Source organism: Aythya ferina (genome assembly GCF_964211825.1).
Source record: "Aythya ferina genome assembly, chromosome: 14".
In the NCBI taxonomy this organism is placed as follows: domain Eukaryota; kingdom Metazoa; phylum Chordata; class Aves; order Anseriformes; family Anatidae; genus Aythya; species Aythya ferina.
The window spans coordinates 19,854,083-19,990,992 of record NC_140312.1 but is presented as its reverse complement, the minus strand read 5'-3'; the positions used below and the strand labels follow the sequence as shown (position 1 = coordinate 19,990,992).

Here is a 136,910-nt window from a genome sequence, read left to right as displayed (position 1 = left end):
CTTAATTCTGACTTAATGGCTGGCAACATCCCAGACACAAATACTATTCTTATTAAATCTATTAACTTAGCTTCTTACCTCAGTCATTTCCCATTTTATGTTTCTCCTTCTCTAATCTGCTTCATCCACATATTTTAAACATTTTGCCTCACTTGTGTTTATTCCCACCCATTTTCCCGCCCATTATTTTCCGCTCCCACTCTTCCACAGGAACAGTGAAAGGCCGATATCCTACGTAATTGCTTTGACATGCGTAATATTTTGTAGTAGAGATGCATCAGGAAGGAAATATTTGTGAAGTACTTTAAATTGCACTTAAACATGGATTTTTCACATAGCATTTGCCTTTGGCAAATAGTGTATACAAGCAGTGATTCATGCAGGAAAACATGGTAAAATAGGTCATGTTTTGATAATGTTAAAGAAGTCATATTAAGAGAAGCTGGCCAGATAGCTAGTCAGGAGCAAGTCCTTGCTTGTTTCTGTTTTCTTTGTCTCTTTTTCAACATCTGTTTTGGTTGTGGTTGTTGTTGTGTTTTGTTTTTTGTTTTTTGTTTTTTTTTTGGGGGGGTGAAAGGATAAATGTATGGATTTTGTGTGAAGACTGATGGATTTCCACAAGCACCCACCAGTTCCCACCCTTTAATACAGTGGGGAGGACTTGATGTTACTGCTGTCTAATCTGACTTTAGAACAGGAAACACACAAATACTGTTCAGGATTTCATTATTAACAAAATTTATAGTTGCACAAGAAAATGCCATTTTCCAGGCACCTTTCTTGAAAGCCTTCAACAGTAGGGATTCTAATCAGCAAGTCTGAAGTATCATAGGATACCCTGAGTTGCAAGGGACCCACGAGGACTACCAAGTTCACCCCCTAGCTCCATATAACACCACCCAGAAATCAGACCATACATCTTGGAGCGTTGCCCAAACACTCCTTGAACTCCAGCAGGCTCAGTGCCGTGACCACTGTCCTGGGAGCCTGTTCCAGTGCCCAGCCACATCTTGGTGCAGAACCTTTCCCTAACATCTGGCCTGACCCTCCCCTGTCACAGCTCTATGCCTGTCCTGTCGCTGTCACCTGAGAGAAGAGATCAGCACCTGCCCCTCCACTCCTCCCTCTCATTGTTTAGGTGTCTTAGCTGCTACGATCCAACTCAGAGATTGATGATGCATTAGATCTTCTTTATCAGGATTGTAAAATAACTGAGCGTCCTTGCCTTGTTTTGGGCCCAGTAACTCTTTTGTGTCTGAAACATACGCTTTGGAGGGCTGGTGTCAGTTTACAAAACAAAAGGATAAAAACAGATAAAGTCTTTTGTAGGGGAGACTTGCAAACCTGGAAATAAGTTGCTTGCTACAACTGCTTACAGACCACATACTTTCTAAAAACATAGGTACAAGGGCTAGGTGCAGTGTGTAGCTGTATTCCCACTGCTAGTGTTGTACTGTTCTCCAGCCAGATCTTTCTTTAAATGATGTAATAGTCTTAAATAATTTAAAATGAAACCTGAACAAGGAGCATGTCTTGATAGATAGACAACATAGATAACTAACTGGGTTAGTTAGCTGATTTCATGTGGTGTTTCTGCATTCTGTTTCCCAAATACTATTTTCAGTATAAGCTTAATATAGGACTTTCCATTAAATTCTATTAATTCCATCAATATAGGACTTTCCATCTGGAACAGTTCCATGTATCCATTGAGATAATGTACACCTGAACAGGTAGTTTAACTGTCTGACTGCAAAACGTACCTTGGGGCTGCTGTCACTTCTCCCCAGCCATACAACTATCCCTGTTTGCGAGGTCTAGACTCTAGTAAGAATTAGGCATCTTTTCACTTCTTGTCTTTGCAAGCTCCTTGTAATATTTACAGTTGTGCCTATATGATAAACAAAACATTACAAAGAAGGTGTGTATGAACATGTTTTAATCCAGGCTGTTAAATACTGTCTGATAATGTTGCAGGTGAAAGTTCTGCTATTGTATCTGTTCACGGTATGAGGCTGTGCTTATTGGACTGCATGATCATTCTGGATGTACTGTATCCTGTTTTCCGCTCTGCCTCTTTTTCAGAGAAAACAGCGGAATTCTTCCTCCAGCATGTGGACAGCGCGTGTGTTTTCTGGAATGCCAGTACCCAATGCACTGTACGCAATGCACACAATCTACACCAATGCACGCAGCATGGGTAACAAACAGGAGGAGCTGGAAGCCATCGTGCAGCAGGCAGGCTACGACTTGGTTGCCATCACAGAGATGTGGTGGGACCACTCTCATGACTGGAGTGCTGCAATGACTGGCTATAAGCTCTTCAGAAGGGACAGGCAGCACAGAAGGGGTGGTGGTGTGGCTCTCTACATTAAAGAATCCTTTGATGTTGTAGAACTCGAGGCTGGGAATAACAAGGTCGAGTCCCTTTGGGTTAGGATCGGCGGGAAGGCCAACAAGGCTAGTGTCCTGGTCAGGGTCTGTTATAGACCGCTGAACCAGGATGAGGAGACAGATGAGGAGTTCTACAGGCAGCTGACAGAAGTTGCGAAATCATCAGCGCTTCTTCTCGTGGGGGACTTCAACTTCCCTGACATATCCTGGAAGCACAACACAGCCCAGAGAAAGCAGTCTAGGAGGTTTCTGGAGAGCGTGGAAGATAGCTTCCTGACACAGCTGGTTAGTGAGCCTACCAGGGGTGGCGCCCCGCTAGACCTTCTCTTCAAAAACAGAGAAGGACAGGTGGAGGATGTGGTTGTCGGAAGCTGTCTTGGGCAGAGTGACCACGAAATGGTGGAGTTCTCTATTTTTGGCGAGGCCAGGAAGGGAACCAGTAAAACCGCTGTATTGGATTTCCGGAGGGCTGACTTTGTACTGCTCAGGACACTGGTTGGTAGAGTCCCTTGGGAGGTGGTTTTGAAGGGCAGAGGAGTCCAGGAAGGCTGGGCGCTCTTCAAGAGGGAAATCTTAATGGCGCAGGAGCGGTCTGTCCCCATGTGCCCAAAGATGAGCCGGCGTGGAAGAAGACCGGCCTGGCTCAACAGAGAGTTGCAGCTTGAGCTTAGGAGAAAAAAGTGGGTTTATAATCTTTGGAAAAAAGGGTGGGCCGCTGAGGAGGACTATAAGGAGGTAACGAGGCTGTGCAGGGACAAAATTAGAAAGGCCAAAGCTCATCTGGAGCTCAATCTCGCTACTGCCATTAAAGACAACAAAAAATCTTTTTACAAATACATCCTGCACCTGGGGCACAACTACCCCAAGCAGAGCTACAGGCTGGGAGAGGAATGGTTGGAAAGCTGCCAGGCAGAGAAGGACCTGGGAGTGATGGTTGATAGTCAGCTGAATATGAGCCAGCAGTGTGCTCAGGTGGCCAAAAAGGCCAACAGCATCCTGGCTTGTATAAGAATCAGTGTGACCAGTAGGGCTAGGGAAGTGACTGTCCCCCTGTACTCGGCTCTGGTGAGGCCGCACCTCAAGTACTGTGTTCAGTTTTGGGCCCCTCGCTACAAGAAGGACATCGAGGTGCTCGAGCAAGTCCAGAGAAGGGCGACGAAGCTGGTGAGGGGCCTGGAGAACAAGTCCTACAAGGAGCAGCTGAGGGAGCTGGGCTTGTTCAGCCTGGAGAAAAGGAGGCTCAGGGGCGACCTTATTGCTCTCTACAGGTACCTTAAAGGAGGCTGTAGTGAGGTGGGGGTTGGACTGTTCTCCCACGTGCCTGGTGACAGGACGAGGGGGAATGGGCTTACGTTGCACCAGGGGAGTTTTAGGTTGGATGTTAGGAAGAACTTCTTTACTGAAAGGGTTGTTAGACGTTGGAACAGGCTGCCCAGGGAAGTGGTGGAGTCACCATCCCTGGAAGTCTTTAAAAGACATTTAGATGTAGAGCTTAGGGATATGGTTTAGTGGGGACTGTTAGTGTTAGGTCAGAGGTTGGACTCGATGATCTTGAGGTCTCTTCCAACCTAGAAATTCTGTGATTCTGTGATACCCGATTCTCTGATGGATATAGATTTGGACTTGGTAAGTGCCTGTGGTGTGCACGCAGCTAAGCACCACAAAGCCTTTTGCTCACTCAGCAGTGTGGGAGAAAGGAAGGACTGGAACAAAACTGAGTATCATTTACCTAAGTAAACAGGTGCACATACTAGGAATTGCAGAAGACAAGGGAAACGTTAATTCCTGAGGTAGAAACTACTAGAAATCTCTGTATCAGGCTTGAACATGCAGTGCTCTGTGCCCTAAAAAATTCTATTTAGGGTTTTATAAGATCATGCAATGGTCTCTTTAAGAAGAGGGGAAAAAAAAAAAGGACGTAAGATTGCAATCTTGACTAATTTAGTCCTTATTGTTCAAAGGGTAAATCCTCAAACAAATGTACGATACATGGAAGATACACGTAGCTTTCTGGCTTCTTTCTCTCTAAAAGTGAAGCTGAAACAGAAGTATAAACATTCCAATTTAGAATAAAGTTCCTCTAATCAGAACAGATAAAAATAACTTTGGACACTTGGGGAGGAGTAAAGGAAGGGAGGTCACACTGAATGACTGCTTCTACATGAAGATGCAGAGCTAGATAGTACAAAGTTGAATGTCTGAGGATCAACTACCTTTACCTTTGTGTTTTCTACAGGTGCTGAAGTTGGAATTCAGAGGTTGACCTCGAGTTTCTTCTGGGGTTTTCTGCCAGAGGCTCCAGGTGAGGCCATGCTCCCCAGCTGCAGTGTAAAGTATGTTTTGCACAGCTGGTCTGGTACAGACAGGCCCAAGGGCTACTGCATGAGCTATTTCTTGTTTGATTTGTTCAAAGGCCTGTTGTTGCTTGGAGCCCCACTCGAAATAGCTTCTCTTTCGAGTCACTCGATATAGAGGACTCACAAGTTGACTATAGCCTGGAACATGCATTCTCCAGAATCCCACAAGGCTTAGGAAAGCTTGCATTTCTTTTTTGCTAGTTGGCGGAGACACTGCCGTTATTTTATTGATCACATCCATCGGAATATGGTGACGTCCATCCTGCCCCAAGAACCGGATTTCCTGTGCAGGCCCTTTGACCTTACTCTGTTTAACGGCAAAACCAGCTTTCAGAAGTATTTGGATTACTTTCTTCCCTTTCTCAAAAACTTCTTCTGCTGTGTTGCCCCACACAAAGATGTCATCGATGTACTGCAGGTGTTCAGGAGCTCCCCCTTGTTCCAGCGCAGAATGGATCAGTCCATGGCAAATGGTAGGGCTGTGTTTCCACCCCTGGGGCAGTCGATTCCAGGTGTATTGAATGCCCCTCCAAGTGAAAGCATACTGTGGCCTGCATGCTGCTCCCAAAGGGATGGAGAAAAATGCATTAGCAATATCAATTGTGGCGTACCACTTGGCTGCCTTTGACTCTAGTTCATACTGAAGTTCTAGCATGTCCGGCACTGCAGCATTCAACGGTGGTGTGACTTCATTCAGGCCTCGGTAGTCCACTATTAGCCTCCACTCGCCATTAGACTTTTGCACTGGCCATATAGGACTATTAAAGGGTGAGCAAGTCTTGTTGATCACTCCTTGACTCTCCAGATGGTGAACCAACTCATGGATGGGAATCAGGGAGTCTCAGTTGGTGCGAAATTGCCGTCAGTGCACCGTTGTGGTAGCAATTGGTACCTGCTGTTCTTCAACCTTCAGCAATCCTATGACAGAAGGGTCTTCTGAAAGGCCAGGCAGGGTAGACAGCTGCCTAATCTTCTCTGTGCTCAAAGCAGCTATGCCAAAAGCCCACCGGTATCCTTCTGGATCCTTGAAGTACTCTCTCGAGGTAGTCTATGCCAAGGATGCACAGAGCCTCTGAGCCAGTCACAATGGGATGCTTTTGCCACTCATTCCCAGTTAGACTCACTTCAGCTTCCAGTACAGTTAATTGTTGGGATCTCCCTGTTACTCCAGAGATACAGATGAGTTCTGTCCCTTGGTAGCCTGATGGTATTAAGGTACGTTGTGCGCCACTGTCCACTAGAGCTTTGTATTCTTGTGGTTCCGATGTGCCAGGCCATCCACACAGTCCAAAAAATCTGGTTATCCCTCTCCTCTGCCTGGCCAGAGGCAGGGCCCCTCTCATCCTGGTTGGAGCGTCTGCCACTTAATTCTTGCAAATGAGAAGCAGAGGTCCCTTCATCAGGGTCAAGGATAACATCAGCTTTTCTACTGCCTCTGGGGAACTGCCCAATAGAAACTGGAGCAGCATTTTTCTTAGGAACCCCTCTTCTTGCTGCTGTATTTCCTTTCAGTTCACGTACCCGAGCAGCTAGGGTTGAAGTAGGTACATCATCCCATTTCCTCATATCTTCCCCGTGGTCACACAGATAAAACCACAAGGTGCCACGTGGTGTGCATCTTGGGTACTCTCTCTTGAGCAGGCAAATGCTGATTTTTAGTGGCTGAAGCATCACTCCGTCTAGATGAGGGGGAATATGGAGAATATGCTCGTTCTACGAGGTGGTCAAGTCTTTCAGACAGTTTCTCCACAGCTGAGACACAGGACTGTAGTGGAGCAGAGAGATTGTCTTCATATTTTTGAAGCTGGCAGGACAGATTATACACCGTTGGTCCCATCCCCTCATCCCAGTTAATTACTACCAGTGTACTAGCATGTGCTCATGGTGCACTCCACACAAATTTATGCCACATGGATGTTGTGCACTGGACTTCATCGGGATCGTGAGGTGTCTGGGCATTGTCCAAATTGCTATAAATCATCTCTCACACAGCTAATTCCCGCAGATGCTGGAGACCTTTATCCATAGTGGTCCACTTGCCTACTTGATATACAGTATCTTCCTTATGGGGATATCTTTCTTTCACAGCTGCCAGAAGTCATCTCCAGAGGCTGAGGACCTGTGCTCCTCTCCCAATTACTTTGTCAGTTACCATTTCTCTAGAGAGGGTTCCCAGCTGCTTGGCTTCATTGCCTTCTAATTGTTGGCTATTGGCCCCAGCATCAAAGCAGCCAGGTGAGGATGTGTGCACCTGGGTGTTGACCATAATCCTTTTGTATTTCTCACAAATCACTAAGGGATAGGTATTGAGTGGTTTCTGATTCTTTTATGATTTCCATCTCTTCTTCCTGCTGTTTTTGTGATGCCTCTGCTTTAGAGGTGCCTGCCATTTCCCCTTCTCCTTCCTTCTTAGGAGAGGCTTCTTCCCTTACTAAATGAGCTGACTTCCGTTTCCATTGTTTTGACTTGACTGTAAGGGCGACTGATACCATAGTTGGTTGGTCCTCTGGATCAGCCACAGCATGTGTTATCTGGTTATCAGACTCAGAAACTTCCTCCCTCTCTTCAAGGTGCTGGATGATGTTAAATAGTGTTTGATAGGAGTAAGCCAGGACCCAGCACAATGCTGCAAGCTGTCATTCTCTGGCATTATCAGGGTCAGGACATACAACTCTCAAACGTTCTACCAGGTTTTTAGGATTTTGCACTTGGTCAGGGGAGAAGTTCAAAACTATTGGAGGACACACCTGTGACAGGTACCTGCCAACATGATCCCACACACCTTGCCACTCACTGCAAGACTGTTTCGATACAGATTCCTAGGTAAGATTTCTAAACAATCGACTAATTTTAGAGAGGAGAGGAAACCTGTTATTCAGAATTAGAAATAGCAATACTTGGGTTACACATGGATGTTCAAAATACTCCCAAACTGTGGTAATTAGCCCACTGTGAAAGAAGGAAAAGGTACCATTCCTGATATTATTAATAAACAGGTATCCAGATGAGGAAAGGAAGGCAGTGTAGTTCTGAATATTCTCTAAAAGATAGTTTCCATGAGACCCACATGATAACAGTGCAGAGCCTGAATGCCAGATTAAACTCAAGGCCAGTGCTTGGCAACACAGCGAATTCAAAAAAATGAACACAGATTGTAGCACTTGGTCGGATCGGATATATAGGAGAAAGGAGACCATGACACGGGTTGCATGACAAATGATCAAACAAGCCATTATTAACAGAACACTGAACATGGTGACTAGCAAGTAAGTGTGTTAGTTGTACATGTTTTAATCAATTCTATTGTTATCTCAACACTTCAAGCCCCACGTTGGGCACCAAAAAGGACTGTGGTGGTTTTACCATGCTGGGCAGCTGAACACCACAACCGCTCTCTCACTCCCCCTCCTTACATGAGGAGGGGAAGAAGTAAAGCAAAGAACAACTCAGGGGTTGAGATAAGGATAATTTAATTAAAGGGAAATAATAATAATAATAATTAAAGATTATTATGATCCAAACAATTTAACTAAAAGGAAATAAAAAGGGAAAGGGGAAAAGGGAGGGGGAAAGGGAAAAAAGGGAGGAAAACAAACAAATAAAACAAATGAAGGCTATGTGGAAGTGCAGAGGAAAGAAATTACTCTCTACTTCCCACAAATGAGCGATGCTTGACCACGTCCTTGAGGCAGGGCCTCAACGCATGTAGCTGGTATACGAGAGGAGGACTGATGTTTTCACAAGAGCCCACCCCTCCCCTCTTCTTCCTGTTTCCACCTTTTATTGCTGAGTGTGACATCATATGGTATGGAATATCCCTTTGGTTGGTTTAGGTCAGCTGCCCTGGTGATGTTTCTCTTCTCACTTTTTGCCCACCCCTAGGAGGGTTAGAGTCCCGATGCTGTGCCAGCACTGCTCAGCAGTAGACACAACACTGGTGTGATAACACTGCTGTTCCAGCTACAAGTGCAGAGCAGAGCACTGTGTGGGCTGCTGCAGGGAAAGTTAACATTCCAGCCAGACCCAGCACACTGCCCCTGCCTGCTGGCAGAAAAAAATCAGTAATGCAGGTGGAGCCATGTAGGACTTCTCAGAGGTAAGCCTTCAACAGACAGGGACCCCTAAACTTGTGCACCGAGCATGTAAGATAAATGTCCACGGCACAAAGATCAAGGACAACTTCTCAGAGGTAAGGAGCTTTCCCTTTGTTTCCCTATCCTCCCCGGAGCCTGCTTTACTATGCTTGTACTCACCAGAGGGGTTGCGCCACTGTGCCTGGGATCCACACAGGGTTGCTGGAGGTGGTGTGCCAAGGCTCCTAGGGCTTGCCAGAGCTTGCCAGACGGGGTGTGCTGCTGTGCCCTGGGGCCCCCCAGGTGGTCACCAGCTGGGATCCTCTGCCCCGCCCAGGAACCCACCGAGGGACCACTGGAGGGGGTGGTCCAGCATGCCAGGGGACACTGACTGGGGTCTGCTGCTGTGCCCAGACATCTGCTGTGGGTCATAGGTGGGATTGGGCTGAGGCACCTGGGGACCTACTGGGGGTTGCCAGCTGGGGTCTGCTGCCGTGCCCTGGGACCAGCTGGGGGTCGCTGGAGGGGGTGTGCCAAGGAGCACGGGGACCCACCGTGGGTCGTCGGCAGGGGTGTACATGGGCATGGCGGCCGGACCTCAGTCAGCAACCCCCCGTGGGACCCTGGGCACCTCGGTGCACCCCTGCCAGTGACCCCCTGGTGGTCTCTAGGTGCCTCAGCACACCCTCCCCCAGTGAACCCCAGCTGGTCCCAGTGCACAGCAGTGGACCCCAGCTGCCAACACCTGGTGGGCACCCGGGCACAATAGAGGATGCTAGCCAGTGATCTGCTGCGGGTCTCTGGAAGCAGCAGCGGACCCCAGATGGCGACCAGCAGTGGGGCCCTGGGCACCTTGTCGCATCCCCACCAACAACCCCTGGTGGGCTCCTGAGCACGGTGGCACATCACTGCCCATGACACCTGGTGGGCCCCTGGACACCTTGGCACACCCCCACTGGCGACACCTGGCAGGCTCCCAGGCGCTTCGGCACACAATTGCTAGCGTGCCCCCAGCTAGTTCCTAGGTGCCTCAGCACACCCCTGATGATGACCACTAGCGGGTTCCTGGGCCCAGCGGTGCACACCCTCCAGCCACCCATGGTGGGCCCCCATGCTAGGCGGCGGACCCTCACCGTCAACCCCTGGCAGGCGCCTGTATGCAGCAGTGGGCAATCCCCAGCACCCCCAGTGGGTCCCTAGGCACCTCAGCGCACCTGGGCCTATGACCCCTGGCGGGCCCTTAGGCATGGTGGCAGACGCCCACCAGTGAACCCTGGCAGGACCACAGGTGCCTCAGCACAACTGTGCCAGTGACCTTCAGTGGGCCATTTGGCGTGGCAGCAACCCCCAGCTGGTGACCTGCGGTGGGCCCCTGGGCACTTCGGCTCACCCACGCTGGCAACCACCTGCAGGAAACTAGGCGCCTTGGCCCACCCCCGCTGACGACCTCCAGCTGGCCCCTGAGGGTAACAGCACACCCCCTTTAGTGTCCCCTGGCGGGCCCCTGGGTGTGGTGGAGGACCCAATCCGGTGACAAGCAGCAGACCCCAGGCCCTAGGGTGCGGCGAAGGACCCCCGAAGGTGACCCCCAGGTGTCTCAGCACACTGCCACCAGTGAACCCAGCAGGTCCCCGGGCACCTCAGCCCACCCCTGCCGGCAACCCACAGCTGGTCCCCAGGTGGGGCGGCAGACCCCATCCGGTGACGCCTGGCAGGCCCTCAGGCATGGTGGCAGATCCCCGCCAGCAACACCTGGTGGGCCCTTGGTCATGGCGGTGACAATCCTCTACTGGCAACCACAGGCTGGTCCCTGGGCATGACAGTGAACCCCAGCCCGTGACCCCCAGTGGGCCACCAGGTGCAGCGGTTGACTCCTGCTAGCAGCCCCTGGTGGATCCCCAGGTGCGGTGGCACACCCCTGCTGGCAACCACCAGTTGCACCCATGGACGCTTCAGCATACGCTCTCCAGCAACCCCTTTTCGTTTCATAGGCGCATTGGTACACTCCCACCTGCGAGCCCCAGTTGGCCCCTGGTTGCCTCGGTGTACCTGCTCTGGTGACCCCCGGCGGGACCCTGGGCGCAGCAGTGGACCCCAGCCGGCGATCCCTGGCGGATCCCCGGGCACCTCTGCACACCCCCACTTGGACCCTGGGTGTGGCAACACACCCCTGCCGGCAACACCTGGCAAGCCCCCGTTTGCTTCATCACACCCCACCGGCTAGCCCCGGTGGGTCCCTAGGTGCTTCAGCACAGCCCTGACGACAACCAGTGGCAGGCCTCTGGGTGCAGCAACGCATACCCACCAGTGACCCCCAGCAGGCCCCTGGGTGCGGTGGTGGACAACCCCTGGTGCCCCCAGGTCTCTAGGCACCTCGGCAGTGGACCCCAGCTGGTGACCTGCAGTGGGACCCTGGGCACCTTGGCTCACCCCCACCAGTGACCCCCTGGCGGATCCCCAGGTGCAGTGGCAGACCCCAGCTGGTGACCCCTGGCAGGTCTCTGGGCATGGCCGCGGACCCCCACCGACAACCCCCAGTGGAACCCCAGGTGCCTCAGTACACCCCTGCTGGCAACCCCCTGTGGGTCTTTGGGCACAGCAGCAGACCCCAGCCGGTGACCCTTGGCAGGCACCCTGACACACCCCCTCCGGCAACACCCTGTGGGCCCCTGGGTGTGTTGGGACACTCCTACCGGCAACCCCTCGCACTCCCTGACAGGTCCCTAGGCACCTCGGCACACCCAGACCTGTGACCCCTAGCGGGCCTCTAGGCATGGCAGTGGATCCCTGGCAGTGACCCCTGGCAGGCCCTTGCGCATGGAGGCAGACACCCACCGGTGAACCCCAGCAGGATCAGAGGTGCCTCAGCACAACCGTGCCTTCAGTGGGCCCTTTGGTGTGGTAGCAAACCCCAGCCAGCGACTTGCAGTGGGCCCCCGGGTGCTTCAGCTCACCCCCGCTGGCGACCACCTGCAGGAAACTAGGTGCCTCAGCACACCCCTGCTGAGGACCTCCAGCTGGCCCCCAGGGGTGGCAGCACATCCCCTCTAGTGTCTCCTGGCAGGTCCCCGGGCACAGCAGTGGACCCCAGCCAGCAATCCCCAGCGGGTTCCCGGGCACCTTGGCACACCCCTGCTGGCAACACCCAGCGGGTTCCAGGGCGCCTTGGCACACCCCTGCCGGAAAGCCCCAGCTGCTGTCTAGGCACTTTGGTGCACCCCTGCTGATGACCCCCAGTGGGCCACAGGGCACCTTGGCATACCCCCTCCAGTGAGCCTTGGCAGGTCCCTGGGCACGGCAGCAGACCCAGCCAGTGACCCCCTGTGGGACACCGGACATGGTAGCTGACTCCCACTGGCAACCCCCTGCAGGAAACCAGGTGCCTCAGACACCGTGGGGGACACCCTGTGGGAAACTAGGTGCGTCACAGACACCAGCCTGCAACCCCCAACAATCTCCCAGGCTCCTCGGCACACCTCCTCCGGCAACCCCTTGCGGGCCCCCCTGGCATGGCAGTGCATCCCCTCCAGCAACTCCCAGCAGGTCCCTTGGTGCCTCGGTACACTGCCTCTGGTGACCACCAGTAGGTCCCCAGGCACAGCAGCAGACCCCAGCTGGCATCCCCTGGCAGGCCCTTGGGTGCCTTGGCACACCCTTGCCAACTACCCCTGGCAGGTCCCCAGGCACAGCAGCAGACCCCAGCTGGTGACCTCCGGTGGGCCCCCAGGCACCTAGGCACACCCCCGCCGGTGAGCCCCGGTGGGTTCCAGGCGTGGCGGTGGATCCCCACCGGTGACCCCTGGGCACCTCTGCACACCCCCGCCAGCGACCCCTGACGGGCCCCTGGGCATGGTGATATCGCCCCTGTGTAGTGCGTTTACGTGGCAAGGTTTTGGTAGCAGGGAGCCATAGGGGTGGTTTCTGTGAGAAAGATCTAGAAGCTGCCCCATGTTTGGGAAGGGCCCCATTGTTTTCCAGATCCGAGCCAATAAGCGATGTTGTTTTGCGCCTCTGTGAGAGCATATTTAAGACAGGGAAAAAACGCTGCGCCACGCAGCAGCCGGGAGAGTCAAGGGAATGAGAGAACAGCCTTGCACCAAGGTCAGTGTAGAAGGAGGGGGAGAGGTGCTCCAGGCGCCGGAGCAGAAGTCCCCTGCGGCCTGTGGTGAGGACCATGGTGAAGCAGGATGTCCCCCTGCAGCCCATGGAGTACCACGGTGGAGCAGGGTTCCACGCTGCAGCCCGTGGAGGAGACCACGGTGGAGCAGGTGGCCCTGCACTGATGGAGGCTGCCGCCTGTGGAAGACCCCTGCCGGAGCAGATTCCGGGCCGGACCTGTAGCCCGTGGAGAGGAGCCCATGCAGGAGCAGGTGATCTGGCAGGAGCTGCTGCCCGTAGGGGAGCCAGGTTGGAGCAGTTTTCTCCTGAGGGATGGACCCCGTGGTACGGACCCATATCTGGAGCAGTTCTGGAAGAGCTGCTGCCTGTGGGAAGCCCACGCCGGATCAGTTCATCAAGGACTGCATCCCGTGGGTGGGACCCCACAGCACAGGGGACGAGAGTGACCGAGAAGGAGCGGCAGAGAAGAAGTGCTGTAGACTGACCATAACCCCCATTCCCCGTTCCCCTGCGCCGCTCGGGGGGAGGAGGTGGAAGAGGGTGGATGGGGGGGGAAGGTGCTTTTGTTTTTTTTTTTCCTTTGTTTTCTCACTTCTCTCGCTTGTTAGTTGTAGGCAATAAATCTTACTATCTCCTTATGCCGAGTCTGTTTTGCCCGTTACAATAATTATTGCGTGATTTTCTCGTCCTTATCTCAATCCTTGAGCCCTTTTCACATATTTTCTCCCCATTCCTCTTTGAGGAGGTGGAGTGAGAGAGCGGCTGTGGTGGAGCTCGGCTGCCCACTCGAGCGGAACCACGACACCCTGCTGGCGATACTTGTCGGGCCACTGGACACCTTGACACACCACCTCTGGCGACCCCTGGTGTGCCCGTGGTGCTTCAGCACACCCCCTGCCGGCGACACCTGAAGGGCCCTTGGTCGTGGCGGCAAACGCCCACCGCCAAACCCCATTGGGACCACGGGCGCCTTACACACCTCCACTGGTGACCACCAGCTGGTCCCTGGGTGTGACAGCAGACTCCAGCCAGTGACCCCCGGCAGGCCACCAGGCACAGCAGCCGACTCCTGCCAGCAACCCCTGGTGGGTCCCTGGGCACTGTGGCGGACCACAGCGGGCGACCCCTGGTGGACCCCCAGGAGCCTCAGCAAACCCCTGCTGGTGACCCCCGGAGGGTTCCCCGGCACCTCGGCACACCCTCTGGCGACCCCTGGTGGGCTCCCGGGTGCAACAACGGACCCCCATCGGCAAACCACTGCAGGAACCTAGGTGCCTCGAACACAGTCGGGACACCCTGAGGGAAACTAGACACGTCGTGGACACCAGCCTGCGACCCCCGGCAAACGCCCAGCTTCCTTGGCACACACCTGCTGGCGATCCCCCCAGGGTCCCCAGGTGTGGTGGCAGACCCAAGCCAGTGACCCCCAGCTGGTCCTCGGGGGCAGCTGCGGACCCCCACTGGTGACCCCTGGCTGACCCCCAGGCACGGCAGAGGACCCCTGCCGGCGACCCCAGCTGGGCCTCTGGGCACAGTGGCCCAACCCCACTGGCGATACCTGGCAGGTCCCTAGGTGCATTGATGCACCCCCTCCGGCAACCCCCAGCAGGCCCCCAGGTGCGGGCGTGGACCCCTCCTGGTGACACCCAGCAGGTCTCTGGGCACCTCGGCACACCCCCAGTGACAATCCCTGGCGGGCCCCCAGGTGCCTCAGTGCACTCCCTCTGGCAACCCCTGGCGGGACCCCAGGTGCAGCATGAGACCCCAGCTGGCGATCCCCAGCAGGTCCTGGGGCTCCTCGGCACACCCCCACCGGCAACAGCTTGCAGGCCCCCGTGTGCTTCAGCATACTCCCTCAGGTGACCCCCTGCGGGCTCCTGGGTGCAGTGTCACACCCCCGCCAGTGACTGCTGGTAGGTCCCCGGGCACCTCAACATACATCCACTGGCAACTGCTGGCTGGTCCCCAGGCATGGCAGCACATCAGCATATCCCCGCCGACAACTCCCAAGGGCCGCTGGGCATGGCAGCTGACCCCTGGCAGCAAGCCACCACAGAACCCCAGGCGCGGCAGTGGACTCCCTGCTGCGCACCCTGGCAGGCTCCCGGACATGGCAGAGTACCCTCCCATTCAAGCCCCGGAAGGCCCCCATGCACACCAGTGAACCACCCCTGTGAGTCCCACCAGGGCACTGGGCGTGACAGTGGACCCCCCCCACGACCCCTGGTGGGCCACCTGTCACTACCGTTGAACCCTATTGGAGCCCCAGCGGGCCCCCAGTGCAGCAGTGGACTCCACCCCTGCAAGCCCCGTCAGGCCCCTGGTCGCAGCAGTAGACCACCCTCCCCTTGCGAGCCCCAGCAGGCCCCCTGTCATGGCTTTGGACCCCCTCTTCGAGGCTCTGCAGGCCCCCGGTAGTTGCACTGTACCTCCCTGTCCACGAGCCCTGGCAGGCCCCTGGTAGCTGTGTTGGACCACCCCTGCAATCCCCAGTGGGCCTCCAGTCACTACTGTTGACTCCCCCTTGCAAGCCCCAGCGGGGCCCTGGTGCGCCATTGGCGCCCCCCCCCCCCCCTTGGAGTCCCGGCAGGGCACCAGGCATGATGGTGGATCCCCCTCCTTTCGAGTCCAGCAGGCCCCCAGTAACTGTGGTGGCACCCTCTTGCGAGCCCCATGGGGCCCAGGGTGCTCCAGTGGCCCCCCTCCTTCAAGCCCCAGTGGGCCCCCGGTAGCTGTGGTGAATCCCCCACTACAATCCCCAGCAGGGCCCCAGCATGTCAGTTGACCCCCCCTTGCAAGCCCTGGTGGGGCACCAGGTGCGCCGATGGACCTTATGAGCCCCAGCAGGCCCCCAGTGTCACGGCAGACCCATGCCTGCGATCCACCCCTGGACCCTGGCTGTGCCAGTGGACCTCCCCCCCATTAAGAGCCCTGTTGGGCCCCTGGGCACAGCACTGGATCCCCCCCACACACACACACGAGGCTCTGAGGCCCCCATAGCTGCATTGAACCCCCTACCTGCAAGCCATGGTGGGCCCCCAGTAGGTGCTGTGGAACCCCACACACACACCTGAAGCCCCACCGGTGTATCCCCCTTGCAAGCCCCAGAGGGCCCATAGCATGGCGCTGGACCCCCCCCCCGCAAGTCCCGGCAGAGCACTGGGCATGCCAGTGGACACCCTGCTGCGAGCTCCAGCGGGCCCATGGGAGCGGCGGTGGACCTCTGCCGGTGAGCCACAGCTGGCCCCTGGCCTCTCAGCAGACCCCGTCCAGCAACCCCCGGCGTGCCCTCATGCCTAGCGGCGTACCCACGGTGCCCTTTCCCGGTGATCTCCCCAGATCTGTTACCCAGTTCTGTTGTCCTCACCTGCTCCTAGACTAGTACCCACACCCAGTCCCCAGTGCTTCTCTCCAGAGCGGCTCCCCACACCTGCTTCCACATCTCTTCCACAGGTCTGCTCCCCAGAGCTTGTCCCCGGACCTAGTCTCCAGACATGGTCCCCAGAGCTGGGTCACAGATCATATCCCCACACTTGCCTTCCAGACCTTCTCCCAGACCTGCTGACCTGATCTACTTCCCAGAAGTGCTCCGTGGAACTAGTTTCCACATATGGTCTCAAGACGTGCTCCACCAAGACCTACTCCCTACACCTTCTCCTCACACCCGTTCCAAAGATCTGGTCCCCAGACATGCTCCCCAGGGCTGGTTCCCAGGGCTGCTCCCCAGAGCTGGTCCCCTGATATGCTTTTAGATATGGTTCCCAGATCCGGTCCCCAGACCTGCTCCCCAGGCTGGCTCCACAGACCTGCTAATGTGACCTGCTCTGCACACCTGTTCCACTGATTTGGGCCCGAGAACTGCTCCCCAGACCAGTTTCCCAGAGTTGGTCCCCAGAGCTGGTTCCCAGAAGTGGTCTGCAGACCTGGTCCCTAGATCTCTTCAGATCTGCTCTCCCAAACCTGGTATCCAGGTAGTCCTGGTATTCGTGAGAGATGACCGGGCAGGCACACACTTTTTGAGGGAAGCTATTCCCCATGCGCCCAGTGCACCGTAATAAAGTATACCTACTTTACAACCCTAGGGTTGTATTTTACAACCCTATTAACTCTGTTCAGCTGCGGGATCAACTGTGGAGCGGACCTCCTAGGTACACCCCGTGCCCCTTTTTCTCTCTCGGAGGAGCTCCTCTCCCAGCTGCTCACTGCGGGGATAGAAGAAGATCCTGTGGTTGCGGACAAACGGTATGCCTTAATAAAGGTAAGCCAATTGGCCGGGGAGGTCAATAAGCTGCATAGAGGCGTCTAGCGCGCGACATAAACCCTGAGGACATCCTGGGAGGTGGCTAGTAGAGCGGCCAAACGGGAGGTGGCCAATAGAGCGGCCAAAAGGGGTTTTTGAGTAAAAGCCGTTATACCCTGGTTCCAGGAACCACAAGAAGATTGTGAGAAGAGATGGGAGGGGGGTAAGTGAGCCTTAATGATAACTGTTACAGTGTTTGCAGCTGCTGGGGGAATAATTCTAATTGGAATAATAATTGTATGTTGTATTTGTAAAGGCCCGGACATTTGTTGTTTAAGTATTGTTTTAAACATCTGTAAAGATATGTAAATATAGTGTAATATAAAAACTGCTATTGGGGTGTATGCCAAAGGGAACTAAATTTGCTCTGACATATTATCGGTCTTTCAGGCTCAGATGCCCTTGGTGTAATCATCTACAGGCAGTTGATTTGCGGTTGCCTGATTTTATTTGTATATACTGTGGATTTTGGAGGGATTGGGAAAAATTAGTAAACAGATCCTTAGAGGATGGTGGAACGTTAACTGCTATAGATTAGAATGGGACAAAGTCAAAGCAAAGAAATCTCACAGAAAAGCCCCTTAGGATGTATACTTACACATTGGAGGGATACAGTGGGGCGAGGGGGGACAGAGAGTAAAAGAACTCTCATCAAATACTGTAATCAGTGGTGGCCACTTTATAAATTAGAGGATGGAGAGGAGTGGCCCTTAAATGGAACTATTAATTATAACACTATATTACAGTTGATGTTGTTTCTGAGAAGAGAAAGTAAATGGGATGAGGCTGCATATGCAGACATGTTTTTCACTCTTCGAAATCACCCAGAGTGGCAGAGAGACTGTGGAATTGTGCCTCCACAGGACCCCATGGTGTTAGCCCTTGAGCAAGGAAACAATAAGGGACTTAAAGGCAAATTGTGATGGTGTTGTTCAGCATGCAGCATCAGGCAGAGGTGTACTAAGATAAGCAAAATTCATCAGGGACCAGAACAAGACCTGATAGATGTATTTAAGCCTCCCCCTTGACCACAGGAACAGGGTGATGACTCAGATGAGACTGTGACTCCTCCAGATAGTCCTGTATCCTCCCGTACTAGGAAAAAATCTGTTTTACAGACACCTCTTTGAGAGGCAGTAGGACCTGACGGCGGAACAATGCTGATCAGGGTACCTTTCTCTACCACTGATTTAGAGGCTTGGAAGAGGGTTGCCAAAGAATACCAGAACGATCCAATAGGGGTAACTAAACATTTCCAGTTTGTTATCAAACAATATAACCCTGACTGGAATGATATTCAGCTGTTATTGGAATATATGATGGAAACAGAGAAACAGCTGATTCTGAAAACTGCAGCAGATTTGGCTGAGGAACACTATAAGGTTGCAGGAGGGGATGTTAAGGAGTATCTCCCCCTTCAAGATCCAAAATGGGACCCAAATAAGTCGGTCCATATGGAGAGGTTGCAGGCCTATCAGGGGTGGATTTCGAAGGGAATGGAGAGGGCCATTCCCGAGACCATAAACTGGTCAGCTCTGTATGCAATTAAGCAAGGACCCTCCGAGTCACCATCTGAATTCCTGGATTGCCTGAGGGATTTAATGCACCATAACACACTGCTGGATCCCGGGTCGGAGATAGGAATACAACAGCTAGTATCTGTTTTTGGGACAGTCAACAGGAGATATTAGGCGCAAGCTCCAGAAGCTGCGTACCACAGAGAGCAGGAATTTGGAAGTGCTATTAGATGAAGCACGGAGAGTGTTTAGTAATAGGGAGGATTATAAGCAAGGGCAGAAGAGAATAGTGGCAGTTGTCAAGGGAGAAAGGAAACCGAGGTGGGGACCACCTCAGTTAGGAAAGGATCAATGTGCGTTGTGCAAAAGGTTTGGGCACTGGAAGGGTGAATGTCCGGAGAGACAGAAAAGTAGAGAGGTAGGGAGAGAGAACCAGAGAAGGAGAGTGTATAAAATTGTGTATAAAATTGTGAGAGACGACCGGGCAGGTGCACACTTTTTGAGGGAAGCTATTCCCAGTGCGCCCCGTGCACCGCAATAAAGTATACCTACTTTACAACCCTATGGTTGTGGAGTCTTTTCCGCGCATCACCCTGGGACCCACCAGGGCTTGAAGTGGGGGTCCGCCACTGCACCCGGGGTTCCGCTGGGGCTCAAAGAGGGGGGTTCAGCAACAGCACCCACAGGCCTGCCAAGACTCTCAGGGGGGGTCCAGTACTGCCCCCTGGGGCCAGCTGGGGCTCACAGGGAGGGGTCCTCCGCCACACCTGGGAGCACAGCACGGCCCGCAGTGGTCGAAGGGAGGGGTCTGCTGCCATGTCTGAAGGCCCACTGGGGCTCAAAGGGGGGTTCTGCCGTCGCACCTGTGGGAACACCGAGGCTTGCAGGAGCGGTCCACTGCAGCGCCCTGGGGCCCGCCAGGTCTGGAAGGTGGGAGTCCACTGCTGCGCCCTGGGGCCTGCCAGACTCGCCAGTAGGGGTCCACTGCTGCGACTGTGGGCCCACCGGCACTTGCAGGTGGGATTCTGCTGCAGGCCTGGGAGACTACCAGGGCTCAGGGGTGGGTCAGCAACCACACCCAGGTGCCTGCTGGGTCTTGCAGAGGGGGTCCACCACCGTGCCTGGGCGTGCACTGTGGGTGACCGGTGATGATCCGCTGCTGCACCCAGGGGCCCGCTGGGGTTTGCAGGAGGGGTTCACCGCTGCATCCAGGGGCCCGCCGGGGCTCACAGGTGGGGTCCACCACCGCACCCTGGGGCCCACTGGGGCTCAAAGGAGGAGTGTCCACCACTGTGCCCCACGGTCCGCCAGGGTTTGAAGCAGGGGGGGTCAGCAAGCACGCCCTTTCTATATGAAAGAGAATTCATCTCTTTCATATATCACCTGAATGCAGGCTGCACTCTGTACTGCTACAGTTAGGTCAGAATACATTTGTGGCTCTAATTTCCAGTGGTTCCTCATTATAATGAGGACCCCCGGCAAGCCCCCGGGCGCTGCAGCTGACCCCGCGTGGTGAGCCCCAGTGGACCCTCATGCACCACCGAGGACCCCACCTGGGGACCCCTGACAGTCCCCCAGGCACCACTGCAGACCCTGACTGGCGACTCCCGGCGGGCCCCCAGGTGCTGCCACTGAACCTGCCAGGTGAACTCCAGCGGGACTGCAGGAGCTGCCGTGGACCCTGCCTGGTGAAGTTCAGTGGTCCTTGGCTGCCACAGTGGACCCCGCCTGGCATCCCCCTGTGGGCCCCCAGAGGACGCCGGGCCCACGCCTCCGGGTGCTGCCATAGATCCTGACCAGTGATCCCCAGCGGGTCCCTGGGCGCCACCACGGACCCTGACCAGTGACCCCCAGAGGACCCCCAGGAGCTGCTCAGGGGCCCCACCAGACTCCTGGGCTCCACTGCAGGGCCCGGCAGGACTCCGCGCCCAAGGGGTCCACCTGGGGGCCCGGCTGGACTTGGCGGGACTTGGCACCTGGGCTCCGCTGCGGGGTCCATGGGCTTGGTGGGTGTTGGTGCCTGGGCTCCACGGGCTCCATGGGTGTCCTCTGGCTCTGAGGACTCGGTGGACGTCTGTCACTTCTTCTGGGGGCTCGGCAGGGGACGGCACCCATGGTCAGTTGTGGAGTATGGGGCCTTGGAGGGGTTGGCGCCCGGGCTCTGGCCTGGGGTCTGGGACCTAGGCGGGAGTTGGCACCTGGGGTCCAGGGTCTCAGCAGGTCATTGTGCCCAGGGTCCAGGGGCTCGGTGGGTGACAGCACCCATGGTCAGCCATGGAGTCAGGGACGTAAGTGGGGGTCAGTGCCCAGGGTCCAGGACCTAAGTGGGAGTCGGCGCCCAGGGTCCACCATGGGGTCCGTTGGCTCGGAGGGATTCAGCACCTGGGGTCTGCCACAAGAACCATGGGCTCAGCCTTAGTTAGTGCCTGGGTTCCACCCCATGGCCCTGGGAGCTCAGCAGCATAGGCACTCAGGCACTGCTGCAGAGCCCTTGGGCTGCGGCCGGAGCCTGGGCTCCTCCCTGGGGTCCCGAAGAGTGGGGGCTGGTGTACCGGGCACCCAGCGGACCGGGTACTGCCCACTGGAAATTGGAGCACCAAGTTTCTCAGAGAACACCTTCTTCCTGTTTTTTTTTTGTTTTGTTTTGTTTTGTTTTGTTTTTCTTTTGGTTTGGTTTGGTTTTGGTTTTGGTTTTGGTTTATTTTTGTTTGTTTTTTTTTTTTTTTCACTTGCAACTCACTTACCCATGCCTCTAGTGTCCTGGTAGATTTTCCATCCCTTTTTTTTGAAGTCCTCTCCGTGGTCATGTAGGTAAAACCACAGGGTGGCACGGCATATGTACCCACTCTATCGTCTGCCTTTCACAGAAAGATGCTTACCCCGATAGCTGAGACACTGGTTTGTACAAGTGAGGAGGAAGATCAATTCTCTTAAAATTGGTGGACCTCTTCAGAAAGTTTCTCAACAGCCGAGATGCAGACCTGTAGGGAAGAGGACAGGCTTTCTTCATACTACTTTTGGTGTGCCTATTGTGAGAACAGCATTTCTTTTATGAACAGCACATTCTTACAATTTCCACTTAGTGAAAGTAACGATCATGCCACTAATATCTATCTAGATCCGTTTCTACTTACAACAAGGCAATTTTTGAATTTACATTAATGCACCTTTTTCACACAACCTGTTGTTCAATCTTAACAAATACTTAAGAACATTCTTCAAAGTCAGGCTTACCTGTAAGCACTTGAGCTTCTGAGGTTGTTTTTTTTTGTTTGCTTGTTTTGTTTAGTGTTTGTTTTTTGGGTCCAGGTCCAGGGCAAGGGGTCAGCTCTGGGTACAGGTCTTTGGGCTTTGGTCTTTGGGTCTTTGGGTTGGGCTTGAGTCCAGGGCTCGGGGTTGGGTCCAGGGTGGGGGATCCAGGGTCAGGTCTGGGGTGCGGCTTAGGGCTGGGGGTTGGGGTTGGCACTCAGGGATGGGGCTTAGGGTTAGCTCTGGGTCCTGGGTCAGGACCAGGATCGGGGCTCAGGGTCAACTCCATGGTTCCGTGGCTCATGTCCAGGGCTATATCTCTGGAGTGGGGATTCCAGGGTCAACAGTCTGGGGTAACTACAAGGGTCAGGGGCTCAGAGTCGGGGCTTGGGGTCAGGGCTCAGGGTCAGGGTTTGGGGCAAACTCTGGGGTCAAGGGTCCTGGGCTCAGGCTGGGTCTGGGTCTGGGGTTCAGGTTCCGAACTGGGTCCGGGGCTCTGAGGTTTGGTCTGGGTCAGGGGCTCCAGAGTCAGGTCCAGAGTGGTGTCTCCAGGGTCTGGTCTGAGGCAAGGGCTCTGGCATTGGGTCCAGGTCAGTAGCTCTGGGGTCAAGGATCTGTGGTCAAGGGTTCGGGGTGTGGCTTGGGGTTAGGGCTCAGGTTTGGGACTCAGGTTAGGGTCCAGTTCTGGGGGTCGGGGTAGGGACATCCAAGGTCAGGTCCAGGTCAGGGGCTCTGGAGTCATGCATCCAGGGTCACGGGTCTGCAGTTGAGGGTCCAGGGTTGGGGCTCAGGGTTGGGGCTCAGGTTTGGAGCTCGGGGTCAACTCCAGGTCTGGGGTCAACTCTGGGTTTGGGGACTCAGGATCAGCTCTGGTGTCAGGGTCAGCTTTGGGTTCGGGGGCTCGGTGTCAACTCCTGGATCAGGGCTAGGGTCAGCTGCTGGGTTGGGTCTTGGGGTCAGCTCCAGGGTGGGGGCTACGGGGCCAAGGGTCTGGGGTTAAGGGTATGGGGTTGGGGCTCAGGGTGCAGGGCCAGGGGTTGAGGGTCCGAGATCAAGGGTCTGGGTTAGATCCGGGTCCAGGTTCTGTTCCAAGGGTCGCTGGTTGGGGTTATCTCCGGGGTTGCAGTCAGCTCTGGGGTTGGCAGCTTGGGGTCAAGGGCTTGGGATTGGTGTGTGGCTTCGGGGCTCCAGGTGCAGGGTCCATTCTGAGGTTGGAGGCTCAGGGTCAGCTTTGGGGTCGGGAGCTCAGGGTCTGCTCCTGGGTCAGGGCTCAGGGTCAGCTGCTGCGTTGGGTCTTGGGGTCAGCTCTAGAGTTGGGGCTACGGGTTGAGGGTCCAGGGTCAAGGGTCAGGGATCAATAGTCCCAGCTTGAGTGTACAGGGCTCAGGCTTGGGTTTCACACTCAGTATTGAGAATCAAAGTTAGCTTCTGGTCAGGGGTCAATTCTGGGTGTCGGGGGCTCAGGGTCAGCTCCGGGGTGGGGACTCCAGGCTCACGGGTCCGGGGTTGGGCTTGGGGTTGGCATCAGGATTAGCTCCGGGTCTGGGTCCAAGGTCCGTTTCGGGGGTCTGGGACAACTCTGGCATAGTCTGAGACTTGGGCTTAGTTCCAGGTCCGGGTCTTTGGGTAAGCTTCTGGGTAGAGGGCCCAAGATAGAGGGCCCAGCTATGGGGCTTGGGGTTGGGGCTTGGGGCTGGGACTCGGGGTCAGCTCTGGGTCTGGGTCCATGGGTAAGGTCCGGGTGTGGGTCTCAGGGTCAGGTCCAGGGTGGGGGCTCCAGGGTCGGGTCCAGAGTGGCAGTTCTGGGTTCAAAGGTCCGATGTCGAGGGTCCGGGTTTGGGGCTTGGACTTGAGGCTCATGGTTGGGGCTCAGGTTTAGATCTTAGGGTTAGAGCTTGGGGTTGAGGCTTGGGGTTAGCTCTGGGTGTGGTGTGACTGGGGTCTTGGGGTCAGCTCCGGGTTTGGAGCTCGGGGTCCACTCCAGGATAGGGCTCTGGGTCAGCTATGGAGTTGGGGCTCAGGGTTAGCTATGGGGTCTGGGGCTCAGGTCCGAGCTCAGATTTAGCTCTGGGGTGGGAGCTCTGTGGTCAAGAGTCCGGGGTTGGGGCTCAATGTTGGGGTTTAGGGTTGAGCCTCATCGTTGCGTCCAATTCCAGGGCTCGGCTCTAGGGTCCAGGGTTGGTATGGGTTGGGAGTTCCAGGGTCATGTTTCCAAGGTCAAAGGTATCGAGGGGGGTCAAAGGGGTCAAGGGTCTGGGGTTGGGGTTTGGGTTTGGGGCTCAGGGTTGGGGACAGCGGGTCAGGCAGTAGGACAGACAGGACGGGCAGTAGGACAAACAGACAGGACGGGCAGTAGCCCGGACAGGCGGTGCCCAGCAGATGGCGGCGATGCCGCGGCGGCGCCTCGCAGGCAGCCCCCGAGCCGGGTCGGGTCTGGCCCCGCGCTGCCCACCCCACCCCACCCCACCCCATCCCATCCGATCCCAGCCCACCGCACCCCACCCCACCCCACCCTACCCCACCCCATCCCACCCCAGCTCGGCTCGGCTCGGCTCGGCACGGACCGGGGCGGGGCGGGGCGGCCGGGGGGAGCGGCGCTGCGAGGCCCCACGCCCGCTATAAGAGCAGCGGCAGCGGCCGCGCTCCGCAGTGCATGGCAGCGCCGGTCTGCATCCCCAGCCTGATCCCTATCCTCTCCCCGCCACCGCCATCCCCCTTGACCTTGAATTTGGCACTCGGGGCCGCCCTGGGATGTGGCAGAGCGCGCAGGACCCTCGCCTGTAAGAAGGGGAGAGGAGGCCCTCTCCCGCTGTAGGAGCGCAAGAGGAATTACGGAGCATCTTTGCCCCCTTTGTTGAAGGGCAGGGGAGGGCCGACAGGATGAGCACCAGCAGTAAGTACGGCTCTCCATTCCCTTCGCTATGGGAACGCGGCTGGGATCGCATGGATCTGTCTGGGAGGAATCGGGAAGAAAATGTGATACCAGGGCTGGCAACTCCTAATGGGCTGGGTATTTTTTGTCCGTTTTCCCCCCCACACACACACTCCCCCCGCCCCCCCCCCATTTTGCTTTCTGACAGGGTAAGGCTTGGCCAGGGTTGCTTTCGTGTGGGCTGAGCCATGGTGCTTATCTCTAATGAGTACTTCTTGGCTCATGTTTCTGGGGATTGGAGGGCAGATCATGCAGTAAAATGTCGATATGTAACATGGGGAGAGGCAGCCAGGAGCACTCTGACTGGTAGCAGGCTCACTTCTGATGCTGTTGCCTACATATGAATAGACACCCGGGGAGCAGCCGATGAGGAGGAATGAGGAAGGGGAGACTCCAAAAGCAGGGATCTGAGCAGAGTCCAGGTGTGGTACAGAAAGACGTACCTCTGCAGTTGGGTGTTCCTATTGTGCATGGGTGAGGGAAAGGGATGGAGATGCTCGTGCACTACGTATGAATCGCTAAAGAAGCAGGGCGTAGAGATGTGCTGCATAAGATGAGAACTGGCACCTGCTGCTGGTCTGCTTACCTCTGGTTTTGTGGCCTCATTACAAAGTCTGGGAAGATTGATCAAGTCACAGCTGACTTCTTTTTCATGGTTGTTAGGATGTGTGACAGCTGTGCCCACCTCACTGGCAGGTCCATTCATTTAAAAGCATGCTCAGCCAACCCCCACCCACAGCAGCTGTGCTGACCCTGAGGTGGGGGTGTCCCACCTGGGACAAGGTGCTATTCCTCCTATGGGTCCCCAGGGCTGTGAGGAGTCCCCCTGGCAGTAAGTGGCAGAGCAGTGACTTTGTCCCAGTGGCATGCTGCGGTTTCTCAATCTGAAGGCTTGGGGTGGTTCCCAAGTAAAACACCATGAAAAAAATCCTTGGCAGGCTGCAGGCAACAGAACAGGTGATTCCAGATCTGTTGGGCTGCGTCAGAGTTGAGAAAACTTCCCAGGTGCCAGCTGCATGAGCCACACCTGGGGCACAAGCTAGTTTGTTTTTTTTTTTGGGGGGGGAGGGGGGTGGGGGGAGAGAGGGGGGAGGTAGTGTGGCTCGTAGTGCCTGGATAGGGACCAAAGGGGACCTGTTTGTTTCCAGCCCTGTGGGATGCCTGGTAGCAGAGGTTCCTCCCTCTCTCTGAATGATGGATGTGGGATGTCACTCAGTGCTCCCTGGGGCCAGTGACCACAGTGGTTAGGTGAGACTTTATGCCTTCTCTAAGCCAATTCTGACAATTTTGTTTGTTCCTACTGGGGGTTCCTTCCCAGCTTTTAACAACCAGCTTGGATGCTGATAGTGATAAGGGTTGTTTATGGTGCCACGTATCATGACTATCTGATTGTGCTGCAAAACTCCTTTACTCGTTCCTCCCCCATGCAGAGAGGTCCTGGCAAACCAAGGCTTGCACCCTGCCTGTTGCTCTGCCCTCACTCACGAGCAGAGGCTGCCAGGCAGATGGTGAGCGTGGAGCTGGGTGTCCTTTGGGAGTCACACTGTCTTTTCTTGCCACTGACTTGCTCTGTGACCTCTGGCATGTCACTGGGCCATGCCTTGGCATCTGGATTTCACAGCCTAATGCTTTGGATGGCTTTGCCTACATGCTTTTCCCCCTTCCTAGGTAGCCATGTGGCTTAGGGAAGGTTTGAAAGGCTGCTATCAGCTGCTGTTTATTTCCAGAGCGGTGGGCATACTGTGGGATCACACCATGTACAAGCAGTTTGGCTGCTCTCTGCAGTGGTTCTGCAGCCTGCCTCCCTTGTGAGGAGGGCTCAGAGGTGAGGGGACCCTGCCTGCAGTGTCATGCATGGGGAGGGAGCTGAGCCCTATGTGGAAGTGAGGAGAGGGAACACTGGAGGAGGAGGATGGATGACAAAGCCAGACTGTGGACAGGGTGATGAGCTACAGGTGCAGCTGCAGCACTGAAGTTTTGGTGCTGCCAAACTGATGCAATGAGGACACTTATCCCACTTATCTTCTGCTGTGCACCTAATCTGTGAGTTGCCACCTCTCCTTTCCTTTTTGCTTGGTGTGATTTGGTAATGCTTCTGTCTTGTTCAAAGTAATGTGAGGTAGGAAGCCTGGGGCTGCTGGCCACTGTGCTGGCCTCAAGCCCTGCTGTTGTGCAAAACTGTTGGGTGGGCCTCTGGGGGCTCAGGGCAGGATTTGCTGTGCACAGGCTGGGCTGTGCAGGTGCATCTCCAAACACAGCATGCAGGAGTCCTGTGTGCCCTTGCTGAGGGACTTGCTTTACACCTACCATGGGTCCTGGGATTGGGAGTCCCATGTGTGTCCTCCCCTGTGATGTGGGGGTAGCAAAGACATATGGAAATGTTGCTTTAAGGGGAAAAGTAGGCCCCTAATCTTGGATGTGAACTCATATCCTGAGGCTCCAGAGCAGCTCAAGGGGACCTGAGGGTGCAAGGGTTGTACTGGCTGGGAACGCAGCCTCCTGGAGTACAGCAAGCGCTTGGAGGGCATAGAGTTGATATTTACAGTAGCTACACTATTTGTACCTCCCACTTGGGTTTGCACTGCTAATTGGTTGCAAATGGATTCATACATTCCTGAACAGGTCTATCAGCACTGTGCTGCGTCTCTCCTGAGGCTGGATCTGGTGGTACTAGCCTTTGCCTTAGAGAACATCCTTTAAAATCACCCTCTGAAGCCTCCACAGTTCTGGGCTCTGGCTTTTCCCCAAGAACATTTTGGGGGAGGAAAGTCCCATCCTGCTCCCTCTAAGCAGCTGACACCTGTCAAGGTGTCAGGGGGTTTGGTATGCGAGGTGGAAGACTTTCCCCAGATCATCCCAGTCCCTGATACTGATGAATGCAGCATGTTTGCTTGGTTATTTTTGCCATTCCTAAATAGTGTTACCTGTTACGTGATGATCCAGTAAGTGTAATTACCCAGTAATCTCCAGGCACATGTGGTTACAAGGAGTTTACCAGCAAACTCTAAGTCCCCATGTAATTAAAGAGGAATCGCGTGAGGGTGAGCATCTCCAGGAGCTGTGGCTCTGCCCTGTATGGCTTAGTGGGCAGAGGGCAATTCACAGCTCCCCTACCCGCTGGGGAAGGATGTGGTGCTGCTCCCCTGCCCAGAAATGCAGTACCCTGAGCCATCAGCCTGGGTGATGGGTGGTGTTAGTCTTCCCCTTGGGGTTATGGTACAGCCTCTTCTGCTATAGCATGCGTGGTTCCTGGACAGCACCAGATCTTCTTCTGTCTTGGCAGTGCTGGAGCACTGCTACAGCAAGCAGTAAACCTAGGACAAAGCACAGCTCCAGCAGGGAGATGCTGCATGAGGCTGTGGGTGTTGCTGCCTGGTCCCCAAGTGTTTGGTGAGGTGGTCTCAGTGTCTGGAGGTGCCCTCGTGCTCCTCAGCCTGGCTGGGCAGGCTCTTGGTGCAGTGGGAGAAAAGATAAATCTCCAAACAGCTCTTCTCTCTTGGGCAGCTGCTCCTGGGGGAGGCTTGTAGTAGGGAGAGTTTTGGGAAGGTTGGAGTAGTCCTGGTGCAGATGGTACAGAGAGTACAGAGGGGGGTGCAGGTGTAGATGAAGAGATTTATATACAGTGTTGTAAGAGGTGAAAAGCTACTTTCCTCACATGTCTTCTCTTAAACCAGCTGTGAATATCACCTGGTGCCCATGCTTCCCTAAGGAGGGCTCTAGCACTGAGTTTTGTAGAACTGGGGCACCAAGGAGACCTCCAGGCTCCCTACTGACATCTCAGTCCTCTCATTTAACACCTGACCCTGACTGCTGCCACCAACCTGACACAAATCATCCCCTCCTTTCTCCTGCACAGCCAGCAAAGGGACAATCACCAATAGTGTTCACTTTGCCAGAAAACTCAGCCTGGACAGCTTGTCTCTGTCCTCAGCCTGGTGGATGGACACTGTCCTCTCACCAAGCTCTGCTCAGGCTCCCTGCAAGCCCTATGTATTGGCAGTTTGCCCTCTGAAGAGCAGAAGCCACAGAGAGTGGCCCTGCAGGCCAATGAAGTGCACGCTGGAAAGTCAATTGGGGCAATTGAATTATTTCAAGGGCCTGCCATGCTCTTATAAAACAAATAGCAAGTTTTCTAATGACAGTGATCAGTTTAGCCAGATAATTGTCTTTATGATGCCAGCAGGCTGGGCTAATGACAGACTGTCCTGTTACCAGTGAGCTGCTGTGATGCTGCCTTTGATCTCTGCGAAGGCAAACCCACCAAGCTCCTGCCAGACCCTGCAGTCCTATCATGGTGATACCATAATGAAGTGCTTGGAACATCTAATTAGATATTTTTAGACTAAACACATCAGTGTCTTTCCATTGTGAGCACGGCAGCACCTCTGGAAGGCATCCTGGGGGTAGAGTAGTGATGGCAAGGGCCCAGGGAAAGAGTGCTGGATGGAAGAGGGAGGATTTACAGAGTGGAAGGGGACCAGGAGTGACTGTGGCAGCTATAGGGAAGGCAGAGCCCAAATCCAGACATCTTAGCCCTGGAAAGCTTGCTTCTAAACAGCTCAGGGTAGGCATGGCAGGGATAGCTGGCAGCCTGCAGCAGAGAGGGTTGTTCTTGCTTGGAGGGAACCCAGACTGTCCCAAGTCCCCCTGTGCCCGGCCTCTGCATCCGTAGGCTCAGTAAATCACTGGGGAAGTAGAAGAGCTTGTGTGCCCTGATGCACAGCCCTGATGGACATGCTTTCTGTTCCAGAAAAGGGCTGTCAGAAGCTCAATAGTACCCAACTGAGCACGTGTGGCAGCCAGCTTGGACATATGGTTCCCATATATTTGATGGTGGCTCAGGTTTTTAATAGGTTATAGCTTATACCTGCATTTTTCAGTTCTGCTACAGTCTGCATGCTCTGTCAGTATCAGCCATAAGCCCTGGGCTGGGAATTGATTTGCTTTCTTTGCTGCCTGAGGCAGAGATCTGAAAGAAAAGGGAGCTGATACTATGGTTTCCTTATGCAGCCTTCCTGACCTTCCTTTCTTCTTGCCCTTTTTACCCTGGCAAAGCCCTTCTCTGAGCCCCAAGCATCACTTGTTTTTCTGCTCATGCACAGTTTACTCTCCTTCCATTTTGAAACACCTTTTTTGAGGCTTAGACAAGTGGGAAAGCCCTTGATAGGAAGGTGTCTCTAAGGAGCAAGATAACGTAAAAGGGTGTGTTTATCTCGTGGGTTTGAAACCATCCTGCTGGCTTCCATCTCCCTTCTTGGTAAGAAGGGATCCATTTTGGGGAGCACCAGGCTGCTGTGGGCAGGAAAGGTACTGTTGGTGTAATGCCACCTCTGGAGCCCTTCCTCAGCACATTTTGAGTCCACTGAGGTCTGTATTTCACTTTTTTTTTTTTTTGGGGGGGGGGGTTGATGAGTTCTCACAACAGTGAATTTCTGGAAGATATTTCTGGTGCATGCAGCCTGGGTGAGATGAGCACAACCCAGGCTGGGACTCAAGGTGTGAGCTACGAAGCATGCACCCAAGGCTCTGCAGTATGGCACTCTTCACAAGCACACTTTGTGCATCTCGCTCACAGAAGCACACTGAGGCCCTGCGTGCCCTTCCCATCACCCATGTCATGTACTCATCAGCCTCGAAGACATTGCTGCCTCTTCCACATCCAGCCATTGGGACCTGGCTCTGGGGAGGCGTCCTGGTGAGCACTGCCCAGCCCAGGAGTGCTCGCTGGCGAAGGGAAGCTATTTTTGCTGGGGCAGCTCCCTGGCTCAGCACCACTTGCTGGGACAAGTCAGGCACCTGCTGGGGGTGTCCCCGGCTACAGCTACTCCCCAGCCTGGATTCCCTGTGCAGGTGGGGAGGGCTGTTTCACCCCTGGTCAAGGACTTGTTCCTGCCCCTCAGTCTCTCCCCAGGGGATCCATGGCAGGTCCCCATTGCTCCAGCTTCTCCCACCAGCTGGGGTTCTGCGTGCAGCGAAGGCAGAGGAAAACTGTCCTTGTCTGGGGCAGGCAGAGGTGCCAGGGGGCACAAACCCATGTGCGCTCAGCACCCATGGAGAATGCAGCCTGTAAAGGGCAGGATGCTGGGTGGGCAGGTGAGCTGTATGGCTTGGTGCCGGTTCTTCCTGTCAGCTCTGCTCCAGCTTTTCTGTCTCTGCTCATATCGCAGCAGCCCTCAGAGTGTGATAGAGCGCAGCCTTCCCCAGCACCACTATGCTCACACAGCTGCTGTCTGCACTCGGGTCCCAGTGCGGCGCTGGTCCCTGCACACCCCTCCCTGCCTGTGCCCTGTGGGGGGCATGGGGTACCCCTGCCTCCCTCCTCAGCACCCCCTGCCCTCGGAGGATAAAGAAGGGGGAAAAGGTGAGATAAGCTCCCTCTGACCTGCTGCAAATAGCCATGTCACCCATGTGTGTCTGAGCGATGTGGGCGAGCTGTGGCTCCTACAGGCGTGCCCAATGTTTGGTCACTGGCACTGATGGAGAAGTACCTGGGGGTGCTGCCTGTGACACAGAGCATGTCATTGACTCAGCATGTGGTGGGACTCTGCTCGGGTTGTGCCTGGCCACCTGCTTTCCAGGTCTGGGGCACTGATGGGGACTTCCATCTTCCTGATGGAGGCATCAGGTCTTCAACCAGGCCTTGGAAGGGAAGGGGAGGATGCTTTTCTGCAGGAATCAAGGAGACAGAAATAGTTATCCTGGTGCTGTTGGAGTGCCCTGGGCTCTCTGAATGCTCCTGTGCCCATGCTGCGCTGGAGACTGGGGTTGATCAAGAAACTGGTTTTCTCTAATTGTCCAGGCTGCCTCCTGAGATTCAGTTCCTGGTTTTTTGTTTGTTTGTTTTTGTTTTTTGTGCCTTCAGGAGGAGGTTTTCTGTGGCACCAAGCTATCTCCCACCTCTTGCTTGTCTGGGACCTCCAACCATAAGGGGAACCACACAAATGCAGCAGCTTCCTCATGGGCACTGAGCGTGCAGGGAGCAGGACAGCCACCTCCTCAGCAAGGAGGCTTCTTCCACCTGCCTCTGGGGCATGAAGCTGGGTGATCCCCAGCTCAGAACCCTTCACCCAGTGAGAAATCTTCCTTCTGGATGGCCACACTCTGTGAGGGGATCTGCTGTGTTCCCCAGCATCTGTGCCAGCTGCCTCCTTGGGAGGGACAGGTTGGGCCCAATCCTTCTCCTCCAAGATGGGACATAAATGGTAGTGCTGACCAGGGAGAGCTGAGGGACCAGGCATGGATGTTCTCCCCCCTCACTTTTTTTTAAAAAGAAGTCACTGTCTGCATGGTGAGTTATGTGGTGATGACAGTTCCTGACAGATTACATATAAAATCCCTCGCATCCCCGAAGATGCTACCAGTTGAAAGCTTTTATGGCATTTTAAAAATAGCTGCAGAGGGGGAGAGAATGAGTAGATGGATGGGTAGGTGGATCCCTAATAAGGAGAGAAGAGGAAACTGCAAGAGAGGGAATGGAAAGACTTTAGTGAACGGCATGTGAGTGATTGCTGGGGTGAGGGGATGCGGTCGTACTGAGCTGCGTGCCCAGCAGGAGCGGGAAACCCTATAAAAAGCCTGGACATGAGATATGGTCCTTGCACAAGTCAGGTGGAGAGGGATGGGGTAAGCATCAGCGCAGGCTGTCTCTCTTGCATGTGCTCCTGGTGTTCTACAAGTAGCCATTAAAATTAATCCCTGACTTGGGCTGGCTGCTGCTCTTGCATGGTTCTGAGCACCTCCAGGCCCACCTGTGCCTCTCTGCCTGCTTAAGGCTGATGGCCTTGCCTGGGAGCTGGCAGATGAAGTTGGTTCTGGCTTTCCCTATGGTCTTTCCTACCTGGGCTCCTGGGCTGTGCTCCAAGGAGAGGTGCTGAGGCTGCCTCTCTGCTCTGGCCCCTGGCTCGCTGCTGTCTGACAGCCTGCAGCTCTCAGAGGCAGGATGTGGTGGGGCTAGGGGTGGGACAGAGAGTCCCCATCCTTCCATGGAGCAGTGATCCTCTCAGGATGTCCCTTTGGGACAATCCCTCGCTGTCTCACATCGCTGGTGGTGCGGCAGCTCCAGGGCTGCTGTACAGCCCACTGCTGTAGAGCCCACTGCTCTCCCCCAGAACTCAGGGAAGATTACACAGAGTGTCTCCAAGAAATGCTAATTGCTTTGGCTTGTGCTTGGTACAGCAGAGCCACCGGGCACTTGGAGCTCTTAGTCAGCTCAGAGATCTGCCGGATCCTTCCTCTCCCTCCTCCAGAGAGCCAGCAAAGGTCTGATGTGGCTCTCACTGATCCTTGCATCCCTGAGCCCAGCAGAGCAGCATGCTGGCATTCACCTGTGCTGCCCCAGTGCCTATTGTGGCATAGGGACAGTGTGTGCTGCCATTGGGGTGCCACAGCACACTCAAGTGAGGCTTGTGTTGGAGGAAGGTGTTGGGAGCTTCCCATCCCAGGAAAGAGGACGGAGCTCGTGGCACAGCAGAAGCCTTCAGCACTGTTCTGCCACCTGTCCTCCCTAAGCCCCACTGCTGCTGCTCTCCTGCTCTGCCTCTAAAAATCAGAGCTCTGTGAAGCTGAGCTCATTTGGTGCAGGCTGCTGGGAAGCATTCCTTGGCTTTGCCCCTGATCAAATGGCAGGGAAAAGTGCTGCTAACAAGATTCCTCTGTCAAATATGCCAGCCTGTCACATCCAGGCCATCTCCCCCTGCTCCCCTGTGCTTGCTTTTTTTTGTCTGCTTTTTTCTTCCTCAGCAGTGAGGCAAATAACTAGGGAAGCTGGGGAGTGTGTGCTCCCTGGTCCTTGTGCTGGCCTCTCACAAAGTGCTGCTGCTGGTCCATGCGAAGTTTTCCCATTGTGTTTCTCCAGCTCTCAGCTTTTGTCCAACGCTGCAACTCAGGAGCTGGAGTCCAAGCCCAGGCACCCTCTGGGGGCACTGAGGTCTTCACTCTGCCTTTGTCACCAGATGTGGGGCTTGGTGGTAACGTGGATGGGTCCTGGCTGGCCCTGGTGATCCTGGTGGATAAGGGGACGTGTGAGCTTGGGGGTCTCCTGGGAGATGCATGGAGCCTCCTGCAGGTGCCTGGTGAATCGAGGGCTTGCCAAGGGAGGTCATCTGTAGCTGTCCTGGCTCCTTCCTCCACACTTGGGTCTGGTGGCACAAAGGATACAATTCAGAAAATAATTTTGCTCCTTGGCAGGCGGTTTCTGGCTCATTTAAGCCAAAAGCGCACACAACAAAGGCTGTGTTGATTATGTCCCTTGAAAAGGGGACTTGTTCCCTGGAAAACACAGCTCTGCCAGGCCCATTGACCACCCACTAATTGGCACTAATGAGGAGGTGGGTACTGGGGACAGATAGGTTGTTGCTGGTGTTCAGCAGGGAAGGGAGCGGTGACCTCAGTGCAGGGGAGCTGGGCTGTGGGATGGGCCTGCCCCAGAGAGCCCTCTGCTCGCCTCCTGCAGTGCTTAGCCCAGAGCAGAGAGCATGGAGGGTTAAGAGGATCTCTGGTGCTTACTGTACACAGATGGATTTATTAACATCCGTTTTGCAGGAAGCTGGGATATGGAGGGTGACATTCCATGTTGGGAGCATAGGGCTGATGCCAGGTTGGGCTGTCTGCCTCCAGCCTGACCATCAGTACCTTTTTCCTCCGAGCCCTGATGAAGGTACCAAAGGCTTTTAGCAGGAGACAGCCGCATCTGACTGCCTGCCACTTCCTGCTCTGGCAGCCCCCCCTTTCCTTTTGAAGTCTGTTCCTGGGCATACACAGGAGCCAAGGAGAGCAGGAGTGCAGGAAGGAGGAGGGGAGGATGAGTCTGCGTGAAACCCCCACATACGCACACCCTGGGGAGCTCATTGTTCTGCCCTGCCACGTCCTCCCTTCCATGCACACTGTCCCTGGCTGGCACCGAGCCCTCGTGGCCCTAGGGATGCCCCTTGTCCCTGGGGGCTCAGGGGGTGCCTGGGGTTTCCAGCCCCCTGGGAGGGCCTGGCACATGGGCTCTGGTGGGCTGAGGCAGTGGGGTCAGGTGCTGCTGCCCCACTCCAGCTGCTCCTGTAACACCTGCACTGATTCCCGTCGGGGTTCTCATCTTCTCCTTGTTAAAATGACCAAGCTGTTGCATCCAGCCCTTTTTCTGGGAGGTTTTTCAGGCTGCCAGCCCCTCTGACCACCTCCTCCACCTGGGTGCCCACTCTTGACACCATAACCAGGGGCCCCAAGGCTTTGCCCTCCATGTTGTGCTCTGCCTGTCAGAAGCCGTCTGCGCTGTGAGGGTGGCTCGGCAGAGGGAGAGCTTCCCTTGGGGATCTGTTTTGTTAGAACAAACAACCAAGTGGGATGCTATTTTCCCATTCCAGCAGAAAGAGGTTGTAGCTGCTTCTTTTTGACCCTAAACCCTGACATTTGTTTTTTTTAATTATCTCTGTCTTCAATTAAGTGTGACCAAGAGATGAGAGCAGAACATGCTTTAGCAGTGGACACAGCTTGTGTTTTTGCAGTTTCAGGGCTTATGTCAATATATTTCTGGCTGCAATGCTGTTTCCTATGTTGACCTTGGGCTAGGGGTCCAGGTGAGCCACAGGCTGTTCGAGGAAGCAGCATTGTTTGGAGCCCTGCTCCTTTCGCAACCAGCCATGGAGTTGGCCTGTCCTCGTGGGGCTGGCACTGGGCATTGCTCCAAAAGGGTCTGCTTAGTCTTGGCAGCATGGCCCTGAAACACCTCACATCAGGGCTCAGGCTGAATAACCTGGCCATGTACCCAGGCACCCACCCACATGTTGCCTTACAAGTGTCCCCAGGTCAGGTTCCTGCCCTGCCACAGGGCATGTGAAGGGCTCTTCCAGCCTCCAGGATGCTGCCTCCCTGTGCCAGGCTGGGATGCCCCACAGCATGCATGGGGCTGCCAGAGGGAAATGGCCTATGGGCTGATGGGCACCATCTCAGTGACACAGCTCAGTGTGTGCCCTGGGTTGCTTCCTTGAAGGTCATCCTAAGGTGAGCAGCCAAAAGGCAGCTCTCCTCCTCCTCCTCTCCACAGCCCCAGTGCTTTCCCACCCCATTGCTCCCTCCTGCCCCAGCCTTCTCTCCAGGGTTGTAGGCTTGTCTCCTTCCTTTTCTTTTCTGTTTTGTTTTTGTTTTTTGTTTTTTTTTTTTTTCCTTTTCCTCCCTTTTTCTTTCTCTCCTCTCCCACCAGCTTTGTTCACCCTGGCTGTGTACTGGAGTTGCCATGGTGACTGCCAGAGCATCTCTGCATCCTGCAGCAGGTCCTGTGCCAGGCCCTGGGGGTGGCAGGGCCCACTCCTGCCCCTAAGGGGGACCAGCCACCACATCCTCCTGGGGGTGGGGGTCTCAGGAGGCATCCCTGTGACACACCCTGGTGCTTGGGGGGAGGATGGGTCAGGATGTAGGGTGGTCCTTGCCCACCCGGGATGGGGCTGTGCAGTACCTTGTGCTGGGAGAGGTGCTGGCAAGGCTGCTGTGTGGTGTGGCATCATTAGCCTCTCGCTGCTGAAGCTGTTAATCTTCAATAATTGTTGCTAATGAGTGAGCATTACTTACGGAGAACAGAGGAGCCTGCTACAGCATGGGCTGTCCCTTTAATGGGCACCTCTGTGCCCCAGCAGAGGGGCAGAAAGCTGTGCAAGTACCAGGCTGAGCCCCGTTAACTCTTATAGGACGTGCACCTTTGTTTTAAGGAAGAAGCTTTCTTTTTCCCACCCTGGGAGCTGTGCTATTGCTCCTGTTGATATTATGTCACCGTGCAAGTACCTGCAGGGACTTCACCTTGCCTTGGTCAGGCTCAGAACCCTGGGGTGCAAATGTCCCCAGGACTTTGGGCAAAGTGGTGCCTGGATCCCAGATCCTTTTTTGAGGCACAGTGTACATGGAGGACCAACACTGGCAGCAGGGACTTAGCTGCGTCCCCAGCTGGGGAAGGTGCCTCTTTGTGAGCCATGTTCTGGTGTTGGAGGACATGAGCAGAGCAGTGGCCTGTGGTCTCTGGTGCTGCTTGGCAGACAACAAGATATCCTTTCACTATTTATCAAAGCTTTTGTGCCCCTTTCATGAGATAATTAGGGTGACATGTTATTAGCAGATTACTGGGGGAAAAAATATATTTACTGAGGATTTATTCTAGAAACATTAATCTTGTGTATAGTTGCTAAGTCCCCATAAATAATCTGGTTTTGATAATCAATTGCTATTGCAACCTCCCTTACAAATCTCAATTAAATGAACATTTAATTCACATAAAGTTGCTAGATTTACTTGTATGTTTCTGTCCTGCTGTTTGCCTCAGGCAGCTGTGTGTTAGCTCCAGTCTGTTATCAGACAGTCCCACACCAGGATGTGGCTTGCCAAGGTGGAGCAGTGGTAGCAGCAGCGAGGCTCCTCTCCTGGGGTCCTATGAGGAGAGCCCAGCACATCCCAGATTACTTCTAGCTCAAACAAAAGTGGCCTACAAACAGCAATGCACAGAGCCCTTCCCCTGTCCTTTTTGTGCTTTGTGTTGGGTTTGAGGGGAGCAGGAGCAGCCCAAAGAGATCTTTCACCCAGAGCAACCCAAGGTGCGTGGCTGTGGGTGAGCTCAGCCCCAGTCTGCAGGTGCCAAAACCCCTGCAGAGGCTTTTGGCAGCCCTGGTTTGAGCTCCAGGGTGATGTCAGAGCTGGGCATGCAGCTCCCATAGCTCTGTGACACCTTTTTGCTTGCTCGTGATGAGGCTTGGCTGGAAACTCAGGTCTGGGTGGGCTCTGCAGGATCCTGAGCGCCCTCAGGCCAGTGGCGGGAGCTTCTTGAGCCTTGGTGTGGGTGGGTCAAAGGGGAATGAAGTGGGGCTGTTGTAGGTGTGAGGCAGTTGGCCCTGGCTAGCAGGATGTGTCACTGACAGCTTCCTCTGGAGCTGCAGGGAGATTCCAGCCTTGAATCGGGCTCCTGTGCTTGTCAGGGCCATGGTGACGTATTTTATCCTCTTGCAGTGTTGCACACCCAGAGAGGGAAGAGGACTGGCTTTGTTCTGGCGGAGCCCAGAGATGCTGGTGTCCTTCCTGCCAGGGAACACATGGATGGGCCAGGTGGGAGTGTGGCAAACTTCCTGCTGTGGTTAGGGACATGGGGTTTTGTCCCTCACCTGTGCCCCCATGGTACTGCCCTGTAGCTGCAGGAGCTGGTGGTCCCTGGAGTGCAGCCCACCCGCCCCTGCTAGGGCACCAGGAGGGACAGCTTGAGCTGTGATGATCTCAGTGACAGGGACTGTGCTAGGGGAGCTGTAAAAGAAATGAAGCTGTTGAATTGCTGGGAAGACATCAGCTAAGATCTCCTCCTGAGCCTGGCTGGAGACCGGCCTGCTAATTGTGGTGGTAGGGGAAATATACAAACATACAGATGGCAAACATACAGAAACTGCTGTCTCTTAATATCGAAAGCTCTATTTCCGACTGACTGCAATTGACACATGGCAGAAAATAAATGCTAACAGCTTTGGGGGAGAGCAGCACACATCACCAGCCTGCTCAGGAGCACCTTAAGCCCTTGCAAAGCCCCAAGGGGAATTTGTCTCTCCCTGAGCAACAGGGTGGCCAGCCCAAAGTCACTGCTCAAAGGACCATCACCTCTAGGGTATAATTCCTTGATTTTTTTTTATTTTTTTTTTATTTTTGTAGTTGTAAAGGGGCTATGCCTATAGCTTCTAAAAGATGCTCTGTCCCATGGGACTTTACTCTGACCCTAGACACTGAGGATGGGATGGGTGAGATGGACATCAGGCAGCAGGAGGCAGCTCAGTCAGCCCATGGGACCATGAGCCTGATGCTGTTCTTCAACCCACAGTGTCTGCAGTGCCTAAAGTCCCTTGGTGGCCATGTGGCTGACATTGGCATGGTGCCCCCCACTGTGCTCCTGGCTCCACCACCCCCTGCATAGCCAGGTGTCTCCCTTGCGCCCTGCAGAGGGGTGCAATTTTTTTCTGGCCAATTAAAGGCTCCATTTGCTGCCTTCAACAGAATTAGAGTGGAGATTACAATAGATTAAAGGAGGTGGTAAGCACCCTCTGTGCTGCTTGTGTCATCTGTGAGGACCCCACTGGGGCCAGCTGGGTTGGGGCTATGCTCATCCCTTGTCCTTTGCATATTTTTTGTAAGGTGGTCCATATTAAGTGGCTACAGGTGTGGTTTCTCTTCAGATGCCATGGTTTGGAGGCAGTTTTATGGCCTGACAGGGATGTGGCTGTGCCCTTCACACTGCAGCTGTGAGCTGTGCTGCACCCCTCCCAGCTGTTTTCTGGGGTGTAAGAGAGACTGGAGGAATTTGGAGCCTGCTGGGGAAGCTCCCAATCTGTTTTGCTGCCAGCCCTGAGCTGAAATTCATCCCCTGGAATGGGACTGGTTGCATGGCGGCTGGTCTTGAACCTACAGCCTCCAAGCACGCACTGATGGTAGTAAGGTTGCCCTGTAACGTACACCCCTTCACTGTGTCCTATTTTTGTGGGGTCTGTCCCCTCTGTGATGCCAGGGCTTGCTTGGCCAGCTGTCACCCCCAGTCCAAATTCCCACTTCATTGCATTAATATCTATGCGGTGTCTCTGGCTAGAGATTTGATTTCAAGTTCCCTCCCCAGAGCAGAAGGAGTTAAAAATAGCAAATCCCCCACCCTTCATTCTCTGGCTATGATGTAGCCTCACAGTTTGGAATTACAATGCCATTGTGAATATAGTCTAAAATAAAACAAATGAGCATGCTGCACTCACTCTGTAGAATAAAAGAACAAGTTCTAGTCTCAAGCAATGCCATGGAGGAGCCTCTGTCTGCTAACCTGTGCCTGCAGAAAGCAAGAATTCAGCTTTCTTGCAATGCCTGTGTTGGCTAGATGAAGGATGCTACGCAAAGAGTGATTAGTGGGGTGACAGAGGCAGCATCCAGTCCAGCCCACTGGGGAACCAACTGATTGCAGGAGGAGCTGGGAAGGAATTAGCTTAGTGCATTATGGTTTGATGCTGTCTTCCTCTAGCATCGCATACAAACAGCCTCGCCAAGGGGTGGCTGGATGCTAGAAGTGAATTATCTGGGTAAAACCGTGCTGGATGTGGCTGCCCTGAGGTCCATATAAAGGGCAGGGCGTGAGCAGTGGGCACCAGCCCTGGGCAGCTGCCTGCCTCTATCTCCCCTAATGGGGCTCTTGCTCTGAGCTGGTCTAGAAAATCCTAAATGCCCACATTTTTCCCCTCTCAGACACTGCCCTAGATTAAAAATGCTGGCTCCTGGCTTGCTTTGTAATATTTAAAATACAGCATCCTTTATTATTTTTTTTAATGTATGCACCATATGTTTTGAAAACTGCAACAAAATCCACAGGGCTTGTGGGTGGAGGTTAAAGGGAAAAAAACATTTCCATACGGGAAGCTGCAAATACGAAACACAGCAGCAAACAGAAAATCCCTCAGTGCATCAGCCAGAAATAATCTCCTTTCTGTCCTGGCTGCCTCGGACACGCTCATGTGCGTGTGAGGAACTGGCCTGAACTTTTCCATTGTGTTAGCTCTTTGCCCCAGTGCCCTGGCACTGGCTCCTCAGCCCCCTCCAAAGCCTGGTGTTTGATGCCACTGTGTCAGAGAGCATCTTCTTTGCTCTTTCCCTTCTTCAGTGCTATTTGTCTTTTTTGTTTGTTTGGCTGGGCCTAATCCCTCAGGATGGGCTGCTGCATCCCTCAGCTTTGACGGCAACGGGGAGCATACCCCATGGCTCACTGTGCTCTCTCCCAGGATCACACGTAGACTCAATTTAACAAGAAATTCAGGTGAAGCAAAAAATGACGAGCTAATAGGTTTCATCTCTTGGCCAGAGCCACAAGTTCTTCTTCACCATGCACATCTGACACCCCTTGAGCTGAGGACCCAAAGGCATCTGCTTGCAGGGACACCCCAAACCTTCCTGGCCCAGTAAGAGCAGAAAATAGCAGTGTGTGGGCTGGGTTCACTCCCCAGCCCAGGCGCTCTCCTCTCCTCCTGTTCTCTAGCTGCCAGGAGCTGCCTGCAGTCATTTCACTGCCTGCAGCTCACCCACTTGTCATGCCTCATGAATAAAATCCGGGAGAGGAGATGGGCTCTGGCCAATGGGTGACTACTGGCGGGCTGCTTCCCTCCAGGGCCACCCTGCAGGTCCCCAGCCATGGTCAGTCACCCCTGCAGGCAGGAGAGGGGCTGGGTGCCAAGGAGAGTGGTGCAGAAGGGGATGGTGGGACCCCTGTGGCTGCCAGGTACCCGAAACTTGTACTGGAGTGGCCCTGAGGGGGATGACACCAGTTGGCCACATTGGAGGAAGGGATGTGGGACAAACTCCCTGAGAGTCAGAGTCAGCCCCTTGCTGGTTCCCAGCCTGCAGTGATGCCTCATCATGGGTGCCCCTGTGTTCTGGCTCTGCAGCATCCCCTTGCAATGGAGGTTCAGGGCTGGGGCTGTGTCATCCTGTGAGGCATGGGGCTCTTGTGGCACAGGGGTGGCAGGGTGGAGGGAGGGTGCTACCAAGGACCTAGCTGCACATTGTGTCCTCTGGAGAATGTGGTCTCAGGTACTCCTCCTGCACCCACTGAGAGCCTCCTCTGTGACTGTCCCGCTGGATTTGTGCTCAACCAGATCTCCATCCCAGGGTAGTCCTCAGCTCAGTTTGGGGCTCGGGCAGAGCTCAAGCCCAGCACACCGTGGATATGTGATGTATCAGCATGCTGGACATACTCATCTACCTCATGCCCCCACGCTCATACGCAGTTTGTTTGTATCTATAGCAGCCTGGGTAAGATTTTTAAGCTGTACCAGATGTAAGGATGAAATTCCATCTTCAGCCTCCCAGTGGGGATCCCTCCTTGCCTGCCTCAAGTAAACCTTTCCACCGCCCAAACCACTGATCTCAGGGAGCACCACACATCTGCTAGGAGCTGGTGGGATCAGCATCCAACAAGAATTTACAGCTGCCGGCCAGGGCTGGAAAACAGCAGCGGGGTGAGGGCTGCAGGTCTCTGGGGTGCTGCGAGGTCTCTGGACCTGTGGCCGGGGACTCTCGGCAGCTCCCAGCTGGCTCCTGCCCCCCTGCATGCCCCTGGGCTTCATGCCCATTGATTATTGCTCCGTCAGACCTCCCAAAGCATGGCTGACCCCTCTGATTCAAGAGGTGATCCCTCAAGAGAAACCTGATCTGGCTTTCTGGGCCAGGATCCAGCATTTTTACAGCCTCCTGGGTTAAGAGCTAATGTGTGCGTGCCAGTGGTGTCTGCTTGGGGCATCAGAGCCCCTGCAGCCCCAGCTGGGGCTCTTCTCTCACCTCCTGCCTGAGCAAGAAGAGCTCCGGGCAGCATGCGGGGCACTGGGAGCTGCACAGTGCTACAGGGTATCTGAATCAAGCCCTTCTCTGCCTTGCACATCTCATAAAGGCTTTTTTTTTGTCTTCAGCTGACCCTTCTCTAGCGAATCCTGCTCACAGGTGCTGGGCAGGGATGTTTTGCTTGGGCTGCTGCTGCACAAGGATAAGCCCCCGGCGCATCTCTCCCTTTGCAGGCTTGCCCTGCCCTCCCATTTCTCCTCCCACCAGCTCCTGCAGTTTTCTTCTGGTGTGCTGAACATGCGCATCATGTCTGAGGCTTGGCCTGATGTTCTCTGATTTCTGGTTCACCCTAGTGGCTTTTGCTGCTAGGCCGTTTTGCTGAAACAGAGCAGATCAGGTGACTGCCCGAGAGTGCATGCAGCCAGCCTCCAGCACCCACACTTGGGGTGACTGGGCCTTGTGTGGGGACCTCAGGGTGGCTGTTGGGAAGCAGGGTCCTGAGGACCTCTGAGCTGGTCCCCACCTCTCCCTTGTTAGCATCCTGCACCTGATGCCTATGCCAGCCGCAGGCATCGCCCTGCAGTGCTGACGGGGTGAGTTGCATCGGAGCCATGAGATGGGGACATATCCCGCATGCTTGGGGAAGCATCCTGCTTTCTAGCACTGCCAGTCACTGTGGAGCATCCTTGCCCAGGGATGGGGTAGAGCGGGCAGCTCCCAGCTGTCCTGCAGCAGCCACCCTGGGGCAGGACCCAGTGCCACCCCACTGCCCCCCTGGGATCACCATGCTGTCCCCTCCTGTTCGGTGCAGCTCCCAGCTGCAGGCTCACCATGGCTCTTGCCCTGCAGCCAAGCATTCCAGCCATTATTAATTAAAATGCAGTCTATCTTCTGTCTCCCTCTCCCCAAGCCACCAAGAACTGCTAAAATATTCTCAGGGCTAATGGGGAGGGGAATTAAATAGTTACTGTGCAATTCAAGCTGTGCCTTTTGGAGATTTATTGCTGCTCCTGGAGCCCGTGATTCCCTCTTGGGTTCTATGTAGCCAGAGCCATGCTCGGCAGAAATTTCCTTCCTGCCTGCCTGAGACAGTGGGCATGCCATGCAAGGGGCTCAGGCAACTGCAGTGTGGCCAGCCTGCTGTGGCGCCTGGGTGCTTGGAGCTGGGGGATCTCTTCTCTGTGAGCCGCTGGAGGTGAACTTCTCATCTCTGCCCACGTGCTGGCTGTCCGTGCTGGGCCCCCACGGGACGGGCATGATACTTGTTTTAGGATGAGAAGCAGTGTGCTGCTGGTGGAAAGCAGTTCCTGCTGCAGGCTGCCGTGGGGAGCAGAGGCAGGAGGGTACTGCTCACACCCAGTGTGGGATCACAGGCTGCTGGCAGGGCCGGGGGCTCTGCTGGAAGCATCTGCATGGTGTCTGCAAACTCATGAGCACCCAGAGTCCTGGCCGCAATTGCAGCTCAAGGAGCTCTTGTTGCCATGACGAGCTGTACAAGCATTAGCTGGGAAGAAAAGCCCCCGGCAGCGCTCGGTGGAGATGGGAGAAAGGCAGCCAGCGTGGCGGCACATGGCCCTCATGCAAGCCACACATCGCTGTGGGTTCTGGTGTGGGTCCTGGAGGGGCTGGGGGTGCTGTGTGCACGGCAGGGTGCTGTGCTCATCCTCCTCCCACAGCCCTGTGCAGCACAAGGATCTCTTTTCCTGGACAATGGCTTTGGCGTCAGTGGTGCCCTGGGTGTGCCTGTGTCGCGGTGACCTGCGGTGGCAGCGCTGTGCTGCCAGCACAGCCCCGTTCCCTGTGCTCCCGGGGTCATTTCAGGGATGTCGGGGCACGCGGCTGTCCTCAGCAGCACCCAGCAGGCCGGGGAGGAGCTGCCAGGCTCAGGAAGCTTCTGAGCACTTCACAAGGCTTCTCACCCCACACAGCCCATGTCCTCATGGACACAGGGCTGTGCCGGGGCAGGGCCTGACCCCACAGTGAGGAGGTGCATCCCACACAGCCCCAGCCCCAACAGGCTCTCTGGGCTTCCCTGGCCCTGTCGGGGGAAATGCACATCCTGCAGTCAGGGGCAGCTGCCAGCAGCGGGGGGGGGGGACACAATCACCGGCTTCCTTCATGCTTGTGCTTAGAGAATAATTTCCATGAACGCAGCCAGGAATGAACTCAGCCGCACATTCTCTATTCACTGCTCCCTTTCTTTTTTCCTATTTCCCTCTAACCTCTTTCATTTTCTCCATTCTGCTTCCCTTTTTCCCCTTCTCCTTTGGCTCCCCAGTGACCTCCCTCCTTTCATTTCGGAGCAGTACCAATGTCCTGCTGCTGGCAGCCGCCTGCCCTCGCCTGCACCGTCCCCTGCTGCGCTGCTGTCCTGGCACCCACGTCCTGTTTTTGTCCTGTGTCCCACTGAAGGAGGTGACATAGAGTGGGAGTGGCAGCAGCAGGGGGACAGCGTGAGGCAGGTGGGAGCAGTAATGGGTCATGATCTGATTAGGGAAGCCTGAGGCAAGATGGGGAGCAGCAGCAGGCTGAGGGCTGTTGCCATAAGCCACAGATGGCTATGAGAGCAGAGGTGCGTGGCCTCGCTGGGTTCCCAATCCTGCCTGCTCCGTGATTCCCTAACGGGGCTCTTTTATCACTTTCTGGGGACCCTTCGGTGCTGCTCACAGCTCAGTGGTGCCACCACAGCCCGCACCTGCAGCTCTGCTTGTGGTGCCAGCAATTAATGCAGTGCAAACACTGGAAGCGGCAGCAAAATGTGGAGCAGCCGGAGCCACCCCAGGCTCACGGTGCCCCGCAACAGATCCATGGCACCTGCACTCAGCCTTTGTCAGCAACACCCAGCTTAAAAAATTGACGTTAACCTTAGGTAAGGGATCATGGAATGCTTCTGGGTTTTACACAGGGGAAAGACTAGAATGAAAATAGTTTAATGAAGGGGAGATATTTTCTCACTAAATTCTCACAAGGGGAGAATTTTCTCACTGCTCCAAAAGACTTTTATGTGTGGAAGCATGACAGAGAGCAATGGCCAGCAACCTGAGCACCAAGATGGCCACACGGCTGTCTCTGCAGCTCTCGGCTAAGCCACCGCTCGGAGCCCCCCAGTTATTTGGGGTATTTTGTCACATCTTTCAGCTGGGCTACCTGTGCATGGCATAGCTGGGCTGCACATGCCTGTGTTGTGCCCTTTACCAGGCTGTCTGTGGACACAGCCCTGGTGCCTCCCCCACTGCTGCATCCTTGGCAGGGATGAGGCAGGAAGCGGCTGCAGGGCTGGGAGCCGGACAGTTCCCAAGTGCCAAGGTCAGAGACACTGCAGGGGCACAGCAACCACGGCTCTCCCCACAGCACTGGCACCAGCTGGCCCCAAGCTTGCCCATCTCTTCCTCCCCCTGGCCACAGCCAAGCTCCTCCTTGCCTTTGGCCTCTGCAGGACAAGCCCTCAGCCCTGCAGCTGATGAGAACACCACGTCCCGCAGCTCTGGGGCTCCCGCCCTTCCTCCCCACCACCCTCGGGGCGCAGCAAGGTTCCAGCACGAGGGGAAATCCTGCCCCTTGCCTCCCGCGGGGCTCCCATGCACTGCTCTCCTGGTGCACCTGTGGAACAAGCCCAGGGGCTCTGGGGCTCCTGTCTCCCCCCCATCCCTCAGCAGGGTCTCCTTCATGCCCTTCCCACCCAAAATTACACACCATGTCCCAGTGCTTCAACCCAGCCTCTCCCTCAGCATCCAGCCCTTCCAGCAGAATTCCTTTCCAGCCACTCATTGCCCCTCTTCGGCCTCGACGCCTCCGGCCCGGTGCACTGCTGGGGCTGGGCTTCCTCTTCCTGAGCCTCCCTGGCCCCCACTGTGCTCCCAGCCTCTGACCCATCCTCTGCTTTGCCTCCCTGCAATGGCACCATCCTGCCTGAGGGACATGGGGCTGCCACCGCCTGGTGTCACGGAGCAGGGACCTGAGGATTGCTGACGGACTGGAGTGTCTCCTGGGCTGGTTGCGGCCCCACTTCCCATGCCCTCTCTGGGGACAAAGCTCCTCGGTGTACTCCTTGGTGCAGTTTTGGGTGCTGTTTGGGGACACTGTCTCTCCCACACAGATTTTGAGCTCCTTTGCTTGTGTATGGCTGCCACTGTGTGTCCCTGAAGTGGTGCAGGGCACCGATCCCTGACCGGAGGTGCCACCTTAATCCAGATCAGTGGAGGATCTGCTGTGTACCCACGTGGCCCCACACCGTATCTCACTGCCCAGCTATCCTGGGGTTGTGCCCAGTGAGGGCCAGGGGGAACTGGAGACAGCCCTGGGGGGATCCAGCCCTGGGGGGATCCAGCCCTGGGCAGCTTTCTGCACCCTGCTGGGGGCTGCAAATGCATTGATCACTGGGTGAAGCCCAGTTAAAATCTTGCCCTGTGAGCACAACAGGAGCAAAACAGGGGCAGATTAAGGCATTCCTTGGGTAGCTCCCACCCCTTCGCCTGCTGTATCTCAGCCCGCGAGGCCACTAATGCTACTTACATTATTACTGGATTATTTGGGTGTAATGAGCTTTGCCCCGCTCAGCTGTCCCCCCTGTGCAGGGGTGCTGTGCTGCGTAATACTTCCTGCGTGGGGCCACGAGGCGGGCAGCTGGCTGCTGGAAAACAAGCAGAGCCCCAGCAAAACAATGCGTTAATGTTCCTGGCAAAAATTCCATCACGAGGCTGAGCCTAATCACAAACCAGGGAGCTTGGGTCTTAGCACTGAACAAAGCCAGCAGGATGGTGGCAGTGCCCTAAGCTGGCTCCTGTCCCCGTGGATGCCAGTAGAGTGACTCCATGGGTGTCATCCCTGCCAGCACGGTGACAGCCACGGGCACCTCTCCATCACCTCTCCCATCCCCAGCTCCTTTCCCTCTTCTCCCTTCAGGCCCGCCAGCACCAGGGCTTGGCCATATGGACACACAAACACTTCCCCTAGAGACCAGAAGTCCCAAATAAGTGATGTTGATGCTTTTTTTGACATTTTTTTTCCTCTTTATTATTATTAATGTTTATTTAAGTGCTGATGTAATTTGCAGCCTTTCAGCACCACTGCTTCCCACCTCCTGCTGTTCTGGCTGAGCTGTGTGCATTGCCATGGCTGCATCCCAGGGCTTGACTCCTGCTTCGCTCCCTGCCAGGGTGTGAGCATGGGGTGCATGCGATGAAAAGTGTCAGTGCTGTGGCTCTGCTCTGCTGGACACCCTTCCAGCAGGGATGTCCCCTGACTGCAGGAGACCCATCCCCGGGTGCTCCTGTTGGGACCAGCCCAGGGTTCCCCCTGCTGCTGCAACATTCATGGGCTCACAGCTGCTACAGGAGGTCTTGGACCCCTGGCACTGCTGCTTTTATGGGTGCCCTCCATTCTGCTTGGGACCCCAAGGTGATCTGAAATCCCAGCAGCTCTCAGGAGCTCGTGCCATGGCTGGAGCCTGAGCTTTGCAGAGGGGCAGGGGGATTCTCATAGAGCATCTCAGCTTTCCTCGCAGCACTCAGCCTAGCTTCCCAAGGCAGCACAGAAGCAGCAGGCTCCAGTCCTTGTCCCTTCACAGCCCCAGGGCACAGAGCAGAGTCAGGGGGACCAGCACGTTGTCACCCTGTTGTGTCCCCATGGGTGGTAGCAGCAAGCAGCCCCACATGTCCTAGAGCATGTCCATGGGTGCTTGACCTGTGAGATGGGCTTTTACCATGAGATGGTCTCTAATCTCACTTTGATTTTTCTTTCTTTGCTTTTTAGGCCAATAATGGGCTGTTTCTGTTCCCTGACACCCGATCTGTCCCTCAGAGAATGCAGAGCCTCTCCGATGAGTGAGCTCCTCTGTCCTGTGCCCCGTCCTCCCTGCTCCACAGGGTGCTGGCGTGCCAGCTTTCAGCCTGCTGCGTCTCCTGTTCCTGGGTACGCAGTTTAGCTCTGGGTCAGAAAGTCTCCAGTCCTTTGAAATCTTTGCCCTTCAGTGGCCAGGTTGCCCAAATTGCAAGTCTGTCTCTGAAACCACGCAGCAAACAAGGCCTTGCTTCTCGGTCTGTGCCAGCCACAATTAGCATGGCGATTAGCACAGCCCGGAGCTCCTGTGAGCAGCGTGCAGGTGGAGCAGGGGCTGCTCCTCGCAGTGTTTGTGGTGCGTGTCTGGGGTGTGCTGAGTCAGCAGAAAGACCTCTGCTCCGCGCTGTTCCTCCCATGGGGTAGGGGTGAGGCTGCAGTGCATCCATCCACCACAGTGGTCTTCAGAGCTGCCGGAAGAGGGTCAAGGAGTGGGGTGAGCACCCAGACGGCTTTCCCTAGAACTCCGGTGTCCCCGTGTGCCCATCCTGCTGAGCATGGAGGCTGCATGCGTCCCAGTGCCGCTGCAGAAGGAGCGGTGGGGCTGCTGCTGCTGGCCAAGGAGGTGAGACCTGCCCAGGCCAAGGCTCTCAGCTGCTGCCATCCTTGGCAGCTCCTTGAAAAACGACTTCTCCGTCGAGTTCCCAAACAAACAAGTGGAAGCTCCACAAGCTTGTTGTTCCTTCCCAATGCTGCTGCCAAATGAGCAGGTCAACAGCAAGGCAGGGCTGGTGGAGCCAAGCCAAGCAGGGCAGTCGGGGTGGACAGTCCCTGCGTGCTCCTTCTACACCTGCTTTGCGGACAGGAGAGTATCAGGGAGCCGTGCACGGCTTTGGGTGTGATGGCACAGGTGATGCAGTTGTGTAGGGGCAGCAAGCAGGACCGGGTGCTTGCACTGTGTTCTGGTGAGGGGCTGACTCTCGGGGTGTTGCTCTCCTTGCCCTGCACCCCCAGGCACCTGTATGTTTGAAGGAAACCTCCCAGAGCATCCCCAGGAGAGGACCTGGACCCCTTCTGCATGTGCACCCTGAAAGGGACCTGCAAGAAGCAGCACTGGGATGCAGGCCTGTGAGCCACATGTGGGTGGCTGCAGTTCTGTGGGGACAGGGAATCCCAGACCTGGGCAGGGATGTGCACTCAGGTCAGGGCCACCAGGGACCAGCATGGTTTTGTCTGCTTTTTAGCTTCAGCATTGCCTAATGTCTGCCTGAAACAGGGCTGTCGGTGCCATGACGCCCAGCCAGGCTGCGTCCCAAATGCTAACAGACCCCTTCCATCTTGTTTTTCCCTCCCTCCTTCCTGCCAGCAGTTCCCTACCAGCAAAGCCCCTACACCCCTGGGAGCAGCTCCTCCGTCATCCAGTGCTACCGCTGCGGGGACACCTGCAAGGGCGAGGTGGTACGCGTGCAGAACAACCACTTCCACATCCGCTGCTTCACCTGCCAAGGTAGGACAGGGCAGGGCACAATGGCACTGGGCTGCCAATGTCCCTTGAAGGATGCCAAAGCCACCAGGTACAGGGGTGCCAGAGACCTGGGTGCTGTCACTCCCTCGGAGCTGCACACGTGGCTGGGGGCTGCTGTGTCCTTCAGTGCCATAAGGTGTCTGCGAGGAGCAAAGGCTGCTCCCCCCCAACAAGGTGCTCAGGCAGCCACTGGCTTCAAAGGGGACGGAGCTGGCTGGAGATCTTGGCAGAGCTTGCTGCCTGCTTTCCAGTGAAAGGGAATAAATAATGAGAGGAAATCCTCCTGTCTCACCTTCCCTCTCAGTTCTTACCCATGCCACCTCAGGCTCGCTGCCACCAGCTTCCACGTCAGCCTCAAGGCTCATCCCCACCACATCCACAGGAGTCTGGCACAGCCAGGGCAGCCTGTGAAGATGCACTCTGGGCCCCACAGCCAGCCAGGCATGATCCTGCCTCGAGTTTTCTTGCCCTGGGTAAAGCAGGGAACTGGGCTGTGCTGGCAGGTGCTCAGTTGGCCACCCCGCTGCACCCCATCACCTTGTAGGAGAGGTGATGGGCATTGTGCATAGGCCCCTGGAGCCTGTCTCTGTGCTGTTCCTGAGGTGCCTTACAGGGCTGGATGCTCTTGAGGTCTCCCTGTAGATGCAGGAGGGGAATGACACTGAGGACCAGGGCTTGCCATGTCTCTGTGCATCACTCTGGGCTGTACACCACCCACGGTTCCTGCTGCAGGGAAGGAAGGGGCTGGATGCCTCCCCAGCGGCCCCATCCTGTACCCTGCTGCAGCCCAACACTGACATCTTGTGGTGCTGGGGGAGGTCCCAGTGGGCCTGGTGGGCAGGGAAACCAAACCCTCTGAGATGCCTGCAGACACCTGTGTCTTTGGGATGCCCTGAGAGCCCTTCTGGGGCAGCAGCAGGGAAAAGATTAACCTCAACCTGCCCAATAGGGCTGGGAAAACCCAGTCGAGGCCCCAGGCCTGAGCCTGAGGGGGTGCAGCCGCCCTCTGCCTCCCTGACGGGTGTGTGTCCTCCCCCTGCAGTGTGTGGCTGTGACCTGGCCCAGTCAGGCTTCTTCTTTAAGAACCAGGAGTACATCTGCACCCATGACTACCAGCAGCTCTACGGCACCCGCTGCGACAGCTGCGGGGACTTCATCACTGGAGAGGTCATCTCGGCGCTGGGCAGGACCTACCACCCCACGTGCTTTGTCTGCAGCACCTGCAGGTGAGCCCCCGCTGGCACCAGGGGACAGAGAGGGTGCAGAGGTGGGTGCACCTCAGCAGGCACCTGGTTTTCTTGGTGGAAATCCTTGGGAGGTTATGGGGTGGTCCAAGCTGGAGAGCTGCCTCAGTGCCCAGCTCACTGCCTGCCCTCACCTGCAGCCATGGACCGAGCACATGGCTCCAATGTCTCCCCTTCTCCTTGGCCACAGGAAGCCGTTCCCCATTGGAGACAAGGTCACGTTCAGCGGGAAGGACTGTGTCTGCCAGAACTGCTCCCAGTCGCTCATCAGCACCAAACCCATCAAGATCCACGGACCCAGCCGTAAGTTACGCAGGTGTTATGCGACACCTGCGAGGAGAGACCACAGGAGCTCCTGCAGGCCCTTCTCCTTGGGGCTAGCAGGGCTGTTCATGCTTCCCCTGAAATCCTTTTTCTAAGCCCATCCCCTGGGTCTCCCCCATGCTTACAGCTGTGCCTTTTTCCCCAGGCTGGTGCTGGGCAGAGCTGCCCATGCCAGTGCTCGAGGAGGTGATGGGAAGGGTTTGGGAGCTGGCGTGTAGTCCTGCACAAGTGCTCGCAGGTTTTGAAGGAGGAGTAGGGCAGTCCTGGCCTCCACCCAGGGCTACAGGTCACCGCTGGTTTCAGTCACTCCCTTGGCCTGTTTGTGACCTGGGTGGGTGCTGCCACCCTGTCCCTGTGCCAGAGACTCAACAGGCTGCCCGAGGGCTGCCATTGGTCACTGCCTCCACCAACTTAGGAACATTTCTCAGGCTCATTGCCTGTGCTGATGATCCCAACCTAAATCACAGCAAGAGCAATGTTTTGGGTGGGTTTGGCCAGGTGTCACCATGAGCTTGCCTGATTTGGGGATGTGGCTGGGGCTCACAGACAGGTCTTCCCTGTCTTCATTGCCACCCCGAGCCAAGTGGGCGAGCTGCCTGGGGCATGCTGTGGCCAGCCCACAGCACCTGCAGCCTCCTGTAGGGCAGCAGGAAGGGGAAGGGCTGCCATGGGCTCTGCCTAATGCTGGCTTCCTCCCTTCCAGCTCCTCCCGAGTGTGCACAGCAAGGTTACCCGAGGGCACCATGCTTTATCCAGCAGCAGCAGCCAGGCACATGGTGCCATCCTGGCTTCCCTCCTGCTGTGTTTCCTCTGGTGGCCCTAGCACTGCCACCCTGCAGGGGTGGCACTTGAGGCTGCTGGAGTCCAGCTGGTGCCCTCAGTGGGGAGGACCTCCCCGGAGGAATGATGCTGTGCCTCTCCCTGCAGCCCCAGCACTGGGAGCAACTTAAGAACTAGGCGAGCAGCACTTGCGTGTGAGAAGGGCTGGATCCTGACTCAGCCAAGCTGATGCAACTGCTTTTTTTTCTTTTGGCCAGGGCCTTGGAAGGTCAAAAATCCCCCCAGCTTTGCTCAGTAGGCAAGGGCTGGGTGCAGAGCTGCTGGAGGCTGGGCTGAGTGGGAAGCCCTGCCTGCTTGCATGGTGCTGCTGCGCCTCCGCAGCGCTGCAGGAAGGAGGACAGCAGGGAGGGGGTTAAGGAGAAACGCCGTCCAGCCATTGAACCTGCTGCACAGGGAAGAAGAGGATGAGGAGCCAAGGTCAGGGGTCCGAGGTCCATGTGCTTCCTGCTCCCAGCCTTGGCAGGAGCCGAGGGAAGCGGGGAAGGAAGGGAGTCTCATAAATACTGTGGCAGGGCCGGACGCGGCTTCTGGAGAGCACAGCCCTTCCTCTGCTCCGCTCACTGCCAGGGGCTTCCCACTGCCCCTGCCCCTCGGGGAGCCCCCAGGGACAGGTCACCAGGGAGCCCTGGCTCTGTGCCATGCTGATCCCAGCTCCAGCAGGCGGCTTTCCTCCTGGCTCCCTGTGGGAATGGGCAGGAGGGTGGCATCTTCCCACCAGTGGAAAAGAAAGGATCCCCACGGGGCAGCGGTGTTTTCATGCGTCCCCCTTCTTCTCGCCCACCCCCAGACTGCGCAGGCTGCAAGGAGGAGATCAAGCAAGGCCAGTCCCTCCTGGCACTGGAGAAGCAGTGGCACGTCAGCTGCTTCAAGTGCCAAACATGTGGAATCATCCTCACCGGGGAGTACATCAGCAAGTGAGTGCCACTGGCTGGGCTTGGTGGGGCCATCCCCTGCTGCTGGAGCTGCAGTGCTGGGAGATTGGGCACCTGGCCATGGGGAGGGGGTGGTTTGGTGTCCGAGCTGCTTTTCAGTAGAGGCATCAAAGGCAAAACAGCATAAGGCAGTGCTGAATTTGTCCTTGAATACACAGGGAGCAGGAGCTGGGGAAAGGTAGTAATACAAATCCAGGCAGGAGGTGGATGGAGAAGCCGAGGGCTGGTGCCCGAGGTGCCCTCTCCTGCCAGGATCGGGCTCCACAGGCAGGCAGAAAACAAGTGCCCCATGGTAGGTGGCTCCCAGGGGTACTGTTTGGGCTGGGGGGATTTTGGCAATGCTGCAGGTGGTGCCCAGCCCAGCTCGCCTGCCTCAACTCGCTCTCCTCCCTCTCCTGAAGGGATGGAGTCCCATACTGCGAGTCTGACTACCATGCCCAGTTCGGCATCAAGTGCGAGACCTGTGACCGGTACATCAGCGGCAGGGTCCTGGAGGTGAGTCTCGAGGCCATAGCCACTTGTCCTGCCCTGTAATGGGGGCTGTGTGCATCCTACCCATCACCCTTGTCACAGCATCCCTCCCTCGAGGCCGTGGCTGTCCCTGCAGCAGGGGTGTGGGCACGTTTTGAGCGCTTTGTCTGGAGGGTGGCAGTGGGAGAAGGAGCCAGGGCTAGAGGAGGAGCAGCACCATGCTGCACACCGTTGGAGAGGTGGCTCAGGTCCCCGAGCCCCTGAAGCACCCCCAGTGGTGACTGGCCATGCTGAGACGTGCCCAGAGCCCCGGCTGTGGGGACACCAGCCCTAACCAGCTGCCGCCATGCCCAGCTCCAGAGCATAATAAGCCTGCCGAGTGCATCCCTGCAAGCAGCCTGACAGTTGCCTTGGAAACACATCCAGCACAGCTGTGCGGGGGACTGCAGCATCCTGTCTGCATGCAGCCTCCCCATGCACCCCCCAGGGCTGCCACCAGAGCAGGGCTCCTGCCCTGGGACAGATATGGAGGAGGTTTTGTTTTTGCTCAGCATCCTGGCCAGCAGGAGCTGCTCCAGCATGCAGGGATCCAACGGGTGCAGGTGGTCATGGTGCAGGTTTGGGGCGATTGTAGAGCTGTACGGTCAGGAGCAGCCAGGTGGGTGGAGATTGTAGTTTTAGGGGGGAAAGAAAGACCGTTTGGGGCTGGTCCTTCCTGCAGTCCTGCTCCTGGGGATGGGGGTTCAAACACGCTTGCTTTGTGTTTCTATCCCCAACATCTGCAGGGGGAAGAAGGCTGGAGTGTGATCTGGTCTGAGCGTAATCTAAAGGGTCAGGAGGTGGGAGGCAGAGAGAAAGATGTCAGAACAAAACACACTGTGGTTTTCAGACCTGCTGGTCCTGCTGTGGTGGCACAGAGAGGCAGCAAAGTCACTCCTGAGCCCTTCCCCTCTGCAGTGGGGTGGGAGGGAACTGCTCCCCAAGCAGCACTGGTGCCAGCTTCTCTGCCACCCCAGCCAGCAGCAATAGGAAGCAGTATCCCAAAATTAGAGGTACCATGGCTCTGCAGCAAGCCAGGCACAGATTCTATGGGCTGCAGCAGCAGCAGTTGTGTTGCCAGCAGCTGGAGGAGGGGGCTGGAGCCTGCTGGAGCTGCCCCAGGGCTCCTCCAGCCTGGCACACCTACAAGCAGCACTCACCCTCTGGCCCCTGCTGGTTGGCAGGCCTGAGAGCACTGCACCTGCCCAGAGACCTCTCCTGAAGCTGGAGCCAGGACCCACCAGCATCTTCCTCCTCATCCTCCCTCGGGGAGCTGCCCCTGCCTGGGAAGGCTTTCTGCTGACTTTGTGCTTCATGCTGGCTGCTGCGAGCATGAGCTCAGCACTGCAGCAGCTGCTGCGGAGCAGCTGCCCAGCACAGGGCTGCTTGCTTAGTAAACCTCCAAGAGGAGCATGGTGAAGCCAGAGGCTCCCTCAGCTTGAGCCTCAGCTCCCCTGGGGCAGTCTGGTCCCTGACAGCACCTGGCCAGGACTGGAGCATCCTCAACCACCCGCTGCATCCCAGCCACCTGCCAGCAGTGCTGAGGGGCAGGAAGCAGGAGCAGGACAGTGTGCGGGATGTTCTGCCCCTCCAGCATGGGGTTTAGGGACAGATAAGAGGAGTGAAAGGGAGCTGGGAACCCAGGCTCTTGGCACTCTCCATCTCTAGGATGCTCACTGCACTGCTCTTAGGGTTTTCCTTGCCTGGTGCAGCCACATCCGCTTAGGATAAGCATGCGATGTTCCTGCCCCTACATATGCGATGGGGCAGACGGCCAGCTCTGCCTGTGCTGGGCCGCGGGGAGACAGATGCTGGCTGGATCCCAGGGGATGCCCCGAGCAGCCACAACCTCACAGCAGCACCAGGGAGCGCTCCTTGTGTGCGGCGCTCTGCCAGGCTGGAAGTAATGTGCTGTGGCACCGGGGTCCCTGCAGGCAGTGGTGAGGTGTCAGGAGAGGTGCCACCTCCTCGCAGGCATTGTCACCGAGCTGAGAGCAGCACAGCGCTGGGGTCCCGGTGGCCGTGCCGGGCAGCCCAGGGAGCTTGCACTGCTCCTGGCCCTGCTCAGCGTCTTCCTGAGCACTCCCCGTGAAACCAGAGCTTTAATCGTCTTCCCTGGTGGAGCACAGGATGGAAAGGGCGCCTTTACATAATTGTAGGCCCTAACAAGCCTTCCCATGCTATCTGCCAGCCTGGGGGCTTTCAAAGGGGCTGGAGCTGCACGGCCAGGCATGAATGATTAATGAGGCTATGAGGGACTCCAAGTGGTAACAAACGGGTCCTGCTACCCGTAGCCTCTGCCAGCCTTTATGAGTTGTAATATTAAGCAGTATAAAGCAAGCAGGGCTTGCACACAGTTTTGGAGAGGAGCGGTGGGTGCTGGGGACATGGGGTGTCCGTTTGCACGATGGGGAGCAGCCGGCCCCACTGTGTTCCTGCAGCGCTTCCCTCCCAGCCTGGTCCAACCCAAAGCAGCAGCACTTTTCCCATATACAAAAAGGCGTTTGTGTTATTTTTTCCCTTAGTGTCAGCACACTGAGCCACAGGGGGACACCAAGAGGGTCTGAGAGCACCGCGCTCACCTTGCTGCAACACATCCCTTACCAGGGGCCCATGTCTGCAGCCACTGGGAAATGTGGGGCTGGGACTGCAGGCGTGCTAGCCCATGGTGTTTTAGGAGCTGGGGTTTAGCTGGGTTGTTTTCAGTCTCTTTTCCACGTGTTTATATCTGTCTCTGGTCAGCACAGCCCCATGTGATGGTGGGTCCTTTTTAGCATAGACCAGAGGGGCAGAGGGCAGCCCCTGGCTGCCATCCACACCCTGCGGGGATTGGTTCCCTGCTGATTTTGTGGGCAATCACCACTTTCCTGGTGGCTGCTCTCACTAATCTTCACAGCAGATTTTCATATTGATCCTTCCCGTTTCCAACTGTTTCCAGCCACCTCTATCATCACCATTCCCTCTGTCAGCCAGAGCCTCATCTTCCCTCTGGCACCCTGAATTATCCTCCACTCTCTCTTGGGTTATTGCAGGAGTAAAACGTCCTTTGGGGCTGTGCTCCGACTCCTCCTAGCCCCAAGCTGGTTCCTTCCTCCCAGCTCCAGAGCCCAGAAAATGAGCCTATATCTGAAATGCTAGGTGTGGAGGCAAGCTACCAATAAAACCCCTGGTTGCTGTGAAAGAGCAGGGGAAGCAGCCCAGCTCCGGCTCAGCTTTGGGACCCCCCGGCTCTGCTAGCCTCTGGTTTTGGGCTTCCAGTCCAGCCCTAAGCCTGCCAGATTGGGGCTGTTTCTGGATGAACGGCTTCCACCGCATCCTGCCTTGCTCAGGGCCCTTTCTCCTTGCAGGCAGGAGGGAAGCACTACCACCCTGCCTGTGCCAGGTGTGTGCGCTGCCACCAGATGTTCACGGAAGGCGAGGAGATGTACCTCACAGGTAGGAACCCTGCTGTGCTGGCAAGGGATGTTCCCTGGTCCAGGGGAGGTGGCCCGGGACCCCATCCCATCCACTCCGTCTGCCTCTTGCCCAGGTTACGCCAAGAGCAGCACCGCAGGGGTGAGGTTGTCGCCCAGCCTGGCCACTGGCTTGGTGTCAGAGCAGCTCGTCCCTGCCCTCAGCCACCTTAAGGTCTGGCTCCTGTGCAGGGTTTGGTTCCTCTCCATAACCTGTGCTTGCCCATCATCCCAAATCACTGATTGCCACATGGGTGGTGAAGGGACTGTTGTGCACAGCGAGAGCCAGGGTGTGGGTCTCAGGAAAACCCCCATTGTGGGCAGCAGGGACAGCATGCTCAGGTGTCCCCCTGGGGCACAGCCACCCCCAGAAGCTGTCCCTGCAGTGTGCAGGACTTGCACACCTCGAGCACCAGTGCAGCTCGTGCACCAACGCATTTCTTGCTCAGTGCAGTTGGGGGGAGCACAGACACATCCCCCTGGGGGACAGCAGGCTCTGGGACAGTGTTGCAGATGACAGGGCTTAGGGAACGCAGGGACAAGACAGGACAATCTCTAACTGGGGGTGCAGGCTGTGCACGGAGCTCAAACACTTTCCCTTTGCACTTCAGGCTCTGAAGTGTGGCACCCCATCTGCAAGCAGGCAGCCCGAGCAGAGAAGAAGCTGAAGGTAGGTGGCAAGGTGAGGGGTCTCTCCCAGAGGTGGCACATCCCAGGTGATGCCACCCTCGAGTCCTGGTTCCTGCTGCAGTAGTGTCCCAGCCCAGCGTGGTTCCTGAGCCTGTGCGAGCCCCGTCCCCACTGTCAGGGGGACAGTGTTGGGTACAGCAGCCCCTCTCCTGCCCCACATCCCCTGAAAAGGTCATGGGTAGTGGGTGGGGGATGCCCCTGCAGGAAGACTCAGCCCCAGCACGAGCACTGTTCGCTGCCCCCACTGCCCTGCCCGGGCTGGGCTCTGCCTGGGCTCTCACCTGCCCTCACTCTTCTGTCCCCACAGCACAGAAGGACATCAGAAACCTCCATCTCGCCCCCTGGGTCCAGCATCGGCTCCCCTAACAGAGTCATCTGCGTAAGTACAGCTCTGCTCTCAGCCCCACAGGGCAGCACTGTGACCATGGATTTGGGGTGACTCAGGGAGGGGGAGACAGTTCCACAGCAGCATGGAGGAGTTGTGTCCCCTTGCCCCATTGGCACAGAGTGGAGCACTCAGAAGGACGCTGTCCCGCTGTCCCCTCATCCCAGCTCCTCTGCCCCATCCTGCTGCTGCCTCTTGGCTGCCTCTGCTCACCTCTCGCCCCTGCTGTGGTGGTGCTGGGGCTCTGCACGCTTGTGCCAGCTCTGCACTGTGTGCTCCAGCCTCCCCTTCCCTCTTCTTCTCTCCCTTTCCATCCGTCGTGGTTTAACCCGGCCGGCAGCTAAACACCACACAGCCGTTCGCTCACCCTCCCCCCTTCCCTCTCTGGGATGGGGGAGAGAAATGGGAAAGCGAGGCCTGTGGGTTGAGGTAAAGACAGTTTATTAAGACAGGAAAATAATAATAACAATAATAATAATAACAATAATGATGATAATAGTACTACTACTAATAATGTGTACAAACAAGTGATGCACAATGCAATTGCTCACCACCCACTGACCAATGCCCAGCCTAACCCCGAGCAGTCCAGCCCCCCCACCCTGGCCACTCAGCCCTATCTTTTGTTCAGCATAACCCTAGATGGGATGGAATACCCCTTTGGCTAGTTTGGGTCAGCTTTCCTGGGTCTGTCCCCACCCAGCTCCTGCTGCACCCCCAGCCTGCCTGCTGGCAGGACAGAGTGAGGAGCTGAAAAATCCTTGTCTTGGTATAAGCACTGCTCTGCAACAATTAAAACATCAGGTGTTATCAGCACTCTTCTCATCCTAATCCAAAACATAGCACCCTACCAGCTACTAGGAGGAAAATTAACTCTGTCCTAACTGAAACCAGGACGCTGTCTCTCTGTCTCTCCCTCTCCCTAGGCTAAAGTGGATAATGAGATCCTTAATTACAAAGACCTGGCAGCTCTTCCCAAGATAAAAGCCATCTATGAAGTGCAGCGTCCTGACCTCATTTCATATGAGCCCTATCACAGATACACGTCGGATGAGACACTGGAGAGATATAGCTATGGGGAGGTACTGAGAGCCCAGACATGCCCAGAGCCAGACCCTGGTCTGGGGACATGGTGTGGGGCTTCACCCGAGTCTCCAGGAGCCCTGCGGAGAGGCAGGACAAGGGGGGACCTGTCCCCAGGGGAGCAGAGATCACCCTCAGTGAGGTGGTAGGGAACTCTCTATGGCAGTCACGAGCAGGAGGGCATGGTGTGGGCTCGCATCCTGCCAGGGTGCAGGGACAGACTGCCAAAAGGGCAGTGAGTCTGTTCTCACTGTGACATGGGGAAAACGAGCCACTGTGTGGCCCTGCTGTCACCGCTCCCATTACTCACGCACTGTCTCTGTCTCTCCTCTCTACCTCCCGCTGCCTCCAGTCCCTGGGGACCCTCTCCCCGTACTCGCAGGTAATGTCACCACGGGGACTGACACTGCTGGGGCTCCACTCAACATCCCCTGCCAAGTGCTGGCCAAAGGTGGGGGAATGGGGGAACCCCATCCCTTAGGGCTGCTTCTGCCCAGCCCCTGGGCTCTGCTGCCCATGTTTCAGTGAGCAGCCTGGGGACATCCTGCAGCCCCCACAGGACACGTGTGCATGCCAGTATCCTTGGCCATGGGGTGCCTCCCTGCACCAGCCTGCCTCCCTTGCTCACCCTGTCAGCTCTAACCCCTGCTCCTCTCCATCCCCAGGACATCTATGAGAGCTTTGACATGCGACAGAGGCGAGCTTCCAGCCCCGGCTACATCGACTCTCCCACCTACAGCCGGCAGGGCATGTCCCCCACCATCCTGAGGTCCCCCCACCACTTCTACCGCTCAGGTGAGGATTTCGGCTGTGAGCCCAGGCTGGGCCATGTTCAGACCCCCACACAGAGCAGGGGTCACACCCTGCTTCTCTCAGGGGACGTCAGTGGTCCATCCCCTGGCAAGCAGGCTGGGACAAGGACTCAGGAGTGGTGGGGTCCTTGGCAAGGAGAGGCCAAGGGGGCTCAGACCTGAGCTGGGGCTCATGCAGAACTGGCTGGGGGGGGGGGGGGGTCCAAGTTCCAGGAAGGCCTAGAGGAGAGAAGCTCCCTCAGCTGCTCCCTCAGCTGTCTTGCTAGCAGCAGAGAACATGCACAGGGGTGCTTGTGCTGCAAGAGCTGCAAGGAAGGGCCCTGTGCATGCACACATGCACCCTCGAGAGCAGCAGGAAAGCAAGCAGAGAGTGGTGTGCCTGGTCTCCTGGCCTTGGGAGCCAGGGAGGAGCGGACGGGAGAAGCCGAGGTTGGTGTGTCCGGAGGTGCTGCCTCCCCATGCAGCCCCTGCACCGCACTACAAAGGTCCTGAGCTAACATCACCTACCGTGGGGCCCCCTCTGCAGCCTGCCTTCGTTCAGGGGTGCAGGAAATCCCCCTTCTGCTCTGGCACACCCCACCCTGGGCTACAGCCTGGCGCATGTCCCCGTCCCCACCGCCATGTGGGCCATGCCCCACTCGTCTGACACCACTGCCTTTAATGCCCATTTTCTTCTGCCTCTCATTCTCTCTCTCGGTCACTTATGGCTGCTTCTGCTCGGCACCGCATAGGCACAGAAAGCGGGCGCAGCTCCCCCTACTATAGCCAGTTAGATGTGAGGTCTTCTACTCCAACCTCATACCAAGCACCCAAGCATTTCCACATTCCAGGTAGGCTCCAGAGCCCACGGGCCCCCTAGGGAAGCACCGTGTCTGTCGCATGCCCGCATGTGCCATCCCCTGTGTGTCGCATGCGTAGCTCCGCCGCCTGCCTAGAGCCAGCTGGCAGCAGGATCTCCTCCCAGCAGAGGCCATCCATAAACAGGACCTGCAGCTCAAACTCTCCCCCCTCTCCATCACCACCCAGGTGTCCTGGAGCCCCCTGGAGTCTGCCTGACCTCCTCAATGTCCCTCTTGTCCCCCCCTGCCTGACCTCCTGCCACTTGCACAACCAGATGATGCCCTGCGGAGCCTGCCCCCCCCGCCTCCCCCCAGGACCACAAGGCGGCACGTGTCTGCCGGAGGCCTTTCCGTGCCCCCCCTTTACAGATGACTATTTTATACTCCCCCTAGGGCCCACCGCTCCCTCCCCCCAGACTCTTCTGGGCTTGCCAGCTGCCTGCTCCCCTTCTGCAGGGATTGCAGGGGGCCACCAGGTAAGGGCCACCACCCGCTCCCAGCCACACAGAGCCCACGAGGGGGGTGGGGGGGAAGGGGGCAGTGGGGGGAGAGGAGGAAGGGAAGCAGGCAGAGCCACCCAGCTGTCCTCCTGCATGGGCAAGGGAGCCGGAGGAGAGCCCCAGCCCAACCTGCCTAGCTTCAGGCCTCTCACTCTGCCCTGTCCCACCACCACAGCACGGGACGCCCGGCACACAGGTGACACCCCAGGCCACAAGGACACCTGCAGGCTCCCCACCATGGTCCCCTGCTCCTCTCCCGTACCCCCTATCCCCAGCAGGGCCCTGCCCTCCTGCAGGTCGGTGCTTTATGGATGGCCCCCTCCCCGCTCTGCCAGCTCAACTGCCTGGCCCCTGGGCTCTCAGAGCGAGGCTGCAGCTCGCTTTCCCTCCCAGCTGGCTCTTTTCTCTCTCTGCTGTGGAAAGAGGCTTTGGCTGACTTTGCTGTGCCCCTGAGGCAGCTCACAGGTGGTTCTCTCAGGCGCTAGCGTCCCCCCCCTGTGCCATGAACCTGGTTCAGGCAGAGCCGCGGTGCCTTGCTGCTGGCTGGCAGGGCCGGCGGTTCGAGCTGTGCCCCCTCCCGCAGTGCATGCTGACCAGGGGCGCTCGCTGCATGTCCCCCTGCCCACCGCTGCCTGCCCCAGCCCTGGCTGAGCTCCCGGCCCCAGTATGGAGCCGGCCTGGGTCCGGCCAGGCGCCTGGATCTGGAGGCAGCTGCGTGCTGGAAGCTGACGTGGGGCAGCATCTTCAGGGCTTCTATTCCACCCACTCTCCGCAAGCTCACACTGACCTCCCCGTCTGTCCTTCTTCCCTTTTTTCTTCCCTTCCTTCTTCCCCAGCAGCTGGCGAGAGCAACATCTACCGGAAACCCCCCATCTACAAGCGACACGGTCAGTGTGCACGCTGGTTGCAGGGCCTGCTCACCAGCCCGGGTCTCTGTTAGGGACATGGGGGGAGACATGGGCAGGAGAGGTGTTGGGGAGCTGGGCTGTGGGGCCAGTGTGCCTGCCTCCCCTCCAGAATCCCTTTAATTAGGTTTAGTGCAAGAAAAAGGCAGCTTTGGGATGTGTCCTTCATGGGAGGATGATAGCGGGGAGCCCAGGCTTGGTGGGTTATCGGGAGAGGGCAGGAGCAGGGCACAGGTGAGGGCTGGGCAGGAGACAGGAAGAGCCCCAGGAGGGGGGCTGAGGCAATGAGGGGTGGCAGAGGGGACGAGGGTGACCCCAGGAGTCAGAGCAGCCTCAGAAAAGGGATGAAGACAGGGCTTTACAGCTTCACATGGAGCCCTTGGATAAAATCCTGGATGGACACTGCAGGAAATGTGCCCGGGGGTGCTGGAGGGTGGGGAAGAGGCTTGGGGGGGGGCTGGCTTGCATTCCCCCCGCTTGCTTGCTGACTCAGTGGGGCAGCAGCAGCCTGCAGCAGTAACCGTGTCTCCTCTCTCTCTGTGGGCTCCCCTTCCCCACCTGCCCAAATCCCTACTGGCTGCCTGCACCCACTGCTGTAAGTAGCTGCCCACTGTGGGCTCCCCTGTGCCTGCTTGGGTGGTGGGGTGGCTCTGCCTGCACCTTCCTGCCTGGTGCCTGGCTCCTGTGGGACAGCCACCGAGCTGTGCGAGCAGGAGAGGGTCCCACACAGTCTGTCCTTTGTGCCCCTTCCCCTGCAAGTGTCCTGGCCCCGGGGGTTGAGCCCTTTCCCCAGCCGGAGCTGCTGGGACCACCCCTCTGCTGCTGCCACCTGCTCCAGTAGTAACTCCCTGGCTGCCCTCTCCCTGGTGGGACTGTGACCATTCCCACCGTCTGCCACTGCATCTATGTCTCCAGGAGGTGTCAGTAGTCTGAAAATGGATTATTTCCAACTCTGCCCTGGGCTGTCCCAAGCACAAATGGCTGGTGGCCACCAGGAAGAGGGGAGGGAAGAAGATCTGTGTTTGTCCCAGGGTGGATGTTTGCAGGTGCTGCCAGAGGGACTCGGTGTCCTCATTACAGCTCTCCCTGCTCCTTTTGCAGACGACATTCCTGCAGCCACCAAAAGCAAAACGAGTGAAGACATCGCACAGTCGTCCAAGTACAGCCCTGCCTACTCCCCAGACACCTACTACCACTCCGAGTCAGAGTACTGGTCCTTCCAAAGCTCTCCCAAAGGTAACAGCATCCCCCCCCCCCCCCAAGTGCTGTGGGAAAGGGAAACCCAACCCCCTACCCAACCCCCAAATCAGGCACCCCCAGGGAGGATATCTCCCTGGGCTGGACCTCAACCTGAAGATGGGTTTGAGCTGAGATACCCACCAGAGTGACCCCAAAATCCTAGCAGCCCTTGGGACCTGGCTGTCCTCATGCAGCTGGGGACTGCCTCCCGTCCCCACCTTTACCCATCTGACCCCCACATGTCTCCTTGCAGCCCCCCGGGCCCGGAGGTTCTCATCAGGAGGCGAGGAGGATGGGTACGAGCGGGGCATGCACAAGGTGAGCGATGTCCCTGGCCGCTGCCTGGCAGGGGATGGACTGGAGAGGTGGCAGCGAGCTCCACATCATCTCCTTCCTCTGTGGTCGGGGTGCCCTCTCCCATCTCTCCCCCCTCGGCCGCCTGCAATATGGGGCTGCAGGATTGGGGTGCACCCCATCTCAGCACCTTGTCCCCGGGAGGTGGCGTGCCAGCAGGCAGGGTGGGCTGCAGCAGGGATGGGAGCGGTGCCAGCGGCTTTCCCTGTGTGCCCAGATCCAGAGCGGCATCGGCAGGCTGATCCTGAGGGAGGAGATGAAGGCTCGCTCTAACTCCTACGTGGACCCCTGGACGCCCCCTCGCAGCTCTGCCAGCAGCAGAGAAGCCCTGCACACGGCTGGCTACGAGGGCTCCCTCAACGGCTGTAAGGAAATCTGTCTGTCTGCCCGTCCATCCCACCCAGGGGGGAAGGACATGGGAGTGGAGGGCCCTTGGAAATGAAAAAGCACAGCCATGGGGGGTTCTGAGCTGTCGTGGGCTCACTGTGTGCTGTTGGCACGGCTGGGACCTTCTGGCACCCAGAGCTGCTGCCGGTGTGGATGCCCCTGCCTGCTTTGTGCTCTCCTTCCTCATGGCATGGCTGCCCTCATGGAGCTGGGGCTGTGAGCAGGACTGGGGGGCGAGGTGGGGGGAGCTCTGTAGTGTGTGGTTCTCGCCCCCCTGACCCAGCTCTGCTCCCCTTGCAGCCCCCCAGATGCACTACCTGGCTGACAGTGGTGAGTGCATCCCTCGCCCCTCTGCGCCTCCTCCTCCCCAGGGGCCAGAGCTTGGAGCTCAGGGGCTGGAGGAGGTGTTGGCACCTGGGGAGGAATGGGGAGAGGAAGGAGCCCCCCTGGTTGTGCCAGGGCAGGGCTGGGAGAGCTGGGGACAGAGAAACTGGGAGAGAAGGAGGTTTGGAAGGGAGCTGTTGGGATGGAGGAGGAGGGAGGGCTGCTGGGGAGGGGAGTTCCAGAGTGAGGAAGCCGGGCTGGGAATGAGCTGGGGATAGAAAGGGGACAGAGCCAGGCGAGGCTGGCGCTGGGCAGGGATGGGGCAGTACTGGGAAGACAAATTGACTCTGAGCAGCTTGCCTGGGGAGGCAGGAGCATGTCTGTGCAGTGACTGAGGGGATGCATTGGGGAAGGGATGCATGGCACGGTTGTCCTGTGCTGTGGGGCCAGCACCTGTGTTTTCCCTCATGCCCTATGGTGGTTCCCTTGCAGACCCCCTCATTTCTAAGTCGGCCTCCCTCCCTGCCTACAGGAGGAATGGGCTGCACAGGGTAAGTGTCTCCTGTTGCTCCCCCCCATACCCCACTACCACCTCTGCTGTGTGCCAACCCCAAATAATCCTTAGTGGGGCACTGCTGGAGAGGGAGGTCCAGCCCCAATTGTAGATCTCATCCCCGTCCTGCAGGTCATGTTGCTTTGCTCCTCTGCCGTAGGGACTGGGAGATCTGGTGCTGCCTCCCCGTGACCTGGGCTTGTCACTCCCTTGTCCATTCCCCTCCCTGTGCTTCAGTTTCCCCACTGCCAGGCGCAGGGATCGGGTCCTGCTTTGGGCTGGGCGGGTGCCATCCCCTCTGGGGACATGGGAGGTGCTGTGCTGGAGGGGGTCAGTCTGGAGGAGACCCTTCTCATCCCTCCCTCTCTCCACACCTCCCTCCCACAGCCTCCCAGCGCGGAGCTTTTCCACTACGACAGCACCAACGCCGTCAACTGGGGGATGCGAGGTAAGGTGCTGCAGGGCTGGGGATGGAAAAGGGGGGGACCCCATGGGTATGGGGCACCGGGGAGCTGCCCAGCCCACTGCGGGCAGCTCCAAAAAATAGGGTCTGGGCCAGAGGGGGGAGATGGGGAGGAGGGAGGGTGTCTCTGCAGCTCCAAGGGGGGATGCTCGCAGCAGAGGGGGCGTTGGCTAATGTCTCTTCCATCGTTTTCTGTCCCCACAGAGTACAAGGTACAATGGCCCTGCTCCAGGGAGTGACTGCCACCCAGAGGTGACACCCAGAGAAGTGCCCTTGCATCCCCAGACCCTGTTGGGGGAAGTTTTGCCATCTCGTTCCAACACCCTCCCTTCGTTCCCCTCAGTTCCTTCCCAACAGCTCCATCCTTGTACCATGGTACAATCCCTGTACTTTTTCCCCATCCTGGCAAGGTCTCCAGCCCTTTACTGAGCAGAAACGTCTCCGGGTGAGGAGCAGAGAGGGGTGGCCCTGCTGGCGCTCCCAGGCTCAGCTTGTCTCTGGGTCGCTCCTGCCGCTGCAGAGTGAACAGCAGACCTCCAGGTTGCCCTCCACAGCTACCGAGGTGGCCCAGGGTGGATTAGGGTCAACCTGAAAGCAAATCCCCCCCTCTGCCCTGTTCCCCTCAATCCCTGGGGGCAGCTGTGCCACCCAAGCCCTGCTAAATGTGGTGTGGCCGCACTGCTGTGCTCTTCTGGCTCCCGAGCTCTACCATGCCCTCTGTCCCCCTACAGATATACCCCTATGAGCTGCTCCTGGTGAAGACGAGGGGGAGGAACCAGCTGCCCAAAGATGTCGACAGGACTCGGTTAGAGGTGAGGCGAGCCTCTCCCACAGGGCACAATCTCATTGAGAGGTACCTGGTTACATGGGGGGTGTCCCCATAGCCTGTCCTCATGGATGAGCAAGGAGTATCTCCACGGCACTCCAGCAGCACACAGGTGCTGCGGGACCCCATTGCACCCTGAAAGACCCCCCACGTGCCCTCCTGCCCCCCTGCAGCCCCTGTGGGTGCCGTCAGACTGGGGTAGGGGTCCTGGCCCCCTGCCCTGCCCCAGCAGCCCCTCTCTCTCCAGCGCCACCTCTCCCAGGAGGAGTTCTACCAGATCTTCGGCATGACCATCACTGAGTTTGACCGCCTGGCCCTCTGGAAGAGGAATGAGCTGAAGAAGCAGGCCCGGCTGTTTTAAAAGCAGTGCACTATAAATATATACATACCTATAAATATATACATAGAAAGATCTCTATATTGCAGCTCTGTATGATTCTCAGTACTGTACGTGGCAGAGGCGCCCTCTGCACCCCTGAGAGTGAATTGGAGTCTCACAGATAATGTTGTGCTCTTTGTCTCCTTTTCTTTTCGAGCCTTGTTTCTGTATTGAGCCTTGGGTTTTGTCAGGGGCTAATTTCACATGAGCCCCATGGTGCCTGTCGCTGCTGCCCCTCGTGGTGTGGGGCGATGCTCTGGGTGCATCTGCAGGGAGACAGGGTCCCACCAGGGGCAGCCGCGGGGGCACCGTCAGCCTTGCCATTTAGCCCCAGGAACAGAAATCCAGGCCATGGGACAGGGGATGAGGAGGACCCCTGGGGAGCAGGGTGCACCCCCACAGGTAAAAGTGCAGTCCCGAGTCCTGATGCTTCTCCTGCTGTTGCCTTGCCCTACGACCCTTGTAGTGCTACGGAGCCAGTTTCTCCTCCCAAAGTGCCGCAATGACAGCTTCTCAGGCTGTCCCCAAACTAAGCTCTTCTCGATTGAATAACCCGAAACACTTCCTGCCTCATGCAGCTTGTTACTGCTCTTCGGGTTTGGCCAGGGTCAGGAGAGCAGGGAGCGGGCAAGCTTCAGGGCTTGGGGCTGCTGTGCTGCCCAGCGGGGGCCGGGGAATCAGCACCCATGGGTGTTTGGTTTTTCTTACCAATAGGGTTATTTACACACTAACACCTTTTCTGGTGTGGGTCCCCCTGCCACCAGTGGCAGCTCCAGGAGCTTTGTGCTGGTGGGGACGGGAGCAGGGAGGGAAAATTGTGCTGGTAATTGCTCCTGTCAGCGTTAGTGCAGCAGTAAGTGAACCTGTTGTATTTATGATTTCACCCCCGTAAACTGCAGCTCCCTAAATCAAGCTCGGCTGTCTGGGGCTGTGAGAAACTTCATCTCCAGCAGCACCTTCAGAGATAAAGCCTGGAGGAGCCAGTGCTTCTGTTAATTAATAATAATAACAACAACAACAACACATCAATGAGAGGCTTTTCATTTTCAAAGCATTTTATGGGCACTAACTAACTGTTCCTCGCCACTGCCTGCATGGCAAAGATGGGGAAACTGAGGCAGGGGCCACTGCTTCCTCTCAGAGCCAAGAGAGCTCCCCTGCCCTCTGGGGCAGAAGACAGTGGCAGGACCCTTGTGGGGTCCCATCACTGGGATGTGCCCCAGGGAGCCCCAGCCCTGGCAGCCAGCGGTGCCTGAACCCACGCTGCTGGTTTGGCTGCTCCACAAATCCCAGCCACAACCCAGCCGGGTTTGGTAGCTTCTGGGTGCCCCATGCCCTCACCACAGCCCCGGAGGTGACAAGTTTGTGGCTTGAGAGGAAAATGGAGCTCAGTCCAGGAGGGGGGACCTGGCTGGGTGGCTTCAGCTGCATGGGAGGGTGCATGGGACAAGCAGGGCCGGGCTGGCTGCAGCCGAGGCACGGGGGGCACAGGAGGAGCTGCCTCTGCTCTGCCCAGCCCTGCCAGTGCCCCAAAAGGGGGGAAATCTGGAGCTGAATTGCTGAATTTGTGCACAACATGTTAGATACTGCTCTCCAGTGCTACCCAGGCATGTGTGGAACCTCCTCGTGTGTCCCTCAGGGCAGCCTGCTGTCCCCAGGGGGCTTGGCTGCTGGCTGGGGGGGGGAGGGGGTAGGGGGGGAGAGTAATTGCCCGAGGGGGCAAGAGCACGGTGAAAGAGGTGCTCCCCTCATTCCAACACTGTCCCCGTGCTCTGCCAGCCTCCCAGGTCTCCCAGGTCCGGGTGTCCCCGTGTCCCTGTTAGGGGGGAGAGCAGCCGCGCCAAGGAGGGGCACCAGGAGGGAACGGGTACGGGGGACTTGGGGGGATGCGGGAGCAGGGGCAATGCGATGGGCCACGGGTGGGGGGGGGGGGCAATCCTTGGCCCCTGGGTGATCTCTGGGCGGGGGCACAGCCCCGCGTTCTTTACCCAAATCTCATTTTCCAAACCCAACGCGCTCCGGGCGGGATATGCCGGGGGACGCGCTCCAGGCGGTGCCACGAGGAGGGGGGGTCTCCGCAGCCCCCCCCCGGGCCGGGAAGGGGTCCGGGACCGAGCCCCGATGGCTCCCAGCCCCTTTCCCGGGGCCGGACACCCCCCCACACACCTCTCACCCCTCTCCCCGCAGCCCCGCGGCCGCCGGGCGCTGGCCCTGGGGGGGGGGGCACGAAAGCGGCGGGGGCGGCCCGGGGCGGAGCCGGGCCGTGCCGGGCCGTGCCGGGCCGTGCCGGGGCTCGGGGCTGCCCCTCGCCGAGGGAGGGGCGGGCTTGGCGCTCGGCCGCCCCACCGGGAGAGCCGGCCCCGCCGCCACTCGGCATCCCGCAGCTCCCGGGGCGGCCGCCCCTGCCCCCGGCTCCGCACCATGGACCGGCAGAGCGGTAAGGGGCCGCGGGTCCCCCCCGCACCACGCCGGGAACGGGGGGCGTGGGGTCGGTGCGGGAGAGATTGGGAAATGAGCCCCCCCCTCCTGCCCCGTGTGCGTCCCTGCGAGACCCCGGGGTGTCCTGGGGCTGGGGCCCCGCCCCCCTCCCGTGGGTGGCGAGGGTGAAAAGTCACAGCCTGGCATGGGAGTGCATGGGGTGGGAGTGCCTGGGGGGCTCCGTGGGGGAATTGGTGGTCCCAGCAAGCAGGGTGACCAGTTCCATACAGAGCTGCTGGGACCCGGAGAGTTTCCCCAGCTGGAGAAGGTGCCGGTGGTCTCAGAGGGCCTGATCCCCACCCTGCCCTCCCACACTGGCCGGTGGCATCGGGCTCGTATAGGAAAGGTGTTGGCTTTCTGCTGGGGTCAGGGGGTTCCAGGGGGAACAGGGGGAGGCTGGGGGCTAGGGGGTGATGCTGCTGCTGCTGAATGCTGATCTAGGAAGGATGAGCAGGTGGTGGAGGGTGCAGCATGGGGGGGTCCTGGCCCCTGGGTGCTCTGCATAGGTGCTGCAGCAGCACCACCCTTGGGTGACAGCACAGGGATGAGGGACATCACTCTGGCTCTGTGGGACAAAGTCCCGGGTGGCTGAGGCAGGGCTGTGCCTGCAGCTTGGGGTCAGCACCAGCAGGACCCGAGGGTCAAGAGTTCCCCTTCCCAATGTAAAAGGATTGGGTGGTGTTTCCGCAGTGGAAATGCGGTGTGCAGAGTTCAGCTCTCGGGGTGGTGGTGCTCGGAGAGCAGTGTCAGGGCCCAGCAGCCCAGGAGGGGATGGGAACAGGGACAGCCTTCCCCTGGAGCTGCAGCTCACCCTGCACACCAGTCCCAGGATGTTAGCTCTGAAGGAGGCTGCTGCTTGCAGCAGGGGGGGTGGTGGTGCTGACAAGTGACACATGGTGCCAGCACTGTCCTCCAGGGTCCCAGGGAACCTCACCGGTGGGCAAAGGGGAGAGCAGAGCCTCATCTGCCCCCATCTCTTGCTGTGTGAGCTGCTGAGCAGCCACCCCCACCTGATGTGGGATGTTCCTGTGGGCTCACAGGGCTGTGGGATCCCTCTGTGGGGAAGGGCTGGAGGTGCCAGCACACTGCTGAGCCCCCTCCTGGGGCTGTGGGGAGTTGGGCACAGGCATGGCGCAGGGCTGGCACGGAGGGGTCCTGGTGCCTGAGCCCTGCAGGGCTGCCTGCAGCCCACTGTGCCCTGCTCTCCGTGGGCTTCCCCTGCTTCTTATCCCCCCCCCGTAGGTGCCTTCTATGGTAGTGGTGGAGGTGCCTGCCTGCTTTGCTTGGAGAGCTTGTAATGAATTGCTGTTGGCACCCAGATCGCTCTTTGCTAACATAAACCTCCTCCAGCCCCACTGTGCAGCACCCAGAGCCGCTGGATCCCTCTGGGGTGCTGGCTGTGCAGGGAGGGTGGTGGGGCTCGGTGGGCAGCAGGGTTGGTCTGGTGGTGGGCAGGAGCCCTGTCCCCAGGTCCCAACCTCTCCTCTCTCTCTGGCAGCCCCTTTGTTCACCTACAGCCTAGCTCAGCCTTGCGTGTGCCCTGACTTGCTCTTGCTCTGTGATGCTCCAGCTCTGTTCCTGCTTTCTGCTCTCTGGCTGAGCACAGTGCCTTGCCCGCAGGCTGTGCAGTGAGTGGTGCTGTGCTCGGCTCGCCATCACTGCCGGAGGCTGTCGGCAGTCACTCCAGGCTGTGGAGGTGGAGAAATATATATGTGCCTGCATTTGGGGAGATGCTCAGTGCCATGAGGCTTTGTTCTAGAAGGGTTGTGCTCGCTTTTCCTTGTTAGTGGCAATTTCCTGACCTTTAGTGCCAGGGGAATTTAGGTCCTGCACCAAACTTATCTGCGGTCTAAATCCAGCAAAGCCAGCGGAGATGTGTAAGGGATAAACTTGGCTCCAGCTCACCCACAGGAATGGGGAGGCATAGGGTTCGGCAGGAGGGCGCCAGAATCATTCTTGACCTGCTGCCTGAAACTAGGCTGCAGGAATCCCACCCGCTGGAAGGAAGGGGGCGAGCAGCGAGCTGGGGCCAGCTGTTAGCACCGGGCAAGTGCCGAGCTCCCCCCTGCATTGCAGCCATTCCTTCTGCCGGGAGCTGAGCTGCCCGGCTCCGGTGCTGGCAGCCTGTTTAGAGTGTGTGGGAAGAGGCTGAGCCCTCCTTGGGCTTCCCTGGTCCCCCAGGTGGGCAGGTGGCCCCAGGGCGCTGGCACCAAGCGCAGCAGGCAGGCAGGGTGTCGTTTGCCTGGCTCATGCTGCACGACATTGGTGTCCTGCAGCCAGCGACCCTGATGACACTGGAATCACAGCGGGCTGTCTGGGAAACCTGTCTCTTCCCAGTATCTCCTCTTGACCTGGAAATGCAGTTTTCCGGTGGAAACGTGCTGAGCTGAGAGGCCGACGTGTCCCACGCTGAGGTCCTGCAGCCCAGCCCAGGGAAATAAAACCATGCAGTAAGGGTCTGAATCGTCTCCTCCTGAGCAGCTGGGAGGCCTTTTAGAGGAGGTCAGCGGGTGAAAACTGGGCTCGTCCCGAGATCTGCCTCTCATTCAGTAGCCAAGTAACTCACAGGGACCCGAGATAACGACGTGCAGAGCCAAGGCTTGAAGTGGTGCCTGATGTCCCAGCCCCTTAACTCTTCGCTGTGCCAGATGCCATCCCATCTAGTCTGCTGAAGGTCCCCTGAGGAACAGGTACCTCCTACATGGAAGGAACCTGTTTTTCCATTAAAATTAACATCAAAACCGTCAGTCCTATATAATATCCTTTTAATGCCCCCTTCCAGGGCGGCTTGGTTGGAAGATTCCCCAGGATCTCCGCATTGTCCCTGCCAGGCACAACCAGCCGTGGGGCCGGTAGCCCCTGCCCGGGCACCCAGGATGAATGGTGCTGAGCCCTGCCATCCACCGCAGCCAACAAAAGCCTGGCTTTCATCACCCCCGAGTGCTGAAAGTCACGGCATTCAGGGAGCTCAAATCCCCCCGCAGACACCACACTGATGATCTGCAGCCTCCGTGGTGAGGCAGGAGGAGAATAAGTTATTTGTAGGTCTCCCCCCAGGCGGCTGGTCCCGCACCCCTTCAATTTTTGGATTTGATAAAGCCTCTCAGCTCATCAAAGGAGGGCTCTTTGCCAAGCAGGGGAAAACACTGACATTTCGTAACAGTTTGGAACAAAAACAGACCTTTGCAGGGAGGAGTTTCCATTCTCAAAATCTCTTTTTTTGAAGTGGGTTTTGTGTGCTTGTGATCCTGGGAGCGATAGGAGGGAAGGCTGGGCCACGCTGGAGTGCTCTGATCACTGGCAATTAACAGGAGAGCACCTGGGGAAGCAGCTTCAGGAATGGCTTTTGCTGTCTGCCTTTTTTTTTTCTTTTTTTTTTTTTGAGGGGGAGTGGAAGAGGGTTTTTTTTGTTTGTTTTTTTTTTTTTTTTTTTTTTTTTTTAATTTAAACCCGTCACGTGTGATGATAGGCAAACATCCCCTTTCTGCCTTGCTGTCTGGTGGGTTCTGCCTCCCATTTTGCACAATCCCAGCATCACCTTATGCTTTGGGAAACAGGTCATAAAGCGCCAAGCCAGGGATAGATGTGCAGGAACAGGTCTGATAGCTGGCTGTCTTGTGCCGGAGTTAAAAACAGGTACAGTAAACCAGTCCAGGCACTGCTGAAGCCATCAGCAATAACAGAACTGTTGCATCTTCCCCTGTGCCCGTGCTCACCAGCTTTCCCACTGTGCCAGACCGGCTCTCGTGGCTCCAAGCCCCTGCCCTGAAGGGGTTAAGGTGGCTGGAAGTGCCGCGGGCTGGTGACCTTGTGGCTGCACCTGATGCTCCCGGAGATCACCAATGGGAGGAAACGGAAGGGCTGTTCTCAGCTGAGCAAGCACGCTTATCCTGCCCTCCAAGGAGCCTCCGGCAGCACAAGCCTGGCCCCCAAGCACGGAGACCCTCTGCTGTGCCCCTTTTTCCCTCTGCTTCTCCTCAGTGGCCCTCCCAGCGGGGATGGGAAGAAGTGGCCACTGAGCAGGTCCCTGACCCACCTTGGCATTCTGGGCATGGCTGGCTCTGGGGTGCCCTGGGTGCTGACTCCATGGGGATATTTCCCCCATAGTTTTTTTCTACCCCTGTTGGTGTTTTCTCCTCCCAGCACCTCTGGAAGGAGGTGCCTGCATTGTGCAATGCAGCTGAAAGCATTTGGAGCAGGGGAGATGGCTGGTGGCTGTTCCCTGCTCCATCCTGTTTTGTTGTTGTGTCCTCCTCTGCCTCCCCAGGCCAGGCGTGATATACCTGTGACTTCTTACAGAGGCACCTCTGCCCCTCCTGACATCTTTTGGATTGTGGTTTTGGGGAAAGGTGGTGCACAGGATGCAGAGTACAGCCTTTGGGGATGCAGAGAGCTTCCCAGCCCCATCAGTACGGCCGGGATGTCTGTTCTGGAGATGGAAAGAGCCCACCCCATTCCTCTCCTGGGGCCCCTCCCGGTGTTGGGGGGATAGCACCAACCTGCTGCTCCCTGCCGGCTGCAGGGCTTGTTTTGAAGAGGCTGCCACCAAAATTTTGGTTGGAAAAAGCATAGTTTATTCTGGGTCCTGGCTAATCCTAACGTCTCTCCTCTGGCTGAAGCTTGTTTTTATACATTACTCAGGAGGTCTCGCCCCTGCCTGCCTATTCCTTTAAAAGGGCATCTCAAACCTCTAATTTTCCTTCATTATTTAAACACGTTCTCAGCCAGCAGCCCTTATCATCCTCAGCCGCCGGCCCTGCGGAGCATCCTGCAGCATGGCCACTTCGCCTCGCACCCAGTTTTGCAATGTAGCCTGGAACCAGTGAGCCCAGTCCTTGTATGCTGATGGTGTAGCTCATTTTGAGTTGTGGCTGGGAACAACTTGTAACAGGTTTGGGGATCAGGGGTCCTTCCCCAGCATGGCTCAGGAATACCCCACCCGAAACAGTGTCTGTGTGCCTTTGTTTGCTCGGCTTCTTGCTCCTCTCAGCTGTAAGAGGGCTATGTAGAAACCACCCCCTCCTCCTCTGGGGTGGGGACAGCTGCAGCCTCATCATCTGGGAGGACGAAAGTTTGCTTTTGGTGAAGCAGTCCTTTCTAGGAGAGGGAGCAATGTCAGCAGAGAGGGGGGCAGCCCCCAGCCAAGAAGCCCTGCTGCAGCACGGGGCACTGCGGGGTCATTATCTGCATTGGTCACAGATGTTTGGGGTGATTTAATCAGCCTGTTAATTATTACCTGCACAGCTCAGGCTTGTGAAGCCACTCTGCTGTGGCAGGAGCTGCTCTTAGGGTCAATGTGGTGGGAAGGGTAGTCTTGTTCGGGGCACCTGGAGGCTTAACTGGCGGTGTGAAAGGCATTGCAGGAAGGATGCGCACTGGGGAGGGCTGCCCAGCAGTACCCATCCTGCTGGGCGATGCTGAACGAGGCGCGTGCAGGGCAGAGGGGTGCGTGGCTGGGAGCACCACTCTGCCCTGGGCTGGGCTGGCTGCTCAGCTGCTCTCCTCCAGGGTCGCTGAGAGCAAGGCCACCAGATAAGGCTTTCAGCAGAGCTATTTATACTGGGGGAGAGCTGCTGCTGGCACATAGCTGCACCAGGCACAGAAAGCAGTGGACAGGGAGGTGGCCAGCACAGCCCCGAGTTGCTGGCCGTGTTGGGGTGCGTGTTGAGGAGACACAAGGATAACGGCGGCTCAGCAGACACAGCCGGGGCAGCCTTCTGGCTCTTTCACCCCCCTGGTTGTTCTCTGCCCTTCTCCCAGTGCTGCAGAGGGAAAGATGCTATGGGGCCCTGTGAAAACCACAATCTCCTTGCTGTAAGATGAGCAGCCAGGCGTGGCTCCACTGGGGAGGACTCACTGTCCCCTTGAGCAAGCAGGCTTCACCTTAACCTCCCAGGGCTGATTTTCCAAGATTATCAGCCAAGGTTCTTAATTACTGCAAGGTCATGGTGATGCACTCCCTGGGAGGTGTGTGTCCCTGCCCTGCCTGATGCAGCCTTGGCTTCACAGGCTGCTGGGGATCTCTGGGGGGACAGGCTCCCCCCGGGGCATAAGGGGCAGGCCGAGTGGTCAGAGCCACCTCCTGTTCCGCAGTGCTCGGGGATGCTGCAGCACCTGAGCTGGGAATGAGTGGTTGGAGGAGAGGGGATGCCTGCCCGAGGTGCTTGGTGAAGGCATCAATCGCTGCTGGTGGCAGTTGGAGCAATGGGTATGGGCTCCATCCATGCAGCAGACAGCCCAAAGCACTCAGGCTCCTGCTGCTGGAGTTGGAAGTGGAGGCTGAGGCACTCCCCACATCCGCCCTGCTCAAGGGGCCCTTGTTTCCAAGGAAGAAATGATTCACGGGCATCAAGTGGCCCCTTAGCAATTCTTCCACTGTTATGGGATGTTTCCAGAGCTTAAGTGTGATAATGGCTGGCGTTTCTCTCAACTCCTCCATGTGGGAGCATGCCAAGCTGCTGGGCAGGAGGGGTACTTTTCTGCCTGATTTCCTCGCCTGCCAGCACAACCTAGCTGATCCTGCATGCCCTGTGCCACTGGGTGAGGACCTGCGGGGCCATCTGGCAGCGAGGACATGAAGGGACAGCACTGGGAGCCTGCCTGCCACGATGCTTTGTCACCAGCCCCACGCCTGCCTGCTGTCCGTGGCAAAGCAGCCCATTGACACCGGGCTGGGGAGGTGCGAGCAGAGGGTCTGGCTTCCCTGCAGGGTCTCTGCCTGTGTCCCCTTCCCCATCCCAACCCCCCCCCCTTTATGGCGTCTCTAACTGGGGCTAAAACCATTTGTTTACTGCTGGGGGCAGCTCTGAACAGCACTCCTCCGCAGGCACAGCATCCTGCGGCCCTGCTTGCGCCAACAGGAAGGATTTATTTTTGCTTGGCTTTTATTTTAGCTACAAACAATGGCAGTCGCTCCCAGCATCCGATTTCCCCCAGCCTCCCTCGCCCCCCGGCCTCCACCTGGCGCAAGAGGAAGGGTGGCCAGGGCTGGGGGGGGAGCGGGCGGCAGAGCTGTGTCTGTGGGGCAGAGTCCTCTGCAGTGATTTCACGGTGCTGCTGGCTGGGAAACTGCACCTCCTGCACCTCCCCCCTGGGGCTATCTTCTGGGCTGTGAGTGCCGAGCAGCTTTGCTTTGCAACTCCACCTGCGCTGTCCTGTCTCTGTGCCTGCTGAAAGCTGAACTGCGCACCAGGAAGCTAATGCATCAGCTGGGCTGGAGCACCTTCCTCCTCCTCCTCCTGCAGGTTGCTGGAGCAAGTCCTGCTGCCTGCTCCCATGACCGAGCAGAGGCTCGGGAGGGGGAGGTGGGCTCTGCAGCTGCTCCCAAACCCTTATCTCAGCCTGGGATGCCTGGCTCCCTGAGGGAATGCACTACCAGGGTCTAAAATTAGAGCTGGCCTGGGCACAAGGTGGGGAGGGGCAGTGGGGTGCTTCTGCGGGAAGGGGATGCAGCTCCTCTGCCAGCATCCCACTTGGTGCTGCACCTGGGGCATGTTTGGAAGCGCTGCCTCTCTGTCTCAGCAGCAGCAATGGCCTGGGTCTGTTCCACAGCTCTCCCTGCCCCAGGGGTGCTGCCCTAGGTCTCCCCCAGCCCATCCAGCCCAGCTTGGCTCCTGCTAAAGCCATCTGCTGCCGCAGCTCCTGGGCTTCCGAGGAGAGGCTCGGGCTCTGCCCCCTTCCCATCCCTGCTGCGGTGCTTGGATGGGCTGGAAGTGGGGAGCAGGGTCTGTGTCTGTCCCAGGGCTGGTGCCGCTCCCTCCGCTGGGATATCTGTGTCCAAACCCTGTGCCTGGCACAGTGGGGTGCTCCCACGGGATTCAGGGTGTGGGAGAAACCCCTGAGGCTCCCGACAGGTGGGACGCGATTGTCAGTGCTGGAGGTGCCCTGTGAGTGAGGCCATGACACGGCAGGAACCTGGGGTCCCTGTGGCTCCTTCACCTGCTCAGTGCTCCAGTGCTGCACCACCTTGTCCCGCAGTGCCCTGTGACATCCTGCTGCCACCTCCATCCCGGGCTCTGCATCCCCAGTTGTGCCCTGGCACCAAGCATGTGCCCACACCCCTGCCACCTGAGCCCCTGGCCCTTCTAAAGTGCCCGTCGGTGCCATCCACAGCCCGTGGGTGATCTCTCCTGGCTTCCTGCAGCCCCCATTAACCTCAGCTGGGCTGGGAGCCTAACGAGTGCAGGAAATTAATTCCTTCCCTTCCTCCGCTCCCCCAGGCACAGGCTCGGCTCCGCAAGCCCATTGTGGATCACAGGCCCCTTTGAGCAGCTCGTCCCCCCCTCCAGCTCTGGGGGCATGTTTGACATTGGAGACACAGGGTACGGCTCAGCTGTGGGGAACAAAGGAGCCTTCAGCACTGGCCCTGCTCGGCTTCATGCGCCTGCAAGGGCTGCGGGGAGCCTTGCTTTGCGGCTGTTCTCACCACGTTTGTGCATGGGGGTCCCTTCACCCCTCTGGCTGTGAACGCTACCAGCTTTGGGGTTATTAATAGGGCCGTGCTCACCCTTTGGCCCTCAGCTGGTGCAAATCCCTGCTGCAGGGCTGGGGGCTGTGGTGGGAGATGTGTGCACGGCAGGGGATGGGGATGCTCGTGGCACCATGGCTGTGGGAAGGTGGCGTAGGGCATGGGCATGGTCCTCTCTCCACTGTAGGAACATGTGGTGAGCTGAGCTGGAGCAGGATGGTGGGTAAGTGTATTCCTAGGTGCTGGGTGGACAGATCTGTGTCTCGTTTTTTGTCCCAGCAGCTTCCTTTCTAGCCCAGCCAGGTGCTGTGCCTGTACCCTGGCCAGGCAGAGGAAGACGTCTCGCCTCGCCTGGAGAGCACTGCTGAGCAGAAGCATGTAGCACTCTACGAACATCTCAAACATCTCTGTTTCCAACTCCAGAGCTTGAGCAGGGGGCCCAGTCCTGCTGTGTGTGCCCTCTCCATCCCCATGGGCTGCGGGATGCTGCCAGCTCCCCTCCTGGGGGCTACCTGCCCCTGGGGGCTGCCCACAGGAGGCTGGTGCTGGCAAAGCCAGCTGTTCCGAAGGGCTGATGCTGGTGTTTAGCTTGGCGCAGGGCAGGGAGGAGGAAGCAGAAGGTCTGCAGAGATAGAAGCCCATTGGCAGGAAGAGGCTTGTGAGCCACATCCTGCCTCATCCCGGGGAGGCAGTGCTCTGGGGCCAGGCACACTGCCTTCTCGCCTGGGCGGCTTGTTTTGGCCAGGTGCTGATCTGCATCAACCCACTCACGTAGGGCTCCCCTTCAGCTAAAAAGTTTTGAAAATGAAGTTGTTTTTACTGAGCTGCCAGCCTGCTGCACTGGCCCTGCCAGGGACTTGTTCATGGGTTGAAGGTAGGCGAGATTTAACAGCAGCTGTCCCTGCTGTGCCACCAAAATGCTGGGTCAAACCAGGTTTTGCTGGGTGCCAGGTGGAGTTTGGATAGGGCCCAGCGGAAGCTTATTATGAGCAGAAGTAATGAGGATCCAACATTGGCAGCACCACAGCACCCTGTCCCGGCCCTGGGAAATGTGCCCTTGCTGCTGCCCAGCTCAGCATCGCTGAGCAGCCCCACAGCTATGGGGCAGCCAGCTCTTCTTCCCAACACCGTGGCTGCCTCCCTGCCACTCGTGTCCCCCTCCCTGGCAGGTGACAGGTACAGCCCAGGCAGTGTGTCCAGCAGTCCTGGTGCTCCGCTCCTGCCTGTGCTCTCCCCTCCTCTCCGCCAAACATCCCCATCGGTCAGCATGTCTGAGCCTCCCCTGCGGTCACCTCTGCCCTCTTTCCCTGTCCCTGGAGACCCACAGCCAGCTGCACAGCTGCCCCAGCTGTGCTGTGATGATGCTCAGCTACTGCCAAGATCCTGCTCATGCTTGCATTGGAAGAAACGGCAGATTTTATTATTATTTTTTCCCACACTCCATAGCCTCTAGAGCTGCAGGTTTGCTGGAGCCCCTGAGCCCAGCCTCTCAGAGCTGGGCTGTCTCAGGCACTGGATTCTGCAGGTGCTGCCCTCCCTCCTTGCCAGCACACCAAACACTGCATTAAGTGATAATTTTTTTGTAGCCCTGCTCTCTTTTCTTGCCTTTTGCTGGGTTCTCCCCATCTATCCTGCTGTTTTATGGCTCCTAGTGGCATTGCAGGGTGCTGTGCTGGGGAGGACAGCTCTGTCCTGGAGCGGCACTGCCAGGTGGCTCTGGAGGTGGTGTCTGGGTGTCCTTTCCTTCTTTCCTTCCAACAGCACACAGCACGATACCTCACATGGAGGACAGAGGGGTGGTTTTAACTGTGTGGAAACACTCACGTGCTGAGCCTTTTGATGGCAGCAGCCTGCAGAGCTCGTGTTTCCATCGGCGGGCTCAGTGGGCTGTGTGCCAGCGCCTGGGTGAGTGTGCGTGCAGAAGGAGCACATGTGTGCTTGGCAGCCGTGCAGGGGTCTTCCACGTGGTCCAGCCCCTTCATCTTAATCCTCTTTCCTCATTTATTTTAGCACCTCTGGTATTGCTCTGGCCAAGTGTGCATTGCATGCCTGGCTGTGAAAAGGGGAGAAACGTCCCCAAGGCATAGGCTGATGAAATTCCTGAGCTTGCCCCAGTTTTGAGCTGGAAGTTGGATTAAAATGTGCCAGACCACCAGGCTGGCTTGGGAACTGTGTCTCTGTCCTGCTCCCCACTTCCCCATGTGCTGGGGGCTGCAGGCAAAGCCCAGCACCCCGACCCCCCCCAGCTGAAGGGCTTTTCCCTGCTTCCCCCAGTGCTGGACCAGCTCCTACCCGAGCTCAGCATCCTGCTCAAGCTGCTGGACCATGAGTACCTGAGTGCCACCACGCAGGAGAAGAAGCTGGCTGTCTCCACCATCCTGCAGAAGCTGCAGCCACCCAAAGGTCAGTGTCCTGCTCCCAAGGGATCTGGTGGCTGCCCTGGTGGCAGTGTGTCCCCAGCCTGGGACCACAGATGGGCCCAGCCCAGTGGGGCAAGGAGAAGCCTATTGAAGGCACGGATGAGTTTCCCTGCCTGTGCGCCTGCTGCCTCCATTTCCAGTGCCCAGCACCACCCTCAGGGTGCTTTGCTCCTCTCTCTTGTTCCTGGCTCTCCCCTGCTTCTCTGGGTGCTGGCATCAGCACCTGCTTCTGCTGGAAGCACTGCCTCGCAGATGCCCTCCTGCTCCCAGTTTGTGCTGAGCACAGTGATTTCAGGATCACAGGAAGGCAGAGGGGCTGGGCATCCAGAGGGTTCCAGCCCTCCCTGGGGGCTGGCAGTGTCCCTGGGGGCTCCTCATCTCCTCCTGCCCCATGGCGTGGAGCAGCCTGCCTGGCCGGGAGGTGATCTTGTAGCTTGGGTGGGTGATTTTGGGGAGGTGCAGGTGCTCACCCAGCTGTCCTGCCTGTCTCTGGGCTGAGAGCTTCCCCCTCGCCCTCAGGGAAGGATGCAGACTTCATGTACATGAACACAGCCTCCCTGAACAACGGCACCAGCTTCGTGGAGTCTCTCTTCGAGGAGTTCGGTACGTGTGGCCATCCCAGAGCGATGCCGGGGTCTTACTGGGCAGGTGCTGCGCTGGGCTGGGTCCCAGCCGACAGTGGGGGCACTCAGAGGGGACAAGAACAGTGGTGAAAGCTGCATCCTTGTGCCTGGGGACTTCTCCCTTCACCCTCAACGCTTGCTCCCAACCCAGACTGTGACCTGCGGGACCTCCAGGACATGCAGGAGGAGGACGGGGACACCAGCAATGGAGTTGGCTTGGAGCTTGCGAGGAGCCAGCCAGCAAAACATGTACGTTGGTGTACCCGGCTGTGAGATCCCCGCTCCAGCACGGGGCAGTGGCCGTGGCTGGGACCCATCCCTGTCCCTTGCCACCACTGCACACGCTTGCCCGTTGGGGCCCTCTCCGCTCATGCCGGGGGGGTTTCTGCCGCAGGTTGCTACAGACCCTCCTCCACCACTGCCCACCACCCCCCCGCCTGAGGATTACTATGAGGAAGCGCTGCCCCTGGGCCCAGGGAAGGCCCCTGAGTACATCATCTCACACAGTGAGTCCCGCTCCCGCCTGCCCCCGCCACCCTGCCCGGCCGAGCGGGGCCCTTGGCAGTGTGCTGGCTCCCCCTGGGGAAGGAAACTGCCCGCACCCTCCTCTCCTGCTTCCTTCCTATCCCAACACGCTGGTTGTGCAAGGAGTTGTTTCCTCCGGCTTGGCAGGGAAGGGAGCGATGAGCTGAGGTTGGGGCCATGGAGGGAGCAATGCTCCTGGTGTCTGCATGTGCTTGGGGAAGGGGGTGCTTCACTCTGCCCCACTCACAGGCTCATGCACGGCCAGCAGCCCCAGCTGCCTCTGCTTCTTCTGCAGACAGCTCCAGCCCCCCCAACTCGATCGAGGATGGCTACTACGAGGACGCAGACAGCAACTACCCCATCACCAGGATGAACGGGGAGCAGAAGAACTCCTGTAGGTACCCGGGTGCCTTCACCTGGCAGGGGACAGAGAGCTTTGGCAAAGTCCAGCCCTGAAATGTGGGCTTGAGCCAAGCCAAGAGGAGCTGTTGGTGTACCCAGGGGTGAGATGTGGCTGTGCCTTCACTGTGGTGCCAGCAGGATGGGGAGGCACTGGGCCCTCCTGACCCGCTGCTCTCCGGTGCACCTGGCAGCCACTTCCCACACCTCCACTCTCAGACCCTGTTACGTATTCTGGCATATCCATAAAACTGCCGCTCCATACCCTGCTAGGGATGTGTAGGGCAGAGAGTCAATGCATGATCCTGTAGTGAGGGTAGATGGTTTCATCCAGCCTCTGCAGGTTTGAGGCTTGTAAGGAAATAAGCCAGCCCTGAGAATTGAACAGGTGCACCTGGGGATGGCTTTTGGCCTGCAAAAAAAGCTCCCCGGGATGGGGAGCTGCTTGGGGTGACAGGCCTGCTCTCTTCCAGACAATGACTCAGATGCCATGAGCAGCTCTTATGAGTCCTATGATGAGGAGGAGGAGGACGGGAAGGGCCAGCAGCTGACACACCAGTGGCCGTCAGAGGAAGCCTCCATGAACCTGGTGAAGGACTGCAGGATTTGTGCCTTCCTGTTGCGCAAGAAGCGCTTTGGGCAGTGGGCCAAGCAGCTCACCATCATACGGGACGGCAAACTGCTGGTGAGCCCAGAGCTGGTGGGGCATGAGGGGTGGGGAGAGACCCCCGGGTGCATTGGAGAGAGGTCAGCCCCAGAGCAAATAAAAATAGCCAACCAAACCTGCCCTGAGGCCGTGACTACCCTGCAGCGTGTGCAGGGGTAGCTGTTGCTTCTCTTGCAAGCAAATGAAGGGCTCCTCACTATTGGGATCCCCTTGGCTAGTGGAGCAAAGGGAGAGGGCATCCCGCAGCCCTTGTGTGACTGGGTTGCAGAGATGGAACCACCTCCGTCTGTGCCGCTGGCTCAGAAGCCTGCAAGGACCCTGTCTGGGCATGGCAGCAGGAGAGGCTGAACCCTGAGCAGTTGTCTTTGCTTCTCCCAGTGCTACAAAAGCTCCAAGGACCGGCAGCCACACGTGGAAGTGCCCCTGGGCACCTGCAATGTCATCTATGTCCCCAAGGATGGGCGGCGCAAGAAGCACGAGCTGCGTTTCTCCCTGCCGGGGGCTGAGGCACTGGTGCTGGCCGTGCAGAGCAAGGAGCAGGCTGAGGAGTGGCTGAAGGTACCGCCACTGCCCCCCTCCAGCCACAGCCTTCCTCAGGCAGCGATGGGGAGTGGGTTGCCGCAGGGAAGGGGAAGGAAGGGAGCTTTCCTCTGTCTCTTATCAGCCGTGGGGAAGGCTGGCCAGCCACTTCCCAAGCCTTGGGCGTCTCCTGTGCTGATAGCCCGAGCCCCTCGACAGGGAGCGGGGTGGGGATGTTTGTTCTCCTCCTCCTCTTCCCCATGGCCATTTCCTGTCTTTGTTCTGGGGGTGGGAGGTGGGGAAGGGACTGGCTCTGCTGCTGAGCCCATGGCTGGGAAAGGGGCTGGCAATGCTTCTCCCGTGGGATGTGCCGTGGGGGGCCCTGAGGAGTGCAGAGCCAGCAGGACAGTTGTGTGACTTGATGCCTGAATCCCTCCCATCCAAAATTTCCAGATCCTTTGACCATCCACCTTAACAATGGTTGAGGTTTGGAAGGGCCAGGCTGGGTGCAAGGCCCCAGGCAAGCAGGGTTTTTGCCCCAAGCAGAGCTTGCCACCCTGTCCTCGTGGCAGGCAGCAGGGACAGGTGCTGCAGAGTCCACGGTCGCACTCCCCGTGGGCCAGCGGGACTCAGGTGGTGAGACGGGAGCTTGCCCTTTCTGCATAGGTGATAAAGGAAGCGAGCAGTCCAGGAGTGGGCGGGATGGAAGCCCCTACGTCCCCAGTGATGCCCTGCAAGATGGACCTGGATAAGGTGACGCTTTCTGGTCAGGGTGATAGGGATCAGCCAAAGTGCTGTGTGGGGCTGGTGACTAAGCCTGGAGAAAGGGAGACCAGGAGGATATCCTGAGCACTGAGCTCCTGGTGCTGTGTAGGGAGCCCTTCCCATCCTCACGGCAGGTCTGTGGGGCTCACGGGGCTCCCCAGCACTAGGTGGATGTTCCAGCCCTGTGCTGAAGGGACAAAGGCCATGGTCAGACCGTGGTCATTGCTTGGGGCTGAGCAGAGGGGTGCTGCTGAAAGGGCACCTGCCCTGCCCCTCCCTGCAGAGGCTGTCGCAGGAGAAGCACACCTCTGACTCGGACAGCGTGGCGACAGGCGAGACCTTCTCCCCCACGGCCCGCAGGGAGCCCTGCGAGCACGGTATGGCCCCACACCCCCTGGGACGGGCTGTCCTCCTGCCAGGCGCACCACACCTCGCAGCATTCATCCTGGTGTGAGGGGGGTGCTGTGATGTGGTGTGCGTGGCTATTGGGGCTCTCCCCCTTCCAGGGAAAGGCAAGAAGAGTGGCTTGGCTGACCTGAAGGGCTCAATGAGCCGGGCGGCGGGGAAGAAGATCACCAGGATCATCAGCTTCTCCAAGAAGAAGCCTTCCCCCGAGGACACACAGACTTCCTCCACTGAGGAAGACATCCCATGCTGTGGTTTGTGGGCGCCTGGGGCACAGACAGGTCCTGGGCTCCCTTCTGGAGAGCCTGGCTCTATGGGGGCAAGCAGGGGGTGAGGGGCTGTGGGAGGAGCTCCTCTTGAGCTTGTGGAGAGCTGGACACGCCTTGGGGACACAGGCACAACAGGACCGGTCTGCCCATGAGCAGGGAAACATGCCCTAATACCTGGGCAGTCCCATCTCATGAGGTCCCAAGGTCCTGCTGTGGGTGCTTAGACACTTCTGTTGGGTCTGCACTCCCCAGGCTACCTCAGCGTCTTGGTCAACCAGTGCTGGAAGGAGCGCTGGTGCCGCCTGAAGACCAACACCCTCTACTTCCACAAGGACCGCAGTGACCTACACACCCACGTGAATGCCATCGTCCTCCGGGGCTGCGAGGTGGTGCCGGGGCTGGGCCCCAAGCACCCCTTCGCTTTCCGCATCCTTCGCAATGGGCAGGAGGTGACCACGCTGGAGGTGAGCTGGGCACATCGCCTCCTGTGGGGACGTGCACTGGGGATTGCCCAGCTGAGGGGAGCACCTGCTGCAATGGTTAAAGCCTGAATGCGACCAGTGCCTTGGTTCCCCTCCTGTGCACACCAATGAAGCCCAGGGACACAAAGGCATGTCCCCAGGCCTTTCTCTCTCCTGCAGGCAAGCTGCTCAGAAGACCTGGGCCGCTGGCTGGGTATCCTCTTGGTGGAGACAGGCTCCCAGACAGTGCCAGAGGCCTTGCACTACGACTACGTGGACGTGGAGACCATCGCCAACATCATGACAGCCGTGAGGCACTCCTACCTGTAAGGCTGTGCTCTGCTCTGTGGGGGCTGTGCTGGAGCGGGGGTAATGCTGGGATGGGGATGGGGAAGAGGTGGCAGGTGCCAGGGGAGAGGGCTGGTATATCCTTAGGCAGGGCAGCTTGCCTTGGGCAGGATTGGAAGTGTTTTAATAACGCTAATGAAGGACCTAAGGGATACTCGTGCTCGCATAGCGCAGGGTGGGTGCTCAAAAGCAAAGCTGGGTCCCTGCCCAGAGCTGGGAGAGCAATGTAGGAAGAGCAATGAGATCGAAGAGCCCTTTGGGGGTCTGCCAGGGACAACCTTGAAAGGAATCCAGTGGCAAATACCTGTCCTTCCTCCTGCAGGTGGGCCAGCTCCTCCCAAGACAGCCGGCCGGACTCCTCCCGCGTGGTGTACGACGACGTTCCCTATGAGAAGGTTCAGGTGAGCAGGGCTCAGGGGCTCGCTGTGTCCCACCGCTGTGGCCAGGCTACAGGAGATGCCCTGGAGAGCCTTGGCGGGTTGGGGCAGCCCTGCAGGAGTTTCGGCATGCTCTCCTATCCCCACTGCAGATCCAGGAGGAACTGGGGCGGCCGTCAGGAGCCCAGGTGAAGCGCCACGCATCCTCCTGCAGTGAGAAGTCACGGCGGGTGGACCCGCAGGTCAAAGTGAAGAGGCACGCTTCAAGTGAGTGGGGGGCTGCGCAAGGGGCCTTGGAGCAGGGCAGCAGGCTGCAAACCTCCGTAGGGAGACCCCGGTCCCTGGGAGGGGGCTGTTCCCACAGGGGGTCTCAGGTTGAGCTGCACCAGGCCAGAAGGACCAGATGTCCACACAGCTGGGCCTGGGCTCAGGATGCTCCTGGGGACAGAGTCATCCTGACAGGCTCTCCTTTGTACATGCAGATGCCAACCAGTATAGGTACGGGAAGAACCGGGCCGAGGAGGATGCCAGACGGTTTCTGACGGAGAAGGAGAAGCTAGAGAAGGAGAAAGCAGCAATCCGCAGTGAGCTGGTGTTGCTGCGGAAAGAGAAGAGAGAGCTGCGGGAAACCATGAAGAGCTGCACAGGTGGGTCAGTGCCACCTGGGTGCTGTGACCGGGAATGCTCTAAGGCATTCGGGTATGGTGAGAAGGGCTGGTATGGGGACACCAGGCTAGCAGCATGGCGGTGACACTTGTGGCTGTGAGCAGAGCTGGCTGCAGTGTGCTCCTGGGCCAGCAGCCCCATCTAGCGTCCCACCCAGGAGCATGGGTGGCTTCTCAGTCCCCACAGCCTCAGCCCAGGGCCTCTCCAGGCAAAGGTGCTGAGTTGGACATGTTTGTGTGAGCAGGGCTGAAGCTGCAGGACCTGGAGCAGCGGGTGGCAGTGCTGGAGGAGCAGTGCCGGCAGAAGGAGGAGCGCCGAGTCGACCTGGAGCTCCAGCTGACCGAAGTGAAGGAGCGTCTGAAGCAGTCGCTGGCAGGAGGGCTGGCCCTGGGGCTGGCTGTAACCGGCAAGGTGGAGAACGGGGTGCATACCTCTTCTTCCTCACTGCCACAGCTCTGGCTTCATTCAGCAGAGGGGCTTGGGGCAGTGCTGGGAGCAGCATGTGGGGATGAGGGACACCCCTGATCTTTTGGTGGTTAGAGGTGGGAAGCAAAGCATCCTGCACCTGGGAAGGAACAACCCGAAGTATCAGTACAGGCTGGGGGACGACCCGCTGGAGAGGAGCTCTGAGGAGAAGGACCTGGGGGTCCTGGTGGACGACAGGTTGACCATGAGCCAGCAGTGTGCCCTGGTGGCCAAGAGGGCCAATGGGATCCTGGCATGCATTAAAAGGAGTGTGGCCAGCAGGTCAAGGGAGGTGATCCTCGCCCTCTATTCTGCCCTGGTCAGGCCTCACCTGGAGTACTGTGTCCAGTTCTGGGTTCCCCAGTACAAGAAAGACAGGGATCTCCTGGAAAGAGTCCAGCAGAGGGCCACGAAGATGATACGGGGCCTGGAGCATCTTCCCTATGAGGAAAGGCTGAGAGACCTGGGTCTGTTCAGCCTGGAGAAGAGAAGACTGAGAGGGGATCTCCTCAGTGTAATATAAATATCTGAGGGATGGGGGACAGAAGGATGTAGCCAACCTCTTCTCAGTGGTTTGTGGGGATAGGACAAGGGGCAATGGCTGCAAGTTAGAGCACAGGAAGTTCTGCACTGACATGCGAAAGAACTTCTTCATGGTGAGGGTGATGGAGCATTGGAACAGGCTGCCCAGGCAGGTTGTGGAGTCTCCTTCTCTGGAGACATTCAAGGCCTGTCTGGACGCCTACCTGGGCAGCCTGCTCTGAGGAACCTGCTTTGGCAGGGGGGTTGGACCCAATGATCTTTCGAGGTCCCTTGCAACCCCTACAGTTCTGTGATTCTATGATTAGGCTTGGCCACATCAGCTTTGACTTCATGACAGGTTGTGCTTTCCTGGCATTCCCTGTTCCCTGGGTCTCCTAAATCCTCCTTCTCCTCCCCCTTTTCCACAGGAAGCTACAAACAAGCCAAACGGGAGCCCCCCTGAGCACTTGGTCCCTGTCAACTGTGCAGCCGAACTGAGGAAGAGAAGCACCTCCATCCTCCCTGCCAACAAGGGAAATGTGCTGCGGAAAGCCAAGGTCCTGCTTCACTCCCCCTCTCCACCCCTGTTCCCCTGGAAATCTCAGCCTTTCATCCTGTCCCTGTACTTGGCCATGAATTTTGGGGATTGTGGATGCTCCCTACTCCAAAAGCAACGGGTGCTGCCAGGGTCTCCTGCAGCCAGGCTGGTCCAGCTTGGTTGGTACTGGCTGCTGGCATAAGCCCAGCCTGCAGGGAAACCCAGGAGGTGTGTGGCTGCGTGGGCAGGGGGGACACCATCACCTCCACGATGCCCGGGGCAGCAGTGACCTTGCCTTTGAAGATGCTGGGGTGGTCCAAAGCCCCCCAGTAGGGAGGGAGGCCCTTAAAGGGCTCAGTGCTCCCTCCTGCACCTCTGATGTCTCATCACTCTCTTTTTATCCCTTTCTCTGCAGGAATGGGAAAAGAAGCAGACTTAAGCCGGGCTGTGGCAATGCCTGCCAGGCCCCTGCCAGACACCAGGGCTCATCAGGAAGCTCTGAGCCCCCTTTTTCCCAGGCGATGGGAAGGCACGTGGGGACAGGCACCCTCCCTTGCCCCTCTGCTGCAGCAGCGTCTGCCGCATGGGCAACACCACAAACCATGGGGAAGGGGGCGGGAAGGGCATTTGGGAGGCTGGGGGGGGAAAGGGGAGTCCTTTGTGGATCAGGGTCACATACTACTGGGAAACCCACATCTGGGGGAGCCACACATGGGGGCAGAAGCTCAGCAGGAGGTGTGTGCCCGTGGTGACATGGAGAGCATGGGGGACTGGCGGTCAGCCACCAGCTGCTTTGATTTACCAGGATTAGCATGTTCCACCCTGGGGATGCTGGAGGCCAGGCTCACACTTTCCAAAGTGACCATGGACTGTGGGGATTTTGGCTGCCTCAGTGTTGGGGTTCACGAGCTGCTCAGGACCTGACCCTCCAGAGACACCCACCATTCACCTTTCTCACTGCTTTCGGCTCTACAGGGCCTCATCTCAGGGTTCCTTGTGTCTCCAGCTTGCTGTGCCCCTACTGAGTACCCTTGCCCGATGTTTCTCTGTTGTCCTCCAGGCAGCAAGGGGGAGGGCATGTTCCTCTGGGAATGAACAAAGCTCAAATGTCGGCATTTGAAAGCAAATTAACAGCAGACACCTTTTTAACCTTGCTAATCAGCAAGTAAGTGCTGGGGCTGAGGCTGGAGGCAGCCCAGCTCTCTCTGCCCTGACCCCATGCCATTCGGGGGGGGGGCGGGATTAGGAGAAGGGCCGGGGCTGTCTCTGGGCCAACAATTAATTCACAGCATTGCTACTGCTGTCAGACAGTTTGCCAAAGCATGTCATCAAAATGGAGCCAAGGGAAGTTGAAAAATAATAAAAAGTGCTTTCAAACGAGGGGACTGGAACAAGCACGAGAAATGGTGGAAGGTGATTTAGCACAGGCAGAAACAGGCAGAGAGGAATAAAAAGGAAAGGCCCAGGCTTTTGTGCCAGAGACAATGGAGCAGGCCTGTGACCCATTTGTGCACACTACTGCCACAATTAACCTTTGCAACTCGCTCTTTCAAGGCCCCTTTTTTAGTAACTAGATAAGCAGCTTTTAATAAAAATGTTGGCACTGGTACACCTCTTCCCCTGGCTGTGGGGAGCAAGTTGGCTGCATTACTCCTGCTTGTAATGAAAGGTGCCAGCATGGTCTGGGGTGGCCTGGGGCTGTGCGTGCATGCTGCATCCACAACAACTGCCTTGGGCAGCTGGCCAAACCCACTGTACACTTGTTCTGTTGGTGACCACGGGTTCAGAGCTGTGAGCTTGGTGTTTGGCTGCCTGGACACGAGGTACAAGGAAGCACTGGTCCTGGCCCTGCTCGTCCTCTGCTCTACAATGGCATCGCCATGCTGCCTGTCACTGTTCCCCTCCTCCCCATGGCCACGCTGCTCCCAATGCAGGAGGAAGCTCAGCATGGAAATGGGTAAAAACCTCTTAAGCGCTGAGAACCTATGCAGCTCTTGTAGTGGAAATAAGTCAAACTCTCTTGAGCATTGAGAGAAGCACGGAACCTGGGCCACCAAGCAGGAGAAGCAGAGCTTCACCACCACTTTGAAACCATGCTTGCCAATTTGGGAGTAGACCTGGGTTAAAAAGCACACTTGACCAAGTTATTATTATTATTATTATTATTATTATTATTATTATTATTATTATTATTATTATTATTATTATTATTTTCCAGTTTATTCTTTATGAGGCCCCAAAAAAGTTCCTTCCTGCTTGGCTGGACCACAGACCCCAGTCGTTGCCCATGGGGCTCTGGTGACGCTGCACCTCGAGCGCTGTGTTCAGCTTTGGGCCCCTCACTACCAGAAGGACATCAAAGACCTGGAGTATGTCCAGAGAAGGGCTACAGAGCTGGTGAAGGGCCTGGAGCACAAGTCCTGTGAGGAGCGGCTGAGGGAACTGGGGGTGTTCGGTCTGGAGAAGAGGAGGCTCAGGGGAGACCTCATTGCTCTCTGCAACTGCCTGAAAGGAAGCTGGGGTCGGCACCTTCTGGCAGATAAATATTAGTAAGACTAGAGGGAACGGCCTCGAGTTGTGCCGGGGGAGGTTCAGGTGGGAAGAGACATTTCTGCTCAGACAGAGCGGGCAGGCACCGGGACGGGCTGCCCAGCGAGGCGGTGGAGTCCCAGTCCCGCGGGTGCTCAAGGAACGGCTGGGCCTGGTGCTTGGGGACGCGGCTGGGTGGGTGGTGGCGGTGGCAGGGCCTGTTTGAAGCCGGACGCGGTGCTCAGCGACATGCTGCGGCGAGGGGTGGTGGCAGGGCCCGGCAGCAGCCCCCGGCCCGGCCCGCACCGAGCCGCTCCGCCCCCCCTCACAGCGCGCCCTGAGGCGCGGGGCGGCACCGGGCCGCGGGCTGCCGGGAGCTGTAGGCGGCGGCGGGGCCTGCTCCGCGCGGCGGGGCCCGGCGGAGGATGGCCGCCTGCTGCCTGCCGGCCGCCCGGCGCCGCCTCGGGGCCCTGCTGGCGCTCGGCGCGGCCCGGCGCGGCAGGTACGGGGCACGGGGACGGGACGGGACGGGACGGGACGCGGCGGTGGCGGCGGGGCCCGGGGGAGCAGGGGCCGGGCCTGGGGAGCGCCGAGCGTCCCGGAGGGGTCCCGCTGCGGGTAGGGGGAGGAGGGGAGCGCGCCCCGGGCCGGCCCCGTCCTGGAGCCTGAAACGGCCCCGCAGGGAGAGGCCCCGCGGGCTGCAGCCCCTCCGCCTCCCCGGGTCCACTCGAGAGCACCCAGACTTGTGGACTCCCGGGCTGGGCTGCTTCATCCTCGGTGTGCGCGGGGTCCTGGGGAGGGGACGGCACCCGTGTGGTTTGGGAAGAGAGTCAAATCAATTTTGTTAATATTTAGACAGAGTGCGCAGGCATGTTTTTGAACACCGTGGAATATGGCTTTTAAAAGGGCAGTGAGACCCACAGCCGTCGCTTTGGTTAGTTGAATGAAATGCAGGCAGCTGAAAACAAAACAAAAAGATAAAATGTAAGATAGTTTATTCTAAGGGTTTTTCTCTGAAAGAAACCACGTAAATGTAATAAAACGATTCTAGAGCACATAACAGAAGCACCTGGGTTTGGGACTGAACGTGAAGACGTGTGTCTGGAAGTCCTCCCGCTGCCATGCGCGTGAGGACTGCTGGGCCCTGCGCACAGCGCGCAGCAAGGCTGGAGCAGGTGGGACTGCTGGCGGAAGCCAGGCAGGCTTTGTTGGTGGAAAACAGCCAGAACCTGCCATCGTCATGAAGCTCCTCTTTGTGCAGGGGCACGCCATGGCTGCGTCCACACTGCAGCCAGAGGGAGTGGCTTGATGCAGGCAAGTGGTGGTGGGGACCAGGTGCCCAAATTCTGGGGACTTCTTCCGCTGGACTGGCTGTAGTCTGGGTGTCTGCTGCCAGTTTGTGGCCATCGTGCGCTAAGGTGTGCTGCAGAAGCTTATTCTCCTGTTAGGTTTCATCAAAAAGGAATCCACAAAGTGTTCTCATACACTGCCCCCAGATGAGACAGTGAGTGAGGATAATTAGATTTTCTCCCAAGCACTGATGTAGACGGCTCTGTACCTCAGTTCTGGCATGCTTTGTCATGCAGATTTGGGAGGAGGAGGAAGGAGAGATTAAGGGAGAGGTGCGATAGGGTCCTTGTGTTGGAAGGGGAAACAGCATGGGTTTGGGGTGTTTGGGTATCATGCATGTGGTCCAGAAAGAAATCATTAAAATGCTAATCTTTAAGGACAGCTGGCTTGAACCATGTGGCTACAATCAAGTTCTCTCCTCCATCTATCTGTTTGCTCTTCTGTGACATCAGTTTGTAAATCTTTTTGAATCACCAGCTTAGTTGTACAATCTTTTCACACCCTTTGGGACTTCCCCATGTCTGTCACTTCAGGATGCATCAACTTCCTCCCGTGGGATTCCTGCCTATTTTTAGGGCAGCTGTGATCAAGACTGTACTTAGAAGGCAGAGCACTGTGCAGCAGACAGACTGTAAATAGCACATGCCCTTGGTCGAGGTGTATTTCATCCTCAAGGAAGAAGTAAATGGGGCAACATTTTCAATTCTGCCTAATAGTTCTTAAGAATTCCCTTTGGAACCAGTCTGGGACACTTTTTTTTTTGCCTCCAGCTTTTAAGGCAGGCTTGTCTGAACAGCCTGTGGCACCCGGGGCATTTCAGCGCATGGGGGAGTGTTTTGTGGCTTGGTTTCACCAGCTGAAGAAAGGAGTCCATGCTCGCAGCTCTCCGCTTCACGTAGGCAGGTCCCCATGGTGGAGACACCAGCTCGCTCATGCCCCTCTCCTCCTACACACTGAAACACACCCCTTTCTGTAACATGAATCACTTGCACAGGGAAATGACACAGTAAGCTTCACTTCTTGGATGCATAAGAGTTACCTCTCTTGTATAGTTCTGGTTTGGGTTGTTTCTTTTAAGCTGCAGGTACCTAACCTGTGAGGTGCCAGGCAAGGCTGCTTTCTCAGCTGCATTTTAGCTTCTTTGGTTCATCTGAAGCAGGGTTGATTTCCATTCCTGCAGCTCTTTAAATGAAATCCAAGAAGATAAAGGACAAAGCTTGTGGTTGATGCTTACCGCAGGCACATATTCTCCCCCACAAGTAAAGCTTTCCAGTTGCTTAAAGGTCGTTCATTGATTTTTGAAGGCACGGTAAAGGAGGTACAGCTCTTTCCTCACTTCTGGCTTAACTACTTCCTATAATTTTGTAAAAGTACTGTGTTAACCAGTTGCCAAAACAAATGGGACGAACATCATTCAAGGTGGAGTGTTGTGCCCAAAACAGATCTCTGCAGCCATGGCTAAAATGTTGGGCTTTCTCCTCTGAAGGCATTCCTGGGACCAGAGCTGCAGGGGCTGGGGAGCTTTTTGAGAAGGCTCTTTAAAGGAGCATCCTGCTTCAGAGTAAATACACTTAGTAAAGGCACTTTCAGGTCTGTATGTGATATGTAATGGCTTTGAAAAGGGACAGTTTGGCGTACAGACCACGTTTCAAGTATCCACTTAATAAAAAGTGGTATATGCAAACGTCTTCAAGTGGGAAAAGGGAGTCTGTCATTAGTGCTGTGGGTGGTATAATAACCTTGTGTTAAAGACAAAATGAGGGAATATTTGGGCTACTGAGCAGGGAGTGGTAGGAGATGCTTGGTGGTCTTTGGGCAGATACATCTCTTAAAGCGTGCTTTGGTCAGACAGATAAGGTAGGCTAAGCCCTCATTGCCACCCAATGTGGGACGCCTCTTCCTTTCCCCATGTTGACCTTCCCACTTCTCTCCAGGCTCCACATGTTGTCTGTTCTTCTGTGCTGGCACTTGTACTCAACAGATCTCTCAGCAAACCTATTTGAGGACGCTGGACACAAAACACTTCAGCAGGGGTAGTTTTTGGCAGGTTTAACTACCTGAACCTTCATTCTGCAGGAGCTGCAGCGTTCAGTACTGGGCTAAGAGGCACGAACCCTCCCCATTCAGTTGCCACTGTCAGCTAGATCCTCACGTAGTGTGTATACAAAAGCGCTGTGTTGCAGGGGGTGTTGCAAGCCTGGCTCTGCTCAGCTGAGGTCCTCCTGAGAAAGGAGAGGCTCACTCTTCCTTGTCAAGACTATACTCAAATGTTTGCTCTTGGAAGCAAATTGAGCTTTCTTCTGCAGACTCTGTTCCTGTGTGAATTGTGAGGGGGAGGTGGGCTGAGGCTTTGCCCTAATGCTGTCCAGGTCAGCTGTAAATGCAGGAGGTGCTTCTCTGCATCGAGGAGGTGGGGGGAAAACTGCGCTTCGCTCCTGGAGCGACTGCAGTGGTGGTGGCAGTGAAGGGCACTGTGGAAAAGCAGAGTGAAACACTGTCTATTTATTGAAGTGTCTAACCTACTGCTTTTGATCATCTTTTGATGAAACTGTTTTTAGCTAGATTTCCACTATTTATTTTTGGGAAACCTGTGAGATAGTTACAGTATAGAATAAGCTTCTTGGCATCTAGGCAGTGTTGTTACAGCTCAATGCAATTATCTAACTCTTCGGTTGTTTCATAATTTCATCTGCAAGTTCATCTGCAACATGGAGTCAGCCTTCTGGATGAGTTTCACCTGATGTACCTGCATGAATTTACATTCTTAGAGGAGCAGGCGAGGCTCTGCCCATGTATCTACTTAAATGCTGCAGCTTCACAGATCTACTGAATTTTGCTTAAAACTTTTGCTTTAAAATGATTCTTAAAACAGCTCTCTGCTACCTGCTCCTTTTCAAGACTGCCTTGCAAAAAAGTTTCTGAAGTTTACCATTCAGTATTGACTATCTGTACTGGGAAGTTAGCAAAATGCAAACAGCTTTTTTTCCTGTAAAAACCCGACTCTTTTTAGTTAATGTCAGGGAAGTGGCGCACAGCCTCTGTAGTGATATGAGCCTAAAATAAAAGAGTTTTTTCAAAATGTCTGTCTGAGTTTTCTGTGCTAGTTGCCTATCTTTTCTGAAAAGAGGTAAAATTTTATCTAGAATCCTATGTACCTTTTTAAGAGGATCGTTTAGAAATTACAGTAAACAGGAATCTTTCTTTATGACCATGTTGTAGCATAACTTTTTTTTTTTTTTTTTTTTTTGCTAGTTTGTACTTCAGGGTGTCCCCATGTGTTTTCAGCACTGCAGCTCAGCAGAGAAGTACAGGAGATGAGTGTGGCCCAGAAGATCCCCACGATGAGCCAAAGCATCCCCTTTCTGATTGTGCCTTAGAGCACAAAGCCATCAGATTGGAAGAGCAAGTCCGGGATTTAACTGTAAGTGTGCTGCTGGTGGCACCACTGTTCTTCATTCAGTCCCTTCGACTTTGTCTTTCAGCCCTATCTTTTTCTCTAAGCACTGTAACATCCAAACGTCATCGCTGTGCTCTGGCAGCATTCAAAGCAGCAGTGCTCTAGGCGTTAGGGTACACTGTGGAAGGAGTACGGTCTGCCTTTCCCAGAAACACCAGCTGTCAGTAGCTCCCGGGAGGAAGACACTGATAGTATGATCCTGGCAGAGAAAACTGTATGTGAGAGATGGGCTGTGGTCAGCTCTTTCACAGTGCTGTGAAGAGGGAATGGCAGGAGCTTTGTCCTGACTAGTATTATATGTTGTAATGTGCTGGACCCAGATTGTCTGAGAAGGGAAGTTATCTTTGGCATCTAGCAGGGAAATGGAAGGGATCATTTTATAGGGAATTTTCAAATGTGAGTAAGGAGAGGAATAAATACTGAAGCATGGGGCAATTGTGAGGGCAATTGCCCAGAAAGTACTGCTGCAACAAGTGAAAAATCAGCTGTTTCTGGATCTGTTGCTAAGACTTGCCTGGTAGAGAAAGGAGTGTCTCAATAGGCACAGTGAGTCATGCAAAAAGCAACAGCCTGACAATGCAGCGTCCAACTGAGTTGTGCCCTGAAAGCTTCTGGCCTTGACTTGGGTCTTTTGAGGGGATTGCGGTTGTGCTGATTCAGTGGAGACTGTGATCAGTAGGAGAGGGGTTGGATTTGCCTGTTCTAATGAAAACGCTGGAGCCCAGCACAAACCTTCTGTAGTGAAATTGGTTATTTTTAAATGATTTCTAAGGGATTGCAAACTTGACAAGAAATCAGTTTTACTCCTTGTTTGATGTCTGCTCTTGCTATCATGGTTACAGGAACGATACCGGAAAGCTTTGGCAGATTCTGAGAATGTCCGGAGGAGAACACAGAAGTTTGTGGAAGATGCCAAACTCTTTGGTAAGCAAAGTGAGGAAGAGCTGTGTTTACTGCAGCAGCATGCCTGCCTGCCTGCCTGAGCATAAAATGCTGGTCAGCAGCTTTTCTCTCCCCTCTCAGTCCAGCCCTTGTAAAGGCCGCACGATGTTTGGCCTGGATTGTTGGTGTCTGAGCTTACTCACTATTTTTCTATATGTCCAGCTGAGACGAGTGAAGGGGGAAAAAATGTTTAATCATTGCACTCTGCCAGCATCATTTCTGAGAATGAGAAGCCATTATTTTCTATAGCACGTGAATATCTGAAGGTTTTTTTGTAGCTAAGCTTTGAAATTAGAGCTGCTGTCGTTTTATTACCATTCTACCCATGGTGCTACAAAATGGCTATTGAGTTCTGGGTTAATCAGCACTATTGGTTTGCAATTTTTTTTTGAGTCCTGAGTTTTTGTATGCAGCCTGCTTTAGGTTTGAAGAAAAATGAGTTCCTTTATTAGAAGTTGCTCATGGAGTGAGGCACAGGAGGCTGTAAAGCATTAAAGCAGAGCCTGGTTCAAGAGGAGACAAGTTGGTAATTGGTCTGCTTCTGTCTGCTCCTTTGTTGCCTCTCCTTCATGCTATTTCATTCTGTGTGTGTTTGAACATGTATGTACAAGTGTAGACAGCACTGAACTATTGCTTCTTTCTCGTTTCTGTTTTCGTGGTATGTCTTTCCAGTAAATTAGTTTTGGCATCATTATAACTGAAGGAGGTTGGTTTCCCTGAAATTTCTGCACTGTGTAATATACTGTTTCTGGAAATGTGTATGATCTAAATACATTTTTCTAATGAAAGACGCTATGGCAGTTTTCATGACCAACTTGAGGTCCATTTTATCCAGTCCTTCCACAGCAACTTTAACATATGAATATGAATAAAATTGTGGATATATGTATGGATGGCCATGTATTATATCAATTTCTCCCCATCTTGTTTGTTCCGTGTGTGTATAGGCATTTCTGTGAGTTGTTTGGCAAAACATTTAGGACTGTGGGACTGTTTTGGAGGGTATGGAACAGCATTCTAAATGATGAGGCTTAGTCCCAAGAACTTCTTGGAGTGAAATACTAATAATACTAATAATCATTGATCTATATAGATGTACCTTTCCTGCATATACCTTGATTTGGGGAGTCTTCATGATAGTCCCCATGTAATGCTAAAGCTTTGGCTACAGGATACAGAAGGCACCGTCTACTCTCATTGAAGTAAGAGTTGAAATCAATTAGCAGCTGTAATGGTGCTTTCAAACTTCTGTGACTTCGTGCATGTTGTAGGCACTGTAGCTCTGTGTAGTCGTTGTTCTTCATGTACTTCTTGCTTCGTTATACGTGTAGGAATCCAGAGTTTCTGCAGGGACCTCGTGGAAGTAGCAGACATCTTGGAGAAGACTGCTGAGAGTGCTGCAGAAGAAGCAGAGCCTAGTAATCCAAATACAACTCTAAAGAAAATCTATGAAGGCCTGTCTCTCATAGAGGCCAAGTTGCAAAGTGTATTTGCCAAACATGGCCTTCAGAAGATGAACCCTGTTGGGGGCAAATATGATCCATACGACCATGAAATCGTCTGCCACGTACCAGCTGAGGGAATGCAGCCGGGCACGATAGCACTGGTGACTCAGGATGGCTACAAACTCCACGGCCGCACTATCAGACATGCACTCGTTGGCGTGGCGGTGGAGTCGCAGGAATGACATCACCTTGCCTTCTTGTCATCTGGGACCTGATGGAGCTGAGGACCTCTCAGCACTCAGTGACAATGCAGCTGCATGTCTTTATTTATTAAGCTAGGTTTGTATTGTATGTTGGCTTCTTTATAATGTGTGCAGTCATTTTGTCATTAATTATAAGGTACTTGTATATTTAATGATCCTTTTTGGAGTACATGGAGTAGTACTAGGAGTTCCACTATTTGTCAGGAACGTGGTACTATAGCTCCTTTCTCTGTTGCTCATTTCTCTATTAAAACAAGTACAGGGAAGGGGATATGAGAGAGAAAGAGAAATTCTCTGAGATTTAGGGTATTTTGTCTCTCAGCTCCATCTCTGAGACAGATGCCTGCAGTGGCCTTCAGGCAAGTAACTTCTCTGCCTCGGTTTCTGTATCTGTAATAAGGGAGCATAATAATACTTATTGACCTACCTCACAGGGATGTGGTGAGGCTTTTTCTTTGCAAAGCACTCATAAGAGGAAAAGCTCAAAGGGCTGAGTATTATTATCGGTCTAGTTCTGGTGTCTTCCCTTGTCCCCAGAGCCCTTAGATGAGGATCAAGATGATCACTTGAATTGATACTTGGGGCCACTTTTTTCTTACATCGTTTCAGGAAAATAATTCTGGATTAATGAAATCTCTGTCATGCTACAGTTCAATAGGGATGCGTCTTTAAATAGAATCTGGTTGTTGTGTCAGACTTCAATGTGTTAGTATTTGTTCTCCAAGTAAAATTTCAGCTTGACACCTTGTTCCTTGAGGTAAAACAGGGAGTGATGGTTCTTGGTAGAGCCAGAAACTCTTCTCAAATCTCTATCCAACCAAAAAGTATATTTTATAGGAGAGTAATCTCTCTTCCCTGATGGGTATTTGTGCATCTTTCAAGCATGATAAACTGTATGCTCTTTGTTGCAGCTTTCGGCAAAGTGGAGATGTGCCCTTAAGTAGGAAATCTGGACTGTTTTATTTTCTGGAGCTCTCCAATAATGGTACTCAGATAACACTAACTTCCAGTTCATATTCAGATTCTACTTCTGTGTAGTCATAGCAAATATTAAAACTTCTGTTTATTATTTTTTTCTTGACACAAGGAGAAAAAATCATTTCTACATGTACTAAAAGTCTCAAGTGTCCTTGAAACAATTTTAGCAGACAAGAAAGCTGGAGAAGCAGAAGGCAGGGGAAGTGAAAGCAGACCTCAAGCCATCCTCCTAGTTGGAAGCATGTTGTTGTCACAGTATGCCATATGTATTTCCCAGTGGTCCTTTGCCTGGGAGTCCATTTATCTCAGCTGAAAGGACGCAGTCACCCAGTAAGATCAGAATTTAACCCTTTAGAGAACAGTAAGCAGAAGAGTGGCAGAAGAGTTATATAAGCCAGGCTGTGGTTTGCACTACATAAAAAGCAAAGTAGGCATGGTGGTTTTCAGGTTATTTCTTACAGATTCATTAATTCCTGCCTTTTTGCTTTCTGGAATTGGATCTGTGGCCTGACAGTTATTTGAGACACACTTGCAAAAGCTCTTTATTTATGGTGGATGCTGTCACAGGTTTGGAAGAAAGCTTATTCTTCTTCCATTCCTTTGCAGGCTTCAGTTGTGTAATCCTTTTGTGATGGACTTCAAGATAACAGCAGCCTTCAATCAGCAGCTGTCAGCAGTCTTGCATGTGAAGAGACTCTCTGCAGAGCACATGCAGCTAATTGGCTGTCACTGCAGATTTTTTAGGAAGATGCACATTTTAAATATGCTTTATGCAAGCTGCTTTAGTGACAGCGGGATGGGGGGTGATTCAGTAGTGGATACAAGTGCAGTTTTGTGCTGGTAGTTAGGTTTTCAGAGGGGCACTTGAGACTTAAGCCTGAAACAGTGCTTCATGGCAGCACTAGATCACTTTGGAAAACACTCTAGTTCAGTACTCTTGTTTCATCACACTTGGAAATTTTAGAGATATAAAGGACTTCCTGCTCGTTGTTTTTGCTGACTGTACATACCAGGTTATACAGAGATAATCGAGGCAGAGAACAGGTGAAATTTGTGATGTGGCAATGCAAGTCTTGCAGTTCTGCCTGTGACTGCCTGCAGCCTGTTCTGTGGAAACTGTAGCTTCAGTTGGAGCAATTGCTTCTTCTCTGCCTCTTCAGTCCATGGTATATCAGCTGATTCTTTCTGCAAATACGAGGGGAGAGCTAGTTATGGAAACTAATTTGTAATGTGAAATGTTAGTTATAAGAAACTGAAGAAAACCACAAGCATTTCACGTAACAGGTAGTTTTCAGTCATAAAAGGCTGCAGCTTATCTGAGCCAGACATAAAAGTAGCATGTGGCCAAAAGTGATGGGATACAAAGCATCTTTATACTGACCCACTGAGCAACCTGACTGTGAAAGTATGCTGCATCTGCTTGGCCCACCTTTGGACCACTTACCAGGCCTGCCTGTGACCTCAGCTAGTATTCACCCTTTTTTGCCTTAAAGAAATACCCTAAAATGCACTCTAGACACTTTCCATCTGTAATAAGAGGTTATTGATTCAGCTTCTGTATCTGGGATCCACTTTCAGTGAGGCACTGTTGTATGGCTGCAGCAGAGATCTGAGGTATCGGGTTCCCGTACAGTATTTGTGAGCCTCCCACAGGCCCGGTTTAATTTGGGGCAAGCTTTTTTCCCAGTTCATGCCTCAATTTTTAAGATCTATGAAACTTATATAAGGTCTGATCGGGCTTTTATGATGGTTATTGCAAGACGTACCTATTGCTTAGAGAAATTACCAAAGAGATAGATACTGTTACTGTTGTTTGTCCTAGTTTTCTGCTTAATTGCAATTGTGAAATGAGAATGAAATAACCAAACCTTGATTCCAACACAAAATTTAGATTTCCTAAGCAAAATTTGATTCTCTTGCCTTTGAAGCACACTTAATGATCTCTTACTGTGGATGAGATTGCCTAAGGATTGAGTGAATTTCTTCGCAGATTGTAGCTCCCGTGTCTTCCCCGTTTGTGTAAAGCTTATACGCTGAGTGCAGTGGGACAAAGTTCCCCTTGGTGCAGTTCCATCATGCTCTGCAGTGACACCAAAGAGGAGTCTGATTCATGAGCTTCTTCTCTCACTTTATTCGGTGACTCGAGCTTGTAGAAGGGACAGAATAGTGGAGGAGAGGAAGTATTGCATACCTTTGACTCATTTCCACTCCGTTCACCCAGCCATGAACTGAACTGGGAATGCGGACTAGATAACCCCTGCATGCAATGGTGATGTGTGGACCTGCATTTCTGCTCTCAGAAAGAGGGCAGCCCTGCTGCACAGGGGCTCTGGCCTTGTTCTGTGATCCCGCCATATCGTGCCGGCGTCTTAGCTCTGACCAGGAGCAGTGCAGAATGTGAATGTTGCTTTGTGAACCTTAAGTTCTCAGTGCTTCATCAGCAGTTGAAAGAGAACAGCTGTGATAAATCAATGGCTATAAGTCCTTTAAATTAAAAAAAAAAAATGTATTTAAGTTTTATATTGTGAATATTGTCATTGTGTTTATTTTAAAAGATGTTTTGATATTAGTTGCAAAGTCAAATGAACAAAGCGTTGCTAATCTCCAAAAATTTTAATTCTGTTTAGTTGGTGGGAGACCTGTATATACTGTCTGTTTTTGTGTTTCTGTGCGCTGTGTTTACCCAACGGTTCTGGCTGTATGAAAGAGGAAGACTCAAGTGCGGGAGCAGTGCAAATAATTGACAACAACATTTGAGTTAATGTTGGAAAGGGCTTATTTTCTTTAGATGTCCAGATACTGTCCATTTGCTAATGATAATAATAAATAAAAAAGAATTGTGGTTGCTTCTTTTCCTTTTTCCCCCTTCCCCAAACTGCTGCTCATTCTGGTTGCTGCTTTAATTGAGTGGGACTGTAGATTGAAAGGTTTCTAGCTATTCCTGAGCTGGCTATCTAAAGTAAGGGCTACAGTCCACTGCATTTGTTTGGCATTTTATGAACAATCCTTTAGGTGCACTCCAAGAAACTTGGGGGGGGGGGGGCATCTTTCCTCACACAGGTGAGTTGCCAGGGGTTTCTGTACTGATGAACTTCTGTCATTCTCTGGTACTTTGTGCCTGCTTTCCTTTCTGTTCCTGGTTAAGTTCATTCACAGACCACTGTGTAGAGAAAAGCTGTCTGCCAGCCTATGGTGTTTCATTCTGCAGAACTCCTGACAGTTGAAATACATGTTATCTTGTGTTATTTTTGTCATTCTCTTCCCTCACAGCTTCATTTTGCTGCTTATTTCTCCTTTTGTGTGTGACATGTGGTAGCAAGCACAGTGTACAGCAATTTAGGTGGCATAATAGACAGTGTGTTTTAGTGCTTATGGTATCCACAAGTGGGTTAGGATTTCAGGGATTTGTTGAGGAGAGCAGGCTTTCTCTCCAGGGATTGCAGCAGATTTCTTCTCCCTTCCTGCATCCTCTGCAAAGATAGCCTGGCCTCCATTCCTCGTATTGCTGTAGTCTCTTTGTGTTGTGCCATGTCAGCAAGCCTTGCTTGCCTCAATTTCCTGAAGCTCTGAACGCCCCTGTGCACTTATCAATTAAAAGAAGAAAAAAGAAAAAGCCACTTTGTAAAAGAACATTATAAATGGCCTTTCTGGGATAAGACCTAAATCCTTGTGCTGAGGATCTACCAGCAAAACCCCCTTGTGATTGTAGAGGCAACTTCCCACCATACTGGCTCTTCCTCATTCTGCCCAGGAGCAGCTGTGATTGCATTGCTCTGTGTGTGCTAACCAGCCAAGACAAGGAAATAATGCTAACTGCTGTTGTGCTAGTAATTGCTGGCTCATCTGGTTTTCTCTGCAGCAACAGTGAGAGTTGGGAGTTTTCAAATCACAACCATCTCCATCTGCCAAAAAAAAAAAAAAAAAGTGTGTGAGCAAGAGAAGGAGTGTTTTGCTTACTGCACAGAGCCAGCCATAGTGAAATCAGGGCAGTTAAAATAAGGGCTTTTTAAAACCTGAAGCATGCAGATGCATTTCTGTGCTGTGTTTTAAGCAACTTTGGGAATGTGGTTGCCCTGTGCTGGTGGGTCAGTACTGTTCACTGTAAACTTCAGGGGAGCTGAGCAGCAGTCGGAGCTTGGTCTGTGTCTCCCCCATGTTCACATCTGCATTTTGGGGTTGTGTTTGCTCCCCTACACCGAACTTCCAAAGGGGCTTCTGACTCGGGGAGAGGTAGCCTCTGCATGTGTTCTGGCTTCTGCCTTTCCTGTGATGGATTCCCAAATTTAATTTTGTCTTGGTACAGAGCCAGCCCTTGGCTACAGCAGGCTCTAGGTGCTGTAATTACACGCGCTTCCCGGTTTTGCTCAGATTTTGCTAGCCTTTGTATTCCAGGTAGCAGCAGGCTCCCAGACAGGATCCCCAAGACACAAGCATCTTGCTGCCAGGCTCCTTGTTTTGCTGAGGGCAGAAATTACAAGCAAAAGCTTGAAATGCCACTGCTGAGGTACGAGTCACAGCAGAGCCCAGCCTCGTGGCCAGGTGCTGAGCACCGTGTCCTCCCCCACGTGCCAGCTCAAGATAGGGAAAACACGCTCCCACAGCAGCTTGGCCTGAGGGCAGTAAAGGTGGGCTCCTGCCACTTGGGAAGCCCAGCACTGTGCAGGAAGGTCCCACCCCGGGGCCTGTCGCTGTGGGTTCAGGGATCACTCGGTTTTAAGCTGTCGGTTCAGCACTGGGCCGGCCGTGGGTCGGCAGCTGCTGCGTGTGCAGAATGGGGGCACCGCGCATCCTCGGCGTGGTGGTGGTTGTCGGTCGAGCATCGCCTCCTCTGAGCCCTGGCGTCCCGGTGTGGAGAGCCAAATTTCGCAAAACAAGGCCGATTTTGACGCTACGCCTGTGTCTGCAGCCAGCCCACCGCTTCCCCCGGGGCCACAGGGAAGCGAGCAGCCCCAGCCCCCGGCCACGCTGCCCGGCCGGGGGGCGAGCTCGGGCCCCTCTCCCCCCGCAGCTACCGGAGGCGCCGCCTCGGTGCTCTCCGCCCTGCGGCCGGCCCAGCCCGGGCTCCGCAAGCGCCATCTGCCCGCTGCCCCGTGCCCTCCTCCCACTGCCTCCGGCGGGGGCCGAGCCTGCCGTGAGGGGCGGGCCTGGCCGGGCGCTGCCGCTGCCGCTCCCGCTGCTGCCGGGCCCCGCCGCCGCCGCCCGCGCCATGGCCCCGCTGCCGCCGCCGCCGCCGCTGCTGCTGCTGCTGCTGCTGCTGGTGCCCGCCCTCCCGGCCCTCCCGGCCGCCTCCGCCGGCCCTGCCCCGCCGCGCAGCATCGGTAGGAGCCGGGGGGCGAGCGCCGGGAGCCGGGGAGGGCGCGGGGGGGAGGCGGGGGCTGGGGGGGGTGCGACGGGGCGCGGGTGTCGGCCCCGGCTGACCCTCGGCCCGCAGCCGTGGTGGGCGCCGGGCTGGGCGGCGCGGCCGTCGCCTACTTCTCGCAGCAGCAGTTCGGGCCGCAGGTGCAGCTGGATGTGTACGAGCAGGCCGGCGTGGGCGGCCGGCTGGCCACTGTCACCGTCAACAAGCAGCAGTACGAGAGCGGGACCGCGTCCATCCACGCGCTCAGCCTCCACATGCAGGACTTCGTCAAGACCCTTGGTGAGCCGATGCTGCCAGGCATGCCTCGGGCACGCCGTGACCCCTGTGCCATCCCTGCACCCCTCTCCTGGCTGCCCTCAGTGGGGTTTAGCACTCACAAGATCCTCCTGCTTTGTCTCGTGGCGCTGGGGAGGTTCCGTGGGATGCCCAAACACATGGGGTTGGATGAGGGGCCCCAGGGTCAGCACTCCCTGATGCTCAGCCAGGAGTGTCACCCTGCCGCCCACCGTCCTGCCCGCATCCCCATCTGGTTCTGCCCCTTCCCAGCTGCCCGCCGGGGCCCCTCTGCTCCCTGCAGGCCTCAAGCAGCGGCGTGAGGTGCCAGGGAAGAGTGCCATATTCAGCGGGGAGCACTTTGTCCTGGAGGAGACCGACTGGTACCTCCTCAACCTCTTCCGGCTCTGGTGGCACTACGGCATCAGCTTCCTGCGCCTGCAGATGTGGGTGGAGGAGGTGATGGAGAAGTTCATGAGGTAGGAGAGCCAGGGGGCTCAGGCGGTGCCAGGGCCTTCCCAGCACCAGAACCCGACCAGGCGCCCTGTGGTGCTGTCCCCTCCAGGATCTACAAGTACCAGGCGCATGGCTACGCCTTCTCCAGCCTGGAGGAGCTGCTGCGCTCGCTGGGGGGTGAAGCCTTTGTCAACATGACACAGCGCTCGGTGGCCGAGTCCCTGCTGGAGGTGGGCGTCACGCAGCGCTTTGTGGACGATGTCATCGCGGCCGTCCTGCGCTCCAGCTACGGCCAGTCAGTGCTGGTGCCCGCCTTTGCAGGTGCACTCCCTTACCCCACTGTCTGAGGGTTCCTCCCGTAGTCCCCTCCCCGGGCAGAGTTCTGAGGCACCCTCCTCTTCCTCCCCCCAGGAGCCATGTCGCTGGCAGGGGCCCAGGGCAGCATGTGGGCAGTGGAAGGAGGCAACAAACTGGTGTGCTCGGGTCTGTTGAAGCTGACCAAAGCCAATGTCATCCCTGCCAGGGTGACGGGCATCTCTCTGCACAGCTCGGGTGAGTATGGCCAGGGGAGGCTGCTCCGGCCCCATGCACCCATGGGTGCTGCCGGCCTTTGGGTGTGGGTCTGTGGCCAGCAGGGTGGGAGGTGCTTCGTGGGTAGTATGGGGATCCCAGGGCACTGAGGGATGCCATCTGTCAGTCTGATCCATCTGGGAGGCAGGGCCCTGTGCTACAGACCTCAGCTCTGGGGTCCCTTAGGGCTTTTCTTTGGGCTCGGAGATTCACACGGACACCATCCATGTTGCAGGCTTGCCCCCTGCTCCAGCTCAGCAGGAGGGCTGGATAGCTCTGGTTTGTGGGGCGGGTGGCTCTGCCCTGCTCCTCCTTACCTGACTACGCTGAGTTTCTCTAGAAGTTTTCTCCCACAGGGAGAAAAGAAGGTCCAGTGCAACACAGCTTGGGGCACGGGGCTACACTAACTGTCTTTTCAGAAGGGAGAGCCCTGTACCAGGTGCACTACGAGGGCAGCGAAGGCCAGGGCTCGGCTTTCTACGACATGGTGGTGGTGACAACTCCCCTGCACCCCAGCAGGAGCAACTTCACCTTTGAGAACTTCGAGCCACCCATCGCCAACTTCCCTAGTGCCTTCCAGCCCTCTGTCACCTCCGTGGTGCACGGCTACCTCAACTCTTCCTACTTCGGCTTCCCTGACCCCAAGCTCTTCCCCTTCGCCAGCATCCTCACCACCGACACCCCTGACCTATTCTTCAACGCCATGGACAACATCTGTCCTGTCAACATCTCGGTGGCTTTCCGTCGCAAGCAGCCCCAGGAGGCTGCAGTGTGGCGAGTTCTGTCCCAGCAGCCACTGGACAAGCAGCAGCTGAAGACCCTCTTCAGGTCCTACTACTCGGTGCAGGTGACGGAGTGGCAGTCGTACCCCCGCTATGACTCCACCAAGTCCCTCCCGCCCATCGTGCTCCACGACAACCTCTTCTACCTCAGCGGTGTGGAGTGGGTGGCCAGCTCCATGGAGATGATAGCTGTGGCGGCCAAAAATGTGGCCCTCCTGGCTTACAACCGCTGGTATCAGGACCTGGAGAAAATCGACCAGAAGGACTTGATGCACAAGGTGAAGACTGAGCTGTGATGCACGGGGGTGGTGGTGTGGTAGCCAGGGGAGTATTTATTGCCTTGGGAACAGCACGGGGTTTGGGGCAGGGGGTGAGGGACGGTCTGTGTCCCATATGACTTGAACAAGCTTTGCCTTCAGGAATATGACCCCTGCCCTGTGCTGCTGCCTGTCTGTGCCACACGCCTGAGGTTTCCCCATTCCCCTCCCTGCTCTGTACTGGAAGGAACCTGTGGGTTTTCTGTCAAAAAGGATCATGGCTGTGCTGCTGTGGGAGGGATCTCAGGGGGCTTTAGAGGCCAAGGCTGTGGGGTGAGCAGCAGGGGTGACAGGCTTGGCCAGAAGCAGAGCCCTGCCATCCTGCCAGCAGCGCGCAGAGTGGCTCAAGCGATGCGCTTTATTGAGGATCTCAAAAGCTGCCCCAGCCTCCCCAGCCAAGCCCCCAGTTTGTGCATGGGGTGAACACCCACTCTGCAGCCCGGGGCTGGGGGTGGTGGGCAAGGACCCTCCTCTTTGGCCCTTCCCTGGAAGTTAGAGGGCTCACGGTGAGGCTGCAGGCAGGGCTGCATGGCTGGGTTGCTTGCAGGGGCTGCCCCAGCGGTGGGTGTCCCCAGAGTAGCTGCTTGGACTTGAGGCTGACAGAGCCCACAAGGGGATTTCAGGGAGCCCTTGGAGCTATGCAGCTGCAGCCTCCTTGTGCAGACACACTCCTTGCCCTGGCGATGCTTGGGAAGCAAGAGCAAGCTGGTTAGATGCCCGTGAGGGGCTGTTAGGGTTAGCTCTGCAGGCTCAGAAGATGCAGGTGCAGCCCACAGCAATGGTCTCCATGACAGTCTGGTACTTCTTGTGACACTTCTTCCTCCCAGAGGGCTTGCGCCCCACCTTGCCCGTCCCCTGGCAGAGCAGCCGGCGGACGGGCAGCCGGCTGTAGATGGGGATGCTGGCCATGGTGCGGTCCTCCTGCATCGTGAAGGGGTTGATGCAGCCGGTGCAGAGGCACCGGGCCTCGGGGATGTCTGCTGGGATCCGTGTTGCGTCATGGTTTATGCTGGAGAAGAGAATCAAGAGGAGGCAAGGGAGACGGTGAACCTGGCAGGTGAGATGGGGATGGGCAGGGCAATGCCACAGCAGGGTGACATGGGGAGCTTCCCGTGGGCTGGCTCCATGCTGCTGGAGCCACAGTCACTGCCATGCCCACCAGCGTGCAGCCAGCACACGCGGCCCTGCCCAGAGCCCCCGGCCCTTAGGACCGTGCCCCACACTCACCTGTAGGCCCAGGGGGATAGGCTCCTTTGGTTAGACCTCCAGAGCTGCAGGTTGACCTGGCACTTGGTGTCGCCTGGCTCAGAGCTGTTCCTCAGCTGGCGCACCATGTCCTGGATGCTGTGCTCATAGTCCTCCATGGGGGTGTAGGTGTCATCCAGGCTCCAGGCCAGGGCGGGGGCAGCTGTGGGGGGCCGTGCCGGGCCCCTTCTCCTCCCCTTGGCTGCCTTGCTTTGGTCTTTGGCTTCTGGCACCAGGACCATGGCAAAGGTGAAGATGCAGAGGAGAAGCTGAGGAGGAAGGAGGGTGGTGCTTGACTGCCCAGGCCTGCACAAGGGGTCACACCAGGCGATGGCAGGGCTGCATCCATTTTGGGGTGGCACGTGCACTGTGGGGTGGTGAGCACATTGTTGTGGTGGACCTGTAGCCCAAGCCCCAGGTGGTGCTTGTGGCTGCACAGCCCCTTGCCCAGGGACATGCTGGCAATTTGCATCACCCAGATTGCCCCCGTGCTGCCCTGAGCTGTGCCCCCGGGGGGCTGCATGCTGGGAGGGACGCATGCGCATCCAGCTTGGGGTGTACCTCAGGCTCCTCTGGTTTAAAAGGTGCTTTAGAGATGAGACAGGCAAGAATGGGATCTTTATCGAAGCCCTCCTCTCCCTCCCTCTGTGCTCCAAGGACAGAGAGAGAAAGAAAGATGCTTTTTCCTTTCCTTCTCCCTCTGGCCTTGTGGGGCCAAGTTCCCGTGTGCTGACAGCTGGCAGGCTGCCCCGTAGCAAACAAAGTTGCTTTCTGTAGTCCTGCTCCTGCTATTCGCCTTCCTGCAGCTGGCTGAGGCAGCCCCACACCCTGCTCGCAGGTCCTGCTCCTGGGCAGCTGCCGTGACACTCGTCCCATGCAGGGGCCCGGGGCAGAAAGCTCTCAGACCTGGGCTGTTCTCTCCCTCCCGTGCCGTGCTGTCCCCTCGGACCATCCTGAATTTGCTCTTCAAGGCTTCTTTGTCCTTGTTGCATGAGGCATGGGAGTGATTGGCCCTGCAGGCCAACGTGTGCATCTCCAAAGCAAACAAACCCAGGTAGCCATCCGCAAACAAGCGTGTCACTTATTCTATCACAGAAGACAAATGAGCAGCGAGCCCCGAGCCACAGCACGGTCACCTACCAGGTTTGGAGCCCACTCCATCGCAGCAGAGGAACGTCTGCCTGCAGTGAGGCTGGCCCAGACACACTAGGAGCTAAATAGGGAAAGCCTCAGCCCCGCTGTGCTTTCCCAGAGGTGTGTCTGGCGCGTCCCCGAGGTGCCAGTGAGCCTCAGGGCCAGGGGCCAGTGTGGTCTGGGACTCGGCCACTGCCTCCTCCCTGGGCGCTGGCTCCACCAGTGGCTCCAGCCATGGCCCTGAGGGACTCACTGGACAAAACCTGCCCGGGGAGGGGTTTGGGGTTCTGCTGGGGGTGACGGCATGGTGACAGGAGCCACCCTAGCTCAGACCCATCAAGCGAGGTGATGGCACCCCAGCACCCCGATGTTTCCGTCCCCGAGCCCGTTCTGTCCCCTGCTGCTGCTCCCAGCCCCCAGCAGCGCGGGCACAGCGGCTGTGCTGGCAGCTGGCCCTGGGGCTGTGCCCCGGAGCTGCAGGCTGGGGGTGCTCCTGGGGGCGTCCCTGGGGGTGCTGCCACCACCCCAGGCCGTGCCATGCCCCTGCGGTTTCCCGAGGCTAGGCACTGGGGCGTGGAGTGCTGCGGAGGGGGAAACTGAGGCACGGGGCTGGTGGGGGAGGGCGCAGCCACGGCCTGGACCAGGGCAGCGGGGGTCACTCGCGGCTTGGGGTCCCGGAGCAGCCCCTGTCCGTGTCCCTGCAGCCGGGGGATGCTGTGCCGCACGGTGGTGCTGTCCTCCACCCAACCGCGCCGCCGCCCTGCAGCCTCCGGCCGGGCCCTGCCCAGAGCCTGCAGGGCTGGGAGCGGAGGTGCCTCGAGCTCACCCCGGGCTCACGGCGCGCAGCTTGTCCCCTGCTGCTCTGGAGGGACCTTGTAGGAGTCGAAATCTGCGGCCCCAAAAGCTGGGAGGGCTGCTGCAGGAATGCCCCCACTTGGGGCATGTGCCCCCCTCTCGAGGCTGCGAGGCCTTTGTGTGTTGTAGGGTGCAGGGAAATTTCCTCATTTTCCCAGTGCGGGACCTGGACCTCTAGACAGAAATAATGAACCACAGAAAATGGGGTAAACCTCACTGCCCCCCCACGTGCTGCTGCATTTCCCCTCCCTTGAGCCCCCCGCAGCCTGGGGATCGTGCAGGTGATGTGGTGCCACTGCCCTGTGTGCAGGGCAGCCCCAGCCCACATTAATGCTCCAAGGGCGTGGGCCCCCGCAGGGCTCTGGGGGTAAGGCCACCCTCACTGCCAAGGCCTGAAGCTGTGAGGTCCGTGCACCTTGTCCCTTTGCGGGACAGGACGGGACAGGAAGGGACGGGACGGGACGGGACGGGTGGGACAGGACGGGACAGGACAGGCCGGGCATGGCCTGAGGCTGCGGAGCCAGGCGCCCGGAGGGTGCTGGGCTGCGCGTGTGCCGCAGCGCCTGTGTTGTGTCAGCGCTCGGAAATGCTGTTTACACATGAGAGAGGCTCAGAGGCATCCGCGCTGGGAGCCAGTTACCCAGTTTTGATCTTTTTTGGTGAAAAGGAAACCAGGGCTTTTCAGACATGGCCAAATTTGATAAGCTGAGGGAGGCAGCTTTTCCCCACCAGCCTTGCACAAGGGAAGGGGCTGGGGTGCACGGCATCAGGGGTGAGGGCGGGCAGCCCTGGCCTTCTGGTCTTAGGGTGGGCCCCCCGTGCCCAGCTCCAGCTGTGGCACTGCCCTGCCAAGCTGGGTGCTTGGGGATCAGCCCCAAAGTGTGGTGGGAAGGTGAGGGAGCAGGCAGCCAGGAAGGGCTGGAGCCCCCCCAGGGGGCGAGGGATGTGCTTTTGGGTGCTTGTGTATGTGCCCATCCCTGCTAGCTCCCCCAACACATCCCCACCTTCCCCACTGCTTTGGGAACCTTGATGGAAGACGGAGCCTGAAGAGTGGCAGCTGGCACCCAAATGGGGTGGCTCAGGTCTGCCAACCCCAGTGAAACCAGGATGCACAACTCCCAGGCGATCCACCACGAAATCCACTGTCTTGGCCTCAAGCTCCCGGGTAGAGTCTGGGTGTTAGATGGGTTTGGGGCAAAAATGGCAGAGCACGTGCCTGCTTGTGTGATGCAGGCAGCAGGGGGGAGCACACCCGCTGGGGAGCATGGGCCAGAGCATGTGGCAGGGGGTTGCTGGTATTGGCTGGGGGGGGTAGGCTGGCTGTTTGCCTGCAGGAGGGTTCTCACCGGGGTGGGAGCCGTGGACATGGGGTCTGTGCTTCCCCAACCCCCAGCAGCCTCAGCACAGAGTAGTTCCATGGGGCATGGCCTTTCCCCAGCCGTGAGGCTGCTCCCTACAAAAGCTGAACTGGGATCCTCAGCCAGATATGTGAGCCCCAAGCGGGGCAGCACCAGCCTCAGCACCCACGTGTGAGCCCATCTGCAGCTGCACCTCATGGAGCCGCGCCACCTCCCATCACTGCATGAGCAACATTTTCCACTCATCAGAGGCGAACAGGATGGCCTGGCCAGACCCAGCCCTGTGCCGCTGCATGGGAGGAGAGCTGGGGTTGGGGACACCAAAGTGGGGACAGCGTGGGGCCCTCCACATCCCCACACCCCTGGGCAGGTAGCATTTGCCCAGCCAGCCGGCCCCGTGGCATGGTGCTCACAACCATATTTGCACAAACGCTGCTCAGCACACCAGCAGCTCCATCTCGCCCAGGCCAGAAAGGCTTATTTTAAGCTCGCTGGAAAAAGAACACTGGTGGGAATTAAAACTCCATTTCTCAAAAATGGGAAAAACAAAACGTGCTTCATTCTGTCCACTCCTCCAGTTGCATAAATATGGAGACGTGTCCTGGCTACAGAGGGTGGCCAGGAATGCACTGCTGGCATTGAGAAGGGTCAGTGCCCCACCCCGGGCATCCATCAGCAGGACCCGGACTCATTCCCTCCCATGCCTGGTGACAGCAGTGATGTCCCCAGATGTCCCCTGGGGTTTTCCCACGGGGGGGGCGAGTGGGCAGGCGGGTGGCACGGGGCATTGCCCCAGCACGGGGGACATGTGCAGGAGGGGCGACCACAGCAGCCATGCGAGGGGACAAGCTGTCGGCAGCTCGGGGCCTCGCTGCTCCTGGACTCTGTGTCAAAGGCTAATATTATTTATACAGCCCTAATCCAGCCATGTCAACAGCCTGTCCGCCTCCTCGGGCTTGGGGCCATCTGTAAATTGCACCCCATAGATAATGCACAGCGAACAGCCAGGATTTGGTGTCAGGAGGCAGAGCCATGCACGCTCGTCCCTTGGGGACAAGCACCCGACCCACAGCACCCGAACCACACATTCTGGGGCCAGAGACATCAAGAGGTGGCTGCCGGCAGTGCTGTGCTGGTGGGAGGGAGCATGTCCGGCACATCCTGCTGCGGCCCCGCCAGCGCATCCATCAGCCCTCTGGCGTTTACAGCACGTTGCCCGTTACAAGATCCAGATGTACAGGTTCCTGCTGCCCCCCTCCTCTCCTGCCTTTTGTTTTCTTTTTCTTTTTCTTTCTGCTCTTGGAAACAGAGCACCTGATGGAAAAAGCCTGCGTGTGCTCTCGTTCCTAGAAACAACCTGCTTCCTTCCGCTGCCACCCTGGGGTGCCTCAGGGGGAGGACAGGAGGGGCAGGGCAGGCACCAACTCTTGTCCCAGCAGGAGCCTGTTCAGTGACTCTGCCCCAGGTCCCCATAGACAGAGCAGCCCCAAGGCTCTTCTCCAGGCAGGGAGGCTTCAGGGATGTCTGAAGCACCACCTGGGCGTGGGTACCATCAGCCTGCCAAGCCTGAAGGGCGTCTGTCCCCAGACCCTGCTCTGCGTGTGTTCTGCTGCTCCCTGGGGAGCTGTGCCAGAAGCTGCACCTCAGGAGAGCCCCAGCCCTGCAGAGATGTTCCTCATGGGCCTGTGTGGCTGAGGAGGGCTTGAAGGAGCCATTGGATGGAAAGGCCCTTCCTGGGATCTTATGGGTCATGGGCACCCAAATGCCTGCAGCTGTACCCCATCCTGCTGCAAAGCATTGCCTTGTCACACGAGCCTGGAAAGGGGTCTTTATATTCCTCTTGTCTTGCCCATCCTGTGCTCCCAGTTGCTGCTGTTTTAGCCACTTGTGGAGGGCTGGGATCTGCAGAACAGCTCAGGAAGGTCCTGAAGGTCACCTTCAGAGCTGCTCCAGCCCAGGCTTGCCCGTGAGCCACGCCGTGCTGCCCGTGTGGCTGGCACAGCACAGGCAGCAGGGCCGCCAGCTCCTGCCCGCAGTGATATATGGGCTGCGAAACACCGGCAGCCCCCTGCAATGTCAGCTAGCAGATTAAAAGGCTATAAATTAGCGTGGTTGGGTATTAGTGGGGCTGGCTGGGGAGGGACATCTGCTGGCACTCCCCAGTCTCTTGGGAGGGTCAGAGCCAGCACACGCAGCCCACCAGCCTCGCCCCCAGGGGGGCTGCTCTGCACCACTGCCCATGGCACCCCCGGGGTACCCAACACCTCTGAGTCCCGGGGCTGCTCCCCATGGGGCCGTTCTGGGGACCACCCAAGGGTCTGTCCCCTTGCCAAGCAGAGGCTGGGGTGGGAACGGGGCTGCCTGGGACCACCCAGCCCTTCATGCCCAGCCAAGTGGGGCAGGGAGTGGGAAAAAATGGCTTTGGTGGAGATACTGAAACTGAATGTGCTGCGGGGAGAGCTCGCTGGGCAGCATCTTAGTGAAGGAGTAACGAAAACAATCCCGCACCGAGGAATCCTGCTTTGCCCCAAATGTTTTTCTTATGGAGTTGTAATAAGACAAGTGTTGTAAAGATAGTAACCTTCTAAACATTACCTTATTAAGGCTTCTTAGAAACCACAGGGCACGACCCTTCTGGGTCATGGAACAAGAGAGCAGCATCCAGAGAACAAACAGAGGCTAACGTTACATTTTTCACTTCATTTAGGAAACCTGGTTTCTAATTATAGGGTTTGTTTAATGGCAGCATTTATTTGTGCTTCACTTGCAGCCAGCCACCAAGAGCAGGGGCTGCACGTCTGTGCGGCGGGGTGAGGGGCCAGGGGGGCAGAGAGCTCCGGAGCTGCTCCCAGTGCTGTGGGTGCTCAGCAGAGCCAGGAGCTGGCCTGCCATCACCCCTGGCCCATGGCCCTGCTTCTCCTCCCCAGCACCAGCCTTGTAGCCACCTCTTGGACCACCCATCCCCACTGCTGGTGTAACCTTCCCGCATCAGTTCTGCTTCCCCTGTTCCTTGCTCACTCCCCGGGTGCTGTCCCCAGACCCGTGGGCACAGCTCTGCGCCTCACCCAGCCTGGCACATATTGCCCTCACTCCTCACATCATCAGCTTCTCCGTGACTTCCTCAAGCTCTGTCCTTCTGGAGGGGACAGGGGACATCAAATGCTGGCATACTGTCTCTGGGCAAAGCCTGGTGTGATGGCTCAGCAGCCTCGGTGCTGTGTCCACATCACAGGTGATGGGGACGGGAGGACTGATCGTGGCTGCTCACCCCCTGCCCACCATGGCAGTGGGATTTCCCAGCCCCTCTGGGGCTGTGTCAGTGGAAGTCCTCCCCACCAGACACAGCCTGCAGGCCGGGCCCTGTGGGGTCAGGCATTGTGTGTCCCTTCCCAGGCCCCTCCAGTTCACACCAGGTGCGCACAGCAGATGTATGCCCTGGCACGGCTGGTGGCTGAGTGCTGTCCCATGAGCTGCCGGGGTCTCTCAAGGCCCAAGACCTCAGAACCTGGCCCTTTGCTTCCTCCCAGGAGGGTCCCCAGCTGGGAAAACATGAAGGAGAGGCCCTTGATTCCTCCCGCCTTGGGCTTCGACTAGCACTTGGTTGCTGCTGGCTGCAACAGACCTCACACCACCTGCTTCCCCACTCCAGAGCCATGCTCTGCTGCTGAGGAGGAGCCTGTCACAGCCCCACAAGCTGAAGCATCACTTGGGGGGGACTTGGGACCAGTCAGGACATCATTACCAAAGCAGGGATGCCCCCCCTTCCCGGCCATGCCCCCCGCACTGGCTGTGCCCTGAACTGACAGCCAGCGTGGGAGGATGAGGGCGCGTCGGTGCAGTGCGTTTCTCTCTGAGCCGCCAGCTGGCTGCTGGTTACAGCTGTCCTCAGCGTGGGGCGGCTGCCATACATGGGCTCGTGCTTCGGGACGGGACGGGGCCAGCACGGCCCCACGGCAATGGAGCACCCGCGCTAAACCCCAAGGAGACGCACTGCAGGCACCCAGGTCCCACTCTGGGATTTGGGGTTCCACAGTCACTGCTGCCCCTGCGCGTATGGCAGCCCTACAGCTGCCCCAGTGCCTTTTTCCCAGGCCAGATGGAGCTTCTCAAAGTAATGGGAACCACAAGCTGGTCCAGGGAGCATCTCTGCTTCCTTCCCCCACAGCCCCGCTGGTGGGACGGCCGCCAGCATCGCCCCATGCCTGGCCCCGCTGCCAGCCTAGCCCCCTGTGCCCCACGGGCAGGGGTTTGGATGGGAAGGGGACCGGGGGGAAGCCCGTTCTTCCCCAAAACTTTCTCCAAGCGAGTTCCCGTCTGTTCCCAGGCATGGAGCTGGCAGCAGGCGCAGCGCTCGCATCTCCTCCCCCCACACCCCGTCACCCCTCCTTCTCTCGCTCCCGCTCTCCCCCTCTCTCTTGCTCTCCCTCTCAGACTTAATGACTTCCACATGGGCCTCTGGCATCCTGAGCCAAGCCTCCCAGCATTGTCTGAAATCTCCAAATTTAGAAGAAATATGAAAATTGTCAAGCAGCCCTTCCTTAGGGGGTAAAACCAACACTCAGCTGAGCGGCCGCAGGTCAAGGCGGCGGCGCCACGTGAGGCACCCCAGCCAATGGGTCCCCTCGGCGCTCCTGACAGATGTGGCCATCGGCAGCCTGGCCTCCTCTTCAGCTCATATAAGGTAAAAAGAAAAAGGTTTTCCAGCTTCCGAGCCTCATGGAAGGAGTTTTCGCTGAGGGCTCCCATGCCAGCTGCTTAAAAAACCCCAGCTGGCAGCACAGGGATCCCAGTGGTGGGTTATAATGTGACGGCAGAAGGAGGTGGCCGCAGCCACGTCCCCGCGGCACAGCGCTGGCAGGTGTGGGGTGGCAGGTAGGTGCCCATGGGGGCTCCGGGATGGGGCTGGGATGGGCAGGGGCAGTGGGCAGGAGGCAGGGGCACGGCTCCTCCAGCATCCACTCTGCAAAGCCTGGGACCCTCATTCCCTGTGGCGGGGTGTCTCCGGGGCTGTGGGCAGGGTGCCCCCACCCCGTGTGTGCACACACAGGACTGCAAACCCACAGCTGTGCCTGAGAAGGGGAGGGAGGTGAACAGAACATGGCCACGGGGCGCCAGCAGGGAAATTTACCAGCTCAGAGGTAGTAAGGAGTGGCCGGAGCTGCACGGATGTCACAGGGTCCTGAGCAAAGGGGTGCCCAAAGTCAGCCCCGTGCCAGTGCTGGGAAGGGGTGCATGATGGGGCAAAGGGCTCTCCCGGCCTTCTGGAGGCTGAGCTGGAGAAGGAACTGCTTTTCACTCTGGGAACATCTGGGATGGAAAAAAATGGAAGTCAGTGGTGAGCCCAGGTAGGGCCAGCTCCGGCGGGGAAAGTGGCCCTGGGCTGCTCTCCCTGCTGCGCTGCCTGGTGCTGGGAGGAGTGGCTGCAGGCACAGACAGGGCTCACCAGAGGCTCGTGGGGTGCTCAGACCACCCCACCCAGTGCCGACCAAGAGCACCCCACAACTAGCAGCTGCAGAACCCTGCCGCCAGCCCAGCCTGCGCTGCTGGCTCACCTCGCCTGCCTTAATGCATCCCCCAGCCGGCACCGCTGGCGCCTTCCCAAGCTGCAGAGTTTCCCCTGCTCCTCTGCAATCTGGGTGAATGGTTGCTGCATCCTCACCTCCCTGGCACTGCAGCAGTGGCTGCCAAGCGTGGTTGCAGCATGGGAGCCTGTGGCAGAGCCACCAGGCTGGCCACAGGGGTGATGGTGAGGGCAGAGGGAGCGCAGCAGGCAGTGGCCAGCCTGCTGTCCCTGTGGGGAGCGAGCAGACAGGCACAGCTTGGTCCCCAGCTGAGCAAAGCCTCCTTGATGCTCCCCAGGCCGTGCCCCACCTCTGCCCATCTTGTGCCAAAACTCCAGACAAAAAGCACCAAGGTGCTCCTTGAAACACACCGATGGGTCGCTCTGGTGTTTCACCTTTGGGGCAATGCCATCACCTCTCCGCTGCCGGCCGATGGGAGAGGAGTTAATTTCCAACAAACACATGCACATGCCTCTGCCAAAGATTTCCCAAGCAGTTATCAGCAGGAATTTGGGGAAGGTTGTGTCTAGACAGGCTGCAGCTCTGGGTGGCTCCTGGAAAGAGTGGCATTTCCCTCCATGCTTGTCAAGAAGCAGTCTGGAGATGATTAAGGGCTTTTTTTTTTTTTTTTTTTTTTTTTTTTTTTCCTCCTCTTCTTGGTCTCTCTTTTTTAACAGAGAATCTGCCTTGTTCCTGATCAGGATTTTCCGAGGCTTGTTCCTCCTCACCCTAGCAAAACCTGCTCTCACCAGGGGCTCAGCATCTTGCTGCTGCCCTGCTCCAGGGGCTGGGCAGGGGGAACTGGGTGTCTTTGGGCACCGCATTGTAAGAGCTGGGGCTGTATCGACCCACAACGCCCACCCACGTCATTCTTCTCCTCCTGACACGGCATGAGAGGGGCCCTGCCAGCCCAGGAATCATTCCTGAGGGCTGGGAACCCCACAACACTCACAGGGCTAGGGTCCTGGGGGGGTACACCGGGGTACTTGCAGTGCCCAGTGCCGCAACCCACTTCAGGAGAAGCAGCACAGGCTTGTCTGTGGGAGCCGCAGTCAGATAGCAAGCGATGAGGCAAGAGGCTGGAAATCTGAGCTCTGGAGCCATTTCACCATCCTTTGACCCTGGCCGGCTGCACACATGCACACAGAGGAAGAGAGCAGAGCAGACCCTGCATGGGGGGGAGGCTCCCAGCCAGGAAGCAGCCCCAGCACCCCTCCTGGGGCTGCAGGCTGGTGGGCACCAGGGCAGCATTTGCTGCTGCCTCGCTCTGAGCCCTTTCACCTACCCAGGGCCGTGCATATCCACTGTGCTGCCTCCACCCCTGTGCCACCACTACTCTCTCCGAGGCAGTGGAGATGTGCTGCTGCCCTGCTCGGGGGTGTCCCCGCTGACACGGGGTCTGGCTGGGGAGCAGGGCCTCCTGTTGCTCCTCCTGCCCCGTCCCAGCTGTGCAGGGGGTCAGTGGCCAGGAGGTGTAGGTGCGGTGCTGGCCCAGCTCCCCGGGCACCTCTGGCCCTTTGGCTCGGGGAAGGGACAGCACGTGCTGACTGGTGTGGCACAGCCACGGGGACCACAGGGAGAGCTGAGTTCTGACTCCGTGTTAGGGACGTGGCTACTGGGGGGGTGCCCAGGGCTTCCTGTCCCACACCCCTACCCCATAGGTGGCGTGGAAGCCCTGGGCTGCCCCCAGGGATGGGGCAGAGATCCTTCTCCAGCAGCAGCAGCCACATCCCAGCCATGCACACACACACACACTGTGCAGCTGGCAGCGCGTGGGGCTGGTGCAGCAGTGCAAGGCCACATCTGCGCCCTCACAGGCTCAGGATGCTTAGGGTGAGCACCTTCCTGCTGCCAGGTTTAGGCAAGGGACGGAGCTGCTTTGTACTGGTGGAGGAGCTGGAGATGGTCACAGTGCCGTGGGGATGAGGATTGATATTTCTGGAAGCCTGGAGAGCCCCGAAGCCAGCTCTGTGCCCGCAGTCAGGTGCCCGTGGTGTGCGTGCTTGAGCCACACAGGAGTACAGCCACGAAGGTGGTCCAGGCATGTGGGAGGCAGCAAGCTGCCCCGTCTCTTAGAGATCAACAGGGCTCACCACTGCCGAGCAGCGGCGTGCTGCCTCCCCCAGCAGCTGCCTCCTCAGGAGGGTGCAGCCCCAGCTGCAGCGGTGCTGGGCTGGGGTGTGAGGGCTCCATTAGGACCCTTTCCCTGTGGCTGCAAGGCACTGGAAAACCTCAGCGAAGCAAGGTCTGTGCCCCAAAACTGCAGGGAGGGAATGCATCTGGGGCTCTGGGACCCATCGGACCTCGTGTGGGCTGATGCTGTGTGCTGGCCAGCAGGTCACCCGCTGCTGTCCACGCATCATCTCTGATTGCTGGTATGGGGGAAATGTCCTTCTGCCAGCCTGGGCTTCTTATCTGGCTGCTTCATCGCAGACTTACCCTTCCTTTTCTTCTCTCCCTGTCACCCTTATTTGATGGCTGCCTCGCTGAGCTGAATGCTTGGTGGTCTCACCCGCGGGGACAGGCAGCTGTCCCCAGTGCTCTCCCAGCTGCAGCTTGCAGTGCACGGGGCCATGAGTGCCATAGTGTGCTCCTCTGCTCTCTGTTGGGGGCTGTGGGGTCATTTTTGTCCCTTTGAGGACAGGCTCAGCATTTCCTTCATGTTTCTCCTTTGCTATAGTGATGGCTGCAACTTTACCAGTGCTGCGAGGGGCAGCACAACCGCAGCACCCAGAGTCTTGCCGGAGGGACCCGAGCCCTGTGCAGGGATTTGCATCCTGCTGTGGCCATGGCACATGGCCCCACGTGTGGGGACAGGTGTTCCCAGACAGCCCTGACTGCAGGTTCACACGGGACAGCCTGGCCACGCAGGGAGATGGTGCCCTGAGAACCAGACATGAGCTAAATGCTGCGCTGGATCTTCTCCTGTGCCTCGTCTCCTTCTTGCTGGGGACCCAGCCTATCTGGGGCATTTTCTTTCAGCGTTTAATGCCTCTTACTGACTCAGCTTGGCAGGGCTGGGAAAGACAAGATGGGGCCTACTGGGGAGGTGATTTACGAACTGGGCTCCTCTGCTGTGCAGGATCTGCTACACACACACACGCACTCCCCCTCTCCCTTGCTGGGGCAGAGATAAGATGATAAAGCCTTGATAAGCAGCCAGAAGTGATGGCAGCCTAATGAGCTCCAGCCACACTATGACCATGCCTCTGCCAGGGGGGAATTGGACCATGGCTTGCAAGGTCCCTGCCTCGCTGCCGGCTGTGCCGTGCTCGCCTCACACGGCACCCTGCGGGACCGTGGTGCAGAGGCGCATCCCCACGGCCACCCTGTCACCTCCTCCCGATGGCTGTAGGGATGGGCGAGGAGCAGAGCCCGGCTGGGCTGCAGGGCAGTGGGGGAACCACACAGCTGTTGGAGCCCCAGCCCCGCTCCTGTGCCATCTGGGAGCTGTCCTGCGGGGAGCTTTGCTCTGGGTTCCCGTCCCCTCGGAGGCTGGAGGCCGGTGACGTGACAGCCTCTCCCCGCTGGGACCTCACCCCTGCACCACTTCCTCTGGGCCGGGAATGTGCCGTGTAAACAGCCCAGCAGGGCCAGTCCCAGCCCGCTCCCACGCTCCAGCTGCTGCTGGGGTGACACCCGCTGGGCTCGCTCCGGCCCCCAAAATGCTTGCACCCCAAAAAACACCATCCTGCTGGCTTCAGCCAGGTGGGAGTGAGGGGGATGGGGCTGTGGGACCCCCCCAGGCACAGGAAAATGGGGGGAGGCAGTGCTGAGAGGGAGGCAAGATAAGGCTGGGGGAGATGGTGGCTGGGCTGGAGGCAGCAGGAAGAGCTGAGGCTGTGGGAAAGGCAGTGGGGTCTGTGGGGAGGTCAGGCTCTTCCGTATCTGTGCGCCACCACAATCCCTCCTCCCACCGCTCCTGTCCTACCAGAGGCTCCTTCTGCCCTACCAGCCCAGCTCTGGTGTGGCCGGAGGGCTTTTGGTCCCTCGCCACAGCGGCCAGCACCAGCAGTTTGCAGGAGCCAGCACAGGACCCAGCAGGGCCCAGTGCTGCTGCTGTGGGAGCAAGAAGGGAATTTCCTGCTGCCAGACCAGGATTAGAGGCCTGTCCCCTGCCTGCTGTCACAAAGAGATGCCACTTGCTTTTGCAGCCTGGAGGTGACACACTTGCCAGACACTGCTCCTGGCTCACCTTTCTGACAGCCCCACTGGGCCACCACCCTGAGCCTCAACAGGGATGCAGAGACCCCAAATTAGGCTATTTTGGCCTCAGTCTGGCACTGGGAGAGGAGCTGCATGCCTGGGGAGAAGGAGCACAAACCAGTTACATCCTTTCCCCTCTGCCCCCATCCCCAGCTCTAAGACACGGGAAAAAAGCCCCCCAGGCCTGCTCCTTTGTTCTCGGCATTGTAATTTATCCCAGCAAAACCCGCAGAGAAAGAGCAGCATCCCCCTGGGCCCCCTTGGCTCGCCCCCAGCATGGGAGATGAGGGCTGCCCGGGCTCCAAATCTGCCGATTTGTCCATAAAAGGGCAGGCATTTTGCAGCCCCGGTGGGAGGATGGGAAAGGAAAGGCACTGCTATTTATAGCTGAGCATCGGGACCTCAGCCTGAACCCAGGGTTAATCAGCCTGGGACCAGATTAGGATCTCCCTTGGCCCCTCCGTTTTCTCATAAACCTTTGATTTAGTATTAACTAGGCTGGCCAGGGAATGAGGGAGGAGGCCACTGGGGCTGGTGGGGGCCGGGATAGAGATGCTGGGCGAGCTGGTGCTCAGCAGGGCCCCGCTGGATGCTGTGCGGGATGGCTCTTCATGGGGGCTGATGCCTGCTTGTTTTGCAGAGCTCCAAAAAGCAGTGTCCCCACATGTGGCTTCAGTTCCCATAGAGCTGAGTGAGCAAGAGCTGCCCCCCGCTCTGTTCTCCTGGGGGCACCAAACACAGATCCTGCTTCAGGCAGCACTCGCCGGTGCCACCCAGCAGTATCTTGGCCAGCTGGAGGTGGCACCTGGGGGTTTGGGGGGCTGGAGATCATGGCAGGGTCCCTGGGTGGGCTTGGCAGGGACAGGGACAGAGCTCAGACCTGCATGGCACAGGTGCCAGCATCACCCAGCGCCTTCTGTCCTCCCCAGGCACGGGACGGGCACAAAGCCCCCGCAGCAGCGCCGTCCTGCCGGGATTCTCTCAGCAGCAAGCACAGGCTGAGGCAAGACTTGGGCTTGGGCCCTCGCTGCTGGAGAAAGGAGGCTGGGGAATTTCAAGGAGGAAACAAATCCCAACTGTTATTAAAAAAGGACATTTCCTGCAGGAGCGGCTGTGCTGGAGAGGGGAAAGGGCACTGTGTTGTAACCGTGGGGAGGGCCGGCGCTGGGACAGGCTCTGACGCAGCCCAGGACTGCCACCGAGGGAACGAGCGGCCGCTGGTGCTCACTCGGCTGGGGACGCAGCAGCACAGAGGCAAAGGCTGGAGGTGAGCATGGCAGCAGCCGGGTCTGTGGGCACCGAGTCGTCGGGAGCACTGCCCCGCATGGGCACCCTCTGGGGAGCGCCTGGCCGGGCAAGCGGTGGTGGCTCGTGGCACGTCGGGAGCACTGCGGGTCCAGCCCCAGTGTGTCCTGTGGGCACGCGGCACATCCATGCCGTGTGAGCAAGGGGACGAGCAAAGTGGGGCTGGTGAAATGAACGAGCATGTGCTCATTATGCGGGGGCAGGGCTGTAAACCTCGTCCTGGGAGCAGCATGTAAGAGTTTCTGGGCATTATGGGGAGGCTGAGCTCGGTGGCTCCGAGCACTCCAGCTGTCCCCACAGCCACACGGGGGGCACGGTGCTGCAAGGGGATGCCGTGGGGCGGTGGTGAGGCTGGAGGTGGGATGATGCCCCCACCTTGTGCACACGTGAGCCTGGCAGGGCTGAGTGCTTTACTTTGGCTCCTTGGTTTGGAGAGACTGAACACAGGACGGCAGCTGCATGGCACAGGGGTGTGAGCCCCATTTCCCTGGGAAACTGGGCCAAAAATGAGAGCAGATACAAGGGGGAAAGGGCAGGCATTGCGGCACCCTTTTCTTGACTTTTGCTTTTTTGCCCCTCCTGAGGATGAGGAGGCCGCCATGAGGACAGAGTGGGGAGGACGAGGGCACCTCCTTCCCCCAGGCGAGCGCCCAGCAGATATTCTGCTTCCCATTGATGGGATGCGCAGCCCAGTGCATTCCTCCTGCCTTTCACGGCGCTTCTTTCCCTGCTGCCACCTCCCCGGGGACGGCAGCTGAGGTCCCCAGCCCCACGCTGCGGGTGAAGAGAAGTCTCCAGCCTGGCTTTTCCCACCAAGCTGGCCAGGGTGGTGGTGGCAGGCGGGGACAGGGCTGTCCCTAAATCCCATGCAGGGCTGGAGCAAGGCATCTCCGATGGCTGCATGGGGCTGGGGACGTTCCAGCTTGCCCACAGGAGAATGGGACTTGTCCCCAAGGACCCCCAGAATTTGTGGAACGGGCAGCTTTGAGCAATCTTTGAGCTATGGAGCAGGGCACTCTGGGCTGGAGCTGAGCAGAGGCTCCATCCCTTGGCGCCAGCTGTCCACATTGCCCAGCCAGTGGCCTTTTTGGCCAGTGGCTCACCAGCACTGCTGGGCTGGGGAAACCACAGTGTGAGCAGGGAGGCTCTGAATACAGAGGTTGTTGCAAGGTTTTATGTGTGCATGGGGCTGCTGGCATTGCCTGGGGATATGCTGGTGGTGCCCCGTGGGGGTGGTTGTGTCCAGCTCCCAGGGAAGGGAGCACAAGAACGGGCTGGTGGTGGGCAGCCTGGGGAGGTACCGCTGGTCACCCCTGGTAGGCAGCACCGGGTTTGCTGCAGGGCTCGTGGCATGACCTGTGGCTGCACTATGCCCTACAGGGGATGCACGGCAGGGACAGGTCTCTGGGTGCCTGACCCCCTGCTCCTTCACACCAGACCCGAGCCCCTGGTCGAGGCACTGTGCCGGAGCCCCACCGAGACCCTGCCTTGGGGGTGCCAGGGACCTGAGAGGTGCCCCAGGTCTCACTGCCCCACACAGCCCCACCTGCAGCCCCTGGGGACTCATGGCCACACTGACTGCCACCTTCTGTCTTTCACAGGGACACGGTCCTCGCTGGAGCTGCTGGAGGTGCACCAGGACTGTACACCCCTGGACAGCAAGAGCTGGGCAAAGCCAGCACAAAGCCGGCAGCCCCCACGAGCAAACTAGCCCCAGCTCCAGTCCCCGCCACCCAGCATGCAGGAGGGCTGGCTCCTGGGGCATGGGGAAATGCTGAGCCAGGCATTGCTCCTTTGTGAGAAGGCACCATGCCCCTTCACGGGGAGGTGCTCCTGGAAGTGCACAGTGCTGTGAGTGCAGGAGGCTGGGGACAGGGCTGAGGCTGGGCTCTGCCATGGTGCAGGGCAGGGGGGCAGCAAGAGGAGGCCTGCAAGCAGCCCTGCCCCACGGCACTGGGCCCCTGTGGCTGTTCCTACACTTGGCCAGGGCTCAGGGCCTGCCTGGCCAGGGCTGGGAGCAGGGATAACATGTGCCAGCGGCGGCTGCTCCCAAAACTCCCTCCTGGGTGACTCGCGCTGTGACATGGGCACCAAGGCTGGGGCACCGTGGGGCTCTCCCCTTTCTCTCCTCCCAAGAAACCCGGGGACAGCAGGCTGGGGCCCTGGCACAGGCACTGGACTCTTTGTGCCCCAGTTCCTGGCCAGGCACAGCCCTCCCAGGGGCCGGGGGGGCTGGTGCCGGATGCCGGGGGCCGCACCGGAGCTGCACCATCTGCTTCTTGTCAGGCTGCCGGGAGCGCTGCAGCTGCCGGGGCCCAGCAGCGGGACGCTGTGGTGATGGATGGTCTGTTTATCACGGCTCGGCTCCACTCAGGATGTTAGTACTTGCCTGCTAAAGACATTTCTGGGCTTGGCCGCTCCCTCCATCCTCCCCCTCCTCCTGCTCCCCCCAGACCCTCTCCCTTGGGGCCACAGTGAGGGAGCAGGGGGTGCTCAGGGGGTGTCCCTCATATGGCCCCTGGCCTGTGTCTGAGCTCCTGGAGCTGGGGTGAAGCCTTCCCTCGTGTGCTGATGGGGACAGGGATGGGAAAGACCACAGGGCTTTCACACGCTCCTTATCCCGTGGTGCCTGAGCTGGGGTGGGACTGGCCCTGGGAGCAGCATCCTGGCATGGGAAAGGACATAGGGCAGGGAGGGAAGCACTGTGCTGGACCCCCCATGCCCACACTGTCCTGGGGGTGTCCTGGCCCTGCTGAGGAGCAGTCTTGCGTCCTGGAGCCATCCCAGCAGCCACATCCCTGTGCTTTGGGACTGCCAGCAGTGACACCCCAGTGCTGGATCCAGGTCCTGGATCCCTCAGAAGCACCCTTGGGATGCACAGACGCCTGTTTCCAGCCCTTCTCCCAGCACAGAGGTTTATCCCAGCCCATGCTGCAGCCTACCCAGCCATGCCCTCCCAGCTCACCAAGCCCCCAGCCCCTGTCTGTCCCTGCAGCCATGAAGTCTGGCTGTCCAGCAGAGCAGCCAGACACACAGCTGTGCTGTGGCACAACGTGCAGCGAGGCAGCGAGCGTGGCCGTGGGCTCCTCCATGTCTCCCAGCCCAAGGTGCAGTGCTGCATCTCTGGTCAATTGGGAGTCTGAGATGAAGCACTGTAGCTCGGGAAGGGAGGAACTGTGCCCTGGGACCCCCGGCACCCCCGGACCACTGCCTGCCGCCAGGACCGATGGAAGCAGATGGATGAGCAGCGGGACAGGAGCACAGCTCGTGGCTGGGGGGCAGGGCTCCAGGGGGCTTCTCAGGGCATAGGATGGGAGCAGGACTGATGGTAGGGGTCTGCCCCTCCATCCTGCTGGTCTCTGGGGCCAGGTTCCCACCACTGAGGGAGTGGGGAGTTCTTCCAGACATGCTTTGAATGCAGCCCCGCAGTCTCCTGGCTGGTGGGCGAGCAGAGGGGAGGGTGCCTGCAGGCAGCCAGCGTGTCCCCAGGAGACCCCAGAAGGATGCTGAGCCCCAGCTACAGGGAAGGGCTCATCCCACAGCTCCATGCCCCTGCAAGGGGAAAAGGGAGAGGAGGAGCCCACAAAAAGCATGGAGGGGTCTGGAGGTTTCTCCTTTGGCCGAGGGACCCCCCTGTGTCTGCTCAGGAACCCCAGCCCGGCACTGGCCACCAGCAAGGGGGTGGCACAGAAGGGTGGGGGCCATGCGTGCTGGGGGTGCTGCAGGGGGACAACAGGGATGTGGCAGCTGCCAGAGGAGGGGATGTGTAGGGCAGGGACTGGGGGAGAGCCACAGCCGCCGTGCTCTCAGGGTCCAGTTTTCCCAGGAATCCCTTAGGCGCTCTGTTGGGGATTCCTGGAAATACTGTTCTTGGGGCCACGGCTCTGCATCAGGAGACGGCCCAAGCCCGAAGGGAAGCCACAGCATCTGGAGGAACCAGGGACAAGGTATGGGGTCATGCCTGGGGGCTGGGAGCGGGGGTGGGAACCCCACAGATGTGGGGTGGCACACTGTCTAGCCCAGGAAATCCCAGTCCCCAAAGGCTGGGGGATGATGGATGTCCCCTTGGGTCACAGCCCCCTGCAAGAGAACACTGGTGGTGGCCTTTCACCCTGCTTCTGCCCTTTGGTGCCCTCCTGGAGGGGTGGGTCTCAGCAGGCCCACGTGCACATCACCTCGCCATCCTTGCACCAATAAAGGTCTCATCTTCAAGTGACTCTCCAGGCCGTTTCTTCGGGACTGGCAGCAGCGCAGGGCACACCGCGCTCTGGTGTCGCACTCTCGCGAAGGGAAAGATGCATCCTGCAGGCATGGAATGGAGGCAGAGGAAGGGGACAGATACGGCAGGCAGCAGCAGGCAGCCTGGCCAGGCAGGGACAGCAGGTGGCAGTGCTGCCTCGGCTACAGCAGGCAGGGCTGTGCTGCCCTCCCTGCCTGCCCTGCAGGGCCCCTCCTTCTGCCCTTACCCCACGCAGCAGCAGAACCATCCCCACGCCGCCAGAGAGGCAGCTGGAGTCCCCTTTCCCATGCCCACAGGGGTCACAGGTTCCCCATGGCCCCCTCTCCCTGCCAGCCCTGAGATGCCTGCGTCAGCACCCAAACCCGTCACCGGGGTGACCCTCATGTCCCCCTCATCCCCTGCCCGCTGCTCGGCCTCTTCCCGAGGGCTCCATCCCATGCAGTCCCCTACCACGTCCCCAGCACTGCAGCCTGGTCCCTGCTGTGTCCCCTGCACCTACCGTGGTAGCACCCCCTTTCGTGGGGGCACCCCGAAACCCTCGCCCTGCTCCAGGAAGGACACATCTGGGGAAACCCATCCCCCATGGGAAGGAAAAGTGGAAATCACAAAAACCTTCCTGGAAATTCCAAATCGAAACCCAAACTGTTCCCCCCCTCCCCGTTCCCCACCTCCAACCCCTCCCCTTTCCCTGCACTTTTGGTTTGGGGTGGCTCCAAGCGCTCCATTTCAAGCATTTCCAAGCAGTTTGTTTGGATCCCAGCTGGGTGAGGGGGGTTAAATGGTATGCAGTTGCAGGCTGGAAAGCCACTTCTCTCTCACACACACAAATTAAAAAAATACGGCACTTCGTTCAGGAAATGCCAACTCAGAGAGTTTTGACTGTTTCTTTCTCCGCCGTTTTTTCAGCCAGAAACATGTATCAAAGCTGACCCTGCCCACGAGAGAAATTTGCTTTGGACAATATTGGCAACCCATGGCCAAAAAGAGCCGTTTCACTGAGAATCCCCAACCTGCCCCCGGCCTGCCAGCAAACCAGCTGCCCCAGCAGCTGTGGAGGAGCAGCAATCTCCTCCTCACTAATAAATCAGGGCTGGGTTTTGTCTCCCCACGTTTTGTGACTGCCTTTCATCCCATGCTGTGGCAAAGCCTTCCTGCCTTACTGCCCTGTGGCTGGGGCGGAGGGTGCAGGCCCCGCGCCCAGCACATCTCCCCGCAGTGCCACCTTGGGCTCCCACACCCTGTGCAGGGGCTGCTGGCGGCCCTGCACACACAGCCCAGAGCACTGACCCATTTCCCAGATAGGGAAACTGAGGCACAACTCTCCTGCTGCACTTAAAGAGCATTCCAAGGTCCCGTGGCAGCGCAGGGACATTTTGGGATGTGCTTTGGATTTGTCCTTTCCTGCCAGCCCCTGTGGAAGCAGTATAGGGCTCCCCCTGGGACTTTCTCCCAGCTGCCATGCCACCGAAACGAGAATTTCCACCTCTCCCCATTCCACCCTGCCACGGCAAAGGCTGCGCTCAAACACCAAACACTCGGATGGGAACACACTGCCTTGTGCTGGCACACACGGGGCCAGGGCTCTGGGAGGAGCACAACCACCATGGGGGTCCCAACGCTGTAACAGCAGGAAGGTGAAGGTGACAAGACTTGGTGGGAATGGCAGGGGGGGCTTTGCGGGGCTCCCACTGCACAATCCACCTGGCTCCAGCAATGCAGCATCTCATCAAGCTTTGGGGGGCTCAGCCCCACCTCCCCACCCAACAGAGGGCTTTCCAGGGCTGCGGCAGGTCCCCGGCACAAGCCGTGCTTCCTGATAATGACCATGGGGGAAGCCACACCTGCCCCTATCTGACATTAGTCACAGGCATTGCACCCTCTGTGCCTCAATCTCCCCACTGGCAAGGCAGCATCAGCACTGAGTCACAGGGAGCCGGGAGCAGCAGGAGCAGGATGCAGCAGAAGGGCTGGGCAGGGCGCAGGGCTGCTGCCCTGGGGCTCACAGGCAGTCTCCCTTTATTCTCCCTCTCTCCTTGCAGGACCAACACGCCTCCTGGACCTAACAGGGTTCCCAGGGACATCCCAGCAGCTCCGGGGAGGCAAGGCTGAGCTGCCACACTCCCTTTTTTGGGCAGCTTTCTCTGCCCCCTCCAAGATTCCTACAAAGTCATTGTCTTTGCAGCAGCTCAGCAGCTGTAAATCCTCCCATGCCTGCAGGGAGACCCCAGTTGTGCTTTCCTGCCTCCTCTCCCTCTCCTTTGGAGCCATGCACGCTGTGCTACAAACCAACCCCCCCAAAAATATTAGGGGGGTCTTTGGCTGCCTCTCTAGATCAAGAGGCAGCAAGCTGGAAGCCAAACCCCAGCCCCTGGCCCTATATACGCAGGCTGGGGTCACAGCCTTGCTGCCCACCTTGTCCCACCCGAGGCACTCAGGCGGTGCAGGGACCTTGGTTGATGCCAAAGCTGTCACGTCAGCAGCCTGGCCGTCGCCCTACTGCCCCAGCACCCACGAGTGGGGCCACAGAGAAGTGTCCCAGTGCTTCCCCAACAGGCAACAGCAATCGGCTTAAACTTAATCCCCTGTCCTGCGCTGGCCCTTAGGCGGGGGGGGGCCGATGGCACCCGCCCTTCAGGGCCCCGGAGCAGCACCCATTGCACTTTCATCTGCTGCCAAGTGCCGAAGGGACGCGGGGATCTCAAGGGGGGGGAGCAGTGGGTGCTGCCTTTCCCCGGCTCCAATGGTGCGACCCTGGCCGGGTGCTAGCCTTGTGTGCAGGCACCCTTGGTTGTCCCCACACTGGGCAGCATGGCCCTGCTGACACCGGCACTGCAGCTCATGTCCCATCGAGGAGCCCTGAGCCAGGAAGGTCTCACAGGGTGAGGGCTTTTCACACAGCAGATTTGCAGAGATCAGTGCAGCTGGGGGCAGGCGGGGGTGTGTAGGATCCCACATGAGCCCACAGAAGCAGGATGAGCAGCTGAGCCCGGCTGCACCCCTAGGAGCCCTCCTAGCACTTGGGAAGCTGGAGGGGAGCAGGTGTAGGAGGGTGACAGGCACAGGAGGCATGGAGGGGGTACAGACACGCTGTGGGATGCAGGGCCCCACCCCAGGGCTCAGCCCACTCCCAGCCCAGGCTCGCAGCCGCCCGCCTGGCCCCGCTGACTCAGCCACGCTTTCCTAGCCTGCCTGGTGCCTGAGCAGCCGCTGTACTGCGTGAGAGAGTGCTGGGTCAGCAGGGGAGGGGTGCTGGGGCATGGCACCAATGGAGTGGCAATCTCTCTCCGGCTGGCTGGGGAACACCATGCTGGCTTCATGCAGGATGCAGCACCAAACCCCATTCCTGTCCCTTACTACATGCTAGACGGGGTTTTGTTGGCACCCCGCACCCCCCAGCCCTGGTAGCATGCAGAGGCCGTGCCCAGCCCTGCCCTGGGGTGGGAGGCACGGCCGTGCACACTCAGCCCGACGCAATGCCCGAAAGCCCCTCTGTCAGCAACTCGCAGCCGTCCCCACCCCTGTGAACAGGCCCGGCAGCTCCAAACCTGCTGTGCTGGGCCAGCCGGCCCTGCTCCGCTCCCAGCCCATGCAGCCGGGGCTGGCAGCAGCCTGGGAAATCAACACGCGCCCAGGAGGGCAGGAGTGGTGGTGGCTCCACAGTGGGTTCCCACCTCTGATCCCTCCTGAGTTCCCTGGGGGCTGGGGCCAGGGGCCAGCTTTGATCCTCCCGTGTAGGGCCACGGTGCCACCCTGCGGGGCTCCAGCAGCTCCCTGCCCCCCTCCCCAGCTCCCAGCACCTTGGGGGCTGCTGAGAACCAGCATTGGCTCAAGGTACACCTTGACCTGGGCTCTGGCTTTATTGGAGTGCTGAGCTGGGGCACCAAGTCCCAGCATAGCATTAACCCCCACCCAGGATAGACCCCAGCCAAGAACAAGCTCCTGGCAGCACAGAGCTGCTCAGACCGCCCTGCACCAGCCCCAGTGAGGCCGATGGCAGCAGGAGGGTGGCCAGCCCCAGCCTCCCCACACTCCCAGCTGGACTTTGGAGCCAGCCCAGGCATCTCCATGGCTCCAGTGGTGAGGGGCCAAGCAACACGGGCTCAGGCAAGGGAAAGGGAACAGGGCGAGCTCCCCACCTGGCTCAACTGCATCTGGGCACCCCATGGCCGCCCCTGTGTGTGTGGTGACAGGAGGAAACACCAGGCACCGGTGGGACACAGTCCCGTTTGCCGTGCTCAGACATCCCCTTACAGACAGGGCCACATTTCCACTCTGAGCATGTTATCCCCACTGCAGTCCACCCCCTGCAGGCAGGCACCCTTCCCTCCCTCACGCACAGCTGCCCCAGATCAGACTCTGGCTGGTGCTGCCTCCTCCTCCTAGACAAGCAAGGGCCAGCCTTTGACAGGCCCCAGGAGCCAGCCCGGCCCTCCTCAGCTTCACACAGCATTAAGCAGGGCACTGGAGCTGGAGCGGTAGCAGCCAGCAGGGATGAATTTCATCACCCAGTCTTGCAGCTCCTCCAGGGGTCTGTCCAGCCTTGAAGGATGAGGAGGAACAGAGCAACTTTGTACTTGCCCTCAATTAATGAGTGACACACTTAAGGGAAATCTGGGCTAAGTGGGATGAAGGGAGCTACAGAGGGCTGCTAGTAGTGATCCTGGAGAGGATCAGCCGCAGAGCTGCAGTTTGGCATGGGACAGAGAAGCCTGTTCTGAGCCCCATAAGTCCCCTAAAAGTTCCTGTAGCTGGGGAGAAAAACACAGTCTGGAAACAGCCTCATGCTACCGGACACTTCTTCTCTTGCAAAGGCAGAGGATGGGGCAGAACTTGGCTCGTGCACACTGAGACAAGGACAAGCACAGGCCTGAAGCTCAGGCAGCACTCACAGCCCCACTGGCAGGGCTTGGCCCTGCTGCCCCCTCACAACCTGCCATCGGCAGTGCAGTGATGGCCCCAAAGGCTCTGTCAGCACCCTTCAGGCCTCTGCAACAAAGGATCAAGTCCCACAGTCTGGTGCTCCACAGAGCATTGGCTCCTACAGGCCTGGCCTAGACTCTTTTTTTTTTTTTTTTTTTTTTTTTTTTGTCTAGGCCTGCCTTCCTCCCCTCACTCCTGCCTGGAAAGACACCAGTGAAAGGCCCAGGAGAGAAATCAGCATTTCCACCGCTCGTCCCATAGGCCCTGCTCTCTTCCCCCAGCCCCCGTACCAGGGGACATCCCCCTCCACCAGACAGGGCTCCAAAGTGCTCAGCACCAGCCAAGAGCAGGGTGGATAGGAGGGAAGGGGCAGCCAAGGCAGCAGGAGCAGGGGGCAAGAGGCCACGGTGACAGCCATGCCCAGCCTCAGAGAGGTAGGTGTTGACCAACACCTACCTCAACAGAGGTAGAGAGGTAGGTGTTGGTCCTGCCTGGCAAGCACGTTAAGGCAGCAGCACTTATCTACGAGGACACGCCGTGCGGGCGTGCAGCTGGCTCAGGAAGGTGCCACCTGCAGCAGCAGGCTCCTCGCCTGCAGGGCAGAGCCCAAGGCCCAGACACAACACCCACAGCCTTCGAGCCCCTCTTACAAGCCAAAGCGCTTCCCACACTGCTCTCAGCTTTCCATCAGCGACACCTCCATACTCCAGCTGTCAGGCAGAGGCAGGCTAAATGCTGGGGATTACCTTGCTCCTGTTGATGCAAGCTGGAGCAAGGAGCTTAGTCCCTGCTCAGCTCCCCCTGAAAGAGAAGCTGTGTTATTTTCCCAGCTACACTACAGGGACCCAGGAATGGAGCAGGCTGCTTTGAGAGGGCAGCCAGACCAAGCTGTTACCCAGCAGAGGTTTCTTTTAAAGACTTCTTTCTGAAGCTATGTGCAAAGCACCACAGCTGTATCGCTCTGCAGCAGGTTAGCTGAGCAGGCACAGACATGGCTGGGCGGAGGAGGCAGTCCCCTGGCTCAGATCATGCTCCAACCCATTCCCATCTCACTAAGGAGCTCTCATAGCAGGGCTGTGAAAGCAACAGCTGGCCTCCAGCCACACCACCACCCACCCTGCTCACCTGCAGCAGGGGAAGGAGCAGGGAACATGGGTGAACACAATGGCTGCAGAGCAGGCACGCAGGTCTCCAGAGCAGGGCAAAACCCTGAAGACGCTCAGTCAGCTGTGGGGCAGCTGGAAAGCTGTCAGAGCTGACGTGGAGCTGGTTCAGCCTTTAGCTCTGAGGATGGTGGCTGAGAGGATGAGATCAGGACTTCAGCCCCAATTCTCGATTACTGTGGCAAGACCAAAAGCAGTCGCAGTCCACTGGGGAGGCTGCCCTGCTCTCCCAGAAGGGGGATTTGGGTACGAGTTCTTTCCTCGAAAGTGCTCCCTGGGGTTTAGGATTCCCTCCTATCCCAAAAATCTCCCCTTGCAACATGGATCCCAAGTACCCCACATTCCCCCCGTGGTTCATGCACATTAACAAGCACCAGCAGCTGGCAAGCTATTTAGGGGAGCGGGACTGCTCCCGGCCCTTAACTAGGCACACTGGTTTCCTCACCCCACTGTCCTGCCAGCACTGGGGCCAACAGCCCCACCACAGCACAGTGCATGCCATCAGCTTCATGGAGCACACAGCAGGCACTGCAACACACCCAGGAAGAACTGAGCTCATCTCTACCCAATTGTTCCACTATCTTAGCATTTAAACTTCGTCTTTGAGGTTACAGCGGGCAGACAAGCTGCCATGAACAGACTGGGTGATACATACCCGTGCCATAGGGACGCTGCGGTTCCAGAACCCTCCTGTGCTGTGCTGGCACACCCTAGGGAGGCTCCACATACCCTGCTCTGACTGCACAGCTTGTAGGGATAAACACTCTCAGCTCTCACTGCCAGGCCTAATGCTGGCTCAGAGATGAAGCCACCTCACTCACCAAACATCCCCGCGCTCTCTGGGCCCAGGGGACAAGCTCTTTAGGGGAAGCTCAGCAAGGCAGGCTGCTCCCACCCATGAGCTGAGGTTCCCCTGTGTTCCATGCATGGTGGGACAAGCGGACAGCCGTTTGTCCTTCAGACAGGCCCTTGTTGGAGGCAGTTGGGCCCTGTTATGGGAAGTGGGGGGGCGAACACAGCCCCAGCCCCCTGCAGCAGCCATGGCTGTGCTTGCACCAACTTGGGCAAGGAGAGCACCGCCGGGCTCATCTCCCCAGCCTGCCTGGCTGCTCTGCCCAGCCCAGCACCTCTGATGAGGGTGAGCAGCCTCAGCACCTCTTGCTTCCCCTGGGGGGTTACACCGGTGTCCCCTGAGAAACAGCAGTGGGTCCTGGTGCTCGGATCAGTCTGTGTTGGAACAACTGCTTCCTCTCCCTCCTGCCACACCCTGCCAAGGGCAGCAGATATGTTTAAACACACCCTGCGCGGAGACACACGGGCACAAAGGTGTGCCTTGTCCCAGCACTCAGTGCCTCCCTTGAAAGGGATGATCAGGAAGAGCTGTGTGGCCACAGCCGAGCCAGCCTGCAGTCTTGGCTCTGCAGTCTCCCGAGGCAGCCTCCCCACGCAGCTGACAGTCCCAACAGCCTTCCCCCAGGAAAGGCAGAGTACAGCAGCACACAGATTGGATCCTGGGAGCTGTCTGCATGTCAGGCAGCAAAAAAACAAGCCACTTCCAATCAGCGTCACATTGCCTGGCCCCTGCTCTGCCTCCTGGGCTCCAGCACAGCATGCTGCTTGCTGGCACCAAAGGAAAGCCCCCGCCTGCAGAGGGCAGGCAGCAGCAGGAAGCCTCCCTGCCAACAGGTACTAGGAAGGTCAGGTGATGCAGTATAAAGCTATCACTATGAGGAGAAAGGTCATTTAGCAGAGTGACTTACGACCATAATCAGTTTATAGGATTTGTTAAGAGCTTCAGGCTAGCCAGCCAGGAACTCGCTGCAGCCCTGTCAGCGCAGCTTCGGCACAGCAGCAACTTCCCATGCCTGGGCTGCAAAGCAAACAGGGTTTATTGATGGTTCTCTGTTCCCTGGAAGCAAGCAGTGCAACAGGGCCATTGTAGCATGAGGTTATCTAATAAAAGAAATCAATTGATACTTCCTGTACTGCACGAGCAAAGAATAGCCACAGCTGGTTCACTCTGCTTTCCTCCTCAGAAGGGGGCTCAGAAAGGAAGGAGAGCACTTCCAGGATGTGAGTCAGTGTGAATTTCTGGCCATACCTACTGTTCAAACAGTGCCATGCAAGAGGAGTTTCCTGAGCTTCAGCCTGTGTAATGTGAGAACTGGCCCCAAAAGGCAAAGGAATATATGCTGCATTGTGCATATCCTTGTGAAGCCGTTAGCAGGCTTCACCCCACCAGGTAATCCCATTCAGACACACCTGCTGCAAACAATCCTGGCTGAACACCAACTGCTGTCCTGCCAGCAGCCACCAACAAGAGAGATCAAGTTCAGAGCTGTGCCAGTGGGAAGCCTTTGGTGCACGAGTGATTTATTTGCTGCCTAAGCAATGTTCTGGTTGCTCAGAGGACCCGCATGTTTCCACTTCACCTCTGCGCTGTCCTCCCCCTCTGCTGGCAGGCAGGCAAACCCTTCCTTGCTTTTCTTCCCTTGGACAAGAGAAGTCCTGGGCAAAGCCCTACCTACAGCTGGCACCGGACGAAGATCTGACAAGCGCCCTGCTCCTTGTCCAGCTGCAGGCCAGCAGCGACAAATTGCTTCTCAATACCCAAGCCAGCTGCAAACCCCAAACTGGTCCCAGGGTCAGACCGCTGTACTTGGGGACAGCAAGATCTGTGAAACATCAGTCCTTGTAGCTGTGTAACCATGGACTCAAGGATCTTTAAGCTCACTCGCCCACAGTGCAGAAAAGCAGAGTTACCAGTTGGTGCACAAAAACCACAAGAGGTTTGTGCCGCAGCGAGCCAGTTAGACAGCAGAGTAAGCTGCACAGAAACCAGCCTTAACCCCTGGAGGGTTCTCAATTCAGCATACCTGCCTGCCTGCCTGATTCTCAAAGTCCCATTGCACTTCTCTGACATTGGTATCTGCCAAACCCACACGAAAGTGACTCATTCAGGGCACAAGGAAGGCAAAGGTGAGATTTGTTCCTTGTGCCCTTGGCCTGCCGAACCACGAGGCCCCACACAGCATAGCTGAATCATGCAAGACCACTGCCCCACCTATGCTGGTTATGTGAACTGTGCTGAATCAACCATATGCCCTGTATTTACAGGAACAAAGGATAAGGCCCATATTTATCATAATATATGGACTTTGGCAGCAAACAAGGGACACTCAAAGCCAGTCTGCCCTGTACGGTAGCATGTGCGCTCCTTCAAGGTCTTCTGATGATCGCAAATTGTTCTCCAGGTTTCCATTCAAAAAAAGTTCAAAGCGTCACCTGTAAAGTTGCTCAAAGCTTGCTATCACTTTGTGGCTGGTAGGAGAACTGGGAGCAGCGAAGGAAAACATGAGCCTGCTCTTCTGAATACAACCAACGCACACAGCAATTCTGATGGCATTTCTGTTACACATACCTATCCCTCTAAATTCAGGGAAAGAAGTGAAGTCGAGTCAGCTGTGTTGACAAAAAAAAAAAAAAGCAACCAGTATTATCAACAGGAACACAAGGCTCTCAGGGAGGTGAGAGAAAACACGGAATGGTTCAAAATGTGCTCAGGTATTCTGATGTCAGAATGCCAAGCTGTTCTCTGAAAAACAGCCCCATCACTTCTGTAGCTATTTTACGGACAAATCCTTGGAAATCTGTTCACTCTAACCCAGTGCAGCAGGAACAACCCCTTGCTTCCTCAAATTTCCACCTGAATCCAGCTCTAGCAAGTCACATCCAAAACCAGCTTACAACTCAAAAAAAAGTCAAATTACTGTCTTAAAAGCATTCATGCCTTTAGTATTAAGCTGTGCAAAGCATTTGGGCTCACTGTGGTTCCTTTAAGAAGAGGGACATTGTCTGGGCATAGCCTGTGCCTAACGCACCACCTTTCCACCTTTCCTTTACAGCTAAGGATAAACAGCCAGTCTATTCTGAAAAGTTTCATTAACACAGCCGAGAACGATGAACAATGATGAACACATCTCCTGGCAAAACAGTCAATCTCAATTCTTTGTATGAAGACCTTGTACAGCCCTCCCCCTCTTCCTGTTTAGCCCTAGATAATAAGGATTACATTAAAGAGCAATTTCCACATTAGAACATGCCATGAATGCAGTTGTTCCACTCAGGCCCAATTAGCAGGGTGGGCACTTCCTCTGCGTCGTCCCTTGCCTCATGTTTCCAGAGGCATTACTGCTCCGAGCAGACAGCTCTATCTCCCAGCCCACTTCTTCCTTTTGTCTGGAGCCTGCAGTGCTCATAAACTTGCATTATGACATCAAGCTGATACGAAATCATTATGATTTCACCATGATTAAGTAAGGAGCAGACGGGCTGACATAGCTGGCTGACCAACAAATCTTCTGAATTGCAGAATGCTGTCAAGAGAAGTTTAAGTCTTATGTGAAAAGCTAACACAGGACCACAGAAAAACTCCAGCAGGAAGGAACTGCAGGAAGGGAGCTAGACCAACCTCCCGCCCAAAACAGTACCAGCTGACTTAGGTGCCTTCGCCTCTGCTGAAATCTGTTTAAGGAAAAGCACAGCACACAAAGGCACATCCAAGTCCTGGAAGTTATAAGCAACACACCTGAAAAAGCCAACTGAGAAAACAGGCAGAACAAATCATCACGTAAGCTTGAAAAAAAATAAAATTCAACAGAAATCGCAAAAAAAATGGGGTGAGATACAATGGGCAGGCTTGCCAAAG

General features: G+C 57.1%; 5 protein-coding genes and 1 long non-coding RNA gene across 17 annotated transcripts; 5 read left to right on the top strand and 1 right to left on the bottom strand.

Annotated features, from left to right (window-relative positions):
• Positions 1-24,614: 24,614 nt before the first annotated feature.
• ABLIM3 (actin binding LIM protein family member 3) lies at positions 24,615-66,705 on the top strand. Of its 5 annotated transcripts, none has more exons than XR_014698084.1 (22): positions 24,615-24,902; positions 49,381-49,521; positions 50,582-50,765; positions 50,974-51,086; positions 52,735-52,861; positions 53,281-53,374; positions 56,737-56,824; positions 57,453-57,523; positions 57,839-57,910; positions 58,843-58,998; positions 59,352-59,381; positions 59,665-59,794; positions 60,543-60,641; positions 61,987-62,037; positions 63,157-63,291; positions 63,548-63,612; positions 63,866-64,013; positions 64,336-64,365; positions 64,852-64,910; positions 65,300-65,360; positions 65,580-66,187; positions 66,449-66,705. XR_014698084.1 is itself a non-coding variant. In XM_084536201.1 (22 exons), exons 1-22 carry the CDS (start codon positions 24,890-24,892, stop codon positions 66,560-66,562), a joined length of 2,055 nt encoding a protein of 684 aa, XP_084392327.1. In that variant the 5' UTR covers positions 24,615-24,889; the 3' UTR covers positions 66,563-66,705. The 5 variants fall into 5 exon arrangements, 2 of the variants coding, with proteins under 2 accessions (XP_084392327.1, XP_084392328.1); XR_014698085.1 differs by lacking the exon at positions 66,449-66,705 and having other exon boundaries at positions 65,580-65,671; positions 66,107-66,129; XM_084536201.1 differs by having other exon boundaries at positions 57,453-57,511; positions 65,300-65,365; positions 66,107-66,187.
• Positions 66,706-68,881: 2,176 nt separating this feature from the next.
• AFAP1L1 (actin filament associated protein 1 like 1) lies at positions 68,882-89,103 on the top strand. 6 transcript variants are annotated; one of them, XM_084535339.1, is made up of 21 exons: positions 68,906-69,017; positions 77,278-77,379; positions 77,713-77,748; positions 79,800-79,928; positions 80,465-80,548; positions 80,720-80,817; positions 80,963-81,074; positions 81,389-81,487; positions 81,966-82,177; positions 82,538-82,717; positions 83,345-83,431; positions 83,727-83,820; positions 83,950-84,102; positions 84,370-84,581; positions 84,759-84,904; positions 85,249-85,327; positions 85,456-85,570; positions 85,786-85,950; positions 86,214-86,392; positions 87,385-87,513; positions 87,910-89,103. In XM_084535339.1, exons 1-21 carry the CDS (start codon positions 69,002-69,004, stop codon positions 87,931-87,933), a joined length of 2,451 nt encoding a protein of 816 aa, XP_084391465.1. In that variant the 5' UTR covers positions 68,906-69,001; the 3' UTR covers positions 87,934-89,103. The 6 variants fall into 6 exon arrangements, with proteins under 6 accessions (XP_084391469.1, XP_084391465.1, XP_084391468.1 ...); XM_084535340.1 differs by having other exon boundaries at positions 68,908-69,017; positions 86,214-86,380; XM_084535344.1 differs by lacking the exon at positions 68,906-69,017 and adding an exon at positions 76,134-76,168.
• A 146-nt stretch (positions 89,104-89,249) lies between these two features.
• GRPEL2 (GrpE like 2, mitochondrial) lies at positions 89,250-101,303 on the top strand. Of its 2 annotated transcripts, none has more exons than XM_084535346.1 (4): positions 89,250-90,525; positions 94,659-94,794; positions 95,673-95,754; positions 97,104-101,303. In XM_084535346.1, the coding sequence occupies exons 1-4, from the start codon at positions 90,449-90,451 to the stop codon at positions 97,457-97,459; spliced, it is 651 nt and encodes a 216-aa protein (XP_084391472.1). In that variant the 5' UTR covers positions 89,250-90,448; the 3' UTR covers positions 97,460-101,303. The 2 variants fall into 2 exon arrangements, with proteins under 2 accessions (XP_084391472.1, XP_084391471.1); XM_084535345.1 differs by having other exon boundaries at positions 94,626-94,794.
• Positions 101,304-103,526: 2,223 nt separating this feature from the next.
• PCYOX1L (prenylcysteine oxidase 1 like) lies at positions 103,527-106,325 on the top strand. Of its 2 annotated transcripts, none has more exons than XM_084536198.1 (6): positions 103,527-103,776; positions 103,890-104,096; positions 104,395-104,569; positions 104,656-104,867; positions 104,958-105,098; positions 105,536-106,325. In XM_084536198.1, the coding sequence occupies exons 1-6, from the start codon at positions 103,665-103,667 to the stop codon at positions 106,192-106,194; spliced, it is 1,506 nt and encodes a 501-aa protein (XP_084392324.1). In that variant the 5' UTR covers positions 103,527-103,664; the 3' UTR covers positions 106,195-106,325. The 2 variants fall into 2 exon arrangements, with proteins under 2 accessions (XP_084392324.1, XP_084392325.1); XM_084536199.1 differs by having other exon boundaries at positions 103,626-103,776; positions 103,958-104,096.
• IL17B (interleukin 17B) lies at positions 105,574-109,161 on the bottom strand. Its single transcript, XM_084536200.1, is given in 3 exon segments — positions 105,574-107,224; positions 107,363-107,441; positions 107,444-109,161. Coding segments are annotated over 3 exon segments (900 nt in total). The 5' UTR covers positions 108,006-109,161; the 3' UTR covers positions 105,574-106,965.
• Positions 109,162-115,500: 6,339 nt separating this feature from the next.
• On the top strand, positions 115,501-124,985 carry LOC311444425. Its single transcript, XR_014697882.1, has 3 exons — positions 115,501-115,679; positions 121,680-121,841; positions 123,481-124,985. It is a non-coding gene; the product is annotated as an uncharacterized lncRNA (long non-coding RNA).
• The last annotated feature ends 11,925 nt before the right edge of the window (positions 124,986-136,910 follow it).

Coding starts and splice junctions, on each gene's coding strand:
- ABLIM3 (XM_084536201.1), top strand. Junction 49,522..50,581: donor CCGCTGCTTCACCTGCCAAG/GTAGGACAGGGC, acceptor CTCCCCCTGCAG/TGTGTGGCTGTGACCTGGCC. Junction 52,862..53,280: donor ACCGGGGAGTACATCAGCAA/GTGAGTGCCACT, acceptor CCTCTCCTGAAG/GGATGGAGTCCCATACTGCG.
- AFAP1L1 (XM_084535339.1), top strand. Junction 85,571..85,785: donor AGTGAAGAGGCACGCTTCAA/GTGAGTGGGGGG, acceptor TTGTACATGCAG/ATGCCAACCAGTATAGGTAC. Junction 86,393..87,384: donor CCGGCAAGGTGGAGAACGGG/GTGCATACCTCT, acceptor CCTTTTCCACAG/GAAGCTACAAACAAGCCAAA.
- GRPEL2 (XM_084535345.1), top strand. CDS start 90,449: ATGGCCGCCTGCTGCCTGCCGGCCGCCCGGCGCCGCCTCGGGGCCCTG. Junction 94,795..95,672: donor AGCAAGTCCGGGATTTAACT/GTAAGTGTGCTG, acceptor TCATGGTTACAG/GAACGATACCGGAAAGCTTT. Junction 95,755..97,103: donor GGAAGATGCCAAACTCTTTG/GTAAGCAAAGTG, acceptor TTATACGTGTAG/GAATCCAGAGTTTCTGCAGG.
- PCYOX1L (XM_084536198.1), top strand. CDS start 103,665: ATGGCCCCGCTGCCGCCGCCGCCGCCGCTGCTGCTGCTGCTGCTGCTG. Junction 104,868..104,957: donor GCTGGTGCCCGCCTTTGCAG/GTGCACTCCCTT, acceptor TCCTCCCCCCAG/GAGCCATGTCGCTGGCAGGG. Junction 105,099..105,535: donor CATCTCTCTGCACAGCTCGG/GTGAGTATGGCC, acceptor CTGTCTTTTCAG/AAGGGAGAGCCCTGTACCAG.